Source organism: Carcharhinus amblyrhynchos, chromosome 15 (genome assembly GCF_965287045.1).
Source record: "Carcharhinus amblyrhynchos chromosome 15, sCarAmb.v2.hapA, whole genome shotgun sequence".
Classification (NCBI taxonomy): Eukaryota; Metazoa; Chordata; class Chondrichthyes; order Carcharhiniformes; family Carcharhinidae; genus Carcharhinus; species Carcharhinus amblyrhynchos.
The window spans coordinates 32754666-32898844 of record NC_137338.1 but is presented as its reverse complement, the minus strand read 5'-3'; the positions used below and the strand labels follow the sequence as shown (position 1 = coordinate 32898844).

At 41.9% G+C, this 144179-nt stretch overlaps 2 protein-coding genes across 3 annotated transcripts; both read right to left on the bottom strand.

Annotated features, from left to right (window-relative positions):
* Positions 1-30576: 30576 nt before the first annotated feature.
* Positions 30577-85576, bottom strand: LOC145352952 (kelch-like protein 13). Of its 2 annotated transcripts, none has more exons than XM_080203262.1 (7): positions 85498-85576; positions 46390-46534; positions 45337-45469; positions 41587-41783; positions 37439-38234; positions 34299-34412; positions 30577-31615 (listed from the first exon to the last, which is right to left on the bottom strand). In XM_080203262.1, exons 2-7 carry the CDS (start codon positions 46477-46479, stop codon positions 31119-31121), a joined length of 1827 nt encoding a protein of 608 aa, XP_080059388.1. In that variant the 5' UTR covers positions 46480-46534; positions 85498-85576; the 3' UTR covers positions 30577-31118. The 2 variants fall into 2 exon arrangements, with proteins under 2 accessions (XP_080059388.1, XP_080059386.1); XM_080203260.1 differs by lacking the exon at positions 85498-85576 and adding an exon at positions 57228-57534.
* A 14282-nt stretch (positions 85577-99858) lies between these two features.
* On the bottom strand, positions 99859-116927 carry LOC145352951 (uncharacterized). The gene is made up of 6 exons (XM_080203259.1): positions 116329-116927; positions 113703-113972; positions 109631-110011; positions 107121-107288; positions 102885-103132; positions 99859-99979 (listed from the first exon to the last, which is right to left on the bottom strand). Exons 1-6 carry the CDS (start codon positions 116891-116893, stop codon positions 99917-99919), a joined length of 1695 nt encoding a protein of 564 aa, XP_080059385.1. The 5' UTR covers positions 116894-116927; the 3' UTR covers positions 99859-99916.
* Positions 116928-144179: the final 27252 nt, after the last annotated feature.

Below are 144179 nucleotides of genomic sequence, written 5' to 3'. Positions count from 1 at the left end.
TTATATATTTTTTCTTTAATTTTGATACTATCTTTGACTTTTTTAGTGGATGTCCTCCCCTTGGAATTTTTCTGTCTCATTGGACTGTAGATATTCAATATGTTTTTATTTGTTTGTGGGACATGGGCGTCGCTGGCCGGCCAGCATTTATTACTCATCCCTAGTTGCCATTGAGAAGGTAATGGTGAGCTGCCTCCTTGAATCGCTGCAGTCCACGTGTTGTGGGTTGACCCACAAAGACGTTAGGGGGGTAGTTTCAGGATTTTGACTGCGAAGGAACTGTGATATATTTCCATGTCAGGACAGTGAGTGCCTTGGAGGGGAACTTGCAAGTGCTAGTGTTCCCATGTATCTGCTGCCCTTGTCCTCCTAGGTGGAAGTGGTCGTGGGTTTGGAAGGTGTTGTCTAAAGATCTTTGGTGAATTGTTGCAGTGCATCTTGTAAATAGTACACAGTGCTGCTACTGAGTGTCAGTGGTGGAGGGAGTGGATGTTTGTCGACGTGGTGCCTGCCAGTCAAGGGGGCTGCTTCCTCCTGGATGGTGTCAATCTGCTTGGGTGCTGTTGGAGCTGCACTCATCCAGGCAAATGAGGAAGTATTCCATTACACTCCCGACTTGTGCCTTGTAGATGGTGGATATGCTTTGGGGAATCAGGAGGTGAGTTACTCGCTGCAGTATTCCTAGCCTCTGACTTGCTCTTTGTATGATGTGGCTATGCCGGCGTTGGACTGGGGTAAACACTAGGGTAAAAAGTCTGACAACACCAGATTTAAGTCCAACCGATTTATTTGATAGTAAACTCACAAGCTTTCGGGGTTTGTCCCTTCATCAGGTTCTGACCTCAGACAGAGCATATAAAGCACAGACAGTTCAGTAATCTGTAAACTGTCTGTGCTTTATACGCTCTGTCTGAGGCCAGAACTCTCCATTCACCTGACAAAGGGACAAACCCCAAAAGCTTGTGAGTTTATTATCAAATAAATCGGTTGGACTTAAACCTGGTGTTGTCAGACTTTTTACTTGCTCTTTGTCGCCACTGTGTTTATGTGTTCTGAAATGTGCCCTTAAATGTCTGTCACTGCTTCTCTATTGACCTAACCATAACCTAAATTGCCAGTTCATGTTCATGGTTCAGCTTTTGTGCATTCATAATCACCTTTATTCAAGTTTAGAATACTAGTCTTAGACTTGGTCTTCTCTCCTTCAAACTGAATGTAAAACTCAATCATATTATGGTCACATATTTTGGGACAAAGTAGGCCTCTACTTCCTCAAATGAAAGTTATGCTTGTATTTTTAAGGATTCAGTAGATGCATTTTACATTTCCCTTTTTAAGTGTGCAGCATGCTGTGGATCAATTTATCTGTCATCTAAGGGAAGTTGCTCAGGATAATAGCACCAAGAACATTTGACTGTACTGCAGTTATTGCAATGGGCCTGACACTAGAGGGAGCTCTTGCTTTTATAATGATTATTGAGGCGTAATAGACTCACCCTTACTCTGTTTCTGGCAGTATCATCCTTAAGATATTTAAAATGAGAAAGCTAATGATGACAGGCAAGGCTGCAGCTTGGCTTGGTGTTTGCGCATGGTTTCCTTCCAAATATCAGTGCAATCTGAGCAGAGACTCCTAAAACAGCACAAAAGATCACAGGGAAAGAGTTACACCCATAACCATTTACTCTCGAGTTTCCACCATCTTTTCTGTTGGATTAAAAATCAATTTGCATAAGGTAATCCATGCCCACAAAGTTGACCATCACCCCTTGGCTGGCAAAGCAAAGTTCCACCATCTGTGCCTATTTGGGCATGTTTAAGACATTGCACTTAGAATTTTGGGTTCATGTGCATCCAGGGTAATATTACCCCATTATGAATAACCACAGTTAAATGAAGCTTCACACCAGTCTGTTTTTTCAGATTGATTTTACAATTACTTCCAATTCAGTGTAAGTGAGTCCAAGTTCAGTTAGTTGATATGTCCTTGGGAAAAACTAGACCCATGACTAACAATCAAATGAAACCATTGATTGGCCTTTTTTTCCAAGTGCTGCAATTTGAACAAATTTTTAGTTTTAATTAATTTAGTTCAATAATCTTGAAACCCACCTTTCAGTCAATAATTGATTATGCTCGCTAGCATTGTTTGATTGTGCTGATTCATGAGGGACTTTACATTTTAACTTATCTGCCTCGGTTTCAGCGGAAGCAGGTTGCACCTCATCCACACAGACACAATTTCCAACGTAATTTGAATGCATTTTACGATAATGTCCGTCGTGAAAACTCTAGGCTGGTGTTTTGTCTGTGTGGAGTTAAAACCGATTCAAGGTGATGGCAGAGTGTGGTGACTTCTCGCGATTTGTCCCCAGCATGCCCTCTAATTGTATCTTTTAATCTCATTCACCTTTCCTTCCCTATGAACGGTATGCTTTGTCTGTATAGCACACAAGAAACAATGCTTTTCAGTATATACTAATACGTGTGCCAATAATAAATCCAATCAAATCAAAAGATGTGGCCAGTTCCATTCTGGTGCTATCTGATGTCCTTGCAACACCTTCTTTATACTTCATGCAGAATAGAAGGTTAGCCATTTAGAACTGAGACAAGAGATTTCTTCATTTGAGGATTATGAACCTTTGCAATTCTGTACTGCAGACAGCTGTTGTTGAGCATGTTCATGATTGATAGATTTTTGGTCACTAAGGAAATAGAGGGATATAGGGAAAGTGTAGTAACATGTAGCTGAGGTAGAAAATCAGCCATGACCTTATTAAGTGGTAGAATAAACTTGGGCCAAATCACTCATGCTTCTAGTTCTTGATTTCATCCTTCTCCACTAAATGCAGTGAGAACGGTACGTTTATCAGAGATTGGCATCTCGGATAAGCAGCATTATATAGAACCTTCACCATATTTGCTAAGCAGCTTTGATTGCCTCACTGGAAAGAGAGTTTGTAAATACTTTGACCTCTGAACAGCCTAGGTCCATCTTGCCATGTTGACATTAAGTTGTTAGATGGCATCCTGTGCACCCCCTTATCCTCCAAAAGAAAAGACCAAGATATGACCCCACGTAAGATGTAAACTAAAAAGCTAACCTTGAGCCGGGCGATGAGTAAAGAAGATGGCAACCACCCTGACAGTTTGGATACCTGTTCTGTATCCGTTGGTTGGAAAGGTTTGAATAGATGACTGAAAAACGGTAGCTGCCAGCACCAGTAAAAGAATATATAAACAAGTGTTCACACAGAGCTGTGAGTTTGTATATTGTCTTGGGTTGTATGTGACTGAGGTGCTAAAGAGTTGGCAGTACTCATTGGGAGTTGCCTTCTTTAGATGGAAATTTGAGAGAAGAGTTCCCTAACACCACCTGGAGAACAGTATGTTGTTATCACAAGTTGTTACGGGTTGCACACTTCTGTCTAATTATTTAATGTACCTCTGTTACGTATTGCATATTTTTGTCTAATTAGATAATGTAGCTAGATTGTTGTTTCTCTTAAAATTGCTTATGACTAGTCAACTGCCTATTTAGATATTTGGTTCCTATACGCTTAAAATCTTTCAAATGGTGGCAGAAGTGGGACCCATTGTAATCAAGTTTGGCTTGGAATTGGAGGAGCTACAGTCTTATGTTGGAGTTAATCATGTGGTGTAGCTATTAAGTAAAGACTGGAGTCACAATGGCATACTTTGAAAAATGACTGATAAGGATTTGACTGTGAAAACAAGTGAGCCTGCAGTGAACGATCACAAGTGAATTTTTTGATGAGTTTTCTCAAAAGATTCAGAAAGAAAAGGTGGAGTTGAAACTGGTTTCAGATAAGTTGGTCTGTGGTGTGAATGTGTTTGCCTTACAGCTGAATACAAAGTACAAGAAGTTAAGGAAACAGGTCAGTAATTTTCAAGAAGGATTGACCTATTCGATCGGCTTTACTATGAACAGGAAGCGCACAATAGATTTACATCATACAAGGTGAAAAATTAGACCAAACACCGGAACCCATGAAATTTGAATCGGATCCAGAGAAGCCATGTGACTCTTTCTTTTCAGAATTAACCAGAAACTGGGAAGGTTCCAAACAGTTAGGAAGAAATCATTTTTGCAGGGTGGGCAGTGCCAGGGTGCCTAATGGACAGCACCAGGATGCCAAATTGACACTGCCAGAGTCCCAGGTTGATCCTTCCAGTTGCTGGCTCCCTAGAAGTAAAGCTAAAGATAGACTGGGACACTCGAGGCTCTAGTTAGCATTGAACAGATCTCTACTGAAAGTCCAGGTACATTCGCAGATAATTTTGTCCCCTGTCCCATCATTATTCATGATCCTTACCCCAACCATATGGAGTACTTTTTTTGCCTATTTGAGAGTATATCATGCATTCAAATTAAATTAAAGCAGGGTGTTGTTTGCAAGCATGAGTGATTCAAAAAAATTGAGTTTGAGGATGAAGCCAAAATATTTAATATTCAGTAAACATGTTTTACTAACTCTAAACTGCTGTGAGGTTCTGTTTATAAAATTATTTCACAAATGGTATAGTATACAACAATAAAGGCCATTTTGTTTCTAAAATACAGTAAGTCTGCAATTTGGCACCGATCCAACCTGAACATTTTATAATCATATGAGTTAACTGAACTGTTACAATTCAAATTGAAGACATGTTTTGCTGACTAATTCTTCCAAATGTGATCAGTTAGTGAATATCGGGAACTGAAAATTAGTTTAAGGGGGGAAAGGATAAAGAAGAACACTGTGGAAGGATTCAGTTCCTTTTCTAGAGTCTGTAAGGCTGCAATGTGTTTTTGTTTAAGAAGCTGTTGTCTCTTACAAATTGCTGACAAGGTTTCAAAATAATTGGAATTTAATCTGAAATCTGGGGAAGTTAAAGAAAATAATCAAGTTCAAAATTGCATTTAGTTTTTATGCTGGGCAAGCAAAAAGAACAGTAATCCCTTTATCAGGTGCTAGTGAAGATGATGATAGACCCCCCTCCCCCTCCTGTCCAAAAAATAACTATTCTTCATTGTTGTTTATTTTCTGTTCTTAAATCAATCTGCCATCAACACACAGCCTTTAATCACATGGGCTTCAAATTTGGCGACAAGTTGTAGATCTGGTATTTTATCAAACTTTTTTAGGCAATCTGTAGTCACAAGATCTACTAATTACCCTTATCAACTTCTCATCAAAAACAATCAATTTAGTTGGACATGATTTAATTTTAACAAATTAATGTTGGTTGTCATTTATTGGTTAGCATTGCTGCCTCACAGCACCAGGCACCCAGGATCAATTCCCAGCTTGGGTCATCGTCTGTATGTCTGCGTGGGTTTCCTCCAGGTGTTCTGGTTTTCTCCCTCAAGTCTGAAAGATGTGCTAGTTATTGGCCATGATAAATTCTCCCTCAGTGTACCTGAACAGGTGCTGGAGTGTGGCAATTAAGGGATTTTCACAGTAACTTCATTGCAGTGTTAATGTAAGCAGACTTGTGGCACTAATAAATAAACTTTAAACATTTTTTTCCCAAATTACATTTAATTTTGTCTCAGGCTATTGTCTTTAAAAAATCTAATAATTACTTCATTCATGGCAAAATGCTTACAGAAGAATGTATAGAGTGCTCAGTACATAAAAACAGAATAAACAAGAGCAGGAGTAGGTTATTTGGCCCTTTGAGTCTACACCACTTTTCAATAAGATCATGACTGATATCTCTCAACTGCACTTTCCTGCCCTTTCTCCATATCCTTTGATTTCCTTAATGCCCAAAAATCTATTGTTCTCAGTCTTGAGTATGCTCTGTGATTGAACATCCACAACTTGCTGTGGTAGAAAATTCAAAAGTGAAGAAAGGTTTCCTGATTTTGGACCCAAATGATTCACCTACACTGAGACTATGGACTCTCCAGATGAGGGAGGCGGACTCTCAACATCTACCCTGTCAATCTCTCTAAGAATGTTATACTTTCTTCCATCACATTATGAAACTGATAATGTCTCCCCACAAAATCATTGTATGTGAATTAAAACTTTTAAATAGGTTTACTTGCAGATAAAATAATATACAGAAGCAGAAACATAAATAAACTTAACAGCATAATGCTTGTGATGACGTCAGGAATAAGCTTTATATACACGTCTCTAAAGATGTCTTATGTGATATTTTATTACAGGGTTTCCCAAACTTTTCCAGCTACAGAACCTTTTTTACCTCCCAAGATTGTTGACAGAGCCCCTAAGGAGCATTCTTATTATATTGAAGAGTTAAACCACCGTGATGCGGTTATTATTGTGCAATAGGTACAAACATACAAAAACAATTGTAAAATATTTTTCTATGTCCAATATGTATACACTTATTACAATTAAAGAGTTATGTTCTCTCCTTCAGGTCTATCTCCCATTTAAAATGTAAGGAGTAATTCTGATCTTTTGCTCACAAATTCATTGAATATTGGAAGTGCTGCTGGAGAGCTTGGGGCCTCATTTCAGACACATGCGCACATCCAGCTCACACCCAAAAGCACACATACGCTCACTTCTCTCTCTTATTGAAGCAGAGATGTTTCGTGTGAATGGGACAAGCTGAGTGAGTGGATAAATGCATGGCAGATGCAGCAGAATGTGAATAAATGTAAGGTTATCCACTTCGGTAGCGGATTATTGTCTGAATGGCTATAGATTGAGAGTGGAATGTGCAATGAAACCTGGGTGTCCTCATACATCAGTAACTGAAGGCAAGCATCCAGCAGACAGTAAAGAAGGCAAATGGCATGTTGGCCTTCATAGCAAGAGGATCTGAGTACAGGAACAGGGATGTCTTGCTCTAATTATGACTGGCCTTGGTGAAGCCACAGCTGGAATATTGTGCACAGTTTTGGTCTCCCTATCTAAGGAAGGATGCTCTTGCTATAGATGGATTGCAGCAAAGGTCTACCAGATGGATTCCTGGGATAGTGGGACTGACATATGAGAGAGATTGAGTTGGGTTACATTTGCCATTGATCAGAAGTGTGAGTGGGGATCAAATTGAGGCCTCTAAAAATCTGTCAGGACTAGACAGGGTAGATGCAGGAAGGATGTTCGCATGGTAGGAGACTCCAGAACCAGGGGTCATAATCCAAGGATAAGGGATAAATCTTTTAAAACTCATACGAGGAGAAATTTATTCACCTAGAGAGTGGTATGCCTGTGAAATTGGCAATCCCCCCGAAAACAGTGAGGCCAAAAAATTGCATGTTTTTAAGAAAGACTGAAGTATAGCTTTTGGGGGATAAGGAAGTAACGGATATGGAAAGAAGGTGGGAACAGGCTATTGAGTTGGATGATTAGCCATGACCAGAATGAATGGCGGAGCAGGCTCAAATGGCCTATTCCTGCTCTTATTTTCTATGTTTCTCTCCCACACACAAACAGATGCAGCTCTCACACACAAGCTCACTTCTATCTCAAATATGCACATTCACCTCTCTCTGTCACATACACACACTTACCTTTTTCTCTTTCACACACAAACACTCACCTTTCTCTCTGTCTCACAAAGACACTCACACATTCACCTCTCACATAGACACTCACCTTTCTCTCACACACTACACACATTTACCTCTCTCAGACCAACATCTCTACTTTCTCAGGACGATAAGGAAATTCAGCCTGTCCACTATGACTCTCACCAACTTCTACAGATGCACCATAGAAATCATTCTTTCTGGTTGTATCACAGCTTGGAATGCCTCCTGCTCTGTCCAAGACCACAAGAAACTACAAAGGTCGTGAACGAAGCCCATCCATCACACAAAGCAATCTCCCATCCACTGACTCCGTCTATACACCCCACTGCCTCAGAAAAGCAGTCAGCATAATCAAGGACTCCATGCACCCCAGGCAAACTCCCCTCCGTCATCTTCTGTCAGAAAAAAGATACAAATGTCTGAGGTCACATACCAACCAACTCAAGAACAACTTCTTACCTGCTGCCATCAGTCTTTTGAATGGACCTACCATATATTAAGTTGATTTTTCTCTACATCCTAACTATGACTGTAACACTGTATTCTGCACCTTCTCCTTTCCTTCTCCCCTATGAACTCTATGAACGGTATGTTTTGTCTGTATAGCACTCTAGAAACAATACTTTTCACCGTAACCCAATACGTGAAAATCACAAACACCCAACTGTCTCTCACACACACACACTTACCTCCCTCTCTCTCACACATGTACACTCATCTCCCTCACACGTATACGTGCACACTTACCTTTCTCACATACATACACTAACCTGTCTTATACACACACTTATCTCTCTCACACACACCTGTCACATACATACATGCCTATCACACATACACCATGCACATACACATATCTCTCACAAACATACACATTCACACATCTCTCATATATGGAACATGTGAGTAACACTTTCACAGAACCAATGTTTTCAACTTAACCAAAGAGCATTGAAAACTATGTGGGGGTGATTTGAAGTGAAGCATATAATCAAAGAATTGTTGGGCACAGTGAGCCCAATGTATACTGAATACAACTTCAAGAGATTTGAACCATTTTCACAGGCGGGCCTCATTTTACAAAACGCAGCAAGCTGGCAGTGCAGGCAAGCATCGATGGACAGCTCACCAGGGTGAGCCAGGTAATCCAGCAGCCCTTCCATGTAGGCAAACCAGTAAAAAATCATTAAATGAGAGAGGTAGACCAATTGAGGGAAGGGATAAGAAAGCCAGTGCAATAGTTAAGAGGACATTGCGGGAGCATGGGAAATGTAATTGCATTCCCTCTGCTTCAAAGGATTGTTTACAAAGCATTTGTTCCCCTTTTTCTGAGCCTCTCATGACCCTTTTAAGTGGCAGCTTGTTAGTTTGGGTCATCACACAGCTTTGTACAAAAATGTTATTGTGCTCCTGTATCATCGGTCCCTGATTAGTAGATAGTAATAAAATTCTTGCCTGTTTCCAATAAAGACTGGCATTGGGTAGATGTTTTGGATAGGAAGGTAGCAGATGGTCATGGAAAGGAGTATTGTTATTGTTTCGTTTCTGCTCTGATGTGGAACAATAGGGAGATTAAAAACATCCCTTTATAGTTTATGTTTGTTTTCTTTTTGAAACTCAAGCAAATCTATTGAAACTCAATTTGATCACATTATTCATCCTCCCAGTAATGATGATTTGTGACAATGATACCAACCCTGAACCACATTTGTAATTGCTTCATAACCATAGCAACAAAGGCCTGTCTGCATCTAAAAGTAAATTTGCTGACATTAGGACATCCAAACCTTGCTAACATTATTGGCACATCAGTTAAATACACCAGTCTTGTCTGAAAAGCCAGTCCTTAATTCTGGGTCAAAATGCATGGAGATCTGAAGCAATCAAATTCCCTCCAAATAGCTATTTGCAGCTTTTCAGCACAGCGCTTGGGATACATCCTAGTTTAAAATGATACACAAGGAAGACATACACATTTTGCAGCAGAAAATGCTGTTTTTGTCACTCAATAAATTATTTTTTTGAATAAAGTGTGCATAATTCTATTTGACATTTTGTTGACTAATTGGAGTATAGACCACAGGCTATGGGATTGTATGTGGCAGGTATTTGAAATACAGATGGTGTCCATTCATTCAAATGTTTGTTCAGGCATTAACTACAACCATACCAACTGTCTTCAGAAAATGACTAGAAAAGAAATAAACTACATGCGCTCAATGTCATTTCTGGAATATGGTAAATACATTTTTAGCAATATATCTGATCACACTTTGGATTGGTTGACCAACATGAGTGTTTGCTGCGCATTAATGTATTGAGCTTACAAGTCAAAACTCTCATAAAAACACTCCACTGGTTCAAGTTGTATTTTTCATTTGTCTTGTAATTTTTTTATTCTCTTCCTCTCACAACGATACTAATTGACTTGTTGGTTATGGTTCTGCAGACACTTGTCTCCTTCCCAAATATAGTTATATCATAACTGTTCATTTCTCTCCCTCACATGTACAGTTCCCCACTTTGGAAAAACTTCTATTTTCTTCATATCTGCAATTACACATTCCCCAACTTCCCAACTCTCCAATCCTCTGATTCTGGCCTCTTACGCTTCCACACCCCCATTGTCCCATCAGCTAACAGCTGCCTAAGCCTCATGATCTGGAAATCCCCTACCTCTCCACCTCCTTCCTTTAAACTCACCTCTTTGACAGAATTCTTGGCAAGAGTGCATTTTACCTGATGACTGTGTGAAGAAGCAGTTTTTCACGTTATATGTGCTGTATAAATAAAAGTTGTGATTTATAGAATCCATAAGGTACAATTCGGCCCATCGAGTCTGTACTGACCACAATACTACCCAGGCCCTATCCCCATAACCCCATGCATTTACCCTAGCTTTCCCCCTGACACTAAGGGGCAATTTAGCATGGCCAATCCACTTAATCCACACATCTTTGAACTGTGGGAGGAAACCGGAGCACCTGGAGGAAACCCATGCAGACATGGGGAGAATGTGCAAACCCCACAAAGATAGCGACCCAAGACCGGAATCAAACCAGGGTCCCAGGCACTGTGAGGTAGCAGTGCTAACCACTGTGCCACTGTGCCGCCCAAATTGTGATTGTACCAGATATATTTATTTTCACAAATCTGCTGTTAATAATGCTCAGAAAATTAGCAATGCAGGAGAGTGTCTTCCTAACTTTCCTCTGTTTTCTTCTCCTCAGTGTTCTTCTTGTCTGTACAGTATTAACAATCGATGTTAGTGTCAACCTGTCACATTCATCCACAGTGGGTTAGACAGCAATAAGTCTGCAGATAATCACTTTGACATGGTGACAGTTTACTTTGTACATAAATCACTGCCTCCATTTGTTTGTGTTCGATGTATTGTCAGTCATTGTTCTGTCCATCTCTAAAACTGATATAGCCTGTTGTTTAATTAGCATTTTCTCTTTCAGGATCCAAATTGTAGAAAAACAGTAAAATAACTTAAGTTTCCTTGGCCAAATCTGTATGTTTTCATTACTTGATTGAAGTATATATGTATATATAGAGAGGGCTTCAATAGCAGTATAGCAGAATGCAGCTAATTTTCTGAGCATTCTTAGTAGCAGATTTGCAAAGATAAATATATCTGGTAGCCACAAATTTTATTTATATAGCACATTTAACCTGAAAAAGGCTCCAAATTTCTTCTTCACATAATCATATTTAAATACAATTAGACATGCTTCACAGTATTTTAGTGTTCATTCTGTCCTCTTGGGGTTCTTGCTATTATCTGGTTCTCTGCAAATCAACCATGACAGCCCAAAATTATTTTAGTTTGGCAAGTCTCAATCTTATTTCTGGCAAGCAGAGAAGTTGAAAGGTGGTACTCTCAGCAGCAGGATGTTTGTGGACACACACTACCTAAATGAAGACCAAGTAGCCTCCCCCCATCCTCAGAATTGGGTTTGCCAGTACCCCCTGGGGTTGCGGGCAATGTGTGGGGTGAAGTTTCTTGCTAACAGGCACTCTATACCTGTTTGAGGAACTCAGTGTCACATAGAAGGGTGGCCTTAACTCCGACCGCTCTCCCTCCCCACCCCACTTCCTACGATCCCCACCCCACCATCCCCATCCCACCATTACTGGGATGCCACAATGAACCTCCGTCACTGGAATTGATGGAGTTCCCCATCAGTCCTTGACTGGTGGCTATTACCCCCTTCGGCCCAACATAATCCTAGTCTAGGACATCAGTGCAAAATTTAAGGTTGATAGCCCAGGACAGTCCCAATCAGCTGCTACACTGTCAAAGGTATTGTCTTTTGGATGAGACCAAAACTTCCATTTTCTCTCTCAAATTAACGTAAAAGATCTTCTGACAGTATTTCAAAGAAGATCAGGGGAGTTAGTCCCAATCCTGCCCAATATTTGTTCCTCAATCAACATCACAAATACAGATCATCTAATCATTCTCACATTGTTGTTTGTGGGAGCTTGCTATGCATAAATTGTCTGCTGGCAGGTCTGTTATATGAGGAGAAACGAAGTCAGTTAGGATTATATTCACTGGAGTTCAGAAGAATGAGAGGGGATTTCATAGAAACTTATAAAATTCTAACAGGTTAAACAGGGTCAATTCAGAAAGAATGTTCCCAATGGTGGGGGAATCCAGAACTAGGGGTCATAATTTGAGGATGAGGGGTAAATCTTTTAGAACTGAGGTAAGGAGAAATTTCTTGACCCAGAGAGGGGTGAATGTGTGGAGTTCGCTACCACGGAATATAGCTGAGGCCAAAACATTGTTGATTTGGTCCTCATTGTTCCGTGGGAGCACTGAAGAGAGGCTGCGATTTGCGAGTGGAGAGCTTGTGGGTGAGTTCAGCGACTTTTTCTTTCTTTTAAAAAACTAACTTTGTTTTAGTGAGTTTAGTGGGTTTTTTTTTGCTTGCTTTAAGTTTGACCCCAGTTTGACGCCGGAAGTAGTTGCGAGGGCACTTGGGTCAAGATTTTTTTCACCTACTATAAATTAGACAGGAGGGGATTCCCGATACTCTACACAGGTAGAGTATCCCAGCCCTCCCCCCTCCTCTAACCTAAAAAAAAGAGAGAGAGAGAGAGGCTCTGACTGAGAGCAGGTAAGACTGCTTTTGTTTTTGTGTGCTGTAAGGGCTTTGGCTCACAGGGCCAAAGAGATAAGGTAAGTTATAAGTTTTTTTTTACTTTTTCCTCTGGGTTGCTATAAGGAGCAGGTATGGGTGTGAGACCTGTATGCTGTTGCCAATGCAACATGTGGGAGGTCTTGGAGGCTCCTGGTCTGCCAGACATCCACACCTGTGCTCGGTGTGTGGAGCTGCAGGCCCTACGAAACCAGGTTAAGGAGCTGCAATTGCAGCTTGACGACCTTCGGCTCATTCAGGAGAGTGAGGAGGTTATAGATAGGAGCTACCAGCAAGTAGTCACACCAGGGCAAAGGGATGAGGGCACTTGGGTAACTATTAGGAAGGGGAAACCACGGGTGATGGAGAGCACACCGGTGGATGTCCCCCTTCAAAATAAGTACTCCGGCCTGAGTACTACTAGGGGGCACAGCTCATCTGAGGGAGGAAGCGGTGGCCAGGTCTCTGGAGCTGAGCCAGTGAGCCAAAAAATCAAAAAAGAGAGCAGAAAGGTAGTGTTAATAGGGGACTCCACAGTGAGGGGGGCGGACAGGCTTTTTTTTTGTGGACGTAGACGGGAGTCGCGGATGGTGGTTTGTCTCCCTGGGGCTGGGATTCGGGATGTCTCTGGGCGTGTCCCAGACATCCTGAAAGGAGAGGGTGAGGAACCAGAGGTTGTAGTACATATAGGTACTACTGACGTAGGTAAGAAGAGGGAGGCACTCATGAAAAGGGACTATAGGGAACTGGGTAGGCAGCTGAGGAAGAGAAAAGCGAAGGTAGTAATCTCAGGATTGCTGCCTGTGCCACGGGAGAATGAGGGAAGAAATGAAATGAGGTGGAGGCTGAATGCGTGGCTGAGGGACTGGTGTAGAGGGCAGGGATTTCGGTTCCTAGATCACTGGGACCTCTTTAGGGGTAGGTGGGACCTGTACAGCAAGGATGGGTGGCACTTAAATCCCAGGGGGACTAATATCTTGGCGGGAAGACTGGCTAAGGCTACCGGGGGGACTTTAAACTAGAAAGGATGGGGGGAGGGAACTGTGATGGGGAAACTGGGACGGAGGAGGTTAGCTCCCAGGTAGGGGAGGACCGCAGGCAGTATGGGAGGGAGGTTAGACAGGGGGTGGAGAAGGGAAATGCCCAGACTGAGGGGCTGAAGTGTATATATTTTAATGCAAGGAGTATAGTGAATAAGGTAGATGAGCTTAGGGCGTGGATTGCTGCTTGGGATTGTGATGTGGTGGCCATTACGGAGACTTGGATGTCTCAGGGACAGGACTGGGTACTTCAGGTGCCAGGTTTCAGATGCTTCAGGAAGAACAGGGAGGATGGCAGAAGAGGTGGTGGCGTGGCACTGTTGATCAGGGACAGTGTCATGGCTGCAGTGAAAGAGAATGTTGTGGAGGGACTATCTACAGAGTCTCTGTGGGTGGAAGTTACAAACAGCAAAGGGTCGAAAACTTTGCTGGGTGTATTCTATAGGCTGCCCAATAGTGACAGGGAAGTTGAAGTGCAGATAGGGAAACAGATTCTGGAGAGATGTATTAATAACAGAGTTGCCGTGATGGGAGATTTCAATTTCCCAAACATTGACTGGAATATCCCTAGGGTAAGGGGTTTGGATGGGGAGGAGTTTGTTAGGTGTGTTCAGGAAGGTTTCCTGACACAGTATGTGGATAAGCCTACGAGGGGAGAGGCTGTACTTGACCTGGTACTGGCGAATGAACCAGGGCAGGTGATGGATCTCTCGGTAGGAGAGCATCTTGGGAATGGTGACCATAATTCTATCTCCTTCACAATTGCATTGGAACGAGATAGGATCAGGCAGGCTAGGAAGGTGTTTGTCTGGAGTAAGGGAAGATACGAAGAAGTCAGGAAGTTACTTGGACAAATAAACTGGAAGGAGGCGTTCTTAGGGAAAAGTACCGAAGGAAGGTGGCGGATATTCAAGGAATGTTTGTCTGGAGCTATGCATGACAACGTTCCGATGAGACAAGGGGGTTTTGGTAGGTCGCGGGAACCGTGGTGCACGAAGGCTGTGTTGAACCTAGTCAGGAGGAAAGGGAAGGTGTACAAAAGGTTCAGGGAACTCGGAGAGGTTAAGGATCTTGAGGAGTATAAAGACTGTAGAAAGGAGCTTAAAAGGGAAATTAGGAGAGCCAGAAGGGGTCATGAGAAGACTTTGGCGGGTAAGATTAAGGAGAATCCCAAGGCCTTCGATAAATATGTGAAAGGTAAAAGGATGAGAAAAGAAGGGATAGGACCTATAAAAGGTGAAGGGGGAAAGGTCTGTGTGGAACCAGAAGAAATGGCAGAGGTGCTCAATGAGTACTTTGCCTCAGTATTCACGGTGGAAGCTGATCTGGGAGATTTTGCTACGGATTTGCAGCAGGTGGAAAAGATTGAGTTTGTGGATGTTAAGGTGGAGGATGTGTTAGAACTTTTGAATTCTATCAAGATAGATAAGTCGCCGGGACCAGATGGGATATACCCCAGGATACTGTGGGAGGCGAGGGAAGTGATTGCAGAGCCCCTGGCGATGATCTTTGCATCGTCAATGGAGACGGGAGAGGTTCCGGAAGATTGGAGGATTGCGGATGTAGTCCCTATTTTCAAGAAAGGGAACAGAGATAGCCCGGGAAATTACCGACCGGTGAGTCTGACCTCAGTGGTTGGTAAGCTGATGGAGAGGCTTCTGAGGGACAAGATCTACGAGCATTTGGAGAGATTTGACATGATCAGGAATGGTCAGCATGGATTTGTCAAGGGCAGGTCGTGCCTTACGAGCCTAGTTGAGTCCTTCGATAATGTGACTGAACACATTCATGAAGGAAGTGCTGTGGACGTGGTGTACATGGACTTCAGCAAGGCGTTTGATAAGGTCCCCCATGCAAGACTTCTTGAGAAGGTGAGAGGGCATGGGATCCAAGGGCCTTTGGCCTTGTGGATCCAGAACTGGCTTGCCTGCAGAAGGCAGAGAGTGGTTGTGGATGGGTCTTTTTCTGAATGGAGGTCAGTCACCAGTGAAGTGCCCCAGGGATCTGTTCTAGGACCCTTGCTGTTTGTCATTTTCATAAATGACCTGGATGAGGAAGTGGAGGGATGGGTAAGTAAGTTCGCTGATGACACGAAGGTCGGTGGTGTTGTGGATGGTCTGGAAGGATGTCAAAAGTTGCAGCAGGACATAAATAGGATGCAGGACTGGGCGGAGAAGTGGCAGATGGACTTCAACGCGGATAAATGCGTAGTCGTCCATTTTGGCAGAACCAACGGGATGAACGAGTACACTATCAAGGGCAGGAGTCTTAGCAGTGTTGAAGAGCAGAAGGATCTTGGGGTCCGGGTCCACAGGACTCTTAAATCGGCCTCGCAGGTGGAAGAGGTGGTCAAGAAGGCGTATGGTGTACTGGCCTTCATTAATCGAGGGATTGAGTTTAGGAGTTGGGAGGTAATGCTGCAACTTTATAAGACCCTTGCCAGGCCTCATTTGGAGTACTGTGCGCAGTTCTGGTCGCCTCACTATAGGAAAGACGTAGAAGCTATTGAAAGGGTACAGAGGAGATTTACAAGGATGTTGCCTGGACTGGGAGGCATGCCTTATGAAGTTAGGTTGAGGGAGCTGGGTCTCTTTTCCCTGGAGAGACGAAGGTTGAGAGGCGACCTGATAGAGGTTTATAAAATGTTGAGAGGAATGGATAGGGTGGATTCTCAGAGGCTATTTCCCCGGGTTGAAATGGTCGCTACGAGAGGACACAGATTTAAGGTGCGGGGAGGAAAGTACAGAAGTGATGTTAGGGGTAAGTTTTTCACTCAGAGGGTGGTGAGTGAGTGGAATCGGCTGCCATCAGTGGTGGTGGAGGCGAACTCGCTGGGGTCTTTTAAAAGACTTCTGGATGAGTAAATGGGGTTTTATGGGATTGGGGGTTATAGATAGGTGTTGATGTGATCGGCGCAACTCGTGGGCCGAAGGGCCTGTTTGTGCTGTAGTGTTCTATGTTCTATGTTCTATTTCAAGAAGAAATTAGATATAGCTCTGGGGGTAAAGGGATCAAGGGATTTGAGAGGAAGGGGGATCAGAATTCGATAATCAACCATGATCAAAATGAATGGCAGAGCAGGTCGATGGACTGAATGGGCTACTCCTGCTTCTAGTTTCTAGTTTCTGTGCTTCTGCTGTATTACTTACATTACCATAGTGTCCATACTTTAAAAGTACTTCACTGGCCTTCCTGTTGTCATGGAAGCCACTATAGAAATACAGAGTTTTATTTTAACTGAAATGGGCCTCTATCAGTCTGGTTTTTAAAAGGTAGGTAGCGTGAATAATATGTCGCAAAGAAAATGAAAATTCAACTTTTATTATGACAAAGTGCTCCACAAACTTACAAATTAATTATATTCCATTATAATAGGTTAATGCAAAACTCCCAGAAAGATAACCTCATCAAATTAGGACCTATTTTTATTCATAAACAGAACCACAATAATAGGCAATAAAGCTCATTTTACTGACAAACAGTTCATCAATATCAAACTCCTTTCTCACATCCAATTTGTGTTCTTATGGATTCCAATCACTCCCCCTCAAACTGATGAAATAATTTCAGACAGAAGTCTGCTAAGGGACTACTCGAGTTGCTATGTGTGGAAATGAGTAACTCCTGGTGTTATCTAGCTCATCAGTACAAATTAACCCAAGGCAGTATTCTTTGATCTATTTCATTAATGGTCTGAATTCTTACAAACAGTAGCCCAAGGCCATACTTAGTAAGGGCTTATGTCAGTTTTAAAACAATTGTTTTTTTCCCTCCTCGGTTTACATATTCAGGATTTATCACAGTGTCCTTGAAATCTTGTATTTTCCTGCAGTGCTTTTCAGCTATTTTAGCCAAGACTTTTGATTATTTATTCCAATATGTTAATGTCTCTTGATAACATAAGCGAGGGAAATTTCAGACACATGAAAGATGTATACCTTAATTTCACACAGTGTAATTTCAGATCCTATGATTTTTTTTAACCCTGTGATCTTGGTTTAAAGTTGACCTGGACTTCCTTCGTTGGAAATAAATGCAGGATCCAACATAAAAGCGTAATTACGGTTTCCTGAATTATCCCAATGACCTCCCTGAAAAAGTACTCTGTCATGCTTTGGGTTGCTCTGAAGGTATGAAAGGTTGCGAAAGATATTATATTTTTGCGAACACAAACTGGGCTGCATGGTGGCATAGTGGTTGGCCCTGCTGCCTCACAGTGCCAAGAACCCCGATTCAATTCTTGGCTTGGGTGACTATCTGTGTGGAGTTTGCACATTCTCCCTGTGTCTGCATGGGTTTCTTCTGGGTGCCTTGGTTTCCTCCCATAGGCAAAGATGTGTGGGTTAGGTTGATTGGCCATGCTAAATTGCCCCTTAGTGTCAGGGGCTAGCCAGGGTAAATGCATGGTGTTATGGGGATAGGGCCTGGGTAGGATTGTGGTCAGTCAGACTTGATGGGCCAAATGGCCTCCTTCTACACTGTAGGGATTCTATGAAACTCAAACATTATGTAGTTGGAGCATAAATATTCTACAAAATAGTAAGGAAAATATTCATCCTTATACACATTATCACAGCAAGAACATATAACTACAAACAGAAATGTGATAATGGCCACATCATCCGTATTTGTGATATTGGCCAAGACAACAAGGGATAGAGTCATACAGTACAGAACAGGCCCTTTGGCCCATTGAGTCTGTGCTGTCAGAACAACACGAATGCCACATTCCAGGACTTGGCCCACAGCCTTGAAAATTATGACATTTCAAGTGCTTATCCATGTACTTTTTAAAGGTTATGAGGTTTCCTGCCTCTACTACCCTTCCAGGCAACGCATTCCAGACTCCCACCACTAGCTGGGCGAAAAAGGTTTTCCTCAGATCCCCTCCAAATCTCCTGTCCTCACCTGAAAATTTTGCCCCCCTCATTATTGGCTCTTTAACTAAGGAGAACAGCTGCCACCTCATAACCTTCTGCACCTCAACCATGTCGTCCCTCAGCCTTCTCTGCTTGAAGGAAACAACAAAAATAACTCCCCAAGCTGCTCTTCTTCAAAATCCCTTCTAAAACATGCTATTAGATATCCATTTGGTGTTGCACAATTTCTTTCAGTACTGTAGAATGGATCGAACCAGCAAATTCAATATTAGTTGACCATTCTATTTAGGAACCCTTTCAGACTGGTGGAATCTGGCCTGCTGTTCACCTCCTTCTTTTAACCAACAACTGCCAAAACAGAAGAACTGGGTGTTCAACTGACTGCTTTGACAGGATTTTGCTTTATGCAAATTGCTGACTGCACTTGCCAGTAAACAGTAGTGATTACACTACTGTACATCATTAGTTAGAATATGATTTGACTCATCCTGAGCATCTTAAAAATGTTTTAATGCAAATTTTCTTTGTTTTTGTTTCTTCACAGAGAAAAACTCTGTGTTGTCGTTACTAATGGCTATTTATTTGGAACAAATTGGGAAAAAATCACTGAAAATTAAATAGCTTCCGCATTGATTCCCCAACAAGATTATGAGCTGAAACATGTCGTCAAAGTCAAGATATTCTGGACTGACAGAAGCCACGCTACATTTTCAGAATGTCAACTTAAAAGTTCAGTGGCAATTCCTTTCCTATAGTTAATTGATAATATTCTGTTGATAACATGGGCTCTTACCTTCTGTTTGGACTGAATAATAATTACACTATATAGTATAACGAAGCAATAATTTTAGGAAGTGGACTGCATGGAAGTTAACTAATGCGAATTGCATCTGTGTGCTATGCATATTCATCTAGTCATTCAAGACACCAAAATGTTATTTTTGAAATGCTCTTGGCCACAATGATATAAGGTGGGGCAGCACGGTTGCACAGTGGTTAGCACTGCTGCCTCACAACACCAGGGACCTGGGTTCGATTCACAGCTTGGGTCACTGATTGTGTGAAATTTGCATATTCTCCCCATGTCTGCGTGCATTTCCTCTGGGTGCTCTGGTTTCCTCCCACAGTCCAAAGATGTGCGGGTTAGGTGGATTGGCCATGCTAAATTGTTCCATAGTGTCAGGGGGAACTAGCTAGGGTAAATGCATGGGGTTATGGGATAGAGTCTGGGCAGTCTCGATGGGCCACATGGCCTCCTTCTGCACTGTATGATTCTATGATTCTAAGGCCAGAATTCTGCCTAGCACATTTGGTTTCTCTGACTCCTGAGAATATTGTCACAGTATCACAGAAATAATGGAGTGGCTAAGCATACTAAATGGTGTAATAATAGGCTATTATATCAGAAAATCCTATATCTATGCTGGTCTCAGCTGTGGAGGTGGTGAGGTACCATAATTTGAGTCCTGTAAAATCAATGCTAAAGCAAAGAATTAGTCAGGGTTACCTTTACATTTCCTATGACCATCAGATGAATACAAGATTGGAATGGCAGTGATCCCTATACCTGGCCAATATTCAATCACAGAAGTAAAATATTGTGGATGCTTGAATCTGAAACAAAACAGAAAATGCTGGAAAATCTCAGCAGATCTGACAACATTGAATCATGCTGAGTTTACCTCTTGGATGAAGTTCCAGAAAGCTGCCAGTGCATTGTCAGCATTCAGAGCAGAAAATAAGAAAACGGGTGGGTGGCTGCAAACATTGAGCCTGCCCACAAGAAGCATTCAAAGTCAAATCCCATTAACACAAGAAGAGCTCCCCTGTATTCATGAACATAATGAATGAAAAGTAGCTGTAACATTTCAATCACAGAGTCTTGCTGTCTGGTGACTAATTTGACTCCACAGCAAATCTATAACATGGTTAACCACACATCAGAAAGACAAAAAAAGCAACCCGGTCATTTCAGGCAGACACAGTCAGAGTTCAGACAGTGGGACAGAGTTAAATTCAGGCACTATAAGGTAAACATTAATAGCTCTGTCAAGAAAAATTGTCCATCCACCTCAATCTCTTCTTTAGGGGCCACAAGTTCATTCTGGTTATAAAAACAATAACTGCTTGGTTTGGCAATTATATATTGTACAAATAGATAGCAAAGGACACAGGCAAACTTCGTAGAAAAGTGATGATTCTAAAGAAAGTTAAATTGATTTGAGGTAATCAGTAATTTCCATCTTGTATGTAACTTCAATATATCAGCTGGTGGAAAATTCTGTTCCTGTTCTGGGGACTGCAGAGTAAGTTCTTGCTTCTACACTATGAGCAGTCAAAACAGGAAGCAAATTTGATGAGAGTGTTGATCTGGAACCAAGGTCTGCCATCAATAATATTAAAGAGATATCAACAGATCACCACTGCACTGTGATATCATGACTGCAGCAGTCCTAGAACAACTGTTAACATTTGAGCTAGAATTCCATGTTCATGTTACATCCCAAGATACCATCTGAATCCATAAGAGTAACAGAGAATACTGTTAGTACCAGTGCATCACCTTCATTGCTGGCCTTAACGTAGCCAATGTTTTGGTGTTATAGGAAAGTGGATGATAATCGAGCGTTCCAAAATGTTGACCTTACAGTTTTTTCTTACTATATACCATACATTCAGGAATGAAGACAAATAACACATAATTGCAAAGAATGTAATTTTATTCACCAAGGGAAAAAAATGAAATACAAATAACTAAAGAAGTTACACAGTGAGACTATGGGCAGAATTTTCATCCCAAAGTGAAGGCGGGTTTGGAGGTGGGAATCTCAGCCATTTCACATTACTGCCTTGCTGGCCAGTCTGCCAGGATATTCCTGCCTCCCGTCCAATTTCAGGGAGGTTACATATTAGTGGCAGAGTGATTAGCACTGCTGCCTCACAGCACCAGGGACCCGGGTTCAATTCCGGCCTCAGGTGACTGTGTGGAGTTTGCACATTCTCCCCATGTCTATGTGGATTTCCTCTGCGTGCTCCGATTTCCTCCTACTGTCCCAAAGATATGTGTGTTAGCTTGATTGGCCATGCTAACTTCTCCCTTATAGTCAAGAGGATTTGTAAGGTAAATACGTGGCATTACGGGGAGAGGGCCTGGTGGGATTGTTGTTGGTGCAGGCTTGATGGGCTGAATGGCCTCCTACTGCACTGTAGGGATTCTATGATCAGATGATATGGGGACTGGCAGCACAATTAGTCCAGCTAATATGCCAATTAAATATGGTTTTCCCACACCATCTGGATCTTTCTGCTGGCAGATAGCCCCCAATGTGGCTGGGCCCTATAAATTAATAATGGTGGTCCCTGGGTAATGGGGTTGAGGCCTGAGGCAGATCCTGTGAAGCAGCACAGCATGAATCTGCTGGACTGCAAGGACAAAGCTGTGGTTCAGGCCAACCTGTGGAATTGTTTTCCCCTCTAAGGCCTGGCTGCAGTTGTCACAGGTTACTTGGTATCATTTACAAATCTTCAGACCGTGCCTCCATCTTGAGGGGTTGCTGGTCATCTTGTGCCTCAAGCACTCCCATTTATTCACTGGGCTGTGGAGTCTGATCATCGTTCCTAATTGGACAGGCTCCCTAAGGATAACTTCCTCCTGGCTTCACCATGCCCACCTCCAGGTTCCCAATCCAGAATTCAGCCTGGCACTGGGATCCAGATCAAGGAAGCTATTGTGGTTTAATAGCTGGGATCCAGATCCAGATAAAATAGATATTTCCCACAAGGCCTTTTCCTGAAAAATCCTATCTTATAAATTAATAATAGAATTGCAGATAATGGGGGTTTCACTGATGAACCAGAGGTGACCGCACATGCTGGTATGGGAATTGAACCCACACTGATGGTTATTTAAATAATGACCAGATAATTAGTAAAAGAGTTGTAAAAGAGAAGGTGAGGCTAATTAGGGCTCAAATGGGCATTTACGTATGTAGGCAGGAGACATTGCTGAGATATTAAATAAATACATTACATCTATATTAGCCTAGGAAGAACATGCTGTCCAGATCATAGTGGAAGCAGAGGTAGCCATACATCTGAAGGGTTTAAAATTGATCAGGGGCAGATGTTTGTCTGAATAGTGTAGAACTTCAAAAGGACATTGAAAGGGCAGGCAAGTAGCAGATGAAATTCAATTCAGAGACATGTGAACTAATTTATTTCAGTAGGAAGAAGGCAGCAAGACAATATAAAATAAAGGGTAGAATTCAATAGGGCTTGCAGGAGCAGAGACCTCAGGTCATAAGTGCCTAACTTACTGAAGGTGGCAGAGTGGGTTGAAGAGAGCTGAATAAAGCATATGGCATCTTTGGCTTTACCAGTAAGGGCATAGTTTGCAAAAACAAGCACGTTATGGGATGTCTGTAAAAGCTACTGGTTCAGCTTCAGCCAGAGTATTGCTCCCTGTTTTTGGGCATCACACTTTAGAAAGGAAGTGAATGCATTAGAGACGATGCAGAAAAGATTCATGGGAATGACTCCAGGCATGCAAAACTTCAGATATGTAGAAAGATTGGAGCAGTTGGTACTGTTCTCCTTAGAGAAAAGCATGTTGTGGGGACACTTGATAGAGGTCTTCCAAATCATGAGATGTCTGGCAGCGTAGAAGGAAGAAGTTCTTCACATTGGTGGAAAGATTGAGAACCAGAGAGCATAGACTTAAGGCAATTATCAAAAGAATTAGAAGTGTTCAATAGTTTGTTTCATCTGTGTTTGATAATACTCACTCGGTAACTAACCCTCATACACCTGCTTGATTGCTGAAGCCTGTCAGTAGAGCTAGAAAGTTAAAAAAAATTGAGACAGTCCCAAAAAGTTTCTGGGACTTCCTGCAACTAACTATTGGGAAGACCAGGCTTCGGTCCCCGCCACTCCATTTGGGGCAGCACGGTGGCATAGTGATTAGCACTGCTGCTTCACAGCTCCAGGGACCTGGATTCAATTCCCAGCTCAGGTCACTGTCTGTGTGGAGTTTGCACATTCTCCTCGTGTCTGCATGGGTTTCCTCCAGGTACTCCAGTTTCCTCCCACAGTCCAAAGATGTGCAGGTTAGGTTGATTGGCCATGCTAAGAAATTGCCCCTTAGTGTCCTGGGATGCGTAGGTTAGAGGGATTAGTGGGTATAGTATGTAGGGGTATGGGGGTGGGGCCTGGGTGGGATTGTGTTCAGTGCAGACTCGATGGGCCAAAGGGCCTCTTTCTGCACTGTAGGGTTCTATGATTCCATTCTTTAGCTATTGACTCCATTTCTCTCCCTGGCAGCAACCCAAGGGTGGAATAATTACATAAGAACATAAGAACATAAGAAATAGGAGCAGGAGTAGGCCATCCAGCCCTTCGAGCCTGCCCCGCCACTCAATAAGATGATGGCTGATCTGTCGTGGCTCAGTTCCACTTTCCCGCCCTCTCCCCATAACCCTTAATCCTCTCTCTTATCAAAAACCCATCAACCCGCGTCTTAAAAATATTTAGCGAGGCAGCCTCCACCACTTCAACGGGCAGAGAATTCCAGAGATTCACCACCCTTTGAGTGAAGAAGTTCCTCCTCAACTCCGTTCTAAACCACCCCCCCTTTATCTTGAGGCTGTGCCCCCTAGTCCTACTGTCCTTTCTGAGCGGGAAGAGTCTCTCCACCTCTATCCTATCCATCCCATTCATCATCTGATACATCTCAATGAGATCTCCCCTCATTCTTCTAAACTCTAACGAGTACAAGCCTAGTTTATTCAGCCTCTCCTCATAGCTCAACCCCCTCAACTCCGGTATCAGCCTAGTAAACCTCTTCTGCACTCCCTCCAAGGCCAAAATATCTTTGCGCAGGTGTGGCGCCCAAAACTGCACACAGTACTCCAGCTGCGGCCTCACCAATGCCCTATACAGCTGCAGCAAGACCTCCCTACTTTTATATTCAATCCCCCTCGCTATGAAGGCCAGCATCCCATTCGCCTTCCTGACCACCTGCTGCACGTGCAAGCTGGGTTTTTGCGACTCATGCACAAGGACCCCGAGGTCCCTCTGCACCGTCGCCTGCTGCAGTTTTTCGCCACGTAAGTAATAGTCCTTCCTACCATTATTCCTACCAAAGTGGACCACCTCACACTTGCCAACATTAAATTCCATTTGCCATTTCCTGGCCCATTCGCCCAGCCTATCTAGATCCTTCTGCAGACTCTCCACACCCTCCGCACAATTTGCCGTTCCCCCAATCTTGGTGTCATCAGCAAAGTTCGACACCCTACACTCGGTTCCCTCCTCCAGATCATCTATATAAATGGTAAAAAGCTGAGGTCCCAGCACCGACCCCTGGGGCACTCCACTAGTCACCATCCGCCAATCCGAATAGCACCCATTGACCCCCACTCTCTGCCTCCTATAATTAATTGCATCTCTATATCTTCAATTAGCTCCCTCCCACTGTTGGTGTATATTTCAACACTTCCACCTGTGTCATAAGTTTGGGAGAAGAAACTGAGCAGCTGAAGATTTTGTTTTAAAATGAAATACATAGACTTGTCAAATAAATAAATTGTCCTGGTATTGATGAGTTCTGCCACAATATCTGAGGCCTTTTTTTGCACTTTATAAACACCATTCAAAACAATCTAAATTCATCAAATTCTGGATCAAGTTAAGCATGAAATGAATTAGTCATTCTCTCAAAGGATCTACACCCAAAGCATTAATTTGTCTTTTTTCTTTATGGACACTGGTGCATCTTTGATATATTCTGCCAGTTCATGTTTTTATTTCATAGATTGGACGCGGCATATGCATCAACAGACGTCACAAATGTGTGAGAAATAAAGATTTTTTCATACAGTAGCAGTTGAAACATTACCCAGATCTTAAAGTGCCCCAGTGATTTCTCATAATGCATTTTATGTGCAGGAACCATGTTGCGTGGGTGGTTCAGATATAGATATAAGCTTCTCTTAATGAACATAAATGCAGATATTCTGTTTAAAATCAGCATTGTGAACCATCAGATTATCAGCACAGTAAGGGGTTTGCAGATGTTTGTTCTTCCAGTTTAGTCCCTTTGTAATAGTAAATAAACATTAAGATAACCCAAAATCATTGATAACCCTTACGCAAATAAATTTAAAATCAGATTTGATGGTAATATTTTTGAACCAAATTGGAGGGAAATCCAATTTTCTAAGTTATATCCTTATTGGATGTTTTCAGTAAAATGTATAATCACATAAAGCATACCACTTTGTGAGACAAAAATAACCCTTTCATATGACAAAACTCCCTATATTACTGTTGTCAATGTCATGTGAATTTGCTAGCTATGTTTTAAACTTAATAAATGCAGTTTAACAGACTTAACAGAATATCATTACAATTTTGCATGCTCCAGAATGATAGTTGTTCTGGGATAACAAAATAGCCAATATTACCAGGAAAGTAGCTGTTTGTCAGTTTGTGGTATAATCTCCAACATAGAAATGAACCACAGCAAGTGTGTATCAGTTCAACACAGTACACACCCACAGATGAAATTTAGATCAATCAGATCCATCTTCCAAGTTCTGAAATCTGCCTGATATTCAAAGAAACTTAGTTTGATTCCTCAGCTCATGCAGGATATGGAGCAAAAAGAGAGCATTCCTTAGCTCAGTTTATAAATCCACTGCTCAATTCCTCAACATATAGCAGAGACAGGTGAGCCAGAAGGATTCCATGCTAGTTGCCCAGCCCCAGATGAGTTAACTGAATGCCAGCAGAGAATAATAGTTTCACAATCTCACCTTGGTATTTATGAATCAGGGAAAGGGCAAAAACAAAACCTTTTTCCTGATCGCTATCAATTATTTCAGCTGAAAAGAGTGAGCATGCATCAAGAAAGGACACTATTTAGTTAGCTCTGGTGGCTTGCATGTTTGAATGAGATGTCTAAGTGGATTGTCTAAGAGAATGGATGAAATAGGGGTCTGATCCACTATCACAGAGATCTCGCTATTCAGTGGGTTCTGATGTAAGAGAGATTTATGGGTATGGAAGGGAGGGGCAGATGGAGAGAGAGAAGGGGTGTTACCGCAGGGAAGGCACTTCAGCCCACAAGGAGTGTTGCAAAGGTGCTTACCTTTATCCCAAGGCTGTTGCTGTCTTGTTTGAGCTTCCAGGTTGTCTAATGCCAAAAATAACCAAGAAACCACAGAACAGCATTTAAAACAGGCAAGTCTGAAGCTGCCAGCCTCATTAAAGTATTTAAATTGTCAATCCATCCCCTGGTCATCCGCCCCAAGTCCCACCTCCGTTAAATCTGGACATTAATGTTGGCAATTTGGAAGTCAGTTGGATTCACGTGTGAAATTTTTATAAATTTTAACCTCTGACCTGACCCTAATTCAGCCATTTTTGGTGTTAAAATTCAACCTAATGTATCATAGAAATAATGAACAATGTTGTGGCACAGTAGCAGTCTATTATAATCGTGATTAAATAGCTTCATTGAAGTAAATGATCTGAGGACATATACTTCAGTTAATCTATCCACGCTCAGTTACAACCCAATTGAGTAAAAGGTTTCCATTTAACTGAATTATAAACACATTGAGGATGCATGATCCATTACAAACACAACCTCTGGCAGCGGGAGTTTTGTATCCAAAGTTATGATTCAGTTCTTTCGCTGGAAGTAAGATAAAGATTCTTGTTGACCATTTGATCTTTCCCTCTTTCTCTCTCTTCATGTAGTGTCCTCATTGTCTGCGGATTGTTAATCAGGACCTTATGCAATGATATCAAAATATGCAAGGTGAGAAGTTAGATCTCAAGAACTATCGCTATGGGGATTGGGCCCAAGTTGTTGGTTTATTCTGCACCACACTCTGGCCCTCTAGCTAACTGAATTAATCAGCTCTCACCCACTTGATCATTGGAATAACAAAAGGATGTCTTAGGGCAGTTGATTTAATTTTCAGAACAATCTTTTTAAGCTAAATGGATTACGGGGAAATAAATGATAAATTGCATGCATTTTGGGATGCATTCTTAAGGGCAACAGTGCCTTTGGTCACAATCAGCAATCAGTATAGCATGGTTAAAGGGGAAGTCTTTGATATATTAGTAGAAATATATGCAAGCATTGAATGAGTGGAAGTATATTTTCTTCCTTGTGCAATCTAGTCCACAATGGAGCCTACACTTTTTTTTACTACCCCCTGTGAAAGTTGTGTATCTGTACTCACTGACTATATAGAATAATGGGCGAGACTTTCTGGCCTCTCAGTCATGTGTTTACTGGCAGTGGATGGTGACATGTTGTTTGTTAGCAGTGGGATTTTCTCATCCTACTACTGCCAATGGGATTTCGCATTGATGTCACCCCACGCCACCGTGAAACCTGTGGGAAGGGATGTGCTGCCAGCGGGACAGGAGAATCCCATTGGCATGAACAGCTGGAGAATGTCAGCCATTAATTCTTCCTCACATTCCCACATCTCCTGAGTCTGCTGTCCTTTGTACCTCATTGGATTCAGTTTCATGTGGCACCATTATGTCTTGTGAAATATCATCTCACTTCAATAATCATGTAACTTTCAACCTCATTATCAACTAAGTATTTATTATTCTTTTCGTAGGAATTAATCAATTCAGCTCCAACTGCATTGGCCAAGAAAATATTTCCCATGTCACTAGAGTTCCAATAAAAGCAAAATACTGCAGATCCTGGAAATCTGAAACAAAAACCGAAAATGCTGGATAAACTCAGCAGATCTGGCAGCATCTGTGGGGAGAAACAGAGTTAATGTTTCTAATTGACCCTTCTACAGGACCTCTCCACAGATGCTGCTAGACTTGTTGAGTTTATTCAGCATTTTTCAGCTGTTTTTATTACAGTTTGTCTTCACTGTTTTAGGGCTGCATCTATTATAAAATAATGACTTCAGCTCCTAATTGAATATTTATGCCTCTTACCACACTGAGCTATGTCTTCCAGATTTTTTATTAATTAATGGAATTTAAATTCCATCAGCTGCCATGGTAGATTTTAACCCATGCCCCCAGAGCATTAGTGTGGACCTCTAGATTACTAGTCCAGTGACATTGTCACTGTGTCACCATTTCTTCCAACACACATTCCATAATCTGTCAGATATTTGAGTCAGATTGCCCGACCCTGCCCGCGGCTGGGATACTCCAGTCCTGTTGCTGTGAATGGAGATTTGGCTGAGTGCCAAATTCTGCGTTCTCGTTGGCAGTGGTGGCAGGGCAGAAGAGATTGGAGAATCCCGACATTGATACCTGAGCAGACTGCTTTATAATATATTTACCCTCTAATCAAACTCTTTGAGAACACTGCATGATTGACAACCCTCAGACAGTGATGCATTGAAAGCATTGCCAGGGCCTAATATTGTGCAGGAATCCAGGAATTGATTTTGGAGCAGCCTTTTGCTCCTCCTCCTCTCTTCCCAGTTTCCTGCACTCCACTATTTGTTGTTTCTTCCATTCTTCTGCTAATGCCCTGTTTTCTGTGGTACCATCTCACTATCACCCTACTGTTTTCAGAAGATGCCTAAATACCCTTACCCATCTTTACCAACCGGTACTTTACCTACTCCAACTTGCCATTACTTCTTCTTGATGTTGGTCTGACATCCATGGTCTTAATCTGAGAGATAGAACCACAGTATCATAGAAATGATATAGCACAGAAGAGGGCCATTCAGCCCATATTGTCGATGCTGACTCAAACACACCAAGCTGTCCTTTCTAATCCAATCTTCCTGCACATGGTCCATAGCTCTTCAGCTTACAGAACTTAGGGTGAAGATCCAGGTACTTTTTAAAAGAGTTTAGGGCCCCTGCCTCCACCACCAGCTCAGGCAGCAAATTTCAGACACCCGCCATCCTCTGCGTAAAAACATTTTTCCTTCAGTCTCCTCAAATCCTTCTGCCATTTAGCTTGAATCCATGGTCCTTGGTTTTTGAACTCTCTTCCAAAGGAAATAAGTTCCTCCTGTCTACTCTATCTCAATGCCTCCCAATTTTGAGGTGGGTCCTGCTGAGGCAGGTCAGGAATGGTGCAGGTGCCTCAACAGGAAGACATCCTTGGAGGATCGAGCTAAAATAAAAGTTATGAGAAGCCATGCCATTTAGCCCCTTGGAGAGGAGTGGGAACCTAACTGGGCAAATCATTTGGGCTGCAGGTCTTACCCAGAGCCCACACTCTGAGACTTGGGGCCTCCAGCTCTACTGACCCTCCAGCCTGCTGCATGGAGGTGATCTCCATTGAGCAGGCAGACTACATAGGAGGTGGAGCGGGGAGGGAAAGGGGTTTGCTCAACTGGTAACAAAAAAAAGTACCCCTGCTTGGGGCCTTAAACATTTTAATTGGCTGCCTTCCCAAACTTCCTCTGCCTGTCAGGGAGCTATCCCATCACATATCCCCTTTATTTCCACAGACTTCAGGCAGAAGTTTCCCATTCCATTCACCACAGTAATCATAGAGGGCGGAGACCGACCATGCAAAAGTGCATTGACCTCGGGTAGGAATTTCCAGCCTTGGGGTGAGCATGATCAGAAAATCCCACCCCGATCTCTGAACCCATCACCACAGGGCCAGGAAAATTCATCCCTTCAACCAAAGGAGAAAATGCTGGAAAATCTCAGCAGGTCTGGCAGCATCTGTAAGGAGAGAAAAGAGCTGACGTTTCGACCCCAAAGGGTTGTCTGGGCTGGAAATGTCACCTCTTTTCTCTCCTTACAGATGCTGCCAGACGTGCTGAGATTTTCCAGCATTTTCCCTTTTGGTTTCAGATTCCAGCATCCACAATAATTTGCTTAAATTCCTCCCTTGCTTTCACTGAGCTGTGTCAATGAGACAAATGAGTATTTTATTGCAAACCAATTCAGAAAAGAAAACCTTTTGAAGAAGTGAGTTTAACTATTTTATTCTTATTTACTTTTCAAAATGTGATGTTTCGAAAACACAATAATCAAATACACTATACTGCCACAAAATAAAGTCCTTGGGCCACAATTTTAAAATCTGAAGTACAACGACCAGAACTCATTGGTGCCCACTTGGGTTTTTTGCAGAAAACCTGTCAGTTTTGATGGTTAGTTAGGCACAAAAATGAATAAAGAGATGGTACAAAATGGAAAATTTCTGTATGGACCGATGTTTGAGAGTGTTAGCAACTGGATAATAATTATTTCTATAATGTAAATTGCTAAATGGTACAGACATGCAATGATTCAGAACTGTTTAGCATTTCCAGTGAATAATAGATTATGTTACAGTTGGAATTATTTTCATGGATTTAGAGTATCTGTAAACCAATTAGCCCTAGATTTCATATCGTATCAATGCCTTTTACAAACAAGGATGCGGCGGACGACTTGATTTGATGAACGTTAATAGAGTTTGTTGAAGGAATACAATAAATGGATGGCACAGGAGAGAGAAACCCACAACAGTCATTGGCTATGATTCAAATCACTAAACATCATGTGGAGCCACAAGAGGCGATTCTCGAGGTGATGATTCCAATTCATCCTCTGGTGTATGAACCGTCAGGGTACACGCCCGAATACCACCAAGTGGTTCAGGCACATCAAAAACTTTCTGCCACTCATTCTTTTCCGGGTCGTACTTCTGGACAATTTCTACCATGCAGCGATTGTTCCACGAGTAGCCTCCAATGACGTAAATGTTGTTGTTAAAAACTGCTACACCCACGTCACTCTGTCCACGCAGCATTGGAGCAATGTGAGTCCACTGATCTGCAATGGGACAATAGTACTCGCAACACAGTACGTCGTCATAGTCATTTGTCCCTCGGAAATGGTTCCCTCCAATAACGTAAAGCCGATCTCCAACTGAGCACATACAATGCAGCCCACGGACAGTAGACATGTCTGATTTTCGGAACCAGCTGTTTGTTTCTGGATCATAGCACTGCAGTTCTTTCTGAAACGTATCATGAGTAATTCCACCTATAAATATATAAAAGTTGATGTTATTAGTAGTTATAATTAGACAGAGAGAGAGTGAATGTGACAATATTGGATATTATATTTGAAGACCCATTAAGTTTGCCGTTCTTCCTGAAAATTTGATTCTTCCAGTTGGTTAATCCATGTTTTAGCTTGGATGATTTGTTCGCTGACTGAGCTATTTGCGTTACCGTTATCTTCACAAACCAACAGTGAATAGTTACCAAAGGGTTTATCTTGCTTCTATTTTAAATTCATTAATCTTGGACATAAGAACCGTCCATAATACTGTACAAACAGAGATGCAAAAACAGGTAATGCACAATTTATTAAATGAAAAAAGTTCATTACCCTTATGTGAATCGTACTGAAAGAAAGGCGTACGTTTATAGAATGCCTTTCATGATGACAGGGTGTCCAAAAGCACCTTGCAGCTAATAAAGTGCTTTTGAAATGAAGTCACTCTTGGAGGAAATACTACAGCCAATGTGCACACAGCAATCTCCCACAAACAGCAATGTAATAATGATCAGATAATCTGTTTGAGTGATGCTGGTTGAAGGACTTCTTGGCCATTTTGCGAAGATCAAGAGCCTGATTTGACCATTGTGTTGCGCCTGATTTCAGGCATGAAAACTTGGTAAAGCTGGGCATGAGGCAAGTAGCGCAATTCGCTCCTGCCTCCGTGCTAGTTCCCCCTTTACCAAGGCCCGAAATTGGCCACGATCAGGTTTAAGAGTCGGATATGAAACACTCCCAGTTTCAAGTCCACCCAGCACTTAGAATCAAAATGGTAAAATAGGGCCTCAAGTGTCCAATTAAGCCCAAGATGGGGTGAAATGCCTTTTTTTTGTCAGCTTGGATCTTGTTTGTCTCTCTCGAGGGGACATTGAATTGAATTCAGAAGAGAAAATGCTGGAAATCTCTTTCGAGTCCAGATAAAGTTTCATCTGGACTTGAAACATCTGCTCTTTTCTCTCCTTACAGATGCTGTCAGAACTGCTGAGATTTTCCAACATTTTCTCTTTTGGTTTCAAATTCCAGAATCTGCAGTAATTTACTTTTATTGAATTGAATTCAATTCAATTTTTGTATTTGGTTTCTGGAGCAAGCAAGGAATGGATTTGGCTGGTCCATTCTGAATATTGCCTTTGTAACTTTAAGGATAGAATAAAGTATTTTAAAAAACAATGGCCAGAACACCAGGATAACTTCCTAGTTCTTCTTTGAAATGAATCACGGGTTCTTTAGCTGAAGGCTTCTGATAAAGTTCACATCTGAAAGAGAGCACCTCCAGCAATGCAGCTCTCCCTCAGAACTGCACTGGAGTGGCATCAGCCTAGAATTATGCGCTCAAGTCCTAGAGGAAAAATTTGAATCCATGATGCGCCAACTCACAGTTGAGAGTCACTGAGTCACTGCTCAAATTCATTGTTGCCATCCATCTAATTTACATAGCTTAAGCATAAATACATGAGGATTAAAAACATTAAAACAATGAAAAAGAAACATTTGCATTTATATAGCATTTATCACAACCACCCGATGCCTCAACACACATTCAAGCCAATGGAGTACTTTTTGAAGTCTGGTCACTGTTGTAATAATAGCAATTAGAATAGAGGAATGTAAATGAATGGTCTAGTTGGGCGCATGAGCAGCACGGGCTTGGAGGGCTGAAGGGCCTGTTCCTGTGCTGTACTGTTCTTTGTTCTTTGTTCAATGCCACAGCCAATATGCACTCAGCAAACTGTCACAAACAGCAATGTCATATTGACCAGATAACCTGTTTGGTTTGTGATATTGATTGAGGGGATACATATGGTTTCTGTGGTTTCTTATATCAGCCAGGACATCAGGCAGGAATAACTTTTAGAATCATAAAATTCCTACAGCGCAGAAGAGGCCATTTGACCCATCGAGTCTGCACTGATTCTCTGACAGACTATCTTTTCCCCTGCTCTATCCCTATAACCCTATTTACCATGGCCAATCCACATAAACTACATACTGTGGGACATGAAGGGGCAATTTAGCCAATCCACCCAACCTGCATATCTTTGGACTGTGGGAGGAAACCAGAGCACTTAGAGGATTCAGATGCAGACAAGGGGAGAACATGCAAACTCCACATAGACAGTCACCCAAGGCATGATTTGAACCCAGGTCCTTGCCTTTGTGAGGCAGCAAGTGGACAGATGGGCCTTAGTTCAAAGTGTCATCCATAAGATGGTACCTTCAACAGCAAAGCACCCCTTCAGTGGAGCAAAAACAGAGCCAATGTTTCAAGTCTAGATGACGCCTTCACATTGGCTCTATTCTCTCTCCACAGATGCTGTCAGACTAAGATTTTCCTGAATTTTCTGTTTTTGTTTCAGATTCCAGCAACTGCATATTTTGTTTTTAGCACTCCTTCGGTACTGCGTTGGGGAGTTAACTATCATTTCCCTGCTCAGTCTGTGGAGTGGAATTTGAATCCAGATCGTTGCAATACAGAGGTGAAAATGCTAGCAACAGAGCCATGGTTAGCAGTCAAGTCCTTCCAACTGTGTGTAAGCAGGGATATTCACTTTGATGTTATAAAGTAAGAGAACAATTATATTCTCATAAGTAAAATAATGTTACTACAATGAAATTATAATGCTGCCAAACATCACAAAGTCTTCTTATAGTTTTTATCTACCTGATATGTACATGTATCCTCCATGAACAGTTCCAGCATGTCCATAGTGAGGTTCATTCATTCGAGTAGCATAGGTCCATTCATTGGTTGCTGGATTGTAGCGTTCAACTGTGGCTGTTGAAATATCAGAACAATTGAGCACATTTGGTGTAAGATTTCTTTTCATCAAAATTGATAACTGCTGAGCACAAATTTCACAAGTTTCATCCTTTATTAAGTAGTACTTATAACAAAATATGCAGCATTGGAAAGAGTTTCATGATTGGGTAGTTAGCGTGTTCATCTGTCTACTCATGACTTGGCATGCTCTGGCAGTAGCAACAGCCTGTGATATTATCAGCTTGTCCTGTTCAATCAGAACCTTGTGCACATCATGGTGTGCAGAGCATCAAATGGGTTGATCCACCAGCCTTCCTTTCAGCATTTTCTTTGAATTTACAATTCTGCCTACTTTTCTCAATCACTAGGGAATTAAATATGATTGAAACTAAGAATTGCATTATCATTTGCATGGAGTTCACATTTGTTGACCAACCTGCTAATCATATGAAACTTGTTATATTGTTGTACTAATTGCAAAACATGTATATCTAGAATGTCACATCGCTCACTATTGCTCTACAATCTGTGTAATCAAAACAACAAAATATTGATCCACGAGGCCAGGACTGAAAAGCACAAAAACTCTTGATAAAGAAGGAAAGAGAACTAATTTAGAAAGTTCAGGCAGCTAAACAAGAAGATATCCAAGGTGAACAGTTGGAACTAGAAAATCTCTGAACTAGAAAGACTGAAGGCTCAGTTCGACATGAAATGGCAGCCTGAAAAGGAGTATATAAAAGAGAAACTGCATGCTGTACAATTCACAGAGGAGGCATCGCATTGGGAAATCCTGAATCTCAGGTCAAAAGTTCTACAGCATGTGTTTCAAATCAAAGAACTTGAAAAATCAAGGAATGACAGTGCTGAGTTCAGACAGCAAATTAGAGAACTTCAGGTGCAGTTTAACATTATCACAGTCAGAGAATGATTTACTGGAGAGCAGTAACAAGCCGTGAAAAATGCTGGAACGTTTAAAGGAGGAAATACGAGTTACAAGAATCCCAGCAGAACAAGCACAGCATGAAGCTGATGAAAAACTGATGGAAGATAGGTGGATAGAGTGATTGGAAAGGAAAGATAATGTAACGCAGAGGTTGAGGAGATGTAAGGCCATATTTTTATCCAGGATAGCCAATTAAATGTCACAGCACATTCTCATTGGTATTCTAAAGGTGATTCTGTTTTGAGCACAGTCAGCAACACAGGTGCAATTTACATGCAAAATCGGGCCACCTTTGAAAAGCGTTTTTCCTTGAATTTCCCACCTTATCTTCAAACGCAAAATCTGCCATGCAATTGGGCAGCTTTTCAAGACTCAATTTTATTTTAAATTTAGAAAATAATTGCTTGGTAACTTTAATGAATAACTGAATGCACATTTATTACCACAGTTAAAAATCTATCACAAGGTATTATTTTTGATAAATATGTCAATCCACCAACATTTTAAAATTCTTTCACAGGACCAGAGCATTGCTGGAAATGCCATCATTTGTTGCCCTTCCCTAATTACTCTCAAAATGCTGGTGGTGAGTTTATGAGTAACCCAATTTTAAATGATGGAAAATGATTTTTGTAAAAATATGCAGAGCTTTTTGCTAGTTGCTTGATGGCAGGATTGATTTATGAGGAGAGATTGAGTTGGTTAGGATTATCTTCATTGGAGTTCAGTAGAATGAGGGGAGAATATCATAAAAATGTATAAAATACTAACAGAACTAGACAGGGTAAATGCAGGAGGGATGTTCCCGAAGGTGGGGATGTCCAAAACCACAGGATCATAGTCTAAGGATATGAGGTAAGTCTTTCAGGACTGGGATGAGGAGAAATTTCTTCACCCAGAGAGTGGTAAACCTACCACAAAAAGCAGTAGAGGACAAAACATTGTATGTTTTCAAGAAGGGGGTAGATATAGCACTTGGGAAAAAGGGGTTCAAAGGAATTGAGGGGAAGGCAAGATCAGGCTATTTAGATGGATGATCAGCCATGATCATAATTAATGGTGGAGCATGCTCAAAGGACCAAAGGGCCTATCATGTTCCTGTTTTCTGTGTTCCTCTGTATTGAGATAATTTGCCTGTTTCTTAGCAATGTATGAAGAACTTATATTCAAAATCTTTTAACTTGTGCCTACTAGTGTCCTTGTTCCCAAAATAACCAGCTTAATTTTGGAACTCCTCATAGGTCTGTGAATGAGCATAATTGAATAGAAACGTCCAATGGTGATGGACCATCCTGGGAGTGAGCCAGTTTAATGGAAAGGTCTGGCTACTAGCATGATGTTCTTTATACTTGTGCAAAATATCGCCAACTTGAGTTTCACTGCATTCAATCTGTACTTAAAATTCTATAGTCCAATTTGCATCAATAAACTACTGTGATTGCGTAGAAATGCAAGACCAGGATATTGGATGAGTTGCATGGACACATGTTTTTAGGAGAGTAGAGGTTAATCCTCGAGCCTGATGATTACTGCTCAAATGTAAAGAGAGATTTTTTGTTTATTTTTAACAAAGGATTGAACACAAGTGCTGGAGTCACCTCTAATTGTCCAATTTTACTGGAAAGCCCCAGTTGCAATTGTAACAATACCCCTCTCTTTATAAAGTTGTCTGAGTTTTTAGCAACAAGATTTCTCTAAGGTACTACTGGGATTTATGTTTGAATATAGCAAACATCAGTTAAAAACATTTAGAAGGTGAGTGAATGGCTGGTGCAATGAAAAGAAACTGGTCTAATGAAGTGAAACCTTTATAACTGCGTTTAAAACAGAATGGAAATGTTTGCTTTTCACCTGTGAAGTGTGGCAATATTAGGATAAAGAAGAAACAATGTTAAGAGCAAATGTTTGAAAAAGTAACCCAAGACCCAAGGGAAGGTATATTCTTTATATTGCATAATTCCAGTTTACAAACTATGGTATTAAGATGTGCTAGAAATTGCAGCTCTGTGATGGGATTAAACTTCATAATCTGTTCCAAAATTCTACCAGCTGGTCTGACTGAGCAATGAGTGGATGTACATGTATCACAGCTTACCTAATTCACCAGCAACATTCCGGCCTCCCACTGCATACAGATTTCCCTTAAGAGCACTTAAATGGAAGAAAGTTCTCTTTTCATTTAGGGAGCCCATCTGTTTCCACTTGTTGTAGCGAGGATCATATCTGTACGTTGTATCAACAGCTGTTTTCCCTTTTGTGTCATAGTTGCTCTGCCCACCAACTACAAAGAGGAAGTTTCCGATCACAGCTACACCATGCTGGTAACGTGGCACGTCCATGGCAGCCAAAGACTTCCACATTTGCACGTTCTCATCAAACAAACGCAACTCCTTACTCACCAACAGCTGCTGGCGGAGAACACCACCCAGGGTGACCAGGTGGGTTGAATTGGAACGGATCCTAGTCCTTTCCGACTGCATGATTGGCTGCATGTAGGGCAACATCTGGTAGTTGCTGGCTTCAAGTAGAAGGTTAACACAAGTGGTATCAGTTCGCATGAACTCGACTTTCTGAACATGTTCAAGAAGCTCCTGTGGTGACATCAGTGGGAAGCGAATGTGCTTCATCAGTTTTGCAGCAAATTGCATTCGACACTCCTCGTGCTGCAGCCACTGACAGGCAGCTTTAAATAGCTGAAGTTCAGAGCAGTTTCTCAGGCTATCACTGCCAAGTGCAAAGGCAAGTTGGTCATATGACAACTTAAGAAATTCCCCATTGTTTAATATCATTGAGAAATTCTTCAGGATACAGTCTTTGATGTAATCATCTACTTTGGTCAAGTGGTATGCATTGGCAATACGACCAATCTCGACGCAGCTTTCGATAGAAACCTTGAAAATTAATTAAGGAAGGTTACTTAATAAATATAAAGTACTATCAATAGTTCAGATCTGACATAACTCTACACTGTCCCAACACCATGAATCATGCAGCAAGGAAAAAGGGAAAGGCCCAGAAGACAAGCTAAAATATAAGGGCAAGGCATCACATGAGGCAACAAGGATTGGATGTGGCGGAAAGAAAAGTGGCAGAGCATGAAGAAAAGGAGACATGTTCTCTCTCTGTCTGACCCCAAAAACATAACTCTGCACTGTTCCTACACCATGAATTATGTAGCAATGCGAGATCTTATGAAGATGGTGAAATTCCAACATCAAAGTTCTGAAGATCAGTTGTTGATCTCATATTCCTATTGACTCATTATTACACCATTATACCTTACATATTAGCACAGTAATTAATCAGTCTATTGATTCTATAAAGCAATCAGCTCATATATATCGGTTGCTCACAATTATTGGGAAGGGGCAGGATGAACAGAGGACAACTCTTTAACAGTGTACAATGCAATAACTAAAGAGACAACTTTATCATCTGCCAAGAAGACAGCCTCAATTTCAAAATACAACACGCTGTAGAGATTTGTTTTATTTTGTTGGGTCAATACACATTGGGGAGTTTTCTAATTGAAATGTTAATGCAGTAAGAGTTACATTTACTTTTCAATAGTGTGCTGGAACTCAAATCATGTCATTCAGTACCCTTAGGCAGAACTGAACTTCTTTCATTCAACATTGCACACAGTCACACAGGCAAGTTAATTCATGAGGCAATTTAAATTAATCACCCGAATTACAATTTTGTTGGGGCAGAAGTGGTCCCAAACTGTATTACATTTTTAAAAAGTAATTTACAGGATGTAGGCATCACTGGCTAGACCAGCATTTATTGCTCTTCCCTAATTGCCTTTGAGAAGGTAATGGGGAGCTGCCTTCTTGAACCACTGCTGTCCACGTGTTGAAGGTGTACCACTGTGCTGGGGAGGGAATTCCAGGATTTTGACCAAGCGTCGTGAAGGAATGGTGATGTTAATTCAAGTCTGACAACATCAGGTTTAAGTCCAACCGACTTATTGGTACTACCAACTAAATCGGTTGGACTTAAACCCCCGAAAGCTTGTGAGTTTACTATCAAATAAATCGGTTGGACTTAAACCCCTGAAAGCTTGTGAGTTTACTATCAAATAAATCAGTTGGACTTAAACAGCAGGTTAGGTGTAAAGATTCTCATTCTAATCAGTAATCTGTAAACTGTCTGTGCTTTATATGCTCTGTCTGAGGCCAGAACTCTCCATTCACCTGACGAAGGGACAAACCCTGAAAGCTTATGAGTTTACTAACAAATAAATTGGTTGGACTTAAACCTGGTGTGTTTTTAGTGTGTTTACCCCAGTCCAACGCCGGGATATCCACATCATGATGTCAATCCAAGTCAGGATGCTGAATGACCTGGGGGAGGGAGCTTGAACTAGGTGTTCCCAATTACCTGTTCATTGGTGTTTTAGCTGGTGTTTCATAGTGCATGGTGGCACAGTGGTTTAATACTGCTGCCTCATAGCACCAGAGGCCTGGGCTCAATTCCTGACTTGGGTCAGTGTCTGTGCAGAACCTGCATGTTCTCCCCATTTCTGCATTGGTTTCCTCTGGGTACTCCAGTTTCCTCCCACAGTCTAAAAGACATGCTGATTAGGTGCATTGGCCGTGGTAAATTTTCCCTCAGTGTACCTGAACAGGCGCCAGAGGGTAGCGACCAGGGGATTTTCACAGTAACTTCATTGCAGTGTTAATATAAGCCTATTTGTGACACTAATAAATGTTTTAAACTTTTTAAAAAATTATCCGAAACAAGGAAGTTTGTGAAAATTCCTGGAATCATTACTGTTTTTCTCACTCTCTCTTTTGGCTTCTACTTTTCCCTCACTATGCCAGGTAAGAGCAAGTTCTGGAACTCACCAGATGGTTCAGCAAATAAATGTACAGCTTAATGTGGAGCTGATAGCCTTTATCAAATGAGCTGTTCTGTCCTGTATGGTGCTAAGCTTCTTGAGTGTTGTTGGAGCTGTACTTATCCAGGCAAGTGAGGAGTATTCAATTACATTCCAGACTTGTGCCTTGCGGATGGTGGACCATCTTTGGGAAGTCAGGAGGTGAGTTATTTGCTGCAAGATTCCTGGCCTCTGACTTGCTCTGGTAGCCACTATAATTAAATGGCTATCCCAGTTCAATCTGTGGTCAAAGGGTGGTCCCCAGGATATTGATAGTGGGAGATTCAGCAAAGGTAATACCATTGAATGTCAAGGGGTGATGATGGTTTAGATCCTCTCTAGTTGGAGATGGTCATTTCCTGGCACTTGTGTGACATGAATGTTACTTGCCATTTATCAGCTCAAGCCTGGATATTGTCCAGGTCTTGCTGCATTTGGACATAGACTGCTTCAACATCTAAGATGTTGGGAGTGATACTGAAATCGTGCAGTCATCTGCGAATATCACCACTTCTGACCATATGATGGAAGGAAGGCCATTGAAGCAGCTGAATATAGTTGGGCCTAGGACGTTACCTTGAGGAACTCCTGCAGTGATGTCCTGAAACTGACATACATGACCTCCAAACACCATAACCGCCTTTCTTTGTGTCAATGAGTGGAGGTCCTCCCACTGATTCCCATTGAACCTGCTGACATTTCCACCCCAAGCAACAATTTTGTTGAGGATTGAGCAATGCTGAACAAGTGAACAGATGAAAAAGATGGTCAAGTTTTGCACTGGGACAAGTCAGAAAGGATTGACTGAAATATAAATGTCACGAGGGTCCCACACACTCTGCCCAATATGTCTAAAATTTGGGATAATGTACAATTTGACATTCTGCTCATTGACTTTGTGAGTATACTTGCCTGATTAACTGAAGAATAATCCCAGGGTGCAAAGTTGCACAGGGACACTTTGCACATGTACCTTTGGTGGTATCAAGTTTGTGCTCCAGAATTTCTGGATTGTGCATTTAATGAGCAGTTTGTCGGTGGGTTAATAAGTGTGGGAGAATTTTTCTCTTTCAAAAGCTGCAGTCTGAATCCTAGTCTCTAATAGTGAAGTTATTGATTTTTGATTGAATCAACAGAACATGAGATCAAGCTCTTGAAGGGGAGGAGTGGCAAATATAATTAATTTGGAATTGAGTAGCAACCCAAATCTGTAGTGAATCATGGAAAAGAGTAAGGTGGAACCAAAGCAAAGTGAAGTTGTAGGCAAAAAGTTGCAGCATATTTCCAAAACATATCCTGCTATGGCAAAAAGTGGAGAAATTATTTTACACGGGTATGAAAGAGATAATGAGACAAACCTGAGAAATTAAAAGCTCTTTGCAGAACTCAAGGATAGGCAATATCTGGAGGAAGCTGGCTGCCTCCAGAATGTCCTGAAGGTTGTCCATATTGAGAGACAGTTTTGATGTATAGATGAACTCGATGATATTTTTCAGTCCTATTTTGCTTATTCCATGTAGTTTGATAGACATCTGTTCCTGTTCTTTCATACCACCTATGAACAATTGAACTCAAGATTAGATATACAATGGTTCCAAATGCTAAATCATGCCCTTAATACATTTGCTAAAGTTCCATAAATTCTATCTTTAAGCACTCATTAGGAGAAGCTTTCAAAAGTAAAGAAATTCAGGTTACTCGATTCTTGGCAGCAGAGACATTTAGGATAATTGAACTATCCTTAGATCTAACAAAGGAAAATAGACAAACATCTTTATAAAATGGAATAAAGCAAAGAAATGAAAAGAAAGTGAAACAATAAAGGTCACAACCTTGAAATTCTTTAGTCCTCCTTTCAGGGTGATGGGAGCACATATCATTTACATGGGATAGCTGGGCACAGACATCACTGTGGGCATGTATACCATTACCTGCCCATCTTCCCATTTTTTCTGGAAACGCTGGTGCCTATCCATGGAGGAGTGGGTGGTCAGTACCATCACAGAATGACCATTGATCCACGAGGGGGTAAGTCTGAAAATAGTAATTCCCAGTGTCCCCAGAAGAATTCAGATCATCTCCTGCCAGAATTACAGTTAATGCTGTAACTACCAAATAGATGTCAGACATTTTTCACTTTTTTAAAATTCATTTTATGGGATACAAGCATCATTGGCTGGGCCAGCATTTTTATTGCCCATCCCTAACTACCCTCCATTTCAGAGTCAACCACATTGCTGCAGATCTGGAGTAGGCCAGACCAAATGATAGACTTCCTTCCCTCAAGTACATTAGTGAACCAGATGGGTGTTTAATGACAATCATTCATAATCATTGGACTTTTAATTCCAGATTTCTTTTATTAAATTCAAGTTTTACTGTCTGGGATTTGAACCTGGGTCCCCAGATCTTGCTCTAGGTTGCTGAATTACTAGTTCAGTGACAATACCATTATGTCACTGCAGTAATTATGAGCACAAAGTAACATCCAATGACTATTTTAGATTGTGAACTGACTCTTCTGTTAAGCTTTGGAAAGAGATGGAAAGTGCATGGATAATATGTATTGTTCAGTCTAGTCTGTGCAGTTATTTAGAAGAAGAAAAGGTGAGTCAAACAGCTAAAAAATGAAACAGCGATTGCAAGGTGAATTGGAGAAACCAGCAGGAGAATGGGAAAGACAGGCAAGATGTGCAGTTTTACATGATGTTCCAGAATGAAGGACTGCAGAATGCCAATGAGGAAGATGAAATTATGTTCTTGAAGAGTGGCATCTCTGCCCAGGACATTCACCATTGTAAAATTGGGGGTTTGCTTAGCAGTGATTGTCATCGTTCCCACTAGGGGCTCATCTAGGGGCTCATCCTATCAAAAGTCTGTCTGAGAGTAGCTGGTCTTCCATATGATTCTTCCTTATAGCTCAAGTATACGTTTTTCACAGAGGGTCTCTTAATTCTTCGAGGTAATTTTAGTGGAAGATCAGCAGAAAATTAATCAAAATGCTGTAATGATGCACGCTACTGACTTCGTCAGTAACAAAGAAAATTGTACAGAGGCCGGTAGCTCAACCCTGACTACCCTAGAGCAGCCCACGGACTGTCCCAGTCTCTACATGTTTCCTACATGCCTTCAGACTGCCTTCTGCCTAAGAGAGAGTTCCCACCCCCTGGGCTATTACCCATTCTCTGTCCCAGTTGGTCCCTCAAGCCAGGTGACCCTCTTCCACTGTGTTTCCCTTCAAAAGATAATCATCACATCCCGTTTCCTTTAACTCTTTTATACAATGACTAAATTACTCAAGCCCAAATTCTAACTAAATATTATATATGAATTAGGCAACTAAAAATCGAGTCTTTGAGGGGTTTTTCTCTTTCTTGAAGAAAAGCGTAATTCTGTGGTCTGAGGTGCTTCTATCAGATCAATATTAACAAGAATTGCAAATGACCTCCTCTGGAACAGGCAGTTCATTACTACTTGCTTCCACTGAAACAACAGCTATGTCTATAACAGGTCGACCAGGTACTTTGGTTCTTTCAGGCTTGAAAACATTTCTTGATGGCAACATTGATTGGTGTGTCTCTTTACTTCTCTGTTGATTCACATGCTTATGAATGATCTGTCCCTCCATGTCTACTAGATACAACAGGAGTCAAGTCACAGAGACAATAATTCCTTTTGATTTCCTACCGAAGTTTTGTATTGTGTCACCATGTCATATTATGTATGAATATGGGTTTTTTTTTATTGTTCTAGTGGTGGTAGCTCATTGGTGAGATCTTGAGGCTTGTGTGTCCAAATATAAACACTTCTAATGCTTTAACTATGTACAGTTTCAAGCATAGCCTTTCAAGGAGCTCTTCCAGGCAGGCTTGCTGCTTTTCCCTTTGCGTGACCATTTCAGCAATCTTGTTCTGCCATGTAATCTGTTTCTTTTTCTGTCTGAATTTTTGATTTGCTGTCAATTTCAATGTTTTTATCTCTTCTGTTAATTTCTCATTGTCAAGCTTCCTTCTTCAATCTCTTATTCTCCCGATTCAATTCTTCAGTGGACATGTTCTTATTTTCCAGTTGCTTTTTCAAGGAATTCAGCTTATTCTTTATTCTCTCATTAAGCTCTCCTTCATCTTAACTTCATTTACTCAATTTTTACAACTTTTTTTCAAGTTTGCTGTCAGTCATTTTATCTTGTAGTTTTAACGTCTCCTCTAGAGCTTTAGTTCTTTTTGCTGACTCCTCTTTATGTTCAATAGTTTCTAGATTTTTTTTGAAGTCTTTAATTTCTGTATTTCTTCCCAGGTGAATCCATTATGTTCTTACTGGACGTATATATTCCACAAATGGAATCTTCATTTCTACTTGTCTTAACTTCAGCTAAAACCTTTTGACCTCACTGTTGCCTGGGTCTGTCTCTGATGAAGTGTTCACTTATTTCTATTCTGCAATTCTCACATGATGTTTTATTTGTCTTTAGTTACCCTCCTTATCAAGTCTTTTATTGTTACCCTGAGGTCTTTGGCTGTATCATCATAATCCATTTTATCCTTGTTGCCAATGTAATGATGCATGCTCCAGACTTTGTCAGGAACACAAAGCATATTTATTGATAAGGAAAAACTGAACAGAGACCAGCACCCCCTCACTAGCTGCCCCGGAACAGCCCACCAGCTACCCCAGTCCCTACATGTCTTCTACGTGCCTTCAGACTGTCTCCTGTCTATGACTTTTAGGTGCATTGGCTGTGCTAAATTCGCCCTCAATGTGCCTGAACAGACACTGGAGTGTGGCAACTTGGGGATTTTCACAGTAACTTCATTGCAGTGTTAATGTAAGCCTCCTTGTGACACTAATAAATAAATTTTAAAGACAGATTCACCCCGTGGGTTGATAACGCACTCTCAGTCCCATTTGGTCCCTCAAGCTGGTGACCCTCTTCTGCAATGTTGCACACAAGTTATGACAGACAAAGCATCAGGAAAATGCCTGCAGATACCCTTTGTTGGAAGGTATGGACCACTCTTCATTTCATTGTTTAAGTTCTTGTTAATTGTGCCTGAAGGCAAAATAATGAAACTAGGCTAGATTAGCCAATTGGCAGAACTCCTAATTACCTGTGAACATTGCCTTAAAATAGTCACTTGCTGATGCCATCATGGCTCTGTGCACTGGAAACCTCTCATCGCCATCTTCCGGCACTAAAGTTACATCGCAGAGTAAACCATTATTTCTTAAGTTGTTAAATCCCTGAAAAAGGGGGAGATAAGGACACAGAGATTAGAATTTAACAATTGGAAAACATCATGGCAAGTGTGAACCACAACAGAGGTAAAAGCAAAAGAGCCAAAAAAGTCTGTATCTAAAGATGAACAAACTATTACACAAAGATTAACAGGTCACCCATTTTAACTCTCATTCATCATGGACATGATCATGATCAATGAGTGCTTCATGTGGCTTTTGGAAAGAAACAAAGCAAAACATGCAAAAATATTGACATTCTAATACTTTCTCACTATAAAACAAGTTCACAAAGAGAATATGTTGGCAAGATTCACAATGAAAATTCAATCATAGCCATTTGTCAGTAAAGCATCATAGAATCATAGAATCCCTACAGTGCAGAAGAAGGCCATTCAGCCCATCAAGTCAGCACTGACCACATTCCTACCTAGGTCCTGTTCCCATAACCCTACATATTTATGCTGCTAATCCCCTGACAGTAGGGCCAATTTACCTAACCCACACGTTTTTGGACTATGGTAGAAAACTGGAGCACCTTGAGGAAACCCACACAGACATGGGGAGAATGTGCAAACTCTACACAGACAGTGACCCGAGGCTGAAATTGAACCGAGGTCCCTGGTGCTGTGAGGCAGCAGTGCTAACCACCGTGCTACCTAGCAACTCTAGTGTTGGGGAGATTAGCAGGGTAAATAGGATTGTAGGAATAGGGCCTGGATGGGGATTGTGGTTGGTGCAGGCTCAATGGGCTGAATGGCCTCCTTCTGCATTGTAGAGATTCTATGATTCTATAAGCAGTTTTGATAAGCGAGAGTAAATTGGTTTCTCAAACTCTGCTGGGTACTACCTCACCTGAAAAATAACTTATTTTACTCACAACGCAGCAGCAGGTGTGATAATAATAATGAGATTTTTGAAGTTACCTGCAGCACTGCTGAACAGTGTGTTTCACTGTTGAAGGCTTGAAAGCCCGCAAGAGAAGCAGAAAGCTGGCAATTCTTTGACACTCCCATCCTCCGACAGGCCAAAGACACTTTCAGAGGGAAAGTGTCCTCTTCCAGCAGTGAACTGAAAGGAAGGACAAGATAGGCATATGTTTAAATGGTAGTAAATCACTTTGCCACAGGCAAAACCTGTTCTCCAAGATTCCCTAAGAGAAAATACTAGGTTTGATTTTATTTTAGTTTATTAATATAATGTGTCAGAAAACATCATTATTATATCCCAAGTTATCAGTAATTTTGGATTATTGATATCCCAAACATCAGTAATACATGATATACATATATCACATATATGTGAAACAAGTCAACACTTCTTCGGAGACAGATGCAACCAACAGCAAAGTCAAAAAGGTTTCGCTGAAGTTAAAACAAGCGGTAATGAAGATTCTACTTTTCAAATGTAAGTGGGCAGCATAGTATCTGGCAGCCTCCCTGGCTGGCCTGGAACAGCCCACCAGTTGCCCAATTTCTCATATGTCTTCAGACTGTCTTCTGCTCAAGATAGGCCTCCATCCCCTGGGTGTTTGCACACTTTTAGTCCTCATTGGTCCCTCAAGCCAGTTGACCCTCTTCTCTTGTGTTGTCTTTAAAGGGACAATCACCACATCCACAAACCTGCAAATGCAGCATATTGTCATCTATCCCTAAATTTAGACACATACACACATATCTCTCCCCTAAACCAACACACACATACGTAGCATATTGTAACCTTTCCTCAAACCTACATACACACACAGCACACTGCAATTTCTCCTCAAACCTACACACACGGCACATTGTAACCTCTTCTCAAGCCTACACCCATATTAATTCACCTTTGTCAACTTTCAGGTTTGCTGCATTAATTGCCTTTAAAAGAACGAATTGGAGGATACAGGACAGATGCTCAGGTGAAGCACCTAAAGTTTTGTTAGGTTAATTTAAAGATCACTGTGGGTCACTCCAGCCCAACTCCCAACCAACTCAAATAAATCTAAAATACTGCGGATACTGGAATCTGAAATAAAAACAGAAAATGCTGGAAAACCTCGGCAAGTCTGACAGTAGTGGCGAGAGAATAGAGCCAAGGTTTTGAGTCTGTGTCATCTGGACTTAAAAACATTAGCTCTGTTCTCTCTCCGCAGCTGCTGTCAGACCTGCTGAGATATTCCAGCATTTTCTGTTTTGGTACCAAGCAGCCGCCTGAGCAATGAAAGATAAATTGTGGTCTTTAATTCTGCTGGCAAATGAGATAGATTTTAACTCCACTGGGTGGAAATCTGGCAGCAGCAGATCAGCAACCCATTATGTGCCTGGATCTGTGCCCATTACATCATTGGATCAGGTCTATTAAATACACAGGTCAGCTGCCTATCATATGCCTGGCTGCATGCTCGTTTCATACCCTGACAGCTCTGTTACACATGCAGTTCAGTGCCCTTTACATACCTGGATCAATTTTGTTACATACACAGATCAGTGCTCATTACATACACAGATTAGTGCCTATTACACATCCAGATCAGAATCCATTGCATCTCCAGAGCAGTGACTGTAACATACTTGGATCAGTTCTGTAACCTCTCCTCAAACCTACACACACACACACACGCGCACACACACACGACACATTGTAATGTCTCCTCAAACACAGTAAAAAGTCTGACAACACCAGGTTTAAGTCCAACCGATTTATTTGATAGTAAACTCACTTGGTTTCCTTCTTCTTCAGGTGAATGGAGAACTCGAAAGCTAGTGAGTTTACTATCAAATAAATCGGTTGGACTTAAACCTGGTGTTTTCAGACGTTTTACTGTGTTTACCCCAGTCCAACGCTGGCATATCCACGTCCTCAAACCTACACATGTGTCCATGCAAACTACGCATACCCACAGCAGCAACCCATTACATACACTGATTAATGACCGTTAAATGCCCAAATCAATGACCAGTGCCTATTACATACCCAGATCAACTCTGTTTTATGTTATACCTGTGAATATTGTGCCCGTTACAAACCTAGGAATAGCTCCCCCATCACCCACCAGGATCATTCCTGTTACTTACCTCTTGTAGTTGCCCATTATGTATCTGAATCAGGGCCTATGACATACCCATTTCAGTACTCATTACGCAACTGGATCCTGCCAAGAAGGCATAAAAGATCCCATGGCTTTCTTCAAAGAAGAATAGGGGATTTCTCCCAGTGTTTTGTTCTACATTCATCCTTCAAACAAATCTACTAAAACGTGTTATTTGGCCATTTGTCTCATTGTTGTGGAACCTGGTTGTATATAATTTAGCCATTGTGATTCCTACAATACAGTAGTGTGAACAATTCAAAAGTACTTCACTGGCTGTGAAGCTATATAAATTCAAGCCTTTTCCTTTTTCTTTCAGTTTAAGTTTTAAAACTATGGGCAGATGCTTGCCAAGAAAAGGAATGATCTTTTTGGGCTGGTGTGCAACCCTTACTGATCAGGATGATGTCCCTCTCCACAACTCACCACTACCTTTTGGGCAGCTCTGGGGATTATCAGGGATAAAGGAGGGTGTAAAAAAACAGCTCAAAACAAAGTGGTTTGTGCCCTCAAAATAAAAGGACCAAACCATATAGTTGTGCGGAGTTACCACCAAACAAAAAGTGTTTTGTTATCAAGACATTAATCTCTGGAGAGGGAAATGGTGGTGCGAATATGCTCAAACCATTTTACCAGCACTTACACCTAAGACATAATAGCAGTAATTTCTTCACCTCTGAATTATACTTTAGTCGACTTATTTATTAACCAACTGAAGAAGGAGGAAGTGACTTTGAAATCTGTCACCGTTCCTTCACTGTCACTGGATCAAAACCCTGGAACCCCTTTCCTAATGCTCTTTGGGTGTAACTACCCCATATGAACTACAGTGGTTCAAAAAAGCAGCTCACCACCACCTTCTCTAGGGCAATTAGAGATAGGCAAGAAATACTGGCTTTAACCAGTGACAGCCACATCTCATGAAAGAATAAATAACATAAAAAGCATTAGGAAATATATTATTGGGAGAGAGTTTTCCTTTGTGCAGTCGACAAAATTGTAAATTTGTTTTTTATAAGTGGATTTTCAGTTTTGTCATGCACAGAGGAAACCTCTCTGATTAAACAACGGATCAGTCATCTTTAGACCACTGTTTAAAAGGGGAGAGATCATTAATTTTTTTCATCTAATTTCACCTTGCTCTTGGGTCTCAACATGTCACGCACCAAACCTGGCTAAGAGGGAGAGGAAAAAAAAGCAGCATCCACACCTCTGTCGAACTGTCTTGAAATTCTCAATTTCAAAGTGCTACAAAAGGCAGCTCAGATAATTGTCCTTGTAGTTTTTCCTGCCTCTGCTTCATATGACATCTGGTCTCAACCTGTCACACGACATACAGCTGAGATTGTTGCTTTCTGGTATAAATGTGCACCGTGCAGCTTCATAAGATGTGTTCTGAGGCTCTGATCTACTAAGGCAGCACACACCTCTTTCAACCCTACTGGATTCTGAGATTATAGAATGCCAGAACATGCCTGATCAGCATTTTTGTGTTCAAATCGGGCTGTACAAGATTAGTAACAGACTCACCCATATATTCACATAAAGTTCCTATTACAAATTAACCCATTTCAAGCAAGGAGGTTGATTCTTTCATTAAATTTGTATATAAATGAGTGTTATGCAAAAATACAAGGCATTTATTACCAATTCCACACAGGACCATGTCAGAAGTCTTAATAACAACTCTTTGGCATGGAATTTCTCAGAGATTTAGAATGTTTTTTGAAATGTAGAAGAGTGACACAGGGTTAATATTTCAAACCTTAAGTAATTTGGTAGATAAGTGAAATAGCCAAAGCAATGATATATACTGCATAGAACGTGACTAGCATGGCTTTGCAGGCAAAGTAAAATGTTGCGATCTGAGCTAATATCCATTTGCTTTTATTGGAATTCATATATTGGGTGTAGATAGAAAAGACTATTAATTTTAGCTATCTGATTGTCACTAATATAGGATGCAATTACAGGTATTTCTATCCCATGTGAATTTGAGTGCTATTAACTCCAGTGGATGAATGTATCTGTTATGCAGGGGGAGTTCAAATGAAGACATCTGATCCCAAGGCTGTTGAATGGTCAGCACCAACATGAAACCAGTTGTGAATCACAGGCAGGTTTGTGGATTGGCAGGTAACGCAGCAAAAATATCACTCCACTCAGGAACATCATAGACCAAAGCCTAAAATACCAGAAACCATTTGTTATCAACATCATTCATTTCAAGAAAGTTTTTAATCACACCTGATCATTTTGGTATATCACAACACAGTACTGCATCTCCTTGTGGTATACTAACATTTTCAAAGCCTTACACCACAACTCCAGCATGGATATTGCAGACTCCTTCAACATCATCACAGGAACATGGCAAGACTGCATACTGTCCCTATTCCTCTTCCTCTTGGCTATTGACTTCATCATGAGGAAGGCGATGGAGGATGCAAACTATGACAACGCCACAGGTTGATGAAGCTGGATGTTGAAATTTATATCATTTTGGTGGTCCAAGAATTGGATACACTCCAAGACTTGACCAGCAGCTTGAGAGTAACAATGCCAAGATTGTTTGTGCATCAGCTGCAAAAAGATCAAGACAATGGTGACAGGATGGCAACAAGATCGTTCCGTCAAGATCGGGCAACACCACATCGAGAGTCTTGACCACTTCCCCTAACTAGGAAGCAACATTGCCAGGGAGGGTGCTGTAAAGATCAAGATTGTACAAGAATTGGCAAAACAGCATTGATCTTCTAGTACTCTGCATGATTTTGGCATCCAACACCATCAATGCAACCATGAAGCTGTGATTCTACGGGGCTGGATTTTATGGCCTCATTTGTCCCGAAACCATTAAACCTGAGGCCAATGGACCTTTCCATGGTCTGTCCCTCACCCACTCCGATTCCTGCGGTGGGTGGGCCATTAAAGTTCTGGCCTATGTGTCCATTGTAGAACCAACTGCAATCTATGCTAGTGAAACATGGAAGAGAACAGCAAAGGTGTCACGTAAGGTGAACATCTTACACCAACATTGCTGTTGTAAGATTCTGGGCATCATATGAAGAGATAAATGGAAGTTTATTTATTCGTGTCACAAGTAAGCTTACATTAACACTACAATGAAGTTACTGTGAAAATCCCCTAGTCACCACACTCCAGCACCTGTTCAGGTACATTGAGGGAGAATTTAGCATGGCTAATGCATCTAATCAGCAAAGAACAAAGAACAAAGAACAAAGAACAACCCAGCACGGGAAACAGGCCCTTCGGCCCAACAAGCCTGCGCCGCCACATCACCCTACACCTATTCTACCCTGCGTGTCTACGAATAGAACCCCTGACTTAGTCAGATTCAGGGGAGAATAGTGTCAATTTGGTAAAACCAATCAGCCTAAGAGCACATCTTTGGGGTGTGGGAGGAAACCGGAGCGCCCGGAGGAAACCCACGCATCCACAGGGAGAATGCACAAACTCCCACAGACACAGGCCCAAATCCATGTATCTGCACAGCTAGCAGTGCTAGTCACCGAGCTGTTGCGGCGCCTGTCTACCGGTCCAGGATCAAGCACACACACTGACACGAAGTACTAGGCCACTCCTGGAACCTCCAAGAGTAGCCCACGCATGACCCACCGTGTGCATGCCCCTCGTTTGACAACGAGGTGGACCTCCACCTGCGGAATAAAAGACAAAAACGTTAATCACAAGCCTGCCTTTCTGGTGTCTCCCGAGGTTCTAACCCTTATTTAATAACCCCTACCATAACCCTCCATCCTCGTTTCACTCATGTGCCTATCTAACTGAACCTTAAACGAGTCCAACGTTCCCGCCTCCACCACCCTACTTGGTAGCGCGTTCCATACCCCTACAACTCTCTGCGTAAAGAACCTTCCTCTCATATCCAAATTATATCTCTCCCCCCTCACCCTTAAATCATGTCTTGTATTTGTAACCAATCTAGGGAGCAGTCTCTCACTATTGACTCTGTCTATTCCCTTCAGTATCTTATATACCTCTATCATGTCCCCCCTCAATCTCCGTCTTTCCAAGGAGAACAGTCCCAGTTTCTCCAACCTTTCCTCATACCCCAGCCCCTCCATGCCAGGCAACATCCTGGTAAACCTCCTCTGCACCCTTTCCAGAGCCTCCACGTCCTTCCGGTAGTAAGGTGACCAGAACTGGACGTAGTACTCCAAATGCGGTCTAACCAACGTTCTATACAACTGAAGCATTAGACGGCAGCTTTTAAACTCTATACCCCTTCCTATAAAGGCTAGCATTCCATAAGCCTTCCTGACAACATTCTCCACTTGTGTCGCAACCTTCATGGATTTGTGAACCTGCACTCCCAGGTCCCTCTGTGTTTCTATACTCCGAATTTGTCTACCTTTAATCTCATAGCTCCTGTCTACATTATTCCTTCCAAAATGCATCACCTCGCATTTGTCAGGATTAAATTCCATCTGCCACCTATCTGCCCAATGCACCAACCTATCTATATCCTGTTGTATCACCTCACAATCCACTTCGGTACCCGCCAACCCTTCCATCTTGGTGTCATTAGCAAACTTGCTGATCACACCACCTACACTCTCTTCCAAGTCATTTATGTAGACTACAAAGAGGAGAGGTCCCAGTGCTGAGCCCTGCGGCACACCACTGGTCACTGGCCTCCAGCCAGACAAAGTCCCCTCCACTACTACCCTCTGTCTCCTATTACCCAGCCAGTTCTCAATCCACCTAGCTACCTGACCTCGTATCCCATGCGCCTTAACCTTTTCTACCAGCCTACCATGAGGGACTTTGTCAAACGCCTTACTGAAATCCATATAGATGACATCAACGGCTCTCCCATCGTCAACCGTTTTTGTCACCTCCTCAAAGAATTCCACCAGATTCGTAAGGCAAGACCTCCCTCTAACAAAGCCATGTTGCGTATCCCCAATCAGACCGCAACGCTCCAAATGCTCATACATCCTACCCCTAAGTACTTTTTCCATTAATTTCCCTACCACCGATGTCAAACTCACTGGCCTATAATTTCCAGGGTTATCCCTGCTACCTTTTTTGAACAGCGGTACCACATTTGCTACCCTCCAGTCTTCTGGGACCTCACCTGTGTCCAAAGAAGAGACAAGAGCACGTCTTTTCGGACTGTGGGAGGAAACCAGGGCACCCAGAGGAAACCCATGGTGACACAGACAGAATGTGCAAACTCCATACAGAGAGTGACCCAAGCTGGGAATGGAACCCGAGTCCCTGGTGCTGTGAGGCAGCAGTGCGAACCACTGTCATTAACGAAGAAGCACTACAGGAACACCATAGACAAAGCCTAAAATACCAGAAACCACTTGTTATCAACATACTTCATTTCAAGAAGGTTTTGATGTCAGATGTCAGTACAAGACATCTTTAAAGAGAGAATTGTTGCTGGCAGAAAAGGTACTTCACCTCCTGGACATACAGCATACCAGAGTGGTAGTAGAATGTAAATCACAAGGTGGCAAAGGAAGAAGGGTTCAACCAAAGAAGACCTGGCAAAGTGCATTTATGGAGGACCATCAAAAGTAGGACACCACATGGACTGGAGTGAAAGAGATTATGAAGGACTAAGGTCGATGGTGTCGTTTTGCTGCCCAGTATTCCCACAGAGTAACTAAGTCTAACACTCATATGGATGACAAACCAGCTGCATATTTCCATTATTTAACTTTTTTATGTAACACGTTTCAGCATGCTGTCTAGTGAATAAAGTGTTAGCTAAAGTACTTTAATCACCTGGCATATTAAATTCATTATTGTTATTAATTCCTGTCCAGCTGGTCATCTTTAGAACTATTTATTTAAAAATCGCCACTGCCCTCCAAGAGTATAATTGAACAAACAGTTCTTACATTCACTGAAAAAGCAGCCTACACACATTCCTGACCAACTAATAAAATAAAAAGCTTGGCTTGGTGCCAAACTGTAGATGGCATGTTTCTGGTGGCGAAAAATGCATTTTATTGTTGCTAAAAATATTCCCCTACCTATACCGTTCCGTAGTGCTGATCAGACATGGTCCAATTATAACCTAGTACTGAACTGCTTTATAATCCGGAACCACCACAGATTCTACTCATTATTGGTACAGAACATTGCTTTAATGATAACATTCTTATATATATAAAAAAACTGCTTATTGCTGGGGCCACAAAATTACACCTGGAGGTTGCGAATGGGAAACATTAGATCATTTAGAATGAATTTGCAGTAATAAGCTCTGAACAAGAGTCACACAGACTCAAAACATTAACTTTGTTTTCCTCCCCACAGGTGCTGCCAGACCTGCTGAGGTTTTTCAGCATTTTCCTGTATGAGTTAATAAGCTAATTTATGCAGTTAAAAAATATTATAGTATAATTTTGGGACCCTACTTTTCCCTGAGACCCACTCGCTGTCACCAACTATAACTTAAGTTTGTTGATACACAAACATTCAGCTTTATTTTATAGTGCATAGTGGGGACTAAAAAGTATTTTAAAGATTGTACTGGAAAATCCTTCTGCATCTGTAATCACTAGGTGTGAAACTATTGTTCTCTGTTGATAAACTACCATACCTGGCTATAGCACCTTGCTTACATTTTGTTTCTATGACTTTAATTGCATTGTAGCTAATGTGTACTCAATGCAGATCAGAAGTTTTCTAGAGCTGTCTGTGCCAGCTCTACATATATCCTTTATATTAGCATTTTTGTATCTAGATACTATACAGCAGAGCACAATATCTAGTTGTATCAGAACACAGCTCTTAATCTTTCAATTCTCAAACCCACCAAACACAATGTCAGTTGATCAGTTGACCTTTTGTTAGCAATGTTATACAAATCTCAAGATCTGATGTTAACCATTCCTGCCTGCTGGGAAGTCAATGAATTAATTGGGGTGTTAAATAAGGAGTTCTTACTACTGCCACCTGACAGGAACAGTTAAAATCTGATGCATAAATAATAGATGAATAATCAACAGTTCAGGAGAAGCCAGATAAATACATGGAGGAGACATAGAAGATTATGTTGATAGGGTTAGATAAAGATATGCTGGAAGCACAAACATAGTGTGAACCAGTTGAGCAAGATGCCTTGTTTCGGTGCTGTAAATTCTAAATAGAATAGTCAAATGTACAATTTTATCCTTATTGTAACTTAATGCAAAACAAGATATACCAAGGAGTGGTGGAAAATGTATTTCTTCCCCTCCTCTTCTCAAGTTACTGTCTAATGTTGGCATATCATTCCATGGGCATTGTGGTATATGGTCCAAGCAACCTAAATAATGAATGTTTGCAGCCTGCATGACCGTGACGGGTATCAGATGGAAACTAAATATTATCCTCACCTCACAGTCATGGATATGCAATTGCTGCAGGATTAACTGGACATTGATCAGGAGTTGAAACCCAGGATGATTTCTTCCAAATTAGAACTGATGGCTATTGTGGCTAAAATCCTTTACTGTCCCTAGCTGTGCTGAGGAAATTTGGCAAAGGCTGTGACATTAAACTCATTGTGAGGAGGTCAGCTCCACACTGAGTTGTGCATTTAATCACTGAGCTTCATGGTGAGTTCCAAGACCAGCTCTTATCTGAGGGAAAGGCCAAAAGAGAGAGAGAGAAAAGAACATCATGACACCAAGAATTTTCAAAAAGTTGCTTGTCTCCGATAAAGTCGATCTGAGACACTACTGATCAGCTAATTGGAAACAGCAACACCTTCAAGTTCCCCTCCAAACCTCACACCATCTTGACTTGGATTGATATCATCGCTCCTTCACTGTCGTTGGGTCAAAGTCCTGGAACTCCCTCCCTAACAGCACTGTATGTGTGCCTCCAAAACATAGATTGCCATGATTCAAGAAGGCAGGTCACTGCCACCTTCTCAAAGGCAATTGGGAAGGATAATAAATGCTGACCTTCAGCAATGCTCACATGTTTTGAATGAAGAAAAAGAATTGCACACAAAGGGATGGGGAAACAGGATAACAAAGGACAACAAAGCAAAAAGGGAGAAATATAATTTGATACTGTTGTTCTCACTATATAAAAAGCCAAACATGCCTTTTCCAGCTATTAATGGATATCCTGTGAATGGGTATGTTTAGTAAAAGGAGGGTGAGCTATATAAAAGCCACTGGATAACCACAAATAGTATACTCGTTATTGTACTGTTGCCATTTAAAAACATCCACGATATACTTCCCAAAATATCTTTCCAGTAGTTGTGGACATACTAAAAGAGAGTCAGCATTCAACGATTTGACTTCAAATTGATACAATTCACTCAGATTTTAAAACAATTAAATCATAAGAACTGTATTTATAAATATCAACCACAGCGGTTCAGACAAACACAGGACATGTACAGTCCCATCCTGTCAAAGTAGCAGGCTGATAGCTTCTGATCAACATTAATCAGAATCATGTCAGCTTTTTAGAATGACATATCTCACTTGTACCATTAGAAGTCTGTAAGAAAGTGCCTTGACATCAAAATAATTCCATGATGTCTTTTCCTGCTAAAATAGTCCTCACTCCATTCTTACTTATACATTTTCTGAGATAGTTTATGCAGCTTTCTGATTGGTAACTCCTGTTCTGATTATCTGATGATAGAAGCATGCTGGTAAAGAAAAATAAAATTCCACTTACATATATGTTGGAGAGGCTGTAGCTGTCCTGGAAGCCTTGAGAACAGAAACCAAGAACCTTCTGTCACTGGGGCTATTACAGAGTTTCCATTTCAATGGCATGGTGAGTTAAATAAGGCAGCAAACAATACTATGCATTTTTATTTACAGCAGAATCTGTCCTTTCACTCCCTCAGATTACGTCCTTCTCCCCTCTAGGTAACTTAATTCTGGAGGCATATTCTAAAAATAGCAGGACATGATCTAGTTAACGCCATCAGCTTCTAAACCTGGCAGATTGGGGAACATAAGCTTGCTATAGTCAGAAGCTTTTCTCACTGGCTCCCTCTCTCTTCCTTGTTCTGGCTTTTTGACAAACTGTTTACTGTGGATTCTATCTAAGTGGACATGTGATAGTCGCTTCGATAAAATTGCAGGCAGTGCAGCATTTCCCTAACTTTCCCCTTTCCAGGCTTTGTCAGGACAGAAAGCGGGGAGGGTTGAAGAATGTCAGCACTGGTAAGCAACGTACACATGAAATCCAGAGAATATTTGATAAGCCTATCAGAATTGACGGTTAAATAATCATGGGAAAGAAAACTTTGAAGCGTTTCCAGCAACATCCACTGTACTCACGCTTGCTAAATAGACACAGTTTCAACAGATTGGATAATGGTACAAAACATTACACACAAGTGAAAAAAATTAAAGTTTATTTATTAGTGTCACAAGTAACATAACCCCATGCATTTACCCTAGTTATTCCCCTTGACAATAAGGGGCAATTTAGCATGGTCAATCCACCTAACCCACACACTCTTGGGCTGAGGGAGGAAACCACAGCACCTGGAGGAAACCCACACAGACACAGGGTGAATGTGCAAACTCCACGCAGACAGTGACCCAAGCCGAGAATTGAACTAGGGTCCCTGGCACTTTGAGACAGCAGTGCTAACCACTGTGCCACTGTGAAATTAACAAATTTTTTTTAAAATGTGACTTGCGGCGATGAATCTGTATCCTTAATTGGAAAAACAAAACACAATTAAAACCTGTATTTCCTAGATGATAGATATTAAAACGCTGTTACATGCTGGGGTCAAGTTGTTCTTTAGAATGTCATATATATTGGAGGAAAAGAATCCTGTTAAACGAAAAGATTTAGAGTTTCTGGTAAACTTTAGGGAAAATCTTTGATGTTCAATCTTGTTGTGCAACTAAAAAAGTACTTGAGCTTATGAATGTGTGCCTGCTACTTTTTACAGCACTGCACCAGAAATTTATTTTCTAATTGAAATTTGCGCATCCTCCAGCAGCCTGTGACCTCTGCTGTCATTGCTGGTTAGGACAAGCTCAGGAGGTTCTTGGATCATCTGTCCAACATTTTATAATGAGCATGGTGATAATTGACAACTTGGACACTGGTCCCATTGTTTTCCCCGGAGATTTCAGCATTTGTGAAACATCAACTTGGATGGCATGAGGCCGTGATTAGACTAACAAATCTGCATTACACAAAATATAATTAGGGGCAAAGAAATTGGATTTAATTAGTTGCAAAGACAGAAACGATCCAGAAAATGCTTTGAGTGTCAACTTGATTCAATTAGAAGCACTCCCATTTTCGAGTCAGAAGGATAGGTTTTTAGGTTTCACTTTGGGATTGATGAATAAGATCAAAACAAATGCTTTAGTATATTACTGAGGAGGTACGGCATTATTGCAGCTCCATTTTTGGATGATACCAGTCGATCTGTTCTAAGAGTTCCAATTTTTGGACAAGAGCCGGCTGCTATTCTTCCTCAGCCAAAATCATCAAAAGCTAAATAAAACAGGTCATGCACCAACTGTGGCGAGAAACAGAGTTAACTGAAAGGGAGTCATTCAGGTTAATGATCAGATGTTCCAATGGAGGGTCGTCGACATGAAGTATTTATTGGCTGGAATTCTCTGGCTGTTCAAGCCAACAGGATTCTCTGGTCCCACTGCAGTAAGCGGACATTTGGCTGAGCGCCAAATTCCCTGACTTTGCTTGCAGCAGCAGTGGGGCATGGGTGGCTGGAAAATTCCAGGCACTAACTCTGTTTCTCTCCACAGATGCTGCCTGACCTGCTGAGTATATTGCGGCATTTGCTGTTTTTATTTCCAATTTCTAGCATCTTCAGTATTTTGCTTCTGAAAAAATAAACAAGCTTTCATTAAATGGTGGTTGGAGTTTGATGTGTTAGGTTTGTCTCAACAGCAACAGTGAGTGCATTTCAAAGTGTGTGAAATAATCTGGGAGTTTTCTTAATGACACTTTAAAGCACCATTTAAATTCAAGTTCTTTCTTTATATGGCAATGCTTTTTCCCCTTCTTCTTCACAAACAGATATTTATCTGGTGGCGCAGCCAGAATTGGTTTACATTCACAATTATTGATCTGAGAAAGTTTCTTTTTGGAGCCATTGATAAGTAGAGATTTTGTTTTTGAGTTCAAACGTGGAAAGTCTGAAATAAAAATGGAAAAATAACAATCTGCAAGACAACTAAAGGTTATATTGTGGTTCTGACCCTTTATGAGAACTGTACCTCTATATATCACCTGTCATAACAATCCAAAAGTGTTTCATTGTGTGAAGCACTTCCAGACTTCATAACCTGACATGATGGCATAAAAAAGCAAACAACATGAAAGGCTACAGTCAAGACATTAACCTTTCGTTCTCTATATCCTGCAGTGCATTTCAAACATTTTTTTGTATTTATTTCAGTTTATATTGTATTTATGTTTTGAATTGAAAGGATTGAGAAGCTCAGCAAAGTAGCTGTTGAGATGTCTTTCGTTTTAAACAGCCCCAGGCTTCAGTCCCAAAGCTGAGTGCTACTCAGACATGTATTCCCTGGAGAAGCCTTTGTCCAAGATGATTTCATCCTCTTGACTGGGACACAGCTTCACAGCCTGTGGCACTGTCGAGAAGCTGAGAGGAGGAGGGGAAGAATAGATACAATAAGAAGTCAGCAGAGATTCAACTGTGGATCAAGACATTCTGTAAGATTTCTGCTTTGGTTCCTTGGATCAAACGGACGCTGACCATTCAATACATCTCTAATACAATTAAGGATGTGTGCTAATTACATAGCCACCTACTGAAGTGGCATTAGTTACAGAATTACCTTCATCAAAATTTCATGGTTGCCAGTTAAAGGAAGTTCTGCCAGAGTAAAATAGTTCCTTTACATCAAATATCTACCATTTGGATTTAAGGTCACCATCATGAATGAGACTGAGGACAAAAATTACACATCTCAGGATCCAATTGTCACCTGTGTTGCGGCACAGTGGTTAACACTGCTGCCTCACAGCACCAGGGATCTGGCTTCAATTCCCAGATTGGGGCACTGTCTGTGTAGAGTTTGCATGTTCTTTTTGTGTCTGCTCTGGTTTCCTCCCACAAAGCAAAAATGTGCTGGTTAGATAGATTGGCCATGCTAAATTCCCCCTCAGTGTACCCGAACATGAGAGTGTGGCGACTTGGGGATTTTCACAATAACTTCATTGCAGTATTAGTACAAACCTACTTGTGACACCAGTAAATGAACTTACTTACTTTTTACTTATGGTTAGGTCAGGAGACAACCTGATTATGAGTTTAAAATATTATCGCTTCACTTTTCAGAGTAGTTTATCGATTAAACAATTCAACAACTGTCAGCACTCATTTAACCAAAATTAAAGACTGTAGTTGCAATTTTTAAAATAAAATAAAGAAAGGAGGAAGCAGAAAGCTTGCTGTCAAGCATCAGATTCCTGTGCAGATCAAGATATTATGAAATGGAAATTTCCAGTGAAACGTAGTCATTTGTCAAAGATGATAAACATTTTAATTTGTTTGCAGAAAGAATGATATAATGACACCAACTGCATTTACGCAATTCTCTGTCCTCTTTTCCCACTGAATAAAATCCTAGAAAAAGAGCAGTGCTCCTTAAAGATACATATGTGCTTTGATATAATAAAGATGAATCTGGGCAGCTTTGCATGTGTACATTTGATATCAAACCTACTAACTGTGGGTCACTGATATCTCACGCAAGGGCGAGATTTCTTTTGTTTTCCAGTTGCAGTGAAAATATAACCTTCATAAATGTCCACTTTACAAATTTCCCACAAGTAATATACAGGGAGATCTTCACCATAAAATCTTTACTGTAAAAACTATGGTGATTCCTCAGAATAAATGTCAATTAGGATAATGGACTATTTAAAGCTTTTATCAACATTGACTCACCCCCACAACCCTCTCTGCTGTACCAATTGTGACAATAATTGTTGGCAGTTCTGGATGCTGCACTAATGCAGCACCTGCTGGCCTCAGTGATGCACCATGAGTCCAGTGTACTTCTGCCATTTATTATTTGGTCACTAAGCATAGCTGTCAGAACAAGTTTGATCACATTTCTTTTTCTCAGGGTCAGTGTCACAGTTTTCTTCGAGATTCTCAATGGTCACGGCTGATTTATAATCTTGGACTGACATGTTAGAAAATGTGTTGCTGCACACCACAGCATTACAGAGAAATCAAACACAATCGTTTCTGCTTACTAACACATCACTTTGAGTCACACTCCAAGCCAAAGTAAAATTAAGTGTAAAATTGCTGAATTTATACAAGCTGCATTTCACATTTGGTGGCACAGACCAATAAATAAATATACATCATGTCGAAAGCACAAACTCTCTGGAGGTCATTATAGGTCTTCCAGTTTAGTTACTCGACCAGGGATTAGGATGTACCATTTCTATAAAAAGCCCATCAAGTTTTGTGATCGGGCCTCATTTAATTTGGATTGGCGAGCTGTCAGGGCTAATCTCGCCATTCGGGAAGGCAGGCTATCTCCCTAAAGTCTGCACTCATGTGGAAGGTGTTCTTGCTGGTGATGTGTATAGAAAGCATGTTGCTGGAGTGCCTGCATGTAACTGGCAAATTTTCAGATATTAAGTTTATTTATTATTTATTAGTTACAAATAGGCTTATATTAGCACTGCAATGAAGTTACAGTGAAAATCCCCTAGTCACCACATTCCAGCGCCTTATTGGGTACACTGGAGGAGAATTCAGCGTAGCCAATGCACTTAATCAGCACATAAGTTCATAAGGTTATAAGTTCACAAATGCATAAGATATAGGAGCAGAATTAGGCCAATTAGCTCATCAAGTTCTCTCCGCTATTCAATCATGCCTGATATGCTCCTCCTCCCCCTTTTCCCACCTTCCCTCCATAACCCTTCAACCCATTACCAATTAAAAATCTGTCTAACTCCTCCTTAAATTTACTCACTATTCCAGCATCCACCACAATTTGGGGTAGTGAATTCCATAGATTCGTAACCCTTTAGGAGAAGTAGTTTCTCTTCAACTCTGTTTTAAATTTGCTACCCCTTATCCTAAGACTATGACCTCTCATCCTAGAATGCCCTACCAGTGAAAGTATCCACTCCACGTTTATTTTATCCATATGTTTTATCATCTTGAATACCTCAATTTGATCTCCCTTCATTCTTCTAAATTCCAGAGACTATAGGCCTAAATGGTTCAATCTCTCTTCATACAACATACAAACCTTCATCTCTGGAATCAACCTAGTCAACCTTCTCTGAACTGCCTCCCATGCCACTACATCTTTCCTCAAATACAAGGACCAAAACTATGCACAATGCTCCAGGTGCGGCCTCACCAATGCCTTGTACAGTTGCAGCAATACTTCCTTACCTTTACATTCTAATCCTTTAGTTATAAAAGCCACCATTCCATTCACTTTCTTTACAATCTGCTGTACCTTCATGTTAGTTTTCTGTGACTCATCCCTCTGCACCGGGACCCGGAGTCTCTCCCCATTTAGATAATAAGTTGCCTTGCCATTTTTGCAACCAAAAATTTCTCCACGTTAAACTCCATCTGCCACATTTTGGCTCACTCCCCTAATCTATCTATATCCATTTATAAGGTTTTTATTTCCTTATTGCGACTTATCGTCCTGCCTATTTTTGTGTCATCTGCAAATTTGGCTACACAGCCTTTCAGACTGTGGGACGAAACCAGAGCACCCAGAGGAAGCCCACACAGACACAGGGAGAACAAAGCAAACTTCGCACTGACAGAAACCCAAGCTGGAATCGAATCCAGGTCCCTGGCACTGTGAGGCAGCAGTGCTAACCATTGTGCCACCGTGCCATTGTGCTTGTTTTCAGTGGCAACAGGGGGGTGGGGGGGGTGGCATGTGATGTTTTGAGCATGGGGGTTGGGGTAGGTGCATAATTACATTGCTGGCCACCAGAGTTGTTTTAGTAAAGACTGATGGAACAATCATACTCTTCCCAGTCACTCAAAAATAATGAACATTTACCATCAAGGCTGTGGTTCAACCAGATTGTCAGCGGAAATTGCACAGAGCGTGCTTGACACTCTTTTCACTCAGTTGCAAAATAAAATTTATTGGAGTCTCATATGAATACTTAAAAAAGGCCTGTCATCTAATTCAGGTAGGTGCTCTGACGTTTATTTATTAGTATCACAAATAGGTTTGCATTAACACTGCAATGAAGTTACTGTGAAAACTCCTAGTCACCACACTCCAGCACCTGCTTGGGTACACTGAGGGAGAATTCAGCATGGCCAATGCACCTAACCAGCATGTCTTTCAGACTGTGGGAGGAAACCAGAGCACTCAGAGGAAACCCACATAGACACAGAGAGAACATGCAGACTCACAAGAGACAGTGACCCAAGCTGGGAATTGAACCCAGGCCCCTGGTGCTGTGAGGCAACAGCGCTAACCACAGTGCTAACATGCTGATCACTCAGAGGCAGAACTTTTAAGTCTAAGAAGGTAGATATGACCACATTGTCAGTGAGAAGAGAGTGGAAAAGTCATTCTACATCTTGGTTTCAACTAGGTGAAAGTCTCAAAATCTCCAAATGTGAGGAAAACATTTATCCCAAAAAAACCCGCAGAGAAAGTAGGATGGAGGGCAAGAGTTATGAGATTTTTCGGAAATGTCAGAATTTCATACAATGGGTGACAAAGTTTGGTAGTTCCCAGAATAAACATGGCACAGCATTTATAATAGTAAAAGTTCACTCAAACAAGTACCAAAAAGCTGACAACAGGAGGTCAACTGATGCAGACTGAAAGTGCATACATCTTCAGGATTTTTAATAAGCTGATTAGAAATGGATAGAAATAATATATCGCCCAATTCTCCTCTTTAAAAAAGAACCAAGTTACTGTCTTATGTTCAACCAGTCTTAGTCTATTAAGCCTTCAGCTTTCAGGTCACCTACAGAGGACATCTACTTACACACGGGTGGCATGTGGCACAGTGGTTAGCACTGCTACCTCACAGTGACAGGGGCCCGGATTCAATTCTAGCCTTGGGTGACTGTCTGTGTGGAGTTTGCACATTCTCCCCATGTCTGCATGGGTTTTCTTCAGGTGCTCCAGTTTCCTCCCACTCTCCAAAGATGTGCAGGTTAGGTGGATTGACCATAATAAATTGTCCCTTAGTGTCCCAAGATGCGTAGGTTAGGGGGATTAGTAGGGTGAATAAGTGGGGTTAATGGGAACAAATCTCGGTGGGATTGCCCCTTAGTGTCAAGGGGATTACGTGGGGTTACAAGATTGGGTGCGATTATTATTGTGCAGACTCGATCGGCCAAATGGCCTCCTTCTGCACTGTAGGGATTCTATAACTGAAATGCTGGATAGCAGTTCAGCCTTGTCCCCCTGAGATCCAGGACAAAAGTGTGTCAAGTCCTCATCAGAGAGTTACTTTGCTGACAATGCCACACTGCTATTTACCATTTATATAGATGATCTGGAGGAGGGAACCAAGTGTATGGTGTCGAAATTTGCTGATGACACCAAGGTTGGTGGAACGGCAAATTGTGCGGAGGGTGTGGAGAGTCTGCAGAAGGATCTAGATAGGCTGGGCGAATGGGCCAGGAACTGGCAAATGGAATTTAATGTTGGCAAATGTGAAGTTGTCCACTTTGGTAGGAATAATGGTAGGAAGGACTATTACTTACATGGCGAAAAACTGCAGCATGCGACGGTGCAGAGGGACCTCGGTGTCCTTGCGCATGAGTCGCAAAAACCCAGCCTGCAGGTGCAGCAGGTGGTCAGGAAGGCAAATGGGATGCTGGCCTTCATAGCGAGGGGGATTGAATATAAAAGTAGGGAGGTCTTGCTGCAGCTGTATAGGGCACTGGTGAGGCCGCAGCTGGAGTACTGTGTGCAGTTTTGGTCGCCGCACTTACGCAAGGATATTTTGGCCTTGGAGGGAGTGCAGAGGAGGTTTACTAGGCTGATACCGGAGTTGAGGGGGTTGAACTATGAGGAGAGGCTGAATAAACTCGGCTTGTACTCGTTAGAGTTTAGAAGAATGAGGGGAGATCTCATTGAGACATATAAGATGATGAATGGGATGGATAGGATAGAGGTGGAGAGGCTCTTCCTGCTCAGAAAGGACAGTAGGACTAGAGGGCACAGCCTCAAGATAAAGGGGGGGCGGTTTAGAATGGAGTTGAGGAGGAACTTCTTCACTCAAAGGGTGGTGAATCTCTGGAATTCTCTGCCCGTTGAAGTGGTGGAGGCTGCCTCGCTAAATATATTTAAGACGCGGGTTGATAGGTTTTTGATAGGCATGGGGATTAAGGGTTATGGGGAGAGGGCGGGAATGTGGAACTGAGACACAACAGATCAGCCATGATCTTATTGAATGGCGGGGCAGGCTCGAGGGGCTAGATGGCCTACTCCTGCTCCTATTTCTTATGTTCTTATGTACCAAAGAATACCATCAGGTGTAAATAGACTCTCCCATGCCTGTACAGAGTTTGGTTTGACTTTCAGCATCAGAAAGACAAATATCATGATGCAAGATGTTGCCATACTGCCATCCATCAGCATTGACAATATGACACTGGATGTTGTGAATACCTTCACATATCCAGACTTCACAATCACCAGCAACCTGTCATGCTGAGTAAGAGAATGTGGACCAACATCAACCTGACTCTTTTCATCAAATTGTGTGTCTATTAACCCTGTGCCCTCTCTGCACTCCTCTGCAATGGTGAGAACTAGACAATATATGTCAGTTAGGAGAAAAGGCTGAAAAATTTCCATGTTCGCTCTCTCAAACGTATCCTTAGCATCTTTTGGTAGGACAAAGACACCAACTCAGAGGACCTAGAGCATGCTAATTCAATCAGCATACACTCATTGCTAAGCCAAGGCCATTGGCACTGGCTCGGCGCATTAATTGGATGGATGACAGCTGTGTGTCCAAAAATCTTCTATATGCTGAACTAGCCACTGGGTCAAGACCTCTTGGGCATCCATACCTCCATCACAGAGGATATGTCAAGTAACTATTTTTCTCTTTAACCAATTTGACTGGAGCTCTGTGAGTTGAAAAACACAAGGTCAGAATAAGGGAATATAAAACCACTCCCAGTTTTAGAGGAAGCGGAGTAAATATATTCAATGTCAAATCAGGGGTAGGAAGAGAAAGGAAGAGAGGGTAGAAAAGATTGGATTGAGAGAAAGGATAAAACATAAAGAGAAAGCTAAACAAAAACGTGTCTTTTTAAAAACTCCAACAACAATTATAACCTGAATAAGTGAGTTTCCACATTTATGATGATTAATTTTCAATGCTAGAGGGATTGTCTCGCAGTAATGAACACCAATGCTGTTAAAATGAAATTTAGAATTGACTTAACTTCCTGTAGCAAATTTAGTTTGTATATATAATGTGAATACAGCAACTTTATTCTGCTCAATGCATTTGAACAGAGAATCTAACAGCACAATGCTGTTTTTACGGAGAAATCAGGTGCAACTCTGGCAGCAATTTTTAGATTTCCATGTTTAAGTGTGCATCTGCTCTTGCCTGAGGATGCAGTGGTCTTTGTTACTGACATAAATAGTGAATGCCAATAGCCTCACTATGATTTTGACAAATCATTATCATTGTCAGTGACTTGTAGTTAATGAGCAATGCACTTTTGTATCTGCAATGTAGGAATAATGTTTTGATTTTTAATTGTAATGTAATTTTAATTCAATATTCTTTCCTCAATATTCCATCCACCACTCTCCTATTTGTTTGTCTATTTCAGTTACCACATAACTGTCAAGTGCTTTCATGGCCTGAATTTCATTCCTGTCGGATGCTTTAGGATGTGGAATTTATTCCCAGGCAACGCAAAGAAAAAGTTTATTTATTAGTCACACGTAAGGTTTGCATTAACACTGCAATGAAGTTACTGTGAAATTCCCCTAGTTGCCACAGACCTGCCCCTGTTCAGGTCAATGCACCTAACCGCCACATCTTTCAGAACGTGGGAGGAAACCAGAACACCCAGAGGAAACTCACGCAGACACAAGGAAAAAGTACAAATTCCACACAGGCAATGATCTGAGCCAGGAATCAAACCTGGGTTCCTGGAGCTGTGAAGCAGCAATGCCAACCACTGTGCTAGGTCACAATAGCAATGCGATTTCACATTGCCTGGCCAATTCAAGACCTCTCAGTATGAAATGCATCCCCTGGGAGGGTGGGTCACGCAAGTGAAAGCAGAACAAGAGCTGATGTAGTGCCAGGTCCAATGGTAGCTTGGTGGGGACTGTACAAAGTCGACAGCTCTCTTGATGAGGAGCCTCAGAGAGCTGTCTGAAAGAGAATTACTGACTTTATCCTTCTCAGCAGTCATGGCCTCAGCACCCAGTGAGTACAGCCAGTGGAAGAACAAGTCCAGTGGGCTGTCTGTCCCATTTTTTGGATGAATGCCTCGAAGTACAAGTGGAGGAGGTCTGCGTCAGGAGGGATATTTTGATGATGCGTGGATGGCAGGAGGAAGGCACAGTACCTGACTAAAAAGGCCTGGCAGAGGTGGCAGCTGAGGTGAGCCACCACGATGTGATCCAGTGCACATGGGTCCAGTGCAGAAAAAGGCTTAATGAGCTACTGAGGTCAGCAAGAGTGAACACTGAGTTGGCATGGAACTGTGTGGAGATGTATTGAACGCTGGCCATCTCCCCAGTGTCGCGCAGAGGCATAAGAGACTGAATGCCAACTGACACTGACAGGCCGGGGCGGTGAGTTTTGGCTGTTTGACTTGATTGCATTGAAGGCTGAGGGTATTGATTGTGGTGGAATTCAGTGATAGTAAGGCCTCTGAATGTTAAAGGAGGCTGTTAGGCTCTCTCTTATTGGAGATGGTTATCACTGGCACTTTTTTATGTAGATGGTTACTTGACATTTATCAGCTAAAACTTGGAAGTTGTCCAGGCCTTGCTGTGATTTCAGTAATGTTGGTTTTGGTACTTTGAGACTCTGGTGGAAGCCTTATTAATGATTTAGTCAGGATTCCACCCCCTTTCCAATCTAAATGACAGTGATGCCATTTTAATCAGCTTCTGGGTGAAGTCCTGACTTACGTTCAAGCTGTCAGCCAGCACATTTTGCATTTCCTGGTGTAAGGTTAGCAGCTTAAGTCCTTGAAGTCAACACCTATGCAGTCTGGAGCAAGGTTTGGATTTGATCTCACAATCTGGTGAGCTGATTAATGTGCTGTCCTATTCCCAATTCTTGCCCCTACATAATTCTGTCCAATATTTCATCACAATGAAGGCCCCTTCTCCATCCTATCCTCTAAACTATGCAAGATTTCCGAAAATAAGAAAACAGTTCTTGGTATTTCTTCCGAGTTTCCCAAATATCCTTGCACGCAAACTACCCTTTGATTTTGCAACCTTCACTCACTATTACTAAAACTATTTGAAGAACAGCCTCCATTAAACATTAAAGAAAAATACTGCGGATGCTAGAAATCTGAAACATAGCAGAAAATACTGAAAAATCCCAGTAGGTCTGCCAGCACCTGTGGAGACAGAATAGAGCCAACGTTTCAAGTTGGGATGACTTTTCATCAGCTCTGAGAATCATAGAATCCCTGCAGTACAGAAGGAGGCCACTAAGCCCATTGAGTCTGTATCGATCACAATCCCACCCAGGCTCTATTTCCGTAACCCCACACATTACCCTACTAATCCTCCTGACACTAAGGTCAATTTTAGCATGACCAATCAACCTAACCCACACATCTTTGGACTGTGTGGGGAAGGGGAGGAGGGGGAGGAGGGTGATGAGGAGCCAAAGCATCCAGAGGAAATCCATGCAGACACAGGAAGGATATACAAACTCCGCACAGTCAGTGACCAAGGCTGGGATTGAACCTGGTCTTTGGCGCTGTGAGGCAACAGTGTTAACCACAGTGCTACCATGCCACCCTACAAACTTGAAATGTTAGTTCTATTCTCTAGACTTTACTCACAGCTCTACACCATGACTTTCCTAGTATCAACCGTGTCTGCGAAAACTGAGGCAATATAACATTCCTTATTATCAACATTACTTTCTTTACCTTATAGCTTACTTTTTTTATTTTGTTGCAACTTTAAACATAATGGATATATCTTAAATATAATGGAATTACTCCACATATAAAACAGACCTTGAGCTCCCAAATCTAGTTCAATTAATTTGCAGTAATTCCATAGGCTGCTACACTGTAAACCCAACTCGCTTTTTCTGGTAACAAGTCCCTTGCTTATTTTAAAATCTGGCCCTCTTTGCTGCATATTTTACTGAAACAATTTCAGTGGGTTTCAAATTGGTTGTCACCTTTTCTGAAAATTCAAGTTAGCTGCAGCTTGATCTCGGACTGACCTTACCGAACCATACAGCGTGTGCTGGGTATTGGACTGCCGTTTTAATTCTGGTTGTAACAAAGCTGCCAAAAATAAGCCTTAAATATGCAGGGAAGTAAAATCCAAACAGCAGTGTAATAAGCATTTATTTGTCATCCATTTGAGGAATATAATTGTTTAGTCATGTCAGCTACACCAAGACAATGATAAACGAGGTTCTGTAAAGGTTACTCTCTATCCAAACATTGCTGTAAGACACCTCAAGCTTCTAACTAACTTAACGAACTTTCGATAAGAATGTCTGGACAATAAAATCAAATTAAATGAATTTTCTAGAATGAATCAGGACCATCGAATTCTACATTTATTAAAGAGAGATTGATGAGATTTTGTTCCTTTGAAATGTGGAAATTCAAGGAAACTATAAAGTACAGAGAACAACCTGCTTCTGATAAAAATTTATTTGCATTCAATTCAATATTTAAGGTGGGAAGTGGTTCCACACCAAAGCCATAGAAAACTGGCAAACTATTTTATTCTCTGCCTGATATTCTTTCTCTTTGACCCCAGTGGAAGGGAAAATTCCACCCAGCATAACATGTGTGGACAAGTCAAATTTCATTCTTACTTAGTCCAGAATTGACAGAAGTGTAGATAATAGAAAATCAGCTAATATAGAAACTTCGGAGCAAGAAGAAGCCATTTGGCCTTTCAAGTCTGCTGTGCCGTTCATCACGATCATAGGGCAGCACAGTGGCGCAGTCGTTAGCACTGCTGCCTCACAGCACCAGGAACCCAGGTTTGATTCCAGGCTTGGGCCATTGTCTGTGTGGAGTTTGCACGTTCTCCCCGTGTCTGCATGGATTTCCTCTGGGTGCTCTGTTTTCCTCTCTCAGTCTAATGATAGGTTAGGTTGATTGGCCATGATAGATTGGCCATGATAAATTGTCCCTTAGTGTCAGGGGGACTACTAGGGTAGATGCGTGGGATTACGGGAATAGGGCCTGGGTGGGATAGTGGTCAGTGTGGACTTGATGGGCCGAATGGCCTCCTTCTGTGTTGTAGGGATTCTACGATCTATGATAATGGCTGATCGCCCAACTCAATAGCCTAATCCTGCTTTCATTCAATAACCTTTGATTCCATTTGCCCCAAGTATAATATATCTTGTTGGCAAATAGGATGTGGAATTTGCAGTTAAGGATCAATCATGACACCAAGGTTTGCATGGTCTGATTTCATCCAAGAAACTGGTCTGGTGTGAACATGGAGTCATGGCAGAAAGGCAGACCATACACCAGAATTCAAAAATGATGGTCTAGAAATGTGATGGCACCCAGATCCCGCTGCAGTCTCAAACAGTCCAGTGTTAGAATCATGGGAATTGTCCCGCCTGCCTCATTAGTTTAGCTGTAGGTGCCATTCATGGCTCCGGAGAGATTGACGATGAGGCAATGGCCAGCAACTTCTGGTTCATTGGCGGCAGCGACCACAAAGGAAAATTACCAGATTCACCGAAGCTGGGAAGGCCCATTAAGATGTGTGAAAACAGTTGTGCAACGCAAGGGTTAAATTGTTTGTGCAAGTGATGTCCTCCCACACAGTGCTATCTACAATCATTATCACATGCATTTCTGAGACAAAATCTTGAAGAATGAGTGTTGTTCAAACCACTAGCCGAATTCAGTTTCCTGTGTTAACCTGCTGCAGCCAGAAGTAAGTTACATGTTTCTTAGTAATGTTTGTGCTTTTCGTTGTCCTCATTACAAATGTACGCCTCAAAAAATTAGGCACACTGAAAACCAAATTCTACTTCACAATGATTAACATTCAAGAGGGTTTGATTTCTGCAGCAGTCAGTTTGATACTCAAAATAAAACAGCAGATATAATCAGTTTCAGAGAATAACAACAATGTCAATATAATTCAATTCTGGGTCTTTACAAGTTAAGAAAACAATTTAAAGTCAGTTGCAATCAGGAAATCAATTTGGTTCCATTCTTAATTTGATACTGTGCATATTCTGCAGTCAAGAATCAGTTAACTTAGAAAGCAGAAGTGAAAAACAGATGAGAACAAGGGTGAGTCTTTTACCCTCACGAGCCTGATTCGCATTCAACTAGGTCACGAATAAACTCAACCTCAGCTGAATTTACTTGATTTTGTTCCATATGGATTCTTATATAACAAAAATCCATCGATCTCTCAGCTTTGAAAGCTATCAGTTGGCTCAGTTCCGTTCTTTTGGGAGGCAATTCTGTCAGGATATTCACCATATTAAAATGATTGAAGCATTATTGTGGGAAGGTCCTTTGGTTTGCAGAAATTATACTCTAGACATTGGACCGTGTGCTCAATTTACAAGTGTAACAAGGGTCAGTTTTGGTGAGCAACATGCTGCAGAAAGTGCCTGAAAATTGTCTGATGTAGGGGATTTTGCAAGCATCCTTGCCTGTCACTTAAAATGTCTGTTCTGTTTATTATGTAGATAAATAACAGCAGTTTTAATTCCTCCTTCAGAAATTGAGCAGGAATGTGTACTGGACCTGTCCTATACAGGATTCCAGCTGCAATTTCCAACTAAAAGTATATTTGTTTAAATTTTTAAAACATCATCTTCTGGAATCTGAACTAACAGGAATGGGCGGCACAATGTCACAGTGGTTAGCATTTCTGCTGCATAGCTCAGGGACTTGGGTTCAATTCCTGGCTTGGGTCACTGTCTGTGTGCAATTTGTACATTCTCCCTGTATCTGTGTGGGTTTCCTCTGGGTGCTCCGGTTTCCTTCCACAGTCCAAAGGTTAGGTGGATTGGCCATGCTAAATCGACCCTTAGTGTCCTAGGATGAGTAGGTTAGAGGGATTAGCAACATAAATATTTGGAGATAGCACCTGTGTGGAATTGTTATCAGTGCAGAATCGATGGGCCAAATGGCCTCTAGATCCCTAGAATCTGTAGGGATTCAATGATTCTATGAGTTCTCCCTGGACTCCATGTCCCAAATCTGACACCTCTCCCAAGAAGCAAAATATAGTTCACACTACTAGGGATATTCCATCAGCCTGAAATAGTGAGAGAGAGATCAAGGGACAAGTCTGCAAGGATGGTGGAGAAATTTCTGAAATTTGTTCAGGAGAAGTTCTTTGATGAGTGTGCCCTCAGCCCAGCTAGACAGGAGGTTTTAGAGTCACTCCTGGATCTAGTGCTGGGGAATAATGTGGGCCAGGTGGAACTAGTGTCTGTGGAGGAATATCTAGGTAAGAATAATCATTATATTATAAAGTTTAGTTTAATAATGGAGAAAAGCAAGAAACAATGTAATGCTGAACTTCTAAATTGCAAATGGACTAATTCCAATGTGGTGCAATGGGATCTAGCCAGGGACGGAACAATATTTCTTTTTTACATATCTTCCTATTCACACTGTTTTTCCTTTTGAGGAATAATGATGGAAGGATTCTTGAGTTGATTGTCAGTCCCATGAACCACATTATGAATGCTCCTTCTGTGGCCAACAAGCCCTAGTAACTTCTGTTCCAGAGGTAGGGGTGCTACCATTGTGCCACAAGACCTCCGTTTTTGAACAATGGCAGATCTTTAAGGAAGTGAAGCTTCAGGGCAGGCTAGGTGTAATGACTTCAGTCAGGCCATTGAGGTTGTCCTAATGGAGTATGAACTCCCTGATTAAGGATTCAGTAAAAGATGTCCCTGATTAAGGATTGGGAGCTGCCCCTTTTGAGTTGTCCCTCAATTCATTTGATTTAGATTATTTGGTTGGACAACAAAAGATGTTCCTGATTAAGGATCCAATTGATGGGCCAATCAGGAAGTCTTTGCCTTGTTCTTAACCGGGAGTGTAAGTTCCTCTGATATTCCTGAAGACAGACTGCTAACTGCTAGCACTCTGTGTACTCGTGTTAGAGTTTGTAAATAAAGGGATTTTGGTGAAGGGACTTTGCCTCTAAAAAGTTATTGCACTTGGTACATTCCAACAGTGGCAAAAGGCAAAGAGGTCCTTGGATGATGTGGAAGAGAGGCATTATGCTAGAAAGGGGAATGTATGATAATTGTCAGGTGAATTCTCCAACTGAAAATCAGATCAAGTACAATAGGATGAAAAGGCAAATAAGACCGGCAAAGAGAGTATGAGCACAGAATGGCAGCCAACATAAAAAGTAACCGAAACATGCCTCTACCAGTATTTAAATAGCAAGTGTGTAGTAAGAGGTAGAATGGATTATATTAAGTACAAAGAGGATAATGTACACCTAGAGGCTTTGGAGATGTCTAGAATATTTATGCATTCTTGGTATTGATATTTGCTTTCCAACTGGGTGAATAGGTAATCAGGCAGTGGGTACTTGAATGTAGGGAGCAGTTGGTCAGGTGGACAGGGTAGTCAGGTGTGGGGAGTCACTGGCTTGGTTCAAGAAGGGAGTCAGGTGGGAGGGCAATCAGTTCTGGTTGAGATGTTTCCACAGATTTGTTGGAATTTACCTTCTTTCAAGTGCAAGTTAACCATCTGCTTAAAAGATGAAAAATAGCTTGTCTTGTTTCCTTCTGTGACTTCTGTATCATCAGAAGGATAAGTAACCCTATACAACCTGTCATTCCTGACTCTGTCAAGTTCCAGTACACAGTTTTACTCTTATCTGTTTCTGTTGTATTTCCCAGCTCACACTGTTTACTATTTTGATTCTGGCATACACTCACTCATTCTCACTTCCATTCTTGGTGGTGGAGTCTTCAGTCACTTGATGCTTACACTCTGGAATTGTCTGATTAAATCTCTCCTCCTTGTATATCTCTCTCGATCTATAAAAGGCTATTTAATTATATTTTTCAATCCCCTTCCTCCCGATTCCTTTCTGGTAGCCACATTGAGTGGCTTGGGATGTTTCCACTGCAATTTTCTACTCCAGTGTGTGCAGTCCTGGTCACCTCATTGTAGGAAGGATGTGGTTGCACTAGCGGGGGTGTACAGGATGTTGCCTGGTGTGGAGCTTTTGAGCTATAAGGAGAGACTGGATGGTCTTAGACTATTTTCTTTAGAGCAGAGAAGGCTGAGGGGGGAAAGGAGTGAAGTATAAAAGATTGAGGGGTATAGACAAGGGAAGTAGGAAGCAGCTAGTCCCCATGGTTGAGCTATCAGTCACAAGGGGACACAGTTTGAGGGTAAGGGGCAGGAGATTCAGAGGGGATTTGAGAAAATATTTTTCATTTTCTGGAATACACTACATAGAAAGATAGTGGAAATTGGGAACCTTACAACCTTTAAAAAATATTTGAATTACCATTTGAAACATCATGGGTGGGATTCTCCCCAAAAAATTCTAAGTGTTGAATTCACATAAAACGGGAGTAAATCCATTGGTTTCTTTAGTGGGAGTTTCAAAATGAATCTCCCACACTCTGTACACTGCAGAATGCACGAGCATGAATATCATTAAAAACCTGGGGACAGGGCCAATTCCTGCTGAAGAGGCCGGCAGTGTAGCACTGAGTGGGCCATTGTGCATGCGCCGATCTGTCAGCCTGAGATCAGAACATGTACAGTCGGCCCATACTGCCGGTCTCCCAATCGCTGGCCAGCCCTGTGACCTTCGCATCACCAATCCCCCCAAACTCAGATCGCTGGCCCACCAGATGTGCACAGGCCACCCTCGAACCCCCTCCCCATCCCAGCCCACTTCAATCTCTAACATTCCCAGCAGTTCCAACACCCCCCATCAGTCCCAAACATCCCTCCCAACCAAGGAGGCTGACCACCCTCCCCTGCCCCCATGGCCAGACCCATTCGCTGGCCTCCCTCTTCTGTCAGAATGGAGAGTGGCAGCAGAACCACCCACCCCCACTGGTTTCCACTCCACCAAGGCCCTGACCCCAATTAGGACCCACCACCTCTACTCTTGCCCCTTGGCACTGCCTGATGCCCTGTGGGCAGTGCCAAGATGCCCCCTGGGCAGTGCCAATTTGTCCCTTGGGCTGTGTCCAGAGGGCCCAGCCTGGCACTGCCAAGCTGGCAATGCCCAGGGGGCACCCCCTTGCGCCCGACATCTTGGGGTGCCTACATAGCCCCCCTTTACTCCAGCGGGGACAGACCGTCAGCTCCCCATAAGTGGGGAGCTATTGTAAACCATGTTGGAGTGCAACATTCATGGCCGGGCTGGGGGGAAGGGGTTAGCAGACCAGGAAGCTTCAGCCCCGGGCCCGCTGATGGGATGCTAATCCCCATCTACATAATTTATTCAGCTGTGTGCTGATTTCTGTTCTGATACCTTGTGCTACAGATGCTGTTTTAATGAAAATTTTTCATGTAAGAAGGCCATGCTGACAAATATTTTGAACTTATCGCAATTATCTCTTATCATTTCAACATATTGTTACCCAAGACCTCCAATATCATGCTGCCTTGTCCAATCCCTGGTCTACCATCTCTTCTTTTGCCCACTCTCACAAAAGAACGATTCTAGCTCAATATTAAGGAATTACCTCAATAGGTGTTATCACAGCCCTCTAATGTGTTGCTGCTTGCTAGTTCTTGGTGCAATAGAGGGGATTTCCAGATAGTATTTCTATCTGACATAACTAAATTGGCTCAATTGTGGTAAACGGGGTTTCCACTATACTTCCGACATAACAATGCAGTACTACTGAAGCAGATCCAAAAAAAATCTGACCCTAAACTCACAATAAATAAAAGCTGAAGCTAAAAATTAATCATGTAGACCTCTGCAGATTGCCACCTTGATGGATTGGAGAAACTTGTGTGCTCTGACAATCCCTTGAATGATGCCAGCGGAAGTTTGTTGTTCCCCATGTGAAAATCAGTCACCTGCATGCTTCTATCAGGTTCATTTGCCAAGTTCTATAGTGACAGGGAATTGGTGATGGGCAATTCCCACCCAATTGTGTGTCATCCACAAACTTGGCAACAGTATATTTACTTCCCTCATTCAAGTCATTAATTTGGATTGTAAATAATTGTGGTCCCAACAGTGATCCCTGTGGCACTCCACTAGTTACAGGTTGCCATCCTGAAAATACCTTTCTAGTCTTAACTCTCTGGCTGGAGTTTTACCGGCATACCCACCCCAGAATTTGGGTGAGCAAGGCCTCTGTTGGCCTCAGGCGGGATCTTATGAAACTCATGTGGGCAAGGCGGTAAAATTTTGGTATCTCTTTTCTATCAGTGAACCAATCTTCTATTCATACCAATATACTATCCCCCAAAACCAGGGGCTCTTATCCAATGGAATAGCCTTTAATGCATGCCTTATTGAACAGTTTTTGAAAGTCCAAGTATATTACATCTACTGGTTCTCCTTTATGGATCCTGCCTGTTACCATCCCCAAAGAATTCTAATCAATTTGTTGGGCATGATTTTGCCTTCATGAAGCCACGCTGACTCTAATAATAGAAATATTATGCATTTCTAAATGCTTTGCTATTACATCCTTTGTAACGGACTCCCAATGACAGATGTTAAGCTACCTGGCCTATAGTTACCCATTTTTAGTCTCATTCCTTTGTTGGATAAAGATATTACATTGACAGATTTCTAATCCTCTAGAATTTTTCCAGAATTTAAGGATTCTTGGAAGATTACCATCAATTGTTAGCAAAACCAAAGTAGTTTTAAGGGATTTATATTTGTATTGATAATATTAGAAATAAGATATAGTTTTAAATGGGTTTAATTTAGTGTTTCTGTACTAGAAGGGACTTATAGTCCAACAAAGGTATTTGTTTGTGCAGGTTGGTTAAGTTGCAACCATGTTTCCATTGTTCTTAGAGGTCTAGGCATTTAGAAAGCATAAGCATTAAAAGGCATAAGCATATTGGTGTTGCTTAGCAACTGGGGGTCTTGTAAAATAAAAACAGCCTTCTTTTGTTCCTAGTTTTAACTGGAAGGCACAGCAGTTGGAGACAAATCATTGAGGAATGAACAGTTCTCAACTTTGCCAGGAGAAGCTGGACAGGACAAGGGAGTTGTAAAGATGCAGTTTTGCTAAGGAACTGGACTGTTGCCAAAATGAGACGGATGGATGCTCACATTTGCAGCCCGAATGAAAATGTTCATTTTCTTTTGGCTTTGGACGTTAGTCCTCAGTTTCAGAAGGTATGTACTGACTGTTGCAGACACTGCATCCCAGACAGCATTGGCGTACTAGGTTGTATATCTTCTCGAGGGTACGTGATGGCCCACCTCTCCTCCACAACATCCAGCAGCTATCCTAAATTTCCCTCCGTGAAGTGTGGGGCTGGTCTATGTGACTCCACCCTCCTAGTGTGGCTGGCTATGAGTGCAGGCAGAGCATTTAAATGCATCTGCCCCTTGTTAATGGTGCACAGCTGCAGCCAGTTTGGGCAAGTCAAACTCCTGACAACTCCATCATGTGGATGCTCGGTCAGTGCACCAAATATGGGAGGATTGTAGTGTGGAATGCACCGAATAGACCGGCATTGTCACTGCTATGACAATTGGCTTTTGGGAGAATTCCGCTCAACGCTCAGTTTTTGGATGGCTACCAACTGAGCCACAAACTGTGTGCAAAATATTTTACTGGACAGTGTACCTAAACGTCTTCAAGTCCATGAAAAGAACTTTTGGTTGTGTGTTAATATTAAATGATGGCAGTACACACTTGATAAAAAAAAGTCATAAGAGTTCATTTTTCAATCTGAATACTCTCTGCCTTCAGCAAGTTACTTTCAGTAAGTCTAAAGTATGAAGAAACAAGAGGATGTGGTTTGGTGTGGTCACTCAGTTCTGGGCCCCTCGTTGAGCAATCTTTTCCATCTTCACATGTGCACATTTACAACTGCCATCAGCAGTTTAAAAATACTTTATGTTTTCTACTAATTAATTAGAAAGTCAAATGAAGATTGCAAATGATAATATTTGATATTCTATGTTTTTGAAACCCAGTAGTGATTTCTTTAAATGTATGTGGCAATTTTTAGTTTCTGTCATTTTGTTTCTGTTTTCATTTTTATGTATTTTAATTTAGCAATTATCCTTCCTGTCTTCTTCAAATGATCACATTACCAACTTATTGATTGCATTCATAATCTCCTCTTGGTGATGTAAACATGTCAGAACTTCACACTGATTTAAGGCTCATTTGACTTAAATGCCAAATGACTGCAATTGGAAGGCATTATACTTCAAATGAACTCTAGACAATCTGTTGTTTCCAAGTTGTTAAATCTGCAGTTGATAAAATATATCACACATGGGGAGTTATAATGGCTTAGTGGCTCCAAAAACATACAGCAACAACTTTTTTCTGTTTTTGAGGGCATGGCTGTTTGTAAAAATACAATTAAGTTTACCCAGAATATGGGAAGGTAATATAAATATGAACATGCAGAAGTTGGCTATTCAGCCCCTTGAACCTGCTTTGCCATTTAATAAGATCGTAAAGTTTCATGTTCCCATCTACGCCCCGATAACCTTCAATTCCCTTGCCTGACAAGAGTCTATCTAAACCCTGCCTTAAAAATATTCAGTGGCCCTGCCTTCACCGCCTTCTGAGGCAGAGGGTTCCAAAATCATATAATTTGCTGAGAGAAAAAAATTCTCCTCCTCTTTGTCCTCTAAGAGCGAACACTAATTTTCAAACATCGGCCCCTAGTTCCACATTATCAAGTCCTTTCAGGATCCTACATACTTCAATCAAGTCGCCTCTCACTCTTTTAAACACTAGTGGAAACAAGCCCAGCTTGTCCAAACTTTCTTCATAAGATAACCCACTCATAGTAAACCTCCTCTTTGAACTGCCGCCAACACACTTACATTCTTTCTTAAATAAGGAGCCCAAAGCTGCACACAGTATTCGAGATGCAGTCCTGTATCATTGAAGCATAACATCCTTATTTTTATGTTCAATTCCTCTTGCAATAAAGGATAGCATTCCATTAGCCTTCTTGATCACAGGCTGCATCTGCATTCTAACTTTTTGTGACTCATGCACAAGAACACCTAGGTCCCTCTGTACCTCAGAATTCTGCAGTCATTTTCCGTTTAAGTAATGCTCTGCTTTTTTAGTCTTCCCACTTAAGTGAATAACTTCATGTTTTCCCCATTATATTCCAGCTGCCTGATTTTTTCCCCACTCAAGCCTATCAATATCCAACTGCAAATTCCTTATGTCTTCTTCACAACATACTTTTCTACCTACCTTTGTGTCATCTGCAAATTTAGCTACCATGCCTTTGCTCCCCTCATCTAAGTCATTGATGTAAATTGTAAAGAGTTGAGGCCACAGCACAGACCCCTGAGGGACTCGACTTGCCATCCTGCTAATCAGACAAAAGCTTATTTATACATACTGTCAGTTTTCTGCCAGCCAGCCAGTCAATCTTCAATCTAGGCTAATATGTTGAATTTAGAAAAGTTACAGCATATGAAGAAGCCTTTCAACCCACCATATCTACACTGGCCAAAAAAAGAGAAAAAATGAAACTAGCTACTTATTTTAATCCCACTTTCCAGTACTTGGTCCATAAATTGTAGGTTACAGCACTTTAGATGCAGATCCTGGTACACTTTAAATGAGCTGGGCATTTCAGCCCCAACCACCATGTTAGGCAGTGAATTCCAAATGCCCATCACCCTCCGGATGGAAAAGTGTTTTCTTGTGTCCCCTCTTATCCCACCAATCACCATAAATCTATACCCCCCTGTTATTTGACCCACAGCAAGGCAAAACAGATCAGCCCCTCAATTTTATACGTCTTAATTACATCAGTCTCTCAGCCTCCTCTGTTAAAAGAAAACAACCCTAGCCTTTGTAATCTGTTCTCATGGTGCAATTTTCAAGCCCTGGCAGCATTCTTGCAAATCTCCTCCGTACTCTCTCCAGAGCAAAGATGTCTTTCCTATAATGTCAGAATTCTAGTTGTAGCCTAACCAGCGTTTTATACATTTCTAGCATTACATTCCTGCTTTTGTATGCAATATCTCATCCAATAAAGGAAAGCATTCCGTATGTGAAGCATTTCTTTATCACCTTATCCAACTGTTCTGCCATCTTCAAGAATCTGTGAATATTCATTCCAAGATCTCGCACTTCTTCTACCCCTCTCAGTATCCTCCCATTTACTGTCTATTTCAAGCTTTGTTTGCTCTCCCCGAATGTATTATCTCGCTGTTCTCCAGATTGAATTCTATTTGCCACTTTTCTCCCACTCAATAAAACCATTGAAATCATTCTGGAGATAACAGCTATCCTCTTCACTATAAACTACACTGCCAATTTTTGTGTCATATGCAAATTTCCCCAATCATGCTTCCCACATTTAAGTCCAAATCATCTGTAGTTACAACAAGCAGTAAGGTTTCAGGATTTAGCATGCAAACACATTTGTTCAGCATTTATAATTTCAATTCTATGGCTGTTTATATCAGCAGGATCTTCTGGCCCTGCTGATGACACACTCCTGCTACAGGTTTCACAGTGGCAAGGGGTGCTTTCAGCAGAAAACCCCATTGACAATGGCTGCTGTCCAATGGCGGGCTACCTCGTGCTGCCATGAAACACACGGCGAGTTATACAGTAAATCCTGCCTTCTATCTCCATTTCTGATGTCCTGATTCAACACCTCAAAGTTCTTCTGATTCTTTCTGAACCTCTGCCTGAATAATCACCCTCCTCCCTTCATGCATGCCCTTCACATATTCAGCAAAAATTGAACTAATTGTTTCCCCTCCAAAGCCAGGGAATGGTCCCACATTATTGAAGGTATCTTCAGGTTCCTGCCACAAACTAATTGATGGGGCTGCGGCCCTCAACCATTCGGAGTGCATTTTTTGCTTTTACTGCCCATGCTGGAGCAGTTGTCTATTTACAATTCGGTTGGTCAGCTAAATATTTTTAGAGCATTTCGTCAATCACGATTTCTCTGACATATTCCATTGCTAAAAGGACTTTCTGTTGCTGTGTGCATTGCTATAATATTCAGATTTTCATGCATCCCCCCGAATTCATCATTGGCAAATTCTCCTCCATTGTTTATTGAGAATTCAGTTGTTGCTCCCAGCCCCATTCTAATCTGTCTTATTACCCATAATATTTCTTCTTTACTAGAAGTTACCATTGACAAATTAAATCTAGTCACTACATCTGCAAAATGTAAAAAGGGGAATTTCACAGTAACATCATTGCAATGTTAATAATGTAAGCCTTACTTGTGACTAATAAATAAACTTTAACTTTAATTTTTTAACTTTAATGTAAAAGAAGAATATTTTTCTTCATTCCATGCTTTGAGGTCCAGCGTTATAGTTTCATTAAAGTCTGTCACCAATGGAAGACCAGTCACGATGACGTTCTCCTGTACTTTATACAAATATTGCTTTTTTTACTGATGTTCTCAACAAGCCCTGCATCCTTTAACAGAATCTTCAACCTGAGACCAAAGGGATGCGGCAAATTGTCAATGAAGTTTGGTAATAATTTGTTTCTTCTCCTTTAGATCCATTTCCCAATTGCCATCAATACATGTTTAACATTCTGTCTAGAGATGATAGGTCTTAAAGGAATACAATAATCTTCTAACTGTGTCAGTTGTGAACAAATTGCTTTTTCATACTCCATATCCAATTTCATTTGGGCCTTTTTCTTTGAAGACTTACTTCACAGTAAAGGTATTTCTCCTGATGCCATATCGGTTATGATAATATGATTTACTCAAGCTATTTTCATAGAAGTACTATTCTTTTCAGTGACGTCAATGTGTTGCCATCACCGGATCTGAAATGAGTTGAACCATCCTATTCTTTTTCTTTCCTTTGGTCTTCCTTACTTAAAGAATCCATGTAAAGTTTTAGCCAGTCCACTCTCCACATACTGTAGTTGTATACCTACTGTCTAAAACTGCACACCTAAACAAATCTGCAACTAGGGTACTGATTACTGGTCTAAAGCTTCTGGTGACTAATGCAATTCCTTCTGGTTGGTCAGTAATGTCCACTTCACCTTTTTGATTTGATTTGATTCATTATTGTCACATGTATTGGTATACAGTGAAAAGTATTATTTTTTGTGTGTCATACAGGCAAAGTACACCTCAGACATCTGATCCAAAGGCATTCTTTCTCTTTGAATTTAACTTTGGTTAAAACCAACAACCTATTCATGTTTGATATTCTAGCATAGTCCAATAATTTAGGAATTTCCAAGTAGAATTGTTGCAATCCCATACATCGTCAGTTAAACTCCTTGATGTACTCTTGAATAGAAAAATCATACATTTTCCTAAATTTATGAAAATGAGACCAAGCCCCATAGGCATTCAATAAGTAATCTTTCATCCAAATAGCATCCATGAATTTTCAGAGTATGTCCAATCCTCAACCATTGACCAGATCTTGAGTGTCATGTTCCAAGAACACTTTTCAGCGGATCTTGCGCCTGGCAGGAAGTGAAAGTGCCAGAGCAATCCTTCACTTTCTGTTTGGTAGAGACATAACCCGTGTCTATCCATTGATCATAAAATTCAGTTTCACAAAACACTGGTGGAAATCGTCTCCTGCCACCTTATACCTGGTTTCAGTCATCTTTCTTCAAAGAGTCTCCAATTACAGTCTTTCCTCAAAAAAATTACCTCCAATTCTAACCTTCTGTCTGAAAGTAAATCTTACTCTCCAATCTTCATTTTCAGGCAGCCATTCCCTGTCAGCGATGTCAGAGAATTCCCAAGTCTGGTTGTGACAAAGACACTGAGACCAAGATGCTTTGGTAGAGACTGTTTGTTCACTACATTTTCCACTCTAACACTAGACACCTAGTGCTGACTGACTCTTCTTTATATATACATCAAATATTCAATACCCAACATAAGTTCACTCTATAACCTTAATCTACTGTGTATTTAACATTTATCAACAGAACCTATTAGATAACACCACAATCCCCAGAATTAGTCCCAGCGTCCCAAATGCACCATGAGCTTTTATTTACCGCAATAACCTTTATGTGCCACCATATCAAAGGTTCTCTATAAATCCAAGTACAGGCTCTCCACTACCAGCAATACATGTTACTTCTTCAAAGAAATCAAGTAAATTAGTTAAGCATGATTTCCCTTTCATAAAACCATGTTGACTCGCCCCGATTACCTTGAATTTTTCTAAGTGGCCAGCTATAACCTCTTCAATGATCAATTCTAACACCTTCCAAATAATAGAAATCAAGCTTATTGGCCTATAGTTTCCTGTGTTGTGCCTCCCTCCCTTCTTGGGGTGGGAGGGGTTGTACTTACTATATTCCAGCCTGATGGAATCTTTACAGAATGTAAGGAAACTTGGAAAATTAACATCAATCCATCTGCTACCTCATTAACCATCTCTTTTAAGATGAAGTCCATCAGGACCTGTTAGCCCACAGCTCCATCAGTTTGCTCAGCGCCACTTTCGTACTGATTATAATTTCACCAAGTTCCTCTCCTCCAACTCCTGATTTACATTGATTATTGGAATGTTTTCTATATATTTGATATTAAAGACAGAGCAAAATACTTGTTCTCATCATCTTATTAATTATTATTAATTCCCCTCTCACTCTCTAGAGGACAAACACTCACTTTATCTACTCTTTTCCTATTTAAATACCTGTAGAAACTTGCTATCCATTTAACATTTCTAGCTAACTTCTTCCAATGCTCTAATTTCTTTCTCTTGATTAACCTTTTAGTTCTTCTCTCCTGTTCTTTATACTCTGACCAATCATCTGACCTGCCACTCATCTTTGAACAGTTATATGCTCTTTCCTTGAGTGTAATGGCTGAAGTACAAACAAGAATTTGCCTTTCATTTTCTAAGGTAAAGTAAAGGGCAGCGATGGCCTAGTGGTATTATTGCTAGATGATTTAATCTAGAAACTCAGCAGCTAATTTCTGGCAATCTGGGTTCAAATCCCACCACAGCACGATGGTGGAATTTAAATTCAATCAAAAAAAATCTGGAATTAAGAATCTACTGATGACCATGAAACCATTGTTGATTGTAGAAAAAAACCCATCTGGTTCACTAATGTCCTTTAGGGAAGGAAATTTGTTGTCTTTACCTGATCTGGCCTACATGTGACTCCAGAACCAAGCAATGTGGTTGACTCCCCAAGGCCCTCAGGCAACTAGGGATGGGCAATCCAGCTGGCCAGCCAGCAATGCTGATGTCCCACAAATGAATTTTTAAAAAGCTAACTAATTATTTTCAAAGTGCATCCACTGCTATTTTGTAGGCAAATGTCACAGCCAATTTACCCACAGAAAGGTCCCAAAAACAGCAATCCCTATTTGTGCTATATCAATCCCCGCTCCAAACCACTCGTATAGTGTAGAAACTTTGTTTATACCAGTGATTTCTGGAGCACAACAACTGTGCAAATTGCAGCTCTCAGTCTAGATCATTGCCACATCTAAAAAAGACAATAGCATGTCAGATCTGGCAGCTTTAGAAGCTAAGCACTAACATGAGATTAAAGTCAGATTAACATTCTGAAAATACTGCAACAAAAATGTTACCTGTCCACAGATGGAGACTGAATTAGTAGGTATTTTTGGCCTCTGTCTTAATGCTCCACGGGAAGCAACATTCCAGGGTGGAGGGTTGCCTTCCCACTCCTGAGTAGGCACTAGGGCCTTTCTGAATCAAAGTTATTTCTGAGCCAGTGTTTTTCTGTTTTGTTGACAAGGCACAAGTGTAACAGCTGGACTAAAATTGGGAGCCCTGGGGATAATGGAGCGCAGAAACACAATCAATCCCAGAAGGCTAGTTGTGAGTAACAATTGTCAACTAGATGGTAAATTCCATCCGGGTAACAGTGATCGCGTTGCAAGATTAAATAAAAATCATCGCACAGTGAGCATGTTATTAGGGTGAACAGGGTACAATGATAAGGCATTGATAAATGCAAGTTCATGTTTCCAGTTCCTGATTACTTCTGTCACACTTTGAGTGAAGCTCTAACCATCTTATTACATAATGTACAGCTATCTGGACTCAAGGCACTGTTTTTACAGATCCTTTGGTCTTCAAAGAAAAATAGAAAGGCCAAGTAATCCCTTGTTAGTGCTGGATTAATGCTCACAACTCGGTGAATTAAGCTGCGGCATTTTTTAAATTGTTTCTACGGCCAGCCAAGGAAGATGAAAGGTTGTTCATGTGACTTGGTGAAAAAGAACAATGGTTTTCTAATATGAGACAGATTTATCAGATGAAAATACATTTCTCACTTAGTAAGAAATTTTCAAAATGCAGTATCAGAGAAATACTGGGAGATTTTTAAAAATCCCATTGTTCGCCCTTTCATTTGTGATTTCTGCTCCCAGTTGATAAACACCAAATGAGAAATTTCAGAATAATTTACTTTGTGGGGAAGTTTATCAGAGGATGATATTCGGAACTTGTTTTATATATAAAAAACATGAAATCTGAATATTCATGAGTGCAGATAAAGTTCAATCCCAATGGCTTATTACAAAGCTCCCCAGGCTGCCAGGAATTAAACTAAATGGAGGTTAAGTGGATAGGGACCACAAATGGACGTGGTGCACTCTTAACCCACGTCTGTTTGTTTAATTGCAGGAAGCACAGTGAATGAGTGCTGCCTGCTGATTTGCATGATTACTGATTTGCATGATTGCTGCTTTCAGCCAGCGCTAACCGTGCTTTTCATTAGCCACTTATATCAGGAGGTGGTCCAATATTCCGAGTAGCCAAAGAAACTCAAAGGCAGAGGGAGCTCCATGTTGGCTGCAGGAAGTGGCTGGGAGTCATTTCACAAGTGAATCTCTCCTCGAAAAGCATGAAAATTTGTTAAACATGAGAGAGAGAGGGACAGCGTCACCAAGGTTTTCAAACCCTGCGCTCAAGTTTAGTGGAAAGCAAGAGAGATGTCCTGTGTCTGCAAGGGCTAGGAGGTCTACCCAATACAACAATATGGAAGGCAGTATCGGTGGAGGTGAGTACCTGGACTGTTGGTCCAAGAACCTGGAGGCAGTGCAGAAAGAAGTTTAATGATCTAACATGAGTTGACAAGATAAGTGAGTTAATCTTCAGATGGCTTATCCTACCAACCTCACCACTGGCCTCCTTCATCGATTAATTCATTACACCCCATTACCCATCAACAAGGACTTGGCCCTAACATTCACATGCTTTACCTCACTCTAATACACGTAACATTGCTGCAAACATTACACCTCCAACCTCATACCTTTCACATGTCTGTAACTATTCAACCATATTAGCCAAATTGCAGGACACTCATTGACATCTCTCTGTCTCTCTTACAGGGGAAAGTAGCAAATAACAGCCAGCAGCAGCAAAATTAAGACACTGTACATACCTGTTTTAGAGGAGACAGTGTTGACCATCACTGAGGTGTCACTGAGGTTCTAGTTAGGTGTGCCACTGAAATGGTTGATGCTGAAGTTCTGAAGGTATCTAATGCTCCTCCACTCATCCCATTTTTACCTCAACTCCAAAGCTGGGGTTTTCTGGCACCCCCATGGTGTGTTCTCTAGCGGCAGAGGTAGCTTGTTAATGGCCACTGGCAGTCCCACTGAAGTCAATGACAATTTACTTTGCTCACCAGTCATGCCACTGGAGACTTTTATTGGGAGGGTTGCCTTTGGTGGGACTGGAAGACCTTGCCAGTGGGTAGAAACAATTGTCTCTTTCAACTGGAGCTGCTGATGGTGTACTTACTTCCTCCTCTGCTCTGGCCACAACCCAACCATTGTCTGTTCCTTATTTTAGATTCCCAAGAACTTGGGCAGTCAGTGGAGGGACAGGATGAAAACAATGAAAATGAAGAGACTTTGTTGCTCGACGTCAGATTGTCATGTATGTCATTTTAGATACTGACACTGCGTGTATTTCAGTGACGAGGGTAGCGGAGGAATCTGCCTTTGGTGTAACACCAAGCACACATGTATGGGAGCCGGAGTGAGGGAAAGGATAGCGCAGGTGTCCTGGCAGAAGGTGAGGTCACACAAGAATTTGGTTGAGCACTTCAATGTGACAGAGAAAAAGGCCTGTGTACAACAAAATGCTTGGTGTAAGAGACAGCCTGCCACAGAGCACATGCACCCTATGGCAAGTAATATGGAGGTGTCCGTGGCACAGGGTGTTGTGCAGAGCTTGGAGCCATCCTTTCCAGTTTAGACCTGTGCAACCAATTGCATTGTTTAATGGCCAATGTCACGTTGCATTATTTCCAATTGCAGCATAAGCGCTCTTAGCCAAGGTCTGGATACTGCAGTGAAAGCTCCAGCTACTGCCTGAAAAGCTTAGATCACTGTCCTTATCATTCTGGACACCAATGTCCAAAGGAGCTTACAGGACTTTGCAACAATCCATCAATCCATTCTCCAATAGTTTAGTCAGAATGCAGGAACATTACTCCCACGGGGCAGTGGTGGCATTACAGAGCACGAATCATTAGGGTGATAACATTCCAGCTCTTACCTCTGCCACTATGTCAGTGTCTTTAAGTTTAAAGTTTTAAAGCTTATTTATTAGTGTTACAAAGTAGGCTTACATTAACACTGCAATGAAGTTACTCAACTGAAAATCCAGCGCCTGTTTGGGTACACTGAGGTAGAATTTAATATCTAACCAGAACATCTTTTGGACTGTAGGAGCACCCGGAGGAAACCCACGCAGACACGGGGAGAACATGCAAAGTCCACACAGACAGTGATCCAAGCTGGGAATCAAACCTGGGTCCCTGGCACTGTGAGACAGCAATGCCAACCGCGGAATCACCGTGCTGCTGTTGTCTATCGATAGACAACAATTTGCTATTGTCTATCAGCTTCTGCCTGGGCCAAGTTGGCACAGCCTGAAGCCAGGCTGCCTAGGCCCACTTGGGATTGTCTGCAAAATCATGTGCAGACCATATCATTGAAAGTCAGCAGCCTTCCATAGCTTTACTGCAGCTACTGGTGACACAGGAGCACCAGGACATGCAAAGGCACACACTGAGTAAATACTAAGGGAATGCACCAGGGTAATTAACTTATTTTTGCACACAGAATGTAATAATTGAATTTATAAACTAAGATTGGGCTATGCAGTTTTATTTTAGTGTTGTTGAAAAGGGGAGAAATATAATGATTATTGACAGGAAAGGATATGGACTGTGGGAGAATGGGGACTTGCTGTGATTGCAGCTCTTACTCGGGAATTGTGATTCCTACGTCCCAAGTTAGAAAGCAGGTGCCTATGTTGTTCTCTCCACTTCCTATTCTTCCACTTGCCATTTGCATGGCTTTCCTCTGGGTGCTCCAGTTTCCTCCCACAGTCCAAAGACGTACTGGCTAGGTGCATTGGCCGTGCTAAATTTACCCTCAGTGTACCCAACTAGAGGATTTTCACAGTAACTTCATTGCACTGTGAATGTAAACCTACTTGTGACTAATAAACTTTACTTTACACATCGTTCCCCTCCTCCTTTTCTTTCTCATGCTCATGCTTCTTAGCTGATTATTGTTGGCAAGGACTGTTCCCTCATAATAGTCAGATTGCGCCAGATGCTGCCACTAATCTTGATTCCCATTCAGCTGAGCACTGCAGGGCTCCTCCAGGGGGCCCAGGTAGCAGAAACATTGCTGAGGATACAGGTGTTGTGCTCTATAATGCATCTTATGGCAGCCTGGCTATCATTGCAGGGCAGTTGTGCTTGTCTGTGTGGGTCTTAGACTGAAGTCTTGAACCATCCCATCAGAGCATAACCCTTTTCACTCATCCGTAACCACAGTTCCAACTACAGAGAGCCTCTTTGATTTGAATTCTCTAACTTTGTCCACAGCTGCGATTCTCCAGCCCCGATGCTGCAAATGCAGTTTTGGCTGAGTACCAAATTCCCCATTCTCACTGGCAGTGGAGGCAGGGTGAACAACATTGGAGAATTCCGGCTGTCATCAGTGAAATATTGCATGATGTGTATGTATATGTACACAGAAATGTGCAGAAGTGAAACTTTGGAAGGAAGTTAATGCCTTCTGCCATGGTAGGATTTGTGTTGGGAGGGGCATTTAATCATGCAAGAACATTTAGGTGGGGACCTTTTTGCTTTCTCACCACTGCCCCTGTGAAGTCCATAGCAGGAAGGCCCATGGTCTGCCTTGTCACCCACTGCCAATTGAGGTCTGTAAGTGGGCAATTAATACCTTGTAGAAGGGAATTTTAAATCAGCTAGTGAGATTCACAAACAGATGTAGTCTTTTTAGGAGACAGGATGGTGACAAGGGGTTAAATGATGCTTTATAACAAGTTAATATGGACAGTTTGCTCATATGTGAATGAAATAACTATTAAAACAAATGAATATGATTTTAAAGTATATGTATCAAAGTATTGAATCTATTTAATATATAAAATGTATTGTTTGGCTCAGTCAAAAAGAACAAATGCTGCAAAGTGTAATGGTATGGTCAGAAGGTTTGAACTATAAACCGGGAATTCATTGGTTAGCAAAAGTGAGTATTAAAAGGTTTCAAGATTTTGGGCAAATATTGTGGCTTTACAACATTGTGCAGATATACGATAATGCATTTCTAGGGCCCAGAAATCACATATCTTTCTGTCTTGGCAATATGCTTGTGGAAATGGTCAATCTATGGAAATCTTCCATAATTCCATCGCAACCAGGAAATGGGTTTAGCCAAAATGGAAGGATGTCTGGATTGAATGGACTAATGAGATATCATTGTACTGAGTGGTAGATTGCAATAGGCTGAGATGCTTTGCCAAAGATGACTGACATGTGAAAATGAAATTGAATTTAAGCTAATGGAGAGGTATCTCTTAGATAACAAAAGGTCTAATTGTTCTGTGTTTTGGCTGATTGTCCTAGATCTTTGGAGAGGTTTTACAGCTCGGAACCTGAGCTGTTTAACCCTTTGGAGACCTCCGAATGGCCATACATTTATGTATTGTTTGCCCTGTTTGATTTTTGTGTGTTAAATAAATTTTGTTACGTCCTTTGAACAGAGACTTTGCCTTTAATGAGTTTTTGAATAGAGTCTAAGATTTTAGACAATGTCCACCTTTTTAAAATACACCCCACAAAATACCTACTTAGAGGATATCATTTTTAAAATTTATTCATGAGAGGTGGGCATCACGGGCGAGGCCAGCATTTATTGTCCATCCCTAATTGCGCTTGAGAAGATTGTGGTGAGCTTCTTTCTTGAACTGCTGCAGTTCAAGTGGTGTAGGTACACCCACAATGCAGTTAGATAGGGAATTCCAGGTTTTCGACCCAGCTACCACTGCTGGTATGCACCCAGTGCTGGGTGAAGAAGTTTTCTAAATGGAAACCCAAAAAGCACATCTTGGTGCATTCACCTGTGAAATTCCAGAATAGTGGTGAGGGGTTTGAATCTTTCATTCAAAGTGCCTGATTGATGCACCTGGATTGGTAGCCTTGAGCTACCCCCTTCCCTGGCTTCTGACCCTCCTCCTCTCCGTGAATCCTTCCTCCAGTCATCACTTACCTGTGCCTGGATCTAGCAGAAATCCTAGGCCTCAGGAGGTAGACTACCTGCAGCAGCCACCTGCTCCTTAGTGGAAGTACCAAGCAGTTAAAAGCTGCCACAGCTCTTAGCAGGTAGGACTACTGCCCATGGAATTCTGGATCACGGGGAAGGCTGCTCTGTGCTAGACAGTGGGCCTTTCTGAAATGATGCAATGCAGGGTTCTTGCTGCTTTTCTGCCTGAGGTGAGATCCACATCACCACCATTAAATGTCTCCCATTGCCTTGTTAGCGCACAGATAGAATCATAGAATCCTTACAGTGCAGAAGGAAGCCATTTGGCCCATCGAGTCTGCACCAACCACAATCCTACCCAGGCCCTAGCCCCATGAATTTACCCTAACTAGCCCCCCTAGCACTAAGGGGCAATTTAGCGTGGCCAATCAACCTAACCTGCACATCTTTGGACTATGGGAGGAAACCGGAGCACCTGGAGGATACCCACACAGATATGAGGAGAATGTGCAAACTCCACACAGACAGTCACCTGAGGCCGGAATTAAACCCAGGTTCCTGGCACTGTGAGACAGCAGTGCTAACCACTGTGTCACCATGCTGCCCAGGTATATCTTACCACTCTGAATGTTGCGTTCCATCTCTTTTACTTGAACTAAAGTCAAATGTTTCGGCAAAATTTAACATCAACTCAAATGCTGAAACTAGTTGAAATCCTGTAGCGTTACAGGCATGTTTCATATTTGCAAAGAACTCAAAGACAGGATGGAAATACCAGAGGCATTGTGTAAACCTCAGTTAAAATACTCCGAGGTTGGATTGATCTGTCATCAAGATCTTCCCGATGAGATTTTCAGCTATATGGTAGATGCATCTTTTTATAGGTTAGCATCATCTCTGATTTCTGTTTTAAGGAGGATGTAAAAAATTCAATTTTTGAATTTTTAGTTCCACTTACTCTATATTTATTCAACAATCTTTTGGACAAAGAATTATTATTTGACAGAACACATTCCTGTAGTTCTAATTTACAGGAACGCAGTGCAATTGTAAGATCAAATGCATTTTAAAAATATTCGTAAAGCAATGAGCAGCATGTAGCAATATCGTGGCTAATTACTTTGAATATAATTTCATGCTTAATAATCAAATTCAGAGAACTGCTTACCAGTGATGCCCTGTAGGTATTTTCGAAAGTAAGAATTTGTATTTCCAGGACAAAAAAACCTTCAATTTTTTTCTGGGCCTCCTTCGTTGTAAGATTGAAGTCATGCAACAAATGGGCTGATAACTAACTAACCGAGTGCAGCAATTACCAGCACAGTCTGAGTGATATGATAAAGCTGTGGTTTCTGACGTCTGCAAAGAGCATGCTGCTACAGCACTTGAAAAACCCACAAAATAGCAATAGGTTCAGCAGGGTATCTCTTTGCACCTGTTCTCAGAGCGTAACATGGGTCAGTTTTAGGGGCTGCTATCTTGTTCCCAAAATAGGACTGATAGTTGTCCAACCCAATGATGGGTTGAGCCATTTTGCAGGTGTCCTGCCTGAAGTCACCTAAAAGAAAAGGTCTAATATTTAACTTGTAAAATTAAATGCCATGTTGCCTCTTCTGTTTAGGATGTAGGGCAGCACGGGGACACAGTGGTTACCACCGCAGTCTCACAGTGCCAGGGATCTGGGTTCAGTTCCGGCCTCAGGTCTGTGTGGAGTTTGCACATTTCCCCATGTCTGCATGGGTTTCCTCCAACACTCCAAAGATGTGCAGGTTTGGTTGACTGACCATGCTAAATTGTCTTTTAGTGTTGGAGAGATTGGTAGGGTAAATGCGTGGGATTGCGGGGAGAATGCGTGGGATTGTGGGGATTGTACTCAGCCCTCTGCCAAATGGATTCTTTCTGCACTGTAGAGATTCTATGATTCTTAAGCAATTGTTGTAGCCAACAAAAATCAAGGTTTTGCCTTGTTAAAATAAATAAAAATTGTTCCTCTATAGTAGGAGAGTTCGTCTGACTCCACAATTTCTCCTATCATACCTCCTCACTTCCACTTCCAGTTGTCTTTTCATTCCTCTCTCCTCTTGCACTTGGGCTATTCCCAGTGATGTAAGTGGCCTTAAATTTATTCAGTTCAAATGGTGAGTTGCTTGTGCAAGTGTGACAACTGAAAATGCTGGGAGATTCTGTAAATAATAACACTGTTTATGGGGCCTGAATGAACTTCCATCTCAGGTTTTTCACATTGCAAGTCACGCAGACGTAAGCAAAGCTCATAATGAAAATGACGGATGCTGATCGGCAGTCCCAATTGCTGGAAGTAGTGACGGGCGATTGGCACATCCTTTGCTGAAGTGGATTTTGAAACACAATATAGAGAATTGGTCAAGGAAGGAAATGACGGTGGGTGGATATTGCAAAATGCTTTGATCAGATGGAGTTGAGCTTATATTCTGCACGTTGGACATGTTTGGCTGAGTTGGAGGAATGGGAAGTGAAATAGTATCTTCTCAGCAGAGGCCAAGGAAAAGGCTTTCCAGCAGGGTGACAGGATCAAGAACTCATTTGCATTCTTGTGAAAGGGAGGGATATTCATGGAACTCCTGCGGGTGGGGCCATGCAGTCTGTCACCAAGAACTATTTTCAGAAAAGGTCACCATTGCCCATTTGCTATCTCATGGTAAACGTTCAAACTGCCCCAACATTGTCATTCGCTGTAACTATTTATTGTGAGTTTATTCACAGATCTGCTACAAAGTGCACTGGCACCATGTCTTGGCAGAACAGCAACACTGCACCAACATTCGCTATGGATCTCAGTGTTAATTAAAAATACAAATATGATCTTAAATAGAAGAAAATTTATACCAAAGAATAAAAATTAAAGGCAAAAAGGCTTTAAAAAAAAGAAAAATAACATAAAATTTACTGAAGTAGCAAGTATAAATGGATAGTTCTTTTCTATAAAATTGAAATGTCCTTTCATGAGTTTGAAAGCAGAAAGCAAAAATGGGTCAAACCTTCAGTCTCCAGTTCATCGGAAATTGGACATACAATTGAAGATGTGCACTCGGACCCTTTGGGAGGGATTTTCCAGTCCAGTCTACCTGGTGTCTGGAAATCCCCATCTGAGGTCAATGGACCTTTTAATGGTCTATTAAATTGTCCGTCCCACCCAAAATAGAAAGTTTCACACTTTGTCAATGCAAGATGGTCTATTCAGCTTTGCTCTTACTTGGCTTCCCTATGGCAGTTTAATACAACTGAGTGGCTGGCTGGGCCATTTCAGACAGTAGTTGAGAGTCAGTCACAATTTAGGTTTAGAATCACACATAGACCAGACCAGGTAAGGAATTTCTTTTTATCAATTAATAGGGAACCAGGTGGGGTTTTACAATAATCCAGTAGTTTCATCGTCTCCATTACTTTTGCACCAGTACTTTATCCCCCAGATTTATTGAATTAACTACATTTAAGTCACCCAGATGATGGCTTGGGATTTGAACGCTTGCCTTGGAGCGATTAGTCCAGATTTCTGAATTACTAGTGCATTAGTGTAACTGCTATGCTACCATCCCTGATTGTATTCGGCAGTTGACAATGATTTTGAAGATTTTGCCTGGAGTGCTGAATACAATTCTGCCTGAGCAATCCAAAAAAAATCAAACCGTTACCAAAGTAACTGTGTGGTGATTGGACAATGTACATGTATCTTGCAGAACCTGTGCTCGGCTGTGTGGGGGTTGGAATTGGGGTCATCAGCTGTGGTCTCACAAAAGCCATTTGTTCATTCTCTTGTGACCATCAATTAGTGTAGCCACCATCAACTAATCTGGCAGGGGAGGGGAAGCAGGATATTGCAGCACAGAGGAGAGGTAGAAAACATAGAATTACAAGTAGCAACCTAATAATGAATAGGAATTAGATTGAGAAAATTACAAACACAGCAGACTAGCTTGCTGTTAAAATATATAGGTATTAATGTCAGAACTGCTACAAGCTTGAGGAGCTGCAGACAGAGGATGTCAAATGGAGTTAAGGGGTCAAGCGTGAAGCTTTGGGGTGCTCACATTTCCAGATCTGTGCTGATGTCTCAGCAAATGGAAGCAGACCTTTTTGTTTGGCCATCTTCAGCAGCAGGCCTGATTCCAGCCCTAACCATAAAAATATAGTGGTGGGCACTGCAGGTCAGGAGGCAGGATTACAATATTAGGAAACCTTCTGGCTCCTGATCCCTGCCTCCAAGATGAAAATATGCCCAACATTTCAGGTCTGCGACTTGCTGAAGACAACTAGACATAATTTTCAGGGTAATGAAGAAAAAGAGCTGGAATGTAGGATTAAATTTGACAGCTGTTTGTCAGTGTGCAGAATCAAGTGGCATCATTCTGTACAGTTTAACTGCTGAATGCCTTATTAGCCCTAGTGCTTGATTTTCCTCTCAAAGCCAGGAATCGGAAGTTGGGAAATTTTCTGACATCACAATCCCAATACCACAAACTCAGTGTCAGCCAGTGCTATTTTCAAGACAGGACTCAGGAACAGCTGGAGCCTGGGCTGTCACATTAAAAGGTTTGTCACAATTCACTGATACATCAATCCAGTTCTGGAGATGAATGTGAGATCCACTAAGCCTCATCGCCTATCACCTAACCTCCTATTCCTGCACTCACATACCCTCATTCCCTATCCCCCAACACACTTACCTTGTATCTGCTATGTACAGAATTAATGAACCCTACTAAATATTAGGTGGTCTTTGAGAAACTTATACATCTGTGTGAAAATAAACAAATATTACTTTTATATCCGTCTGATAGACATAATCCTCTTCACAGCACATAAATCAGTCAAAATAATCAAGGTCACATTAGATTTGACAGCTTTTTCAACAACCTATTGAGCAGAATCCTTTAGACATTTTGGAACTTAGAAAAACAGTCGAAATGAGATTCCACTGAATAATTGTATAAACTACTCTTGCTAAGATTAATCCGTAAGTGGATTTGTAAATCAGCCAAGCATTTGAATGAGATTTCATTGAATATTTATGTCAACAAAATCTCCAAGCTGAATACATTAAAGACTTTGAAGGCAGCCAGATGATTAGTTTCCTGTCAAAACTTTAAAAAAGTCAAACACACAAACTTCATGGGATAATGAAAGTAAAGGAGACATTTTGCATGATCAAACCTGCATTTCATTATTGAACAATGCAGAATAGGTCTTTACTCAGTGGCTGATGTACTGTAATGCACCTGAAGGCTTTTACACTGTTATAATAATGCTGTTCAATTTAATCATCACTTACCTTTACAAAAGCAAATCACTGTATTAAAATCATTTATATTTTATGACATTCTATTTCATTTTGACATGTAATACATGTAAAGTTAGCAACAAATTTTGAACTTACTTTTCATTGGGTGCCTGACTCCAAACCATTGGTCCCATGTAACTCACAACACCTCTGAGTTGGTGTGAAGCATGCGACTTTACAAAGCTTTGAAGACACTGAGAGATTTTAAAATGCCCACTTCCAGCATGTAAACACCAAAGTCAGAAGTTCCAAATAAAGGATGTTGCTATTGCAATGTTAGTGTACCTTTAAGATATGTTTTTTAAATCATGATTTCTGCAGCTTTCACAGTCAGTGTGTCTTGTGTTCACAGCCTTAGGTGATGTCCTTGTTGGGAGGGAAAAAAAAACTGGACAGATCAGGTGACAGGAGTTAATTTTCAGTTTCAGTTTGGAGCTGCAGGTTTGAATTTGAGTTTTACGAGGGACAGCAAGCTAAAAAGAAGGCTGATTTAGGCTGATTGATTGGGTACTAAAATTGTCCCTAAATTGGACCTCCCTGATCCTCGCACGTTAGGCGTAGACTAAAATCATGAATAGGTCACTGAGATAGTAGGACGGCAGCGCGGGCTCGTTGGGCCGAAGGGCCTGTTTCCCGTGCTGTGTTGTTGTTCTTTGTTCTAAGTCTTTTCTCTCTCTCCCTATTGTTTTTGAAAATTCTGTTGGTTAACTGAAAAGAAGATGTTGTTTTCCTGGGGCTGGACCAGAGTCTCTCTGGTATTTTGGGAAGCTGTTTTGTCTTCAAACTGGAGTGAATCCAGAGAACTGCAGGCTTCAACCAAAGGACTCAATTTCCATTATCACGTGAGCAGTTGGTTTTTCTGTATTCAACCTGTTTAAAGGGTTTTGTCAATGGCAAGGGTTTTGGTTTTACTGGAACATGTTAGGTATCTTTGTTAAGGATTATGTATTATAGTGATTATTTTGTTTCTTGTTTGCAATTGATAAAAGTTCTTGCTAATTTTCTTACTCTACATGTTAAGTAGATTCTTAAATAAACATTATTTGATAAAAGCTCCCTAGTGGGTCTTTTGAATCACAATTGAAGAGGAATTGGGCGGCATGGTAACACAATGGTTAGCACTGCTCCTTCACAGCTCCAGGGACCTGGGTTCGATTCACGACTTGAGTCACTGCCTGTGTGGAGTTTGCACGTTCTCCTCATGTCTGCGTGGGTTTCTTCCAGGTGCTCCGGTTTCCTCCCACAGTCCAAAGATGTGCATGTTACGTTGATTGGCCATGCTAAAAATTGCCCTTCATGTCCTGAGATGCGTAGGTTAGAGGGATTAGTGAGTAAATATGTAGGGATGTGAGGGTTGGACCTGAGTGGGATTGTGGTTGGTGCAAATTCAATGGGTCGAATGGCCTCTTTCTGCATTGTAGAGTTTCTATGTTCTTTCTATATCATGTTTATCCTGGCCAACTTTAAGATGCAAAACTTATGATTCAAGCAGGCTTCATAGAACACTTTGGAGTTCCTGACCTGAACCATAACACTACGGATGCCTGGATGGATCCCAGTTATGCCAGTCTTTTCTTGGGATATGTGGAAAATTCACTATTCCAGGCCTACTTAGGACCCTGCCCCCATTCTTTTTCTGCTATATTGATGATTGTAAGGGAGCCACCTTCTGTTGACAGACATTTCCAACATCTGATGTTAATCAGGATAATCAGGCCCCAAGTTATGCAGGGTGTATATCAGCAGTCAAGTTACCAACTTCCCACCTTGGATGAAGTTGCAAACTGCCCCCGATATATTAACTTACTGCACCATCCAGGTCCATTATAACTATCATTACAATATCAAATAGGGCAGGGTTTTACAGCCTTGTTCGTCCCGGAACCGTAAAACCCCACTCAAGATCAATGGGCCTTCCCTTGTTCTGCCCCTTGGCCACTCCAATTCTTATGATGGGCAGACCAGTAAAATTTTGGCCATAGTATCTAGGACCATTGCCATATATATCATATTGCACTGGCAAACCTAGGTTCAGCAGAATGTCACTTCAGCATTTCCCAATCATTTAGCATTGAGAAACATTTCTTGTAAATCAATTCCACATGTTAAACATAAACTGAGCAACATACTGAACAAAAACGAACCATATTATAGATTATTAGCGTTTATTGTAAAAATAAAAAGTCTGGAAACAAATAGTTGTCATCATAAAGTTATAAAATTAACTCTTAAATTGTGACATTTGTAAGATTTTTAAAAAAATTTCATTCATGGGACAAGGATGTCGCTGGCTGACCAGCATTTGTTGCCCATCCCTAGTTGGTCTTGGTGGTAGTGAGTTGCTTTCTTGAATCATTGCAGTCCATGTGCTGTGGGTTGACCCACAATTTCATTAGGGAGAGAATTCCAGGATTTTAACCAATCGACTGCAAAGGAACGGCAATATATTTCCAAGTCAGGACGGTGAGTGGCTTGGAGGGGAACTTGTAGGTGGTGGCGTTCCCATGTATCTGCTGCCCTAGTCCTTCTAGATGGAAGTGGTCATGGACTTGGAAGGTGCTGTCTAAGGAGCTTCAGTGAATTGCAGCAGTGCATCTTGTAGGAGGTGCACACTGCTGCTACTGAGTGTCAGTGATGGACTATTAAACATGAAAATATACAAGGGATTTAGTAATACTGGATTTGACTAGATGGTTGCTAGCTAAGAATATTTTAGTGGAATTATTAACTCATACTTAATAGTTGCAAATTTACAATGTTATAACTGCAAACGTCTTGTTGCTTTCATTGGACAGAATTTTCCCATCCCGCCCACCACAAGAATCGAAGTGGGTGGGACAAGAATATGCAAAAGGCCATTGACCTCACGCAGGATTTGTTTTGTGCCAAGTGCAGCCAGAAAATCCCACCCATAGTCTTGTACCTAATTACAGAAATGCATTTTATAAAAAAATCAGAGTAATTCAGTTTGAAGCAAAATTATTACTTCTCCATTTCGTATAACAAAAGCTTGTCAGCGTAAATGAATGCAACTTCCTGTAATATATCCAAAATTCTTTCCCAACTCATCAGTTGCCCTGATTCACTCATGAATCCCAAGTCAACACGTCTAGATTCTAGGAGTTACGGACTTGAAGGAGAATCCATTTCTGCTGTGGAAACTTCGAGATTTAATTCGGCAAGAGCCTGTAACAGAGGGGAAAGAATTACTTGACATAACATGATGCATAGATAAGTGTCTCAGGTCTGCAGTGAGATGTGCCGCCACTGTTTAAAAAAGGAGGTAGACAAAAGGCAGGTAACTATAGACCGGTTAGCTTAATTTTTGTAGTAGGGAAAATGCTTGAATCTATCATCAAGGAAGAAATAGCAAGACATCTGGATATAAATTGTCCCATTGGTGAGATGCAGCATGGGTTCATGAAGGGCAGGTCATGTTTGACTAAGTTGGTGGAATTCTTTGGGAACATTACATGTACAGTAGACAATGGAGAACCTGTGGATATGGTGTATCTGGATTTCCAGAAGGCATTTGACAAGGTGCCGCACCAAAGACTGCTGCATAAGATAAGGGTGCACAGTGTTACGGGTAATGTATTAGCATGGATAAAGGATTGGTTAACTAACAGAAAACAAAGAGTGGAGGTAAATGGGTGTTTTGCTGGTTGGCGATCAGTGACTAGTGGTGTCCCTCAGGGATCAGTGTTGGGACAGCAATTGTTTACGATTTACATAGTTGATTTAGAGTTGGGGACCAAGTGTAGTGTGTCAAAATTCGCAGATGACACTGAGGTGGGTGGCAGAGCAAAGTGTGCAGAGGATGCTGAAAGTCTGCAAAGAGAGAAAGATAATCTAAGTGAGTGGGTAAGGGTCTGGCAGATGGAGTACAATGTTAGTAAATGTGGGGTCATCCATTTTGGTAGGAATAACAGCAAAATGGACTATTATTTAAATGGTAAAAATTGCAGCATGTTGCAGTGCAGAGGGACTTGGGTGTCCTTGTGCAGGAATTTCAAGAAGTTCGTTTGCAGGTGCAGCAGGTAATTCAGAAGGCAAATGGAATTTTGTCCTTCATTGCTAGAGGGATGGAGTTTAAAAACAGCGAGGTTATGTTGCAGCAGTATAAGGTGCTGGTGAGGCCACTTGGAGTCCATGCACAGTTTTGGTCTCCTTACTTGAGGAAGGATATACTGGCACTGGAGGGGGTGCAGAGGAGATTTACTACGTTGATTCCGGAGTTGAGAGGGTTGGCTTATGAGGAGAGATTGAGTGGACGGGGGCTCACTGGAATTCAGAAGAATGAGGGGAGATCTTATGGAAACATGTAAGATTATGAAGGGAATAGATATGATAGAAGTAGGGAAGTTGTTTCCACTGGTGGGTGAAACTAGAACCAGGGGGCATAGCCTCAAAATAAGGGGAAGCAGATTTAGGACAGAGTTGAGGAGGAACTTCTTCACACAAAGGATTGTGAATCTGTGGAATTCCCTGCTCAGTGAAGCAGTTAAGGCTACCTCATTGAATGTTTTTAAGGCAAGGATAGATTTTTTTTGAACAGTAAAGGAATTAAGGGTTATGGTGAGCAGGCAGCTAAGTGGAGATGAGCAGGCAGGTAAGTGGAGCTGAGCAGGCTCGAGGGGCCAGGTGGCCTACTCCTGTTCCTAGTTCTTATGTTCTTATGAAAAGCATAATTGATTTTAACACTGAGGACACAGCACTGAATTTGAAAATTACAACTGTGCATTTTAACTGAAAGATTGAATGCAAATTAATTATCAGCGACAACCTTATCATTGATTGTGTTTTATCAAGTTCAGTGTTTTTTCATCTATAGGAAGTACAATTAACTTTTCTAGTTAGAACTGGTTGATTATTTCTGGTCAGTAGCAGAAGGTTTCTGTTAATTATACTTAGCTTACACTTAGCTCAGTTAAAGAATTAATTGTTCTTTGACTGTAATTGTTTGTGACAGATGTGTGAACAGAGTGCGACTTGTGATATTCATGTGACTGACTCTGATCCCTTGAGTGGCTGAATGAACGCAGTAATGTTCCCACAGCAGCTGTGACATGAAATGGTCCACTTTTTTGTTGGTTATTTAGCAGGATTGACACTTTGGTTTTATTTTGTTATTTTACTCCGTGCTGAAAAAAACCTATTCAACTGACTGCCAACCAAACCTCAAGTGGTCAGTGTAGACCTTCTAGAGAAATTGAATTTAAGTGAAATATTCATATCGAAACAGTATTACAACTTGAATAGAATAATGATATCTACGTCCTTACTTATATAAACTTCCTATTTTGAGGATTATTATCTACAGAGATTGAAGTAACCATTATAAAGCATCACTCCATACTGTCTGAGTCTGCTTTGCAAGAGCACAAAAATGGAAACTGAAGTTCATTTCAATCACTGGAAAATTCGAATAGTAACTAATTGAGAATATTGATTCTTTCATCTGTACTATTGGTGAGCAGACAGGGGACATAGAATCCCTACAGTGCAGAATGAGGCCATTTGGCCCATTGAGCCTGTACCGACAACAATTCCACCCAGGCTCTATCCTCGTAACCCCATGAATTTACATGGCTAATCCCCCTAACACTCTTGGGCAATTTATCATGGTCAATCAGCCTAATTCATACATATTTGGAGTGTGGGAGGAAACTGGAACACCTGGAGGAAACCCACACAGACACAGGGAGAATGTGCAAACTCTGTACAGAATGTACAGATCAGCCATGATCTTATTGAATGGCGGGGCAGGCTCGAAGGGCTAGATGGCCTACTCCTGCTCCTATTTCTTACGTTCTTATGTTCCACACATTTCAGTGATCCAAGCCGGGAATTGAACTCAGGTCCCTGGCCCTGTGAGGCAGCAGTGCTAACCACTGTGCCACCGTGTCATCTGAACTGTCTTAAATTGATCCCATTTGCTCACAAAACAATGAATTCCCAGTTCTGCATTATGCAGAGGTCCTGGGTCAATATAACACCCCATGCCTCTCTTTCATTGGGTTTGCAATGAAATTACAATAAATAACTCCAAAAACTGATCATTAAAGTCAACTGCTGTTACTTGACTTACCTTTCTAGTCATTTCATTAGAAGGATCTTTGTTACAGAAAGTGCTGAGGAACATTCTACAGACATCTTCACCTTTATCGAGCATTATTCTCAACAATTCCCGATTCCTTTCTTGGCAGGTTGTTTTCGATGAAATGTTATTCACTTCCTCTTTATTCAGACACTTCTCATAAAGTTTATCTACCACAGGCTTGTGAACACCTTCGCCCATTTTCTGTACAAAGTCACTGAAGTTCTTGTGTAACCAATCTGATAAGAAACAAACGTGAGTACAGGAGAAATGAACAGACTGCTGCTGATGTCTGTGCTCAATTCTTTCATCTGTGGTTCTCTCGAAGAACACATTGGAAGGGAAACATATTGCAGTTAACTTTCAGTTAACTTTCAACACAGTCAATATCCAGCTAATGTGGGACGTGCGAGGAAACATTAACGTCTGTTTTTGATGGATGTAATTAAAGGAGAGATAGGTGTTCACTTTTGTTGCCTGCCTGCCTCAGGAATGTGCATTTCTGGGGAGGAACTCCAGGAGATATTTGTGGTAAGTGACCAATGTGCCACCAGGGGCATGTTGCTCATTCAAATCCCCATTGTCTCAGAATTTACATCCATTTTGAATTTAATACTGAATTTAATATTAGGTTTTCAGTAAAGCCGGCAGTTGAAGGAAGGTGAGGTCAATGGATGCAGTAAAGGCAGGGGTGATGGAGGGAGGGTTGGAGGTAGAGATATAGAGTGGGATGTGGAGAGTTGGGGGGGGGGGGCGTAGGTGTGAATGGGGTTGGTGAGGTTAGTGGGGGATGGTCAGGGAGAATTAAGTCAAGTAGGTGGGGGGGGGGGGCGGCGGTGGAGGGGTGGTGGTAGTGGGAGTAGAGGCTGGGAGGTCCATGACCTATATGCCTCTCGGAACAACAACCCTATCCAGGCCTGCACGGATTGAAGACACATGGTTGGGTCAACCAATGTGCAGAGGTGTTTTACACTCCAGTAGATGGGAAGTATGTTTTTATGAATGTTACAGATAAAAACTGCCGTTAATACACAAAGCACAGTCGTTAGCAGTGCTGCCTCACAGCGCCAGGGACCCGGGTTTGATTCCGGGTTTGGGTGACTATCTGAGTGTCTGCGTGGGTTTCCTCTGGGTGCTCCAGTTTTCTCCCAAAGTCCAAAGATGTGACGGTAGTGTAAATTGGCCATGTTCAATTACCCCTTACTGTCAGGGGGAGTAGCTATGGTCAATGCATGAGGTTATGGGGATAGCGTATGGGTGGGATTGTGATCGGTGCAGACCCAATGGGCTGAATGGCCTTCTTCTGCAGTGTAGGATTCTATGAATCACAGAATATCATTTTATTAAAATGGAATTTGATTTATTCAATTATTGTAAATCAGCAGCATTATTGTTCCCACATAGCATTAACATTCTTACTGTTGTAAAGCAGACATCCAATGATTTCAGTGTGCGGAATGCACATGAGATCAACTAAGTTATGTAGTGTTGGTCCCACATATCATTATTTCTGCTCCTCTGAAGATTTTAACTCATAGGACAGAATTTAACTCCCCCCCCCATCCCACCCACTGAGGCACATTTGGAGGCAGGCATCACTTAATTGGGGGTTGGGGTGATGAAGTTCCCGGTGGGGTGCCCGCTGTCTGCCTGTCTCTGCCCAGACGAAGTCTGCATTCAGAGACGTCCTCATCCCACCGCTACCAGAGGCCAATTGATACTCACTTAAGGGTTTTGGCCCGCTGCAGCTGATATTTAGCTAGTTGTGGGAGTGGGGGAGTTATAGAACATAGAACATAGAACCCTACAGTGCAGAAAGAAGCCCTTTGGCCCATCGAATCTGCACCGACCACAATCCCACCCGGGCCCTACCCCCACATCCCTACATATTTTACCCACTAATCCCTCTAACCTAAGCATCCTAGTACACTAAGGGGCAATTTTAGCATGGTCAATCAACCTAACCCGCACACCTTTGGACTGTGGGAGGAAACCAGAGCACCCGGAGGAAACCCATGCAGACACGAGGAGAATGTGCAAACTCCACAGAGACAGTGACCCAAGCTGGGAATCGAACCCAGGTCCCTGGAGTTGTGAAGCAGCAGTGCTAACCACTGCGCTACTATGCCGCCCATACATCTCACGCCCAGTTATCTATCACACAGGAAGCTAAAAATCAAACTCATTGGCTGTGAGCTTACAGTGGTGGGGGAGGGGAATTTTCTTGTTTAAAGGCATTCAGTGCCTAATTGAGGGACACACCGTTTTGGGGAGGGTGGGATGAGGGGAATGGCTGGGGGGGGAGGGGAATGTCTGCTGAGAACTATCCCGGCTACTGAACCCCTTCCGCCTTCCTCTGAGCCCCTACCATCCTACCCAGGACTTCCATCCAGCCCTGGCTCACCTGTAGCCCGGGTTGCTCAGTACTATGCGCAGTTCTGGTCACCTCACTACAGGAAGGATGTGGAAGCTATTGAGAGGGTGCAGAGGAGATTTACAAGGACATTGCCTGGATTGGGAGGCATGCCTTATGAAGATAAGTTGCGGGAGCTAGGACTCTTCTCCCTGGAGACACGAAGGTTGAGAGGCGACCTGATAGAGGTTTATAAAATGTTGAGAGGAATAGATAGGGTGGATTCTCGGAGGCTATTTCCCAGGGTTGAAATGGTTGCTACGAGAGGACACAGGTTTAAGGTGCTGGGAAACAAGTACAGAGGAGATATTAGGGGTAAGTTTTTCACTCAGAGGGTGGTGAGAGTGTGGAATCGGCTGCCGTCGGTGGTGGTAGAGGCAAACTTGCTGGGGTCTTTTAAAAGACTTCTGGATGAGTATATGGGATCTAATGGCATTGGGAGTTACAGATAGTTCTATGGCTTGGTAGGTATAGATGTGATCGGTGCAACTTGTGGGCCAAAGGGCCTGATTGTGCTGTAGTGTTCTATGTTCTAAGATACCAGGTCTCACCCTGAATGCATTGCTAGCAACTGTTACCACTTCCACTGCCTGCAACAGATAGTTGCTGCCTTCTGATAGACTGGCAGCTTTTGAGCACAGGATTTTCACTCTTGGATTCCTTGATCCTGGAGAAGGCATACACTGGCTTCCTCATTGTTCTCCGGAGCAGTGTACTTGTGGCTGGTTTTAAGTCGGTCCGCCTTGTGTCCAACGAGGGGCATACATGCGATGGGTTGTACTTGGGCTGCTCTTGGTTGTTCGAGATTGGCCTAGTGCTTCATGTCGTTAGTGTGTGCTTAAACTGGACAGATACTGGGCAACATGACAGCTCAGTGACTATCACTGATTGCTGTGCAGACACATGGATTTGGGCCAGTGTCTGTGGGAGTTTGCGCATTCTCCCCATGCTTGCGTGGGTTTTCTCCGGGTGCTCCGGTTTCTTCCCACACCCCAAAGATGTGCTATTAGGCTGATTGGCAGTAATAAATTGTCCCTAAATTAGTTTCCCTCAATGTGGATGGCCATAAAACATAGACAAGGGTCATGGGTGGAGGGGGGGACTGGTGGTGTTAAGATGGCGGCACGGGCTCGTTGGGCCGAAGGGCCTGTTTCCCGGGCTGTTTTTGTTCTTTGTTCTTTGTTCTTAGTGCCTGAGTCGCAATTAATATCAGCATACCTCCCTCACAAAGAGGTGTGATGCGGGGCTCCTGCTGGCTCGCTCCAGATGGTGAGTGCAATTCCGTTGCCTGCAATAAATACTGTCCACACTGTGACACACCTGAGTCCCTGCTTGTGCAGGAGAAATCCTGAGTGCAAAATGTCTATTCAGCCCTGGAGCACAGCATTGTTAGGGAATGTGGTGTGCCAGAGCTATTGCATAGGTACAGTTTTCTGTAACTAAAAAAATTAAACAAAGTAGCGCAGAGCCTCCCTGTCAAGTAACATAACGCAAAATGCCAGGACCAGCCATGCCAACTCTCCAGGTACACACTGCAGATAACTAAGGCGAGCTCATCCAGAAGTGCAGATGACAATCTAATTTAACAGTTGAATGAGCAGTGAATCTCAATGTGAAGAGTGAGTCCTGCCATGGCACACTTTTGGCATTATGGCCAAAGGGACCATTACTGGGCTAAGACAAAAAAAAAATTATTTTTATCCCAACAATGATAAACACAATATTCTAAAAACCTCTTCCTAAACAGTTCCTTCAGGAAAATATACTTGACCCAAGTCATCAAATAAAACTTACATCAGGAAACAGATCTTTACCTCTGCAATGTGTTCCTTTGTGAATTAAGTTTATTGCTTTCATTAATTCATGTTGTTTCCTTCTTAATGCACCAAGTTCCCTTTCACTTTCTATGTAGCGTTGATAGCTTTGAAAGTACAGAATACTAATGGACTCCTCCAAGCTTTTCTCTCTTGTACTTTTTCCATCTGTGAAACAAAAATATATGCTCCATGTAGAACCAAAGACTTTGCAAAATGTGTTCAGTTGTTAGAAATAGTAAGGATACGCAAGGATATTTTGGCCTTGGAGGGAGTGCAGAGGAGGTTTACTAGGCTGATGCCGGAGTTGAGGGGGTTGAGCTATGAGGAGAGGCTGAATAAACTAGGCTTATACTCATTAGAGTTCAGAAGAATGAGGGGAGATCTCATTGAGACGTATAAGATGATGAATGGGATGGATAGGATAGAGGTGGAGAGGCTCTTCCCGCTCAGAAAGGACAGTAGGACTAGGGGGCACAGCCTCAAGATAAAGGGGGGGGTGGTTTAGAACGGAGTTGAGGAGGAACTTCTTCACTCAAAGGGTGGTGAATCTCTGGAATTCTCTGCCCGTTGAGGTGGTGGAGGCTGCCTCACTAAATATTTTTAAGACGCGGGTTGATGGGTTTTTGATAAGAGAGGGGATTAAGGGTTATGGGGAGAGGGCGGGAATGTGGAACTGAGCCATGACAGATCAGCCATGATCTTATTGAATGGCGGGGCAGGCTCGAAGGGCCAGATGGCCTACTCCTGCTCCTATTTCTTATGTTCTTATGTAACGGTTTTAATTGAAGAGTACGAAATGCTGATGCAATGTAGAAGAAAATTACAGCTGCTAGACTGTGATTCCCCAATCTTAATCTAGGGCAAAAATGGTATGTGCGAGGCTGAGACTTATAGAAAAACATGCTGGTATTGGCAGCACGAAGCCTGAGCACTATCTCCATCTCTCTGGTCAGTCTCCTGCCCACATCCAGGCCAGCAGAACAACAGTATTTGAATAAGTCGGAAAGAGCAGATTTTTGCAGGATCTCGTGAAGGCCGAAGCCATGGAAGCTTAAGCTTTCGATGTGCATTGGGGGGTTAGCGGGAGCACTCCTGTCCATCCTGACTCCACAAGGTAGGTAAAGAAATTGTTAAAAAGGGCAATCTGTTTGCGCTTCTCTCACTGCTTGATTGACCTGACAGGAAGGATAAAACTAATTGGGTTCAATGACTTAATTGACGTCTGCCTCCCCACTGAACAGTTTTCAGCAAATACTGCTGCACCTCTCATTGCGAGCTACCCATCCTTCAGTGCAGATAAGTTTGGTTTACCCATTGAGTCAAAGACTCTCATGGAAGAAAACCCATTTTCCCAGTGAGGACAACTTAGACTTTCTCTTTCATTCTGAGCACAAACTGGGCCAACTTCTTGATATTCCTCTGTCCCCTAAATTCCTCTCCTTGTCTGAGCTGAAGCCTCCTCATCCCTTTCCTACATAAAACAAATCATGGCCTCCCATGAGTGATAACTGGCCCTACGCCCATTGAGAAGCAAATCTCTTGCTCCCACCTCACAAACTCAACATGTCTCTTCCAACTCCTTATCCAGCAGCACCCTGAGCCAAAAACCTCTCTCTGTGATGTTTCCCCCTTTCCCTGTGAGATAAAAAAGTATTTCCCTATGCAAATAAAATTGGGCCCTGGAATGATGCAGCTCCAAATCCACTGGGAAGAAAATTGCCCTGCTCCAGTGTCAATTCTTCTCGAATTCCCATCCCCTTTCTCCTTCATTCCCCAGTTACCCCTCAGCTTTCTTTGCTTCCATCCTACAATTTTTTCCACTCTTGCTGTCCGCTTCTTCCCATCCCCAATCCACTGCTAAAGTGAAGAAATGGCCCTTGTCCCATTGTCCTCTGTTGTTCCTTCTTCTCACCATCACTTCTGGTTCCTCCTTTTCTCCAGTAGCAATTCCTTTGCTCACTTCTCTTTCTCTCCTATTCTTCCTCTATTCTACCTCTCTTCCTTCCCCAGGCCTCCCTCCTCTTGGCCAAGATTCACTTACTGCACTTGGTCTTGGTTCCCCTTTGGAACTACAAGGGAGATTGACTAAAGCACTGACATAGCTGCAACTTTTCAATTGTCATTACTTTAGCGAGAATTTGTCATGCATAAAAATAACAGGAACAGGAAAAGCTCATTAATCAATTAACCTTTGTCCTCACATTATTCAGTTCCTCTTTCATCTTTTGTATAGAATGTGTTTTTGAACATTTCTCACTTGTCTTCCATTGCTCTGAACTGATGATTTTATACTTACAGTTCAATCATGTAATTATTAATCTAACGTAAGGCAGGATGAAATCTCCTGTTATTAATAACATGTTAGGGAAAAACTTGCTGCAAGTGTTACTTTTGTATTATTGTATTACCAGTGTTACCCACACATGCTCACAGAGAATGATAAGGGCTAAGATATGGCAAAGGTACAACGGAAGAAAGCGTTCAATTCCCTCGATGTAATGACTGACCTATACACTTGACGAAGACCAGTTTCACAATCCAGAAAAGACGGTGCATGCTCATCGTGAGTTTCTCTGCAAAATCCTCAAGTGTGGTGGATTCGTCTAGCATTGATGAATCTTGAAGGTGCAGGATGTCTCTAATGGCACTTTCTGGAATGCCGTGCTGAGCCTTTTCAAAGATTTCGTATGGGTCCAGAGTTTGGATTTCACTGTAGTCCATGGGTTGGTTTGTTGTGTCCAGCATGCACTGGATGACACAGCACTGAAAGATTTCTCTTATATTATCAAGGATATATTTCCTGCCCTTCGTGGAATCATTGTGTAATTTTCTTAGCAGTTCACACAGGTTGGTTACCAACTCTCTTCCTTTGGGAAAGAAGTGAGCCACTGTAATCCAGAAACGATAAAGCTATAGTTAGTTTGCAAGAAAGCCTACTCAATTATCACGTATCTGTTTTCAGTGATGGTTTATTGTAGTAATCAGATTTATTTTTTCAAGGGGATCATTTTACATAAAAATTGCTGGCAGCAACACTCTTGAATAAAATAATCGATTACTTGATTTGTGCAATCCCAGATTATATACCCTGAATGTGAAAGGAAAAGAAATACATGGTCTGTATTTTCACACAGATCTCCATCTCTGCGGAAGTGCCTGCAAAGGTCCAAATCTGGCCATGAACCCAGCCTCTGCCATTACTCATAGGTGGGGACAGTTTCTAATTGGCACATCTATGGTTTCCTGAGGCAGCTGCCCACGTAAATCAGCAGCTGTTGACCATGTGATTTTGATGAACTAGGTTTTTGAAATCAGTAATGTCCATTTGTGCAGGTTCAATTTGACTGGTGTAGTCTGAACCTTGCGCATTCATTTGGATAACCAGGATAACCTTTTCGGAAAAGGGTTTTCATTTGATTCCAGGGCACCTTTGGAAAAGATCAGGTGCCACTTGGGAGAGGTAAAGTACCCTTTTGGAGAAGTCAGGTGTCCATTAAAATTGTTGAAAGTGAACTGGAATGTATGTAAAAAGTGCATAAACCCATTGGAACTGTCAAAGAACTGTCAAGCTGTCAAACAAAGGACAACTACCAAAGAACTAACAGAGCTCATTGCAACTATTAAAGCTTTCAAGGGAATTAACTATGTTTGGGCTTTTGAAAAATTGGGGAGTTAAAGAAAAGCTGGCTATTTCAGTCCGTTGAAATAAGTTTATCATTATAGGATTTTTGCTGCATGAGTGTACCTTACAACCTAAAATCATCACAGTGGGGTACCTGTTAAGTGGGCAGTTTGACTGGCAACTCCAAGTCGTTATAGAATAAAGATGTTTGTTCTCAGAAAAGATTAAGTACCTAAGGGAAATGTTTGTTTTCATGAGAGATTAAATGAAGGAAATTATTGCTATTGAATCAATGAAAACACTTTTTTTTTTAAATAGTGAGACCATCAATAGATTCATAACTTAAGTTTATGTCAGCATGGCTCCTGAGGTTTGTCCAGAGTAGATGGTAGGTGAGTTGGCAAGGAGGCTATAAGTTTAAAAGGTAGTGGGCAGGGATATGGGGGGTATAGAGCTCAATAGGGGTTGGCACTGGGGCATAGGTTGGAATGGATGGTATAGAGGTCCATGGGGGATGGGGGGAGGGCATGAGGAGATATGGTTGGTGTGGATGGACCTGTGGTCTGTGTGAGAGTAAGGGGTGAAGAGTGGAGGGGATAATGTTGTTTAATTTTTTTTCACTCTCGATCACAGTGCTGATGGACAGGGACATGTCTTCCCTGCCTTCACACTTGTTCCGGGTTGATAGGATTGACTTCTCACCTAGCCCAACCCACTTCCCCTAATCCAGCCCCACTAGTTGGGCTTGTAAAGCCGGGAAATGATCTGACTTGGTGCAAATGACTCGGCGACAGGTTTTGAATTAGGATTGCTAACACTGACTCCTTATCATAAACTATATTTATGAAACCACAAAGTACAAATAACTCTGGATGAGGAGAAGCATGGTGGCACAGTGGTTAGCACTGTTGCCTCACAGTGCCAGCGACCAGGTTTCAATTCAGGCCTCGGGTCACTGTCTGTGCAGGGTTGCACTTTCTCCCTTTATATTTGTGGGTTTCCTCTAGGTGATCCGGTTTCCTCCCACAGTCCAAAGATGTGCGGGTTAGGTGGAGTGGCCACGCTAAATTGATCCGAGTGTCAGGGGATTAACAGAGTAAATGTGTGGGGTTACGGGAATAAGGCCTGGGTGGGATTGTGGTCAGTACAGGCTGATGGGCCAAATGGTCTCCTTCTGCATTGTAGGTATTCTATGATTCTTTGAGGAAGATTCTACCTGGCTCACTTTAGATGCAGCCTGTTTCAATATCTGCATCCAGAATGTGCCTGCGTGCTCCATTGCTGCATCTAATTATTCCTTAACTGATTCAAGGGTATTTGGTTCCACTGCTCTGCCTGGAGATTCATTCCAAACATTAGCTACTTTCTGCATGTGAAAGAATCGCCTGTTATCAGTCCTAAGGTCACCTATTACTGGTTTGAATGAATGTCTCCCGTTATACTCCCAGAGTTTAATGCAGTATTCTCGTTTGACCTATTTTCAGAGTATTTATTATTTCCATAGTTCTACATGGTTCCCCTCAGTACCAAATTCCCTGGATGAAAAAAAACCCCAAGCTTTTAACTTCCAGCAGTGGCAGAATACAGTCTTCAAATAAAAATAGAATGAGCCAGGCTGCTGAATTTTACAGGGGACAGGTGGGAATTGTACTCACTACTGGATAAAATAGCATTTCTGAACTGCCCAATGTTAAACATTGCCGTCCTGCAGCCTTAGCACATACCCTGATCACCTTTAGTTTAGTTCATTTGTTAGTGTCACAAGTAGGCTTACATTACCTTTGCAACTAAATTACTGTGGAAATCTAGTCGCCACACTCTGGCGCCTGTTCGGGTACATTGAGGGAGAAGTTAGCATGGCCAGAGCACCTAACTAACATGTCTTTTGGAAGTGAATGCAGGATCTCTGCCCCACAATGGAAGGAAGTCCAGCCCTTGACTGGCCAGCAGTTCTAGTAGCCCCAAGTAGTGCCAGAACTCAGTAACTGGAGCTGAAAGTAGGCGCTGGGATGAAGGGGGCGTAACCTCCTGAGTGAGTCAAGTCTGGGCTCTGGATGGCGAGGCATCAAGGAAGCTAGGGATGGGGCTTGGTGGCAGTGGGTGGGGGTGGGGGGGGGAGGCTTGTTGGCCAGCTATCAAGTGACAAATGCGGGTGGTAACATCAGGGGTGTGGGTGATTGGTGTCCCCAGTGCACACAGGGCACCGTCCAAAGGATGTACCCTCCTTCCTTTTCATATTCTAACCAGTTGGGTTAATAAATTGGCCTTCTCATTCCTGCCCACCCATATCAACTGTATTATGTTGTGCGCAGTGTAATATTCAGGTTCATTAGATTGTTAATAAGTTCAATTGCCTGTTAATTATATTTTTTTAAATGGTGAACAAGCTTCCGATTTCACCCCCTGTTCATCTGTAATTTCATGGGGAGTGTGCCAGGGATGAGTGGGAAGGCAGTTTTAAGCTGCCTGTCACATTTTACTCGTGTTTCCTTGGCAGTAGACCTTAAAATCCAGCCAAGAGTGAACATTTTTGTATGGGCAGTTGAGGTTTTCAACTTTGTTTTACTGGCCACTGTAATGACATCAATGAGGCCTATGAGGTGGGCTTCTTGGAGTACAAGTTCCCTGATTGAGGTAATAATTGTCCGCCCAATCAGGGAGCCTCATTTTTACATATAATGAGGAGTTACAGGTCTATTGGCACTCTGGATCCTGAATGTGCAACTGAAGTATTCTTAGAAGTGCTGATAAGTTTGTAAATAAAGAGAATCTGGTGAAGGAGAGCCGGCTTCTGAAGAATTATTTCAGCCACGGAATCATTCTAGTCAGCTCTTTAGAGGATCGAGTTTTAAGCCCTCACCACATTCCAGGACGTTGGTGATATGTTTCTATAAGGGTGGGTTAACATAGACCATTGGAAAATTTAACGCTTTCACGTTAAAATACCAAATACCTACCAGGTAAGAGTTCAAGTTTTTGCCTGCATATTTCCTCTGCATGAGCTCCATGGACCCGGTTGAGTTCTGCCAAAGCTTTCACCAGCATCCTTTCTTCAATGTTATCCACCATATCTCTTGGTGTTGTATCAAATCGGATGTCAATTGACTGGTCTCTGAAAAAAATATCCATCTGTTTTTCTAGTTGATCCTCCAGGAAGATTTTCACTGCATTCACCACTTCCATGTTCCCCTGAATCCTGTGCCTGACCTGAAGAAAAAGTTCAATTGCTAGAAACAGAAGTGAATAAACAGAAATTAATATTTTGTTAATATTAATTAACAATATTAATTATTGTTATAATTAACAATAATAACAATTGTTATAAATACTTGTGCACTATTTAGGTTGGAAGGCGTTTTGGTTTTGTAAAAAAATCCTCCCCTATCCCTTTTTGCAAAAGAAATGGATTTTAATAAACTTACATTCATTTTTCTCCAAATTTCTGCTCTTTTTCTCCTAAACAACCCCAATTTAGCCAATGAATATTTGAAGACAATTTAAACATTGGGAGAAACACAGCAAGACAATCCTGTCAACTTCAACATTCAGTCTCTGGGTCTTGATCTTGACTTTGTGTAATAGATGAACGGTGACTGGGTAATCTGTTTTACACCTTTCCCTATTAATTAATTTCCACTGAAGTCAGAACAATTTTCAACCTTGGTCTGTGTTCAAAGATCAGATAGGATAACCTTGTTTTTTCCCTTCCTCTCTAGCCAATTGGTATCACTGCCTTAACCCCAAATTAAAACTGGGATCCTTCCTGCTTCAGTGCCACAGCGAGTTGCACAGGGAATCATTGTGTTCAAGGAGTAGCTCATCTTATTCTCCTGGAATGGAGTATTTTAGTTCCAGTATACTATATAGGCAACAAACTCAATATGGAGAATATTGGTTGCAAATTAAATCAGTTTATTTGGTAGAAAAAACTGAAGAAAAAGATTGTCACTTGGTAGAATAGTTGTGCTAGAACTTGAGCATTGTTGAAAAAAGAGACAGTTGTCAAAACTCTTTGTTTTGTACTCATCAGGACAAACACAAGAATGCCAAATTTGAAAGGGAATAGTGGGCCAATTTTCCTGCTGGCTCTATTCGATCAGGTGAGAAACTTGCCGCCTCATAGCCTGTCCTCGTCTGATTTAACAGCACTTGATGCAATTTAAGGATCACACAGTCAGCTGGAGGGGTGGAGCCTAAACATGCCAACAATGCCCAGATTCTGGCTGAATCCTGGGATGACAGGTCTGTCATATGAGAAGAGACTAAGTCGGTTAGGATTATATTCACTGAAGTTTAGAAGAATGAGAGGGGATCTCATAGAAACTTATAAAATTCTAACAGGTTTAAACAGGGTAGATTCAGAAAGAATGCTCCCAGTGGTGGGGGAGTCCAGACCTAGACAGTCATAGTTTGAGGATAAAGGGTTTTAGAACCTTTTAGAACTAAGGTGAGGAGAAATTCTTTCACCCAGAGGGTGGTGAATGTGTGGAATTCACTATCACAAAATGTAGTTGAGGCCAAAATGCTGCATGATTGTCAAGAAGAAATTAGATAAAGCTCTTGGGATTAAAGGGATCAAGGGATATAGAGGAAAGGTGGGGTCATGATACTGAATTTGATGATCAGCCATGTTCATAATGAATGGCGAAACAGGCTCGAAGGGCCAAATGGCCTAAGCCTGCTTTTAGTTTCTATGCTTCTATTCTAAGATCTCAAAGTTAAATTTAAGGCCCCCTCTTCCACCCATCCCCCCACATGGAGATCAGGAACCCCCTCCTCCCAGGAGATTAGAAACCCCCCAGTGGAAAAGAAGAACACCACCCCCTCCCCCAAGCCAACACTCAGTAGTGAATTCTACGTATTCACCCCTCTGGGTGAAAGAATTTCTCCTCATCTTAGTTTTAAAAGGTTCTAAAACCCTCCCCATCATGCAAACATTGGGGCACCTCTCACCTATCCTCCACATTTACACTGCAGGGAAGTTACTGTGAAAATCCCCTAGTCGCAACAGTCCGACGCCTGTTCAGGTACACTGAAGGAGAATTTATCACAGCCAATGCACCAAACCAGCACATCTTTTGGACTCTGGGAGGAAACCGGAGCACCCAGCGGAAACCCAGACAGACACAGGGCATACTCCACACAGTGACCCAAGCCAGGAATCGAACCTGGGTCCCAGGTGCTGTGAGGCAGCTGTGCTAACCCCTGTGAGATATTATAACCACGACTGCAGAGTACCAGAGCAGATGAGATCAGGAACAGATGACAAAAATTCTTAGAGGGTAGCGTCCTGCAATCTTTCCATTCAGATAATGGTCTGATTCAAATGTGCGGAGGTAATAAATAGAAGCAAAAAGATAGTTCCATTTTTCACCACTTGCCTCCTTCACCTTGATATGTACAAACACTCAAAAACAGCATTTTAAAATTTCTTGTTAAAATGATAAATGTATGATGGCTTTGTGCCTAAAAATTATGTTTACTGTCTTTAGCATTCAAATGCAAAATACCTACTTCACAATTTGCCTGGTATATTTATTGATGCATTACGGAGATTGTGTTCATTTATTGATTCTTTCTCACCTTTGTAGGGTTTGCCATCCACAAACAAACATAGTGTAGGGTATTGCTTTTGTATGTGCTCCACAATGGAACCAACTTTATACACAAAATCATCGTGTTCAAACTCATTCTTGTTCACCAGCAGTACTTTGTCATGTCTTAATTCCAGATGGACTTTGTAATCAGCATTCATCTTCTTTTCAAGCAGAACAAAAGTAGCATCAAGGGATTCAATGTAAGGCCACTCCTTTTGAAATAAGGGTATCAATTCGTTGAAGACATCTTTCCGGAATGGCATCAGAACTTGGTTCTCATAAAAACACAGAAATATCTCCTTCTGCTTACGCTTGAACCAAAGATGGTAACACTTGGACTCTGGATTGGCGTGCACGACTAATTTTAGGCTTTTCATAACGTCCAGTAACTCATCTTTCAGTTTTAGTGTTTCATTTGACCAAACGTATTGCAGGAGGTTTTCTGAAAATTTTCCAGTGTTGACGAATTTCATCCACTCACGTTGAATTCGAAATGGTGCAGTTTGTATCTTTGGTGGTGGTACACAATTGACTGGAATCAAAGCGGCCATGAGATCAATAAGCCACTGAGGATCTAAGACCAAGATCGGGTCAGAATAGTAAGCAAATTTCATGCAGTTCAAGGCTTGCAGGGCGGCCTGTACTTGATGCATCTTGTCAGCGCTGCTTGCCTCTGTACCTTGGGGGCTGCCCATTATCTCATACCACGGTAAATACAGATGTGAACACAGCAGGTATTTCTCCGTTCGATGGAGAATATGGTAGTACAATTTTGCATGACACAAAACAATGTTGTCTTCAAATGCAACCTGTCTGGAAAGTTCCTCAATGGCTGAACGTAGCTTACTGTATCCAGTCCCCTGGCCATGGTCAACAGAGTTGTCAACGGTGAATTTCTGATCATAAAGTACACCGGCTGGGAAAAATTTTTGGAGGTAATTATATATGGTATTCAAAGCCTCTTCAGCCTTAGATAAAGGTGAAAAAATAAAAATGTTTAAATTACCTTGAATAAAATTAAGAACAGACCCAAAGAAAGGACACAAGAAGAAAGGCCATTTAAGATCATTCTTTCACAAACCGTAGGCAAAGTTCAATGCCCCACCCAACCATCTCACAGTTGGATTTGGAGTCTGAGGGGGTTTGTGTCATTGGACAGGAGGGCGCAGGATGGAATTTCAGCCTCCCCACCTCCTTGTGATTAAGCCCAGGCCAGGAAGCAGTCTTCCCACCCAGAAGCCAATTGAGAGCCTGAAGCAGCCTCCTCCTATTACTGCTGGCATTCTACCAGCAGTGGAGTAGAACCAGCCTCCCATCTACACTTGCTGCTGCCTCAGAAAAGCAGCCAGCATAATCAAGGACCCCACAGACCCCAGACATACAATCTTCCACCTTCTTCCATCGGGAAAAAGGCACAAAAGTCTGAGATCGCATACCAACCGACAGTGGTCCCTGTTCCCAGTGGTGCTGCTGGTACTACAAAGTTGTTGGCCTTGGATTAGCCCATAGCTTTCACAAAACATAGAACATAGAACATTACAGTGCAGTACAGGCCTTCGGCCCTCAATGTTGCGCCAATCTGTGAAACCAATTTAAAACCCATCTAACCTACACTAATCCAATATCATCTATATGTTTATCCAATGACCATTTTAATGCCCTTAATGTTGGTGAATCCACTACTGTTGCAGGCAGGGCATTCCACACCCTTACTACTCTGAGTAAAGAACATACCTCTGACATCTGTTATATATCTATCACTCCTCAATTTAAAGCTATGTCCCCTCGTGCTAGCCATCTCCATCCAAGGAAAAAGGTTCACACTGTCCACCCTATCTAATCCTCTGATCATCTTATATGCCTCTATTAAGTCACCTCTTAACCTTCTTCTCTCTAATGAAAACAGCCTCAAGTCCATCAGCCTTTCCTCATAAGACCATGCCAGGCAACATCCTGGTAAATCTTCTCTGCATCCTTTCCAATGCTTCCACATCCTTCCTATATTGTGGCAACCTGAACTGTACGTATACTCCAAGTGTGGCCGCATAGAGTTTTGTACAACTGCAACATGACCTCATGGCTCCTAAACTCAATCCCTCTACCAATAAAAGCTAACACACTGTATGTTTTCTTAACAACCCTATCAACCTGGGTGCCAACTTTCAGGGATCTATGCACATGGATACTGAGACCTCTGCTCATCCACACTATCAAGTAACTTACAAAAAACAAAGAACAAAGACTAGCACAGCACAGGAAACAGGCCCTTCGGCCCTACTAGCCCACGCTGCCTATTTTAACACTCAGTGAGTGCCTTATTCAAGTCTTTCGTCGATCGTCCACGATTTTTGTCTACCTGTAGTGGAACTTCACAATAAAGGGGGTGCAAATTTAGGGAATTATATGTGTGCCAGATTAAGGGAGATCCAAATCAAGGACAATTTATTGACACCAATCAACCTAAAAAGCACGTTTTTGGGATGTGGGAGGAAACCAGAGCACCCGGAGAAAACCCATGCAAGCACGGGGAGAATGTACAAACTCCCACAGACATTGATCCAAGCCGGAGATCCGACTCGGGTCCCTGTAACTGCACAGCAAACAGTGATAGTCACTGAGCTGTCGTGTTGCCCGTCAACTGGCCCAGTTTAAGCGTACACTAACGGACGTGAAGCACTAGGCAACTCTTGAAGCAACATCCAAGAGCAACCCTCGCACGACCCACCGCGTGTATGCCCCTTGTTGGCCAACAAGGTGGACCGAATCACCTGTAGATGTAAAAGGAGACATCAATAAAGATCAATAGACATACAACAGGCTATGCAGACATTAATGCAAGATCCCCAATAGCTCCAACATAAGTGACAAGGCGAGCCTTAAAATTTGTTGGACGACTGATAGGAATCTATTAATTCCCAGGAACATCCTGAGGCTCTTGATCTTCAACTAGAACATTCTTTTCTATCCCTCCATCTCCAGTCTGCTCATGTGCCTATCCAGGTAAATCTTAAACAATCCTAGCGTGTCTGCCTCCACCACCTTACTTGGCAGTGCATTCCAGGCCCCCACCACCCTCTGTGTAAAAAACGTCCCTCTGACGTCTGAGTTATACTTCGCCCCTCTCACCTTGAGCCCGTGACCCCTCATGATCGTCACCTCCAACCTGGGAAAAAGCTTCCTACTGTTCACTCTATCTATACCCTTCATAATCTTTTACACCTCTATTAGGTCTCCCCTCATTCTCCGTCTTTCCAGGGAGAACAACCCCCGTCTGCCCAATCTCTCCTCATAGCTAAGACCCTCCATACCAGGCAACATCCTGGTAAACCTCCTCTGCACTCTTTCTAAGGCCTCCACGTCCTTCCGGTAGTGCGGCAACCAGAACAGGACGCAGTACTCCAAATGTGATCTAACCAAAGTTCTATACAACTGCAACATCAGATTCCAGCTTTTATACTCTATACCCCTTCCTATAAAGGCAAGCATACCATATGCCTTCTTCACCACCTTCTCCACCTGTGCTGCCACCTTTAAGGACTGTGTTTCTATACTCTTAATGGTTCTACCATTTATGGTATACTCCCCCCACATTAGTTCTTCCAAAATGCATCACCTTGCATTTCACTGGATTAAATTCCATCTGCCATTTCTCTGCCCAATTTACCAGCCTATCTATATCATGCTGTATTGCCCGACACTGTTCATCACTATCCGCAAGTCCAGCCATCTTCATGTCATCCGCAAACTTGCTGATCACACCACTTACTCCTTCTTCCAAATCATTTATATATATCACAAATAGCAGCGGTCCCAGTACGGAGCTCTGTGGAACACCACTAGTCACAGACCTCCAGCTAGAAAAAGACCCTTCCACTGCTACCCACTGTCTCCTGTGACCAAGCCAGTTCTCAACCCATCTAGCCACCGGTCCTTATATCCCATGAGCCTTAACCTTTTTCACCAACCTGCCATGAGGGACTTTGGCAAACACCTTACTGAAATCCATATAGATGACATCCATGGCCCTTCCTTTGTCACCTTCTCAAAAAATTCCACCAGATTTGTAAGGAACCACCTCCCTTTTACAAAACCATGTTGTCTGTCACTAATGACATTGTTCCATTCTACCATTAGCCTAGTACTTTGTATTCCTGTTACTCCTTCCAAAGTGAATCACTTCACACTTTTCCACATTAAACTCCATTTGCCACCTCTCAGCCCAGCTCTGCAGCTTATCTATGTCCCTCTGTAACCTGCAACATACATCTGCACTGTCCACAACTCCACTGATTTTAGTGTCATCTGCAAATTTGCTAACCCATCCTTCTATACTCTCATCCAGGTAATTTATAAAAATGACAAACAGCAGTGGTGCCAAAACAGACCCTTGTGGTACACCACTAGTAACTGAACTCCAGGATGAACATTTCCCATCAACCACCACCCTCTGTCTTCTTGCAGCTAGCCAATTTCTATATCTTCTGCAATAGCTTACCATGGGGACCCTTATCAAATGCTTCACTGAAATCCATGTACACCACGCAGTAGCTGCTCCTTGAACAAGCTCCACATTTCAATTGTGCCCATCCCCTGCAGTTTCCTTCTACATCCTAAGCATCCTAAATCTTACCTAATCGCATCATAATTTCCTTTCCCCCAGCTATAACTCTTGCCCTGCAGTATTTACCTATCCCTTTCCATCATTAATGGAAATGTAACTGAATTATCATTGGTCATTATCACCAAAGTGTTCACCTACCTCCAAATCTAACACCTGGCCTGGTTCATTACCCAAAACCAAATCCAATGTGGCCTTGCCTCTTGTTGGCCTATCTACATATTGTGTCAGGAAACCCTCTTGCACACATTAGACAAGAACTGACCCATCTAAAGTACTCAAACTATAGCTTTCCCAATCAATATTTGTAAAGTTAAAATCCCCCATAACAACTACCCTGTTACTTTTGCACCTATCCAGAAGCATATTTGCAATCCTTTCCTCTACATCTCTGGAACTTTTTGGAGGCCTATAGAAAACTCCCAACAGGGTGACCTCTGCTTTCTTGTTTCTAACCTCAGCCCATACTACCTCAGGAGAGCAGGGTTTCCGTCCTACTGATGTCTTAATTGACTTGGCGCCCCCAACATTGTTAAACTAAATTCCGTCGGACCTCCCAGTGAAAAGCAACATGGTTCTTCATTCAATGGGCAAGGCCCCTGTCTTTCCTGTGTGAATGGAAAGTCTGAGCTATTCAATTCAGCAGTAGCACTTAAAAACTAATACTCACATTTCTGCAGTCATTGGCAAAAGTCCCAACCAAAATGACATGATGGGTAGTCTCACTGTCTCTGCAGAGGGAGGAAATACACCTGATCCAGTAGTCAAGGTATTCTAAAGTTAGATATATTATACATTTGAATTAACATTGAACTTTTCACAATGCAATCAAAAGCCTTATCCACATATTGCTTGCCCACCCCCCTTAACAAAAGTCATTTGTGAACTGCCTGACTAAAGAAAAAGGCTGCCCTGCAGCAATAACATGCTGCCGGCAGTTTAAACAAGCAGAAGGTGGTGCTTCCGCCCCTCAGTGATAGGAAACCCCACCCTCTGGAGGGGACAGCAACTTACACTCCCTGGCAGCTCCAGTAGTTTCAGCAGCACCGGAGTAGTGGTCGCTGCTGGGACTGTGAGCAGACCACCATTCCCCTCTTACCTGATCCCAAGACATAACCCCCCGCTTTCTGTAAAATTCACCCAGTGTTTTATATCATTAAAAAAATAATTAATCCACCAATATTTAATTTTTTTATCTGCTAATTTAAAACAAGTAACACAATTATTTTTAATTAGTTAACACTCTAAAAATAACAAAGGAAATGAATATGAATGAAGTGAGTCACATCCTTAAACTTAAAGAACAGAGGAAGAAAAAAACAGTTCAGATTTAAGTACTTTACCCAAGGGTGGAAAATGTTGGAAGTCAAGGGAGGCAATAGAAATTGTTGTAATTAGTAATTTGAAGAGAGGGTTGGTTAAGTTACCTGGTAAATATTTGAGGGAGGAGTCGAGAAACAATGTGAGATACCCTGAGTTAATAGTGATGCTGGTTGTTTTCCTTCATATATTGATTGTATTTACAGACGTAGCAGGCAAAATTGTAAATCTTCCGAACTAAGAAAAATGTCTGAATGCGGAAATTCAATCAACTGTTCAGGCATAATAGTGAGTGAGGATTCAGGAGCCCAGAAACTCCTGATTTGTACATTTTTATTAAAATTCTGCTTATCACAATATAAAACATAAACTAATTAATGAAGTGTATATAAAGTGAATTAACCTCCTGTGATCTTTCTAATGGTTTGATAGGGGAAGTGATACATTATTCAGCTGTTTTTCTTTGTAACGAGCTGAGAGATAATGGCACCACCATCTCTGGTGAAAGTGAGAACACAGTAAAAAGTCTGACAACACCAGGTTTTAGTCCAACCTATTTATTTGATAATATACTCACAAGCTTTCGAGGGACACCCTCTTCGTCAGGTGAATGGAGAGTTCTGGCTTCAGACAGAGCATATAAAGCACAGACAGTTTAGAGATTACTGAATAGAATGCGAATCTTTACACCTAACCTGCTGTTCAAGACCTGAAGTGGCTGATAATGTGAGTGGAAGGAGCACTGATCACAGTTTAAAGAGATGTGTATTGTCTCCAGACAGTACAGTAAGTGAGGTTTTGCAAACTCAGGCAAGTCACGGGGGTTACAGATAGTGCGACATGAACCCAAGATCCCTGTTGAGACCGTCCTCATGTGTGCGGAACTTGGCTATCAGTCTCTGTTCAGCGACTCTGCGCTGTCGTGTGTCATGAAGGCCGCCTTGGAGAATGCTTACCCGAAGGTCAGAGGTTGGACTAAAACCTGGTGTTGTCAGACTTTTTACTGTGTTTACGCCAGTCCAACGCCGGCATACCCACATCATGACTACTATCGACACCGCAAACTGCCGGATCCAAGTGGAGAGGATCTCCAAGAAGATTGCGCATATCGACACAGACATAATCTCTAAACTGTCTGTGCTTTATATGCTCTGTCTGAGGCCAGAACTCTCCATTCACCTGACGAAGAGGGTGTCCCTCGAAAGCTTGTGAGTATATTATCAAATAAATAGGTTGGACTAAAACCTGGTGTTGTCAGACTTTTTACTGTGTTTACGCCAGTCCAACGCCGGCATACCCACATCATGACTACGAAAGTGAGAACAAACAGTGCCTTTACTATTACTCATTGATTTCAATGGATGAAGGACATTGCAGAATAAAGGTTTATCATTGCATTGATTTGAAAAAGTCTGAATAGCTTTTAGCAATTCTGTTTATTTACAGTTAGAGTGAAGGTTGTGCTTAATGTCATTGCATGTCATTTGAATACACAAAATAGGGTCAAATGTTTACTGAAGACGTCAGGAGTTTCCTCATGACTTCTGATTCACCACTTCAACTCCGGTGAAGTTGTGGTGTCACCTCATTTACAGATGGAATGGGATTGCCACCAAAGTTGCCCTGTGCAATGACAGGAATGAAAAGGGAATTCCTAGCAATGGTAACCTTATATCAGAAACATGTAACAGCCAGAAGAACCCATTTCTCTTTCAAAATAACACACCTCACCTCTCACCCAGGGGAATTCAACCCCCAACTTTTAAATTAGATTTAGTGTCACAGTGACACAGTGGTTAGTACTGCTGCCGCACAGCCCCAAGGACCCAGGTTCAATTTCTGGCTTGGGTCACTGTCTATGTGGAGTTTGCATGTTTTCCCATGTCAGCGTGGGTTTCCTCCGCATGCTCCGTTTTCTTCCCACAGTCCAAAGGTGTGCAGGTTAGGTGGATTGGCCTGGCTAAATTGCCCCATAGTGTCAGGGGAACTAGCTAGAGTGAATGCATGGGGTTACAGGGACAGGGCCTGGGTGAGATTGTGGTCAGTGTAGACTCAATGGGCTGAATGGCCACCTTCTACACTGTAGGTTTCTATGATTTTATGTTAGCACTTTAATGAAACTTGGAACAAAGTAGTTGAAAACGTAACAATTCTGATGAACAGTTCAAAAGAATTACACGAAGTATGTCACTATAATGTACCTTGCACAGTAAATCCACAGCTATCCATCACTTTTTGTCCTCTAAGTGGTCTTTCCTTTGCTGGTAATGTATCATTTAATTCAAGGTTTAGGTTAACGACCAACAGATAGACAGCATTGTTGGGTAAAAAGGGCATGTGCGTCTGTTGATATTCCACATGTCCTCCAAAGTCATAGTATCGAAATACTGAGAACTCTTCAGGGACTTTGGTGACTTCTTTCACTTTTGTCAATATCTCATTGGTAAAATCTTCATTCATAACCGCACCTGCCACAAAGAGAAATCACAATTGTAGTTACCTTGTATGCTCTTCCCTGCAGAGATTCCTGGACAGTGTACTCAATTGGGAGCAAAAGCAAAATACTGCAGGTGCTGGAAATCTGGAATAGAAGTAGACACTGCTAAAAAAACACTCAACAAGTCAGACATTATCTGCAGACTTGTCTAGACTGTGTGGTTTTACAACAGGTAATAGCATAGATTTTGTTAGAGTTGGAGCTACTTCCTTTGGCAGCCAGAACCAAAATCCAACTTAGGAAGCTGCTTACAGTTGAAAACTTATTTATCCCTTGCAGTGAATTACTTCTGGGATTAAAAACTGAAATGTGCAAAGTCTTCCAGTTGAAGAGAAATTGAGGTGAAAAACTGCAGTGTTGCCAAATGATGAAATAGAATGCATAATTCCATACAAAATACTGGATGCTGGAAATTTGAAATAAAAGCAGAAAATGCTAGCAATGCTCAGTAGTCAAGTTGCAACTGTGGTGAGAAAGGGTTAATAGGTGACAGGAGTCACAGCCGCTGGTCAAAGAGCTATTTGGAGAGCCCTCCACCCCCTTTGCCTCTTTTCTGGAAGGTCCGCAGTATCTTGTACCACTGGCAGAACAGCAATGGGTGTCTTCCCAGGGTAAAGGACATTGAGGATGGAGGTCTCCCCCACTGAAAGCTGCCAGCTGATCAGCAGCACCACGTACAACACGCAGCCAAGGCCCCGGATTGACGAGAGACGCAGGCAGTGATGGTGGGAAGGGGTCATGGGGTGGGGGGGTTGCGGCAGCATGGAGGAGGGTCAACAGCAAGGACAGGGGAGTGACTCTCAGAAGTCCCTCCCTTTCTGGATGTCAGGGCCCCTCAATCAGCTCGATGGCCTTTCATCAAAACTGCCCACCATCAATCTGAAACATGCATCTGGAATTCTTCACTGCAGACGGCTATAGAGGCTGGGTCATTACATAAGAACATAAGAACATAAGAAATAGGAGCAGGAGTAGGCCATCTAGCCCTTCGAGCCTGCCCCGCCATTCAATAAGATCATGGCTGATCTGTCGCTGCTCAGTTCCACTTTCCCGCTTTCTCCCCATAACCCTTAATCCCCTCTCTTATCAAAAACCCATCAACCCGCTTCTTAAAAATATTTAGCGAGGCAGCCTCCACCACTTCGACGGGCAGAGAATTCCAGAGATTCACCACCCTTTGAGTGAAGAAGTTCCTCCTCAACTCCGTTCTAAACCGCCCCCCTTTTATCTTGAGGCTGTGGCCCCTAGTCCTACTGTCTTTTTTGAGCGGGAAGAGTCTCTCCACCTCTATCCTATCCATCCCAATCATCATCTTATACGTCTCAATGAGATCTCCCCTCATTCTTCTAAACTCTAACGAGTACAAGCCTAATTTATTCAGCCTCTCCTCATAGCTCAACCCCCTCAACTCCGGTATCAGCCTAGTAAACCTCCTCTGCACTCCCTCCAAGGCCAAAATATCCTTGCGTAAGTACGGCGACCAAAACTGCACACAGTACTCCAGCTGCGGCCTCACCAATGCCCTATACAGCTGCAGCAAGACCTCCCTACTTTTATATTCAATCCCCCTCGCTATGAAGGCCAGCATCCCATTTGCCTTCCTGACCACCTGCTGCACCTGCAAGCTGGGTTTTTGCGACTCATGCACAAGGACCCCGAGGTCCCTCTGCACCGTCGCCTGCTGCAGTTTTTCGCCCCGTAAGTAATAGTCCTTCCTACCATTCTTCCTACCAAAGTGGACCACCTCACACTTGCCAACATTAAATTCCATTTGCCATTTCCTGGCCCATTCGCCCAGCCTATCTAGATCCTTCTGCAGACTCTCCACACCCTCCGCACAATTTGCCGTTCCCCCAATCTTGGTGTCATCAACAAATTTCGACACCCTACACTCGGTTCCCTCCTCCAGATCATCTATATAAATGGTAAAAAGCTGAGGCCCCAGCACCGACCCCTGGGGTACTCCACTAGTCACCATCCGCCAATCCGAACAGCACCCGTTGACCCCCACTCTCTGCCTCCTATTTGACAACCAATCCTCTATCCACGCTAACACCCTACCCCCAACTCCATGTCCCTCGACCTTCTGCAATAACCTCTTGTGAGGTACTTTGTCAAACGCCTTCTGAAAATCTAGAAAGACCACATCCACCGGCTCTCCTCTATCCACCGCCCTAGACACATCCTCATAGAACTCCAGTAAATTTGTCAGACACGACTGCCCTTTAATGAAACCGTGCTGCGTCTGCTCTATCAAGCAATTCCCTTCAAGATGCCTCGCAATTTCCTCCTTAATGACAGATTCTAGAATTAGACAAGATTTTGCATCAGTAAGGAGTCGAGGGTTATGGGGGATAAGGTGGGAAAGTGGAGTTGAGGATTATCACATCAAATCAGTCATGATCTCATTGAATGGCAAAATAGACTCAATGGGCCGAATGGCCTGCTTCTGCTCCTATGTTTCATGATCTTATGCTGAATGGATCATAACATTTCATCTCACAATAATGATTAGTGGGACTTTATGGCCTTGCTTGCCCCGAAATTGGAAAATCCCACATGAGGTCAACGGACCTTTCTCTGGTCTGCTCCACACCCGCTCTGATTCCCGTGAGGGTGGGATGGCAAAATGCATCCCAAAAAGTCCCTTTGTCCTTCCTCACTGGAAAAGCCCATGATAAGGATGAGTATTTACCTGTTATGCCTGCATATTGTGCTATGTTAAATGTTTTTTTCAAACCACAAAACTGGATAAGGTCAGAAAATAATGCTGGGTTTTGATCAGAGAGTTCTGTCTCCTTTTTCACGTACTTGGTGGCATGCCCGACAGTTGTCTGGTTTCAAGTTTAAATGTATCAATGAACACAGGTCTGCGTGGGTTTCCTCCAGGGGTTCTGGTTTCTTCCCACAGTCTGAAAGACGGGCTGGTTAGGTGCATTGACCCAACGAGGCGCCGGAGTGTGGCGACTACGGGAATTTCACAGTAACTTCATTTCAATGTTAATGTAAGCCTTACTTGTGATTAATAAATAAACTTTTTTTAAAATATTGCTGTGACATGTACTGAAGTGATTGGAGAGTGAGGTGAAAGAGTCAAATGCTCTTGTTTTCCAACATGTTTGCCCTCAGTATATTGCTGAACAGCACAGGCCGAATGGTCCTTTTTAGAATTCTGTAGAAGATTTACATGGACTTGTTTCTCTCTCCACAGATGCTGTCAGGCCAGCTGGATTTATCCAGCATTTTCTGTTCTCACGTCCTTTTCAGAGACAGCACAATGTTTAGATACTCACACTCCAGCTGCACATGTTTGTCACCAAGGGACATACAAATTTTAATAAGTTCTGTAACTAACTTTGAGGCTATTCCAACCTTTCATTTTTAATGGGTAATCCTTTCTAGGAACGTATCTCAGTTACTCCAGTTTGACATCTGATATTTTGCTTTTGCATTTAGGGAAAGTTACTTTGATCCTTTAGAAATAAGCCCAAAAATGTACCTTCATTGACAGCCTTTTGTTCTTTGCCTGGATCATTGTTACCTTGCTCTGTAAGTGCTCCTGCAAGTTAGGAAATAGTTTGTGATTCACAAGTGCATTGCAACTTTTTGTTTACATAAAAACCTTGTCCAGAACTTGTTCACCCGAAAGGACTAGGGCAACAAAGGTAAACCACGGCCAGAAAGTTCTTCTCCAAACCTTACAACATCCTGACTTGGATCGGTATCATTGTTCCTTCACCATTGCTGGGGTAAAATTCTAGAAATCCATCTATACCAGCACAGTGGGTGTGCTTAAACCAAATGCACTGTGCCGGTTCAAGGAAACAGCTTCTCAAGGTAAATTAGAAATAGGCAATAAATGCTGGCCTTGCCAGTGACACTCACTTCACAAGAATGAATTTAAAAAGCCCTATACTGGCTCTTGTACACGTGAGGAAACAGGAATCTCATTCAAACTTATGGTCAGGCTCTTTCCTCTGACAATGCACCAGTCCCTGTTGAATGAGCATTTTGTGTCAGAAGTGTAGCACACATTATATGACACAACAATGGTAAAACAGCAGACCTCTATTGCTTTTCTGTCACTATTTTTCTCAACCTACTTAATTACCTCTCCAACCTCTGGACTTGCTTCCTGATGGAATCAAAGCCTTAGAAAGGAAACCAATGGGAAATGTCTATTGTGGTTAACACTATTCAGGAAACTCAGGCAGAGAGCTGACTATATATATTCCTTTAAAATTGGATTTGACCTGGTAAAAATGAAGATTTAATTTGAAACATCAAATAATAGATAACTGTTAATCAGATTAGAAGGATTCTCAATCATAATGTTTGCCTTTCTTTTATTATGAGCACATCTGCAAAAGCTCAAAATCCCACAAAATATTGGTTGCTCTGTATTCAATTTATTAACCAAGTGCATTATTTTCTTCAATTATTGATAATGTGCTATCTTTGAACTCATCAAGCAGAGTGTTATCAGGAATATTTGGGTTAAAGTTCTGTGACCCTTTGTGAGAGCCAAGATTCATTTGTCTTATGGGGTAACATGTTAATGTAAAAAAATTGGAATGTTAATGAGTGGTGTACATATTTTATGTGAGGTTGGCGTAGTGGATGCATTTGACAGCACGCCAAGGTGAACTGAATTGTATCGTAGACCTCATGCCTCTGAGTCCAGTATTACAGGGATTCACCCACCACCCAATATATATATCAATCAGCATGACAGGTACAAATAAACATAAGGACTGGAATTCTCCTATCCCGCCCACTATAGGAATCGTCACAGGAGGGACATGGACCATGCAAAGGTCCATTAACCTAGAATCCTACAGTACAAAAGGAGGCCATTTTTGGCCCATCAGGTCTGCACTGACCATAATCCCACCTAGGCCCTATTCCCGTAACTCCATTTACCCTGCTAGTCCCCTGACACCAAGGGGAAATTTAGCGCGGTCAATCAACCTAACCCACACATCTCTGGACCTCAGGTGGGATTTTCCAGACTTGGGGCGAGCACAACCAGAAAATCCTGCCCATTAGCTCCACAGACTTCAAACAAGTAACCTCCTTTTGGGATCAATTTCTTTATGCCTTTGATCCTTGACCGTTGTTAATGCTTCCTAAAGAATATTGATGTTAAAGGCTAAAGTAATCCGAATTGTGTTTAGGACGGTAAGGACTGCATAGTTCTATTACTGCACTTTCATTCTGAGAATGTTGTTCTTGTATATAGAAAGATTGGAAGCCTACATATATGTTTAAATAGATCATGAAGTTTTGTATTATTACTATTACTTATTATTCTGTTTTATCATTAGTTGAATTGTATCACATGGGAAAACTATGTGTTTGTACTTTTTATAATGATTATTGGTGCCACTTAAAAATAAATTCAAACTTCAGCTCTTATCTTAATGATTTCCTCAGCAACAGAGGGTGAAAGACAGAGAACTAAAATATTTAAAATCAGAACATCAGTAAGGAAATAAGGGGAAGATCAGGGTATGTAAGAGTTGCAAACAATTTAGAATGTAATCCAGGCTCAAATTGCCTTAAGGACAACACTGCAATAACGTAATCAGCAACAGAATTTACATTTCAGTTTTTTTTTCATTAAAATGACTTTTTATAGTTCTCAAAAGAAAGCAATCCACAAGCACTCACTTACCTTCAAGTGGTTGCTTGTCAGAATTTAAAACACAGGATGCAATTGCAGTTGTTAAATCATCACTTGGGTTATCTTTCCATTAGAGAAGAAAGAGAAGAATTTGGAAAATGCTTAATGACATGTTTAGAATATCACATTGTCAGATCACATCAGCTTGTTCAGTGGTTGTACATTCAAAATGTCCCCCAAGTTCAGACATCTGGTGCATTTATACCTGAATTCAACAGTGGAAAATGAAATACTGCTCGAGGTAGAACAAAACCACATTCAATTAATAACATTTGAAAAGAGAAAAAAAACTGTGAATGCTGGAAATCTAAATTAATAATGGAAATGCAGTGTACAGAAATGCAAAATTGGACAATCAACATCCTGAAAGAAAAAAGGACAGGTAATGTTTCAAGTGTAAGGCCATTGGGAAAGTCCAGGCACAAACTTTAACATATCTGTTCTCTGTACAAAAGAGCCACTCTTCTTTCCAGCATTTACCATTTTCACTTCAAGTTTGAAGATCTGTTAGAAAAGTTGAGAAGAATCATCTGACAATTAATTTCTTCCCGTTTTGACAATGCCTGTGTGTAAAGAGAAAGTACCAACAACTTTATTATCGAGTGCACAGTCAAATTTGGCTGTCGACATGAAGGTAGATGGGAATGTAAGTTGCGAGGAGGAGTTAAAGGTGGAATTTTACCATCCCGCATGCCATGGGAATCAGAACGGGTGAAGGGTAGAGCATTGAAAGGTCCATTGACCGTGGGTGGGATTTTGCGGCTTCAGAATGAGCGAGGGTGTAAAATCCCACCCACAGGGTCTGCCGAGGGATATGGATATGGTAAATGAGTGGGCAAAAGTTTAACAGATGGTATATAATGTGGAGAAACTATGAATTTATCCTTCCTTGGCAGAAAAAATAAGAAAAAACAAAATATTATTTAAATGGAAGGAGACCCTCTGCTGTGCAGGGGGACCGGGATGTGCTCCTACATGAAATACATCATATTAACATACAGGTAAGGAAGCCAAATAGAATGTTGTTCTTTATTACAATGGGCATGGAGTACAGAAGTAAGGATTCTGCTACATCCACACAGAGCTTTGGTGAGACAATACCAACTGACCAACAAGACCAACTGTTCTGGATACAGTTGGGTGTTCTTCTTTTAAGGAGGGATATGCAGGTACCGTCCATGGAGGCAGCTTGAAGAAGGTTCATAAGATTGATTCCTGAGATGGAATCTTCTGATGAAAGGTTGAGCAGATTGAGCCTCTATTCATTGGAGTTTAAAAGAAATGTGTAAGGATCTGAGGAGAATTGACACGCTTACAGGATGTTTCCTGTTATGAAGGAATCTAGAAATAAGGACATTGGGTCGAGTTTTTTTAAAAATTCATTTATGGGACATGGGCATTGCTGGCTGGCCTCTTTACCTTTGTTGATGGGCAGTTGTGAGTCAATGACATTGCTATGGCTCTGGAGTCACATGTAGGCCAGACCAGGAAGGATGGCAGATTTCCCTCTCCAGAAGACATTAGTGAATCAGATGGGTTTTTCCGATAATTGACAATGGTTTCATGGTCATCAGTAAATTCTTAATTCCAGATATTTGTTATTGAATTCAAATTCCACCATCTGCCGTGATGTGATTTGAACCAGGGTCCCCAGAAATTATCTGAATTTCTGGATTAATAGTTAGCAATAATACTACCAGGCTGTCGCCTCCCCTAGTTAGGTTGCCTAACAACTAGTCTGAATGACAGGAGCAATCCTTCCTCAGACATTTGGGAGAATCCCTGCTGCATACAGGGCCCATCTGATAAATAATTAATTGTCATTGGGGCTTCTGTCCCTTTAAGAGATAAGAGCTCATCTCTGAGGGTTGCCATCCAATGGGAAGGCTTACAGCTCTTCAATCTCAGCTGTGCCACCAGATGGCTGGTCACTTTTTTAAAAGTCATTTTTTGGAATGTGTGCATCACTGACTGGGCCAGCATTTATCGTCCATCCCTAAATACCCTTGAGATTGCAGGAACTGCACCTATTGCATATATTCAGGGCTGAGTGAGACAGATTTCTGAACTGCAGAGAAGCCAATAGTTTTGGAGAACAAGTTGGCAAATTAAATGAAGTTAAGGGTAAGGTCAGGTTGGTTATGGTCATATTGAATGGCGAGGCAAACTCAAGGAACCACATGGCCATACTCCTACTCCTATTTCTGATATTCCTATTCCAGAAATTGCTTTGGAAGAATTATTAGGATGAACAACTGCAGCAAACTTTGATTATCTCTTGATCCTATAAATATTTTAGTGTCACAAGTAGATTTGCAAGTGATTAATACATGTAGATACATTAAGAATTCTTTTGAGCAATAATTCTCTCACATTGTTAGTCTTAGCATTTTAGGACACTGGTTCACTCCTATAATGTTGCTATGGTGTTTCTCGATTTTCAGAAGGCGTTTGATAAGGTGCCGCACAAGAGGTTATTACAGAAGGTCAGGGGGCATGGAGCTGGGGGTAGGGTGTTAGCATGGATAGGGGATTGGCTGTCAAATAGGAGGCAGAGAGTGGGTGTCAATGGGTGCTATTCGGATTGGCGGTTGGTGACTAGTGGAGTGCCCCAGGGATCGGTGCTGGGGCCTCAGCTATTTACCATTTATATAGATGATCTGGAGGAGGGAACCGAGTGTAAGGTGTCGAAATTTGCTGATGACACCAAGATTGGTGGAATGACAAATTGTGCGGAGGGTATGGAAAGTCTGCAGAGGGATCTAGATTGGCTGAGCAAGTGGGCGAGGACCTGACAAATGGAATACAATGTTGGCAAGTGTGAGGTTGTCCACTTTGGTAGGAATAATGGTAGGAAGGACTACTACTTACATGGCGAAAAGCTGCAGCATGCTACGGTGCAGAGGGACCTCGGGGTCCTTGTGCATGAGTCGCAAAAACCCAGTCTGCAGGTGCAGCAGGTGATCAAGAAGGCGAATGGGAAGCTGGCCTTCATAGCGAGGGGGATTGAATATAAAAGTAGGGAGGTCTTGCTGCAACTGTACAGGGCACTGGTGAGGCCGCAGCTGGAGTACTGTGTGCAGTTTTGGTCGCCGCACTTGCGCAAGGATATTTTGGCCTTGGAGGGAGTGCAGAGGACCTTCACTAGGCTGATACCGGAATTGAGGGGGTTGAGCTATGAGGAGAGGCTGAATGAACTAGGCTTGTACTTAGAGTTTAGAAGGATGAGGGGAGATCTCAGTGAGACATGTAAGATGATCAAAGGGATGGATAGGGTAGAGGTGGAAAGGTTCTTCCGGGTCAGAAAGGACAGTAGGACTAGAGGGCACAGCCTCAAGATAAAGGCGGGGGGTTGGGGGGGGGGGGTGGAGGGGAGTGCAGTTTAGAACAGAGCTGAGGAGGATCTTCTTCACTCAAAAGGTGGTGAATCTCTGGAATTCTCTGCCCGTTGAAGTGGTGGAGGCTGCCTCGCTAAATATATTTAAGACACGGGTTGATAGGTTTTTGATAGGCAAGGGAATTAAGGGTTATGGGGAGAAGGTGGGAAAGTGAAACTGAGCCACTTCAGATCAGCCATGATCTTATTGAATGGTGGGGCAGGCTCGAGGGGCTAGATGGCCTACTCCTGCTCCTACTTCTTATGTTCTTATGTTCTTATGATTTGGGAACTTTACTAGGATCACCAGTACAGCCAGATAGGGAAGAACCACAAAAAGGGAATAGTATTGGATTGTGTCACCACAAAAAAAGCATGCAACCAAAAATAACTTTTCCACACACCATTCTAAATACATCAGTTTGTAGCCACTCCTTTGCTTCTCAGCATTATAACTACTGAATTATATCTTCCATTCTGGTTCAGTCTGATTCGTGTGTGAATTTAAGTTTACCAAGGGCTCTATCAGATAATGTATTTACCTAGTTTTTTCTCCCAGTTTTTAATATCTATTTGTCCAATCCGTATTCCTTCTGTTATGGGCTCATCCTCCCGAAATGATTCATTCAGTAATTTCCGCAGCAGAGTTGTTTTCCCAGCACTCCTGTAGCCACAAACAGCCAACGTCCGGACATAAAACGGGACTTTTCCTTGCTGAAGTACATTCTGAAGTTTTAGTTTGAGCTCATCCGTCACATTTTCATTTTGAATTTCTGCCAATGAGTAAAGATTAGGTAAGCAACAAATAAGAATCATTCATAAGGCTGATGCCATTGAATACTCTGAGGAAGAGTGCCATTATTTTGCACCAAAGAAGCAATGATTCACATCATGAAGTATGCTTGAAAGTTATGAAGGCTCTGAAGATCTGTTAGCTGAGTGACACAGTCACCTTCCTGCTATGAATCTGCCAGTAATGAAGCAGAAGGCTGAAGACAGAAGAGAAAAGATGTCGCTGGAGTGAGGCGATTTCTTGCGAGCTGACACCAGCATACCCTCTAAATCCATCTTTTACCCTTCTATGCTCTTAAAACTTAATTCCAACTCTTTTAAATTTTCTAATAATTTTATATATTAATCTGATCTTTCTCTACACCCTATCTGTAACTGCAACACTATATTCTGCACCCTCTCCTTTCCTTCTCCCTATGTACTCTATGATGATAAGTTTTGTCTGTATAATGTGCGAGAAACAATACTTTTCACTGTATCCCAATGCATGTGACAATGACAAATCAAATCAAATCAAATTAAGTAGGTCAGGCACATTAGGTACCAGCCTGTACCATAGTGTCCAGAGGACCTGGGTTTGAGCAGAACCTAAGTCAGCTCTAGATATGGTTGTCTGGCTCAGATAACCAGTCACCAACAGGCAAGTTGAGGTCCTATAGGCTGGGCATTATCTTTGCTCCTTACATTGGATTGGTTTGATGGAATATTGGAAACAGCATGAACAGGGTTCTCTTTGGGACACGAGTCATCACCTGGACCTTTGCCGAACTGACAGAGATGAAAGGTATTTCATCTAACAATGAGCTGCATGTTCTTGATTTCTGGAAAGACCTTCCACCTTTCTCCCACCTGCCTCCCCATCCCCCACCCCAGCCGTCTCCAGAGTGAATCAACTTTTGAAAGGATTCCAAAAATGTTTCCATCTTAAATGTCTCAGCATTGTTGCAGTTTAATTGACATGAATAAATGAAAAAGACCCACCAGCTGCCGGCTCTGTTGAAGTAAGTTCACTTTGGCACTTATGCTCAGTGTCGTCATTCTGATGCCCAGAATTAGACGTGTGAGTCTCATCTGTATCTGCCACAAAGTCTTCAGCCAACTTTTTCAGATTACTCTTTCCAATTATTTCCAGTTTTCTTCCTATGGGTTTGTCATGAAACTCATTGTCCACATCACCCTGCATTTCTTCAACAAACTTTTCCAAGCTTTGTTTTCCAACTTGTTCCAATTTCTTTCCTGCAGCTTTAAAAAACTTATCCATTCTCTAAAAAGAAACTTGGCCACAGCACAAAACCAAGGCAATCGATTACCTGTTTTGGAAAAGAGATTGGAATGGGGTGGGCGGGGTTGGGGAGGGGGGGTGGGGGTGGGGGGGGGATGTAAAACAAAAGGAGATAAGGAAATATTGAAGACAATATAAACAGAGTTAGTGATAGTTCCTGATTTTCAGCATTGTTGTTATAACAACACAAACTAAACATTCAGACCATGATGTGGAGATGCCGGCATTGGACTGGGGTGGGTACAGTAAGAATTCTCACAACACCAGGTTAAAGTCCAACATGTTTATTTGGAATCACAAGCTTTCAGAGAGCTACTTCTCTCACCTGATGAAAGTGCAGTGCTCCTATAGCTCGTGGTTCCAAATAAACCTGTTGGACCTTAATCTGGTGTTGTGAGAATTCTTACTAAATATTCAGGAGCAAATGGTGATTCCTGCATTTACAAGTGGATTAAAGATTGCCTCTACCTAACAACAACTTTTGTCCTGAAAATTTCAACTGCAAGCTTCTTCAATCACACTTTTATTCCCTTTCTGTGCATTTTGGTGCTCATTCCCAGAAACTCTTTCCCCGCTTGCAGGGTGCATTGAACCTGCCATTCTTTTCACTTTAACCTCGGCGATCAGCTTTCTCTATCCAGTGAATTTTTAATCGTGTTTTTTTGTACGGTGATGGAAAACATCTCGAATAAATAAATACAGCTTTGATATTCCTCACAATCAAATTTTTTTGCAGTGTACAGTGTTCTTCTGCTACATTAAGACATGCACCATAACTACTTTCTCAACGGCAGAACGTGAGGCTTCACGCTTTTAAGAAACAATCGACTGTGAACTGCCAGCATTTGGTGGAAGCAACAGTTGGTAATAGGTAAGATCTGGACCATATAAGTGGTACTTACTGCGAGTGGAAACGTTCAAAAGCGGAAGAAGAGTTAGGGAAGAAGCCTCTATGCCCCACAGATTAAATGTGTTACAATGTTGGTGTGTACTTTCCCAGCCTCAAGCAGCCCTCCCTTTTCCTCCTCTGTACTTTCATTCAGCCAATGGAAATCTTTCAGTTTTTGGGGAGTTCCCCGCGAGGTCATTTATTAATATAATCAGACATTTCAGGAAAGACTGTCTTTCCCTCCCCTTTCAGTCGCTATCTTCCCCTTTCCGTTTCATTTCTCGTTTCTCTCCTTGGTTAATTCCTCTTTCTTTCCCCATGTAGCTAAATGGTCCCAGATAGTCCCAGATGACCCCTTTGAGGGGGGAGAGCTGACTGGTGGTGATTCACCCTGAGGCCAGGGGTCAGGTTGAGAAGGCATGAATAACTTCAGCCCGTATGGGAACTGAACCCACGCAGTTGACATCACTGTATCAGAAACCAGCTGCCCAACCAACTGACCTAAATTATATCCCCCTTCCCTTAACTGTATCCAGTCCTATCACACTTCACCCCCCCTTCTCCATTCCTTCCTTTCTCCTTCTCTTCCCTACCCGTCCCCTTCTTTTTCCACCTTTATCTTGATTCCTCCACTCCATTCTCTTCCCTTCCTCAACTCTTCTCTCTCTCTCTCTCTCCTTCCCCTCCCCCAGTTTCCTGTCTTCCCTGCACTCTCTCCTCATAATGCCATTGATGATATCCACGTACCATAGAAGGCTTTCTCAATGAAATGTCCCTTTTTGTTAATGTGACTGAAATGAATAAACTAACTTTACACGTTAATACTTGTCAAACCCTCCTGGATTACTACATGCTATAAAATCATCTGCATTGCCTTGAAATGGCCTGAATGTTGCCACTACTTGTTAAGGAACAGTTTGTGGCTGTTTACTACGCCTAGACTTCCCACAGTTTTTATGGTTTTTTGAGTGGCAACTTGCTATCATTGGGTATCAGATCCTGCACACGTTGATTATAGGGAATATATGACATGTGTGGACAGAGCAAGCAACCCTATATCTCTTCATCCAGCCAAACTCAGGAACCTCAGTGAGATACGCAGGGTCAAAACCAGGACATGCAAAGTGAACTCAATTCATTGTGAAATTGTGCGCCGAATGTATGACAAAGGGAAAGAAATATCAAATTAAAAGAGATAGGAGCACAGGAGAAAAAGATTTTGTAAATTTCTAAAATCTCCAACAATAAATACATTCTGAAGAAATGAGATTTCACACTAAAAATTTCAGTGCCAGAAAATTCGATTGACAGTAGTTAAAACGCATTATGCCAAATTCATAATAATGAGAACATAAGAACTTAAGAAATAGGAGCAGGAGTAGGCCATCTAGCCCTTCGAGCCTGCTCCGCCATTCAATAAGATCATGGCTGATCTGAAGTGGATCAGTTCCACTTTTCTGCTTTCTCCCCATAACCCTTAATTCCCTTGTCTGTCAAAAACCTATCTACCCATGACTTAAATATATTTAGCGAGGTAGCCTCCACCACTTCAAAGGGCAGAGAATTCCAGAGATTCACCACCCTTTGAGTGAAGAAGTTCCTCCTCAACTCCGTTCTAAACTGCACCCCCCCCTTATCTTGAGGCTGCGCCCTCTAGTCCTGCTATCCTTTCTAAGTGGGAAGAATCTCTCTACCTCTACCCTATCCATCCCCTTCATTACCTTATATGTCTCTATAAGATCCCCCCTCATCCTTCTAAACTCCAACGAGTACAGACCCAGTCTATTTAGTCTCTCTTCATAGTCCAACCCCCTCATCTCCGGCATCAGCCTAGTGAACCTCCTCTGCACTCCCTCCAAGGCCAAAATATCCTTGCGCAAGTGCGGTGACCAAAACTGCACACAGTACTCCAGCTGCGGTCTCACCAGTACCCTGTACAGGTGCAGCAAGACCTCGCTGCTTTTATATTCTATCCCCCTCGCTATAAAGGCCAGCAATCCATTCGCCTTCTTGACCACCTGCTGCACCTGCAGGCTGGATTTTTGTGACTCATGCCCAAGGACCCCCAGGTCCCTCTGCACCGTAGCATGCTTCAGCTTTTTGCCCTTTAAATAGTAATCCCTCCTACTATTATTTCTGCCAAAGTGGATAACCTCACACTTGCTAACATTATACTCCATCTGCCAGGTCCTCGCCCACTCATTTAGCCTATCCAGATCCCTCTGCAGACTTTCCACGCCCTCCACGCAATTTGCGTTACCACTCATCTACGTGTCATCAGCAAATTTCGACACCCTACACTCAGCCCCCTCCTCCAGATCATCTATATAAATGGTAAATAGCTGAGGCCCCAGCACCGGTCCCTGCGGCACTCCACTAGTCACCAAAGCTGAGGCCCTCAGCTTTGTAATGTAAATGTAATGTAATGTAATTTGTAATGTAATGTAAATGTAAGTGTAAATTCACTTACATTTGAATCAGGCAGTCCTAACATTCAAAGTAAAAGCGTTCCAATGCAGATGCTGGGTATCTGAATGCTGGAAAAACAGGAGTAGGCCATTCAGCCCTCATGATCAACCAATGCTGTAACCTGTCCCTGTCCTGTTTTCCCCCATATCCTTTGGTCCCTTTAGTCCCAATAGCTACATTTAACTCCTTGAAAACATATGTTTTGGCCTCAACTACTTTTAGTGGTAGAGTATTCCTCAGGCTCACCACTCTCTGGGTGAGGAAATTTCTCCTAATCTCAATCAGGTTTACCTGTATCCTTAGATGGTGACCCTGGTTCTGGAATCCCTGGCCATCAGCATGATCCTCCCTGCATCTATCCCATCTAGTCCAATTAGAATTTTATAGGTTTCTATGAGATCCCCCCTCATCCTTCTAAACTCTATAAGTGAATATAATCCTAACTGACCCAATCTCTCTTCATACGTCAGTCTCACAATCTCAGGAATCAGTCTGGTACTCCCTCAATAGTAAGAACATCCTTCCTCAGATAAACTGCGCACAATAGTCTAGATGTGGCCCTGCATAATTGCAACAAAACACCTTGCTCCTGTATTTGAGTCCTCTTGCTGTGAAAGCTAACATATGATTTGCTTTCTTTACTGCCTGCTGCACCTGCATGCTTACTTTCACTGACTAGTGTACAAGAACACTGAGGTCTCATTACACATTCCTCTCTCTCAATCTGTAACCATTCAAATAATATTCTGCCTTCCTGTTTTTGCTACCAAAATGGATAACTTCACATTAAGAATTAATACATTCACAAAATGGATAACATCCACATAACGCATGTGTCATACTCTTGCCCACTCACTCAACTTATCCAAATCACACTGAAGCATTTCTGCATCCTCCTTATAGCTGCGGCCAAACGGGCCACCTAAAATGGCAATTTATAAAGCACTCCAGAAAGTTGGGCAAGAACTAAAATAGCAGACTGCAGCGTAAAAGACAGAGATACACAGGCTGTAGCTCAAACGACTGAATACACAGGATATAGGCCATCTGCAGGACAAAAGGGACTTTCTGATCAAACTGAGTTGTTTACCAGACAGGGGCGCCATAACCCTTTATGTGGGAGGGAGTGTGTGTCTTATTTGTCCCCAGCACCTACAGAGATGGCCTTTGGGGACACAGCCAGAGATTGGTGTATCTGCACCTGATTTGACTTTATCAATCAGGGTGATCAAGTCCTGGTCGATTGATTGACAATGGCCAAAAGGGACACAAAACCTAACAGGGTATAAAGGGTGCTGCACAACTAAGAATCTTTCTCTCTGTCTGATCCCACAAATGAGCTACAACAATGGTGACTATCCCCAGCAAATACCAGCATGAGGAGAGCCACCACACTCAGGAAGAAAGGAAGACCAGAGCTAGAGTGCCAGACCAGACCAAAGGACCAGATTACACATAGGCCGACAGAGACTAGCGCACAGATAAAGGCCAATATCTGCTTGGGTAGTTACCACTCATGCAAAGTTAAATCAAGGTTTAGTATCGGACTTGAACTTTAGTATTTTCAGTAAGATAACTTATTGTTGGTTGGGTGGGTGCTTATTGACTGTGTGTTTAAATAAATATCGTTGTACTATCAAGAAGTCTACTCGCAATTCTTTGTCCACCGTATAAGGGTTAAAACAGATTGTGTGGCAGGCTCACTCACCTGCCCAGCTTTGTGTCATCTGCAAATTTGGAGATATTAAATTAGTTCCTTCACCGAAATGATTAATATATATTGTGAACGGCCATGGTCCAAGCACTGATCCCGATGGTACCCCAATAGTCACTGTCTGCCATTTGAAAAAAGACTCATTTATCCCTAGTCTTTGCTTCCAGCCTGCCGACCAGTTTTCTATCTATCTCAGTACACTACCTCCAATCCCATGTGCTTTAATTTTACACACTAACCTCTTACGTGAGACTTTGTTAAAAGCCTTCTGAAAGTCCAAGTTAACCACTTCCCCTTGTCAATTCTACTAGCTACATCCTCAAAGAATTCCAGTAGATTTGTCAAGCATGATTTCCCTTTCATAAATCCATGCTGATTCTGTCAGATCCTGCCACTGTTTTCCAAGTGTTCTGCTATTAAATTTTTATAATGGACTCTAGCATTTTCCCTGCTACAGACATCAAGTTGATTGGTCTATAGTTCCCTGTTTTCACTCAACCTCTCTTTTTAAATAGTGGTATTATATTAGCCACCCTCCAATCTGTAGACACTGTTCTTTCATCTATAGAATATTGGAAGATGACCACCAATGCATCCATTATTTCTATGGCTACTTTCTTAAGTACTCTGGGGTTTAGATTATCAGGCCCTGGGGATTTACCAGCCTTCAATTCCATCAATTTCCCTAACACCATTTCCCTACTAATATTGGTTTCCTTCAGTTCCTCCCTCACACAAAACCCTGTGTTCTGTAACATTTCTGGTACATTATTTGTGCCTTCATTTCTGAAGACAGAACCAAATTATGTGTTTAGTTGGACAGCTGCTTCTTTGTTACCCATTATAAATTCCCCTGTTTCTGACTGGAAGGGACTTACATTTGTCTTCACCAATCTTTTTCTCTCTGTTACAATCAGTTTTTATGTTCCCCACAAACTTACTCACGTATTCTATTTTCCCGTTCTGAATCGATACCTTTGTCCTCCTTCCTAGATTCTAAACTACTCCTCAGGTCTGCTGTTTTTTCTGGCTAATTTATATGTCTCTTCCTTGGATCTAATGCTATCTTTAATTTCCTTTGTAAGCATGGTTTGGCCAATTTCTTTTTGTGCCGACAGGAATGAACAATTGTTGCAGCTCACCCATGCACTCTTAGTTGGTCTTCCATTGCCTATCCGTCAACACCCCTTTAAGTAACATTCCCCAATCTATCATTGCTAATGAGTCCATATGTGTATTTTTCAGATTGTCTCTATTTTGTCTTTCAGAGTGAACTAGTGAGCAGCTAGAACTCTCCTTGAAAGGTGCTGACTTAATCTCACAGTCTCATCTACTTCAAGATAATATTCATTATCAAGGCATCTAAAACCTGTGAAAACAGGATCTGTTTAGCGGCCAATGGTTTGATGTATGAGAAAGCATTTCAAATCTCTTCTACTATAGAGAAGGTTATCTGTCCAAGCTTTTGACTTGTTTCCTAAGTTGAGGAGAGTTTGCTTGTTGTCTACTATCTGGATATGATGTTCAGCCTCCTACTTTACACCTTCAAGCTCACCTAAAACTCCACTGCCCATATCCTAACTCAAACTAAGTCTTGTTCATCAACCACCACTTTATTCACAGACCTAGAATGGCTTGAGACAATGCACAACCCTCCCGCAAGGGGAAGTGATGGCCTAGTGATATTATTGGTAGACTATTAATCCAGAAACTCAGCTGATGTTCTGGGAACATGGGTTCAAATCCTGCCACAGCAGATGGTAGAATTTGAATTCAATAAAAAATATCTGGAATTCAGAAATGATGATGATCATGAAACCATTATTGATTGTCGGAAAAACCTATTTGGTTCACTAATGTCCTTTAGAGAAAGAAATCTGCCGTCCTTACCTGGTCTGACCTACATATGACTCCAGAGCCACAGTAGAGTGATTGACTTTCAGTTGCCCTATGAAATGACCTAGCAACCTACTCGGTTCAAGGGCAACTAGGAATGGTAATAAATGCTGGCTGGCCAGCGATGCCCATGTCCCATGAATGAATAAAAAAAATCACTGAATTTATCAACTCTCACCCCTATCCCTAATCTTCTTCATTCCATGATTGGCAGTTACCTATGCCCTGAACTTTGAAATTTCTCCCTAAAAATTTCTGATTCTCTTCTTCTCCCTCCTCCTTCAAATCTACCTCTTTGACCAAGCTTTTTGTCACCTGTCCTAATATCTCTGTCTATGCCTCACTGCTAACGTCAGCTTGTTAACTCTCTTGCCTGCCGTTGCTTGCATTGGGATCTTCCGATCTCTTTGCTTTCAATGGGGTTGCCTGTTGTTCACACCCACTGCAGCTGGGGAACCCATGGCGGTCACCAATGGCAGGACCAGAAACTCCTGTCAGCGTGATGGAAAATCCTGCCCATTCTGTTAAAGGTGTCATATAAATGCAACTTGTTTTTACTGTAAGAAGCTCAATTACAGAAAGGAGCTGAATCAGAAAGTTGCTGGAAGGGGCATTCAGTTCAAATATTAAGAAGCGGAATTCAGCTGATGGAAAATTGCTGAGTTCAATGTCAGCTGATTTAAAATTCTCAAAACATTTACTGAGGGAATCTGAATTCCAATGCCAAGTAGTATGAAACACAAGTCAGGCATTGAGATGATCTGATTTAGTATGTTAAGGCATTAGAAGCACAGGGTGAGATTTTCTGGCTGCACTCATCTCCAAAGCTGGAAAATGCCGCCTAATGTCAATGGACCTTTACATGGTCTGTGTTACTCCTGCTGCGATTCCCAAGGTGGGCGAGACGTGAAAATTCCATCGATGGTGTCCTTATGGTGGAGGGTCTGATGAATTTGAATAACAGTGAAGGAGGGAACTGGAATTAGTATCAGACAGTTATCTTTTTAAACTGCTCAGTCTCGGTGCATTAATCTGCAACACATTTGATGGACAATGATTACAATTGTTTAAAACATAACTCTCTAAATATATGGCAGATATGTAACATTGGACATCAATTACGCCACACCACACGTTTCTTTTTCTTGTTTTTTGAAGAAGCATTTTGCAAGCAATATTTTATTGCATCAGGCACAGAAGCATCACAAATGTGTAATTATGATATTGCAGATTTTAAGGAGAACTGTTTTTAAGGAATATTTCTGTTTTCAAATCTTTACATTGAGTTTAAAAGCCTT

Coding starts and splice junctions, on each gene's coding strand:
- LOC145352951 (XM_080203259.1), bottom strand. CDS start 116,893: ATGGCCGCTTTGATTCCAGTCAATTGTGTACCACCACCAAAGATACAA. Junction 113,973..116,328: donor GGATGGCAAACCCTACAAAG/GTGAGAAAGAAT, acceptor TTCTGTTTCTAG/CAATTGAACTTTTTCTTCAG. Junction 107,289..109,630: donor GGTCTTCGTCAAGTGTATAG/GTCAGTCATTAC, acceptor TTTGTTTCACAG/ATGGAAAAAGTACAAGAGAG.
- LOC145352952 (XM_080203260.1), bottom strand. CDS start 57,328: ATGCCATTGAAATGGAAACTCTGTAATAGCCCCAGTGACAGAAGGTTC. Junction 41,784..45,336: donor TTTTAAGGCAATGTTCACAG/GTAATTAGGAGT, acceptor AATTGTTCATAG/GTGGTATGAAAGAACAGGAA. Junction 31,616..34,298: donor AGGATACATGTACATATCAG/GTAGATAAAAAC, acceptor ATATATTTATAG/GTGGAATTACTCATGATACG.